We start from the raw sequence: 138,299 nt of genomic DNA, 5'->3' as shown, positions 1-138,299 counted from the left end.
TTGCCCTTAGATTCGTCCTCATACATCGAAATAACTTACTTTATACTGACTTTTCTTGATTTTTTTAGTTGTCAACGTCACCTGTTGACTTTCTAATATAAGCAGGGAAGATCCGGCTCTTCACCTCTCCCCTCGCCCCGACGCACAGCCCCTCTCGCGCCGTGGAAGGCTGTTTCATCGTGCTTTTACGAGATCAAACAGTCGGCGTTCACACCCTCACGGCCGCGGAGCTGGAATTGGAAGCTGAGCCGCACTGTCCACTATGATGCTCCTTCCTGCCTCTCACCTTCTGTTCTTCCCGAACCCTGGTTTTCATGGCCTTGTTCTCCAAGGGCTCATCGTTCATTCCCCCCCACCCTCCGTCTCCCACCGAACAGTCTCCCTTTGAGCACCCCACACACCCCGGTGGTTCCCGCTCCTCCTCCCCGAGAGACCCCCCACCTGGAGCCCGCAGCCCCCCTGCGCCCACATGGCCCGCTGCCCCCGGGCTTGCGGCCCACCTGCCGCCCTGGGCACTCCCTTTTCTCTTACTGAACATCCCCAGTGCAGCGCCTCTTTCTGGTGCTGAGTCCTGACTCCTGAATCCCGAGTCGCCCTCCGCCTCGGTTTCCTCCCTGGTTGTGAAGAAGCGCATCTTCCAGTGTCCTCCTGAGAAAGGGCCCGCCTTTGTCCTTCCGGAATCTCTTCTGGAGCATCAGGAGTTGGCCCTGTCCCTGCGCCGCCTGGCTTCCCGGGGTCTCTGCCGGGGGCAGCAGTGGCCGGATAGAAAGGCAGGCGCAGAGGGGGCCCCTTCTTCCCCGTATCCCCGTATCCTGAAGACGTCTGGCCACGAACCACAGCGATGGAGGCTCCGGGGCCCCCGCTCAGTGGCGCCGGTGCAGTTCTAACAGTGGCAGTGACGGCAGAGGTGCCCCGTCCCCTTCCCGGCGGGAGCAACGGCCTCTTCTGGCTCCGGGTAAACGCCGCCTCCCATCCCACTGCGCCTTTCTCCCTTCGCCACAGTGGTTTTGTAAACAAGTATCTGTGTCAGATTGCCTCTACTTGAAATACTTACAGTGGCTTCCATTTTGCTGATGAAGCACAGATACACATTCTACTTGAAACCACGAGAAGACCCTACCCAGGAAACAAACACCCAATGTGGGACTAGACGGTCTATTAAGTGACGTGACCAGGGTCAACACATGGACGGCGTTCTCGGCAGGGAGCACTGGGGTGCTGACAGTGTCCACCCATTGCCTGTCATGGCAAAATGGTTCCTTAAACTGCGCTGTGGGGACCCGACATAAAGCACCTCTTCGGAGCCTCTTTGGGAGGCCAAGGGAGGGTAGACTTTGATCACTGCTGCAGAAATTAGCACCTCAGCAGCTCTGGGCTAGGCTGGTAGCTCCTGATGCGGCAGGAGAAATTATAAAAAGAAAACAAAATTAGGGCTTTCCATATCGAGTTGAACCACTGCCAGGAGTCAAGAGCCCCCTGTAAATTATGGTCCTATAAGATATTCTGAGGCTTGGGGGGGCCGAGCTGATACTGAAAAGCAGACTCCAAATTGGACCCTCTGGGTTACAGAACTACATCACAGGTTGACGTCACAGCTTAGCCATGTCTCTTTTTTTTTTTAAGATTTTATCTATTTATTTTTAGAAAGGGAAGGGAGGGAGAAAGAGAGAGAGAGAGAGAAACATCAGTGTGCGGTTGCTAGGGGTCATGGCCTGCAACCCAGGCATGTGCCCTGACTGGGAATCGAACCTGCGACACTTTGGTTCACAGTCTACGTTCAATCCACTGAGCTACGCCAGCCAGGGCACCATGTCTTTTCCTGAAAGTTACACAGTGGGGGGGAGTGGACCGTGCAAACTGGAGAGGAGACGGTGGGTGGATGCCGATGCACCTGACAGCCTTGAACCTCTCAGTCCCCTGACCCTCCTTGGCCAAAAGAAGCATCCTCTCGCTTCCTTGTTGGAGGGGAAAAAAAAAAAGTATCCTCTCTTGCTTGAACACTTTCGATGACCTCATCTTACACAGTTACCTTTAGAGGGGATGCCAGTGCTTCTCAAGATTCCATGCCCCCCCCCCACATTGTTGCCCCAAGACATGCCTGGATTCCAGCAGGTCCCTGGGGGAGGGGCAGAGTTCCACCCCCGTAAACCTGAAGGAACACTGGGACAGAAAAAGGAACAGGAGCTCAGAGAAGGCGGCACCATGAATATTCTAAAATCGGCCTCTCTTTCTCCGTGTGCAGAATCACACACCATGCATCCCCTGGAGGCGGGCAGGCAGGCCCGCGGTCGGGTTAAAGGGCAGCGGTGGTCAGAGGAGGACAGCCAATGTCACGGAGCGGCGGGGCTGGGCTTGGTGCTGTCTGGACATGGCCTCCTCGTGGGCCTCTCCTTCCAGCTCCCAGGTGAGCTGGGCTCCGGGTCTCCGGGGACCCAGAGGCCTCAGGTTGTCCAGAAGGTGGTGACCCCACAAGACCCAACACTCCGGAGGGAAAGAAAGGAGGCTGGCCAAGCCGTCCACTCTGTCCAGACTGCCCCACACTTGCTCAGTAGGACCCCTGTTAACCACGGGCCCGCTTGTCAAGAAGAATATTGTTTTAACGTAACATAAAAACAAAACAAGGTGTTTATTCATCTTTAATGAGGGATGAAGTCTCTTCTTTAGAAGAGACTGCACCCTATGGTCCTCCTGATACGGGCGCTACATGCTCTTACCTGTCAGCGCAGGAGCCGTCTGCACCTGTAAGAATGTTTTAGGGCATTTCAGCCAACCGGACCACAACTCCCGAGAAGCAAAATCTCAACAGATTGCGAAAGCGCTCCGGAGAACGGCAGCTCTGTAGCTGACTTTGCACACCAGAAGAAAAGGTGTGTTGTCTTAGATGCAAAAAGGCAACAGACAGACAGCATGCACGTGGGTAAGGAAGGGACCTGAGATTCACTGGTGGTAGATTGGGGGTGGGGGTGGGGGGCAGGAGAAAGCGAAGCCGGGCGGTCTCGGGGCCTGGAGCCTGGAGAGAGAGCCGAGCGGAGAGACGCACACGTGGGGAGAGCACACTCCCACACCGGTGGGGGCGGCACAGTGGACAAGCAGCACTGTCCGCACAGAAGTGTCTGCGGGGCACAAGGGGACGACGCCGGGCTCTGTGGGCTTGGGCTCCGGTGCAGCGGGTGCGCCTTGAGGGCTCTGGAAAGGGGGTTATTCCGACGTTCCAGGGAGAGTGTGTTCTCAGATGCACAGACAATAGACAGGCCGACTTAAGGTAAAAACCGACCTTTGTCCAGGCAGCTGCAGGCCTGGGACCCGACCACCCGCCGTGGCTGACTTTCAGTGAGGGGCTTGTGTGTTCAGATCCTCCTCCGTGGCTGCTTTCCGTCTCTGAGTGTGCGGGGCCGCCACACGGGCTCCCCGAGCCTGTGCGGGTCAGCACAGGACCCTCTTCCCGGTCCGCACTCACAGGAGCGTGTGGTGGCACACTGTTTGTGTTGTGACTGTTGTGACTGTGCTCTCTTCGGAGCCAAGACTCAAAAGATTTAGAAGCCGCCTGAATCCAAAAGCCCGGGTTTTTGCAGGGTGTTTTGTTTTTATCTTTGACGTGCCCACGTTTAGACATTTTAGTGACTCGCTTATTGCATATTGAGAGAGCACTGGATTTGCAGTCATTAAATCACAGCACACATGTAACTCACTTCATCATGTCACATCACGTCAGCAGGGCAGGCGATCACAATGCCAACCAAGTTCCATGAGAACAAACAGGGCTGGGGACAAAGCGAGCTGACCCCCTGGTCAGCGGTCACTCGGCCCGCTGGAGTCTGATCGCCCGTCCGGCCCGTCGGCTGCCTGTACGTCCCAGGGGGACGGCGTGTGGCCAGGCTCCCCAGAGCGGCGGGACCGTCAGGAGAGAAGCGCACAGAAAAGGACATACATGTCCACACACGTGACGGGGGAGGCGAGGAGTCCCACCATCTCCGGTCTGCCAACCTGAGACCCACCCAAGCCAGCGGCATCGAGCCGTCCGAGCCGGAAGGCCCGAGAACCAGGGGAGCCGATGGGGTAGCACTCGTCCAACGGCAGGAGAAGACAAATGTCCCAACTCAACTGGCAGGCAGGCCGGGGGGTGGGGGGGTGGCAGGCAGGGAGCCACCCTCCCTTCTTCTGCTCTGCGTTCTCTCTGGCCCTCAGTGGGCGGGGGAACGCCCACCCACGCGGGGAGAGCACCCGACCTCCCTGAGACCACTCATCCCCCTCGGAAACACCGTCACACGCAGACACGCCCAGGACTAGGGCTACTCAGGACACCCCAGGGCCCGGGCAAACTGACACCGGTGTGACCCCTGCCAGGGGGGGAGGGGGGAGTCCCCGAGTCAGCTGGGTAGAAGCCAGTGCCCCGAGCTTCTCCTAAGCCCAATGCCAACCTTTTAAACAAAGCGTCGAATGTCCTTCATTGCTCTCCCGCAAGCCTCCATGACCAAGATGACCTGCATGAAACGCCGGCCTGGCCTGACGCCGAGACTAAAACCGGCCTGCTTGCGTGCCAGACCTGAGCTCAAGGCCATGAGCAATGAACACTTGGGCCCTGGGCGCTCCAGGGGCCCTCCTCAGGCTCTGGGACCGAGAGCGCCTTGGCAGAGACACCGTTTCCGAAGCGGTCTGGGTCCGCGTCATCACACAGATGCGTCTCGAGCTGTGACTCACCCTGCGCCGCGGGTGCCCATCCCTCTGACATCTGAGTGCAGCCCGGGGCCAAGCGTGGGCGGGGCCTTCTCTGGTCAGCGTGACTGGTGGTTGACTGACTGGTCAGGGCAGCGTTACCCAGGCCTCGGGATGGGGTTGGCTTGGTTGTCACGGAGGGGAGAGGACGGAACCAGGTACTGACAGTGCAGAGTGGACAGTGAGCCTGGACTCACGCAGCCAGAGCTGAGTCCGGCTGGTGGAGTGGGGACAAGTCTCCCCGGAAGCTGACACGCAGCCACCATTCGAGGAATCGGCAGGATTTTCCACCAGGTCGGCGGATAGAGGAGAGGGTGCTGCATGGGGGGCTGGGCCTCTCCCCGGGTGATGGGGTTGGGGTGCAGGAGCTGGGAAGGTGGGGACAGCCACCGGGGCACATGGCCTTGACTGTGGGGAGAGAGTAGGAGATGTGGAGCTGCCCATGTGCTAGAGGCTGTGAAAGGAGGGGGACACAGGAGCGTGATTGAGAGACAGAGAAAGATGGCCGACTAGACAGGGGGCCTGAGGTTAAAGAAGGAATTTGGGGAAAGTGGAGCAGTGAGAATCACCCCAGAACAACCTTACAGAAAACGAACCAACCAGAAACGGAGCCCAAACGCTCAGCAGCCCAGAGACTTCCCACACCGGCCGCGGGCCCGGGGCAGGGCTGCGGCTCCGAGGGTCCTGGAGCGCACACAGTGACTTCCGTCCACAGGTAACCAGGAGCCACGAGAACGGGTGCGAGTGCATTAGAAGTACTCTTTCAGGAAGCGATGAAAAAGACATTTTAGAAACAGTTTCATCTAAAATGGTTAAAAGAGCAAAAGAGTTAAAATCGAGACTGGGGGCAAGTTCTAGTTTTCTTCTTCATCATTTTGGCATTTCCTCAATTTTCTGTAATGGGAGTATTTAAGTACATATATAATACACCTATCTGTTACGCATATTTGCTACATGCAAAAGTACATGTGATACGTGGGTCACGGTAACCCGTCCCTGGTCCCCCCATCACGCCCAGAGTGACAGCTATTCCAGATTTCGTCTTATTTCCTTGTTTTTAACTTCTCTCTCCCCCGCCCTCTCTCACTCACAGATGTGTGCATCTCTATTTTTTTCATCTCTGTTTTATGTTTCTTTTTCTATTCTCTTCCTTTTCCTTTTTTTTTTTTTACTTTGGGTTTATTCTGTGGTTATTTTTCTAGTTCTCCCTCCCAAGCAGCCAGAAGTAGCAATCTTCCAGTGTATCATTTATTGATTCTCAGAAACATAAAATGCACTTCAAAGATTTGGCTTTACTTTATTATTTCTATAATTTGCAAAACTTATCTTTCCATTATAATTCACCACTTGGAGTTTTAACTCTCTGAAACATTATGTTTTTAGGTTATTTGCTTTATCACGTATATGTAGTTGCATTTATACATAATTCTATTTTTAACCATATTTGATCCATAATTATAGCATAATTATAGCAAGTAGCAAAATGTACTTTCCTAGCCAAGATAAAATAACACGTAGTTCACTAAGCAAGGCAGTTATCAGCCAAGGAAAGATCTTACAAGTTCCTAGTTGTGAAACCAAATGAACCATCATAACTTATTAAATGTTTATCAGAAAAGAAACACATGAGTGCACTTCTGGGTTCTTTGGAAGAGTCAAGTTCTTCTGACATGTTAGGAAACAATGTTGGTTCAGTCGACCTAATAATCCCTAAGAATCAGAATGTAATCAGATTAAATGGACTATTTGAATTTATTCATTCAAACCAGATGATGATAATAAAAACCTGGTAACAATTACTTGAAAATGGGGCTTAGAATAACATTTCTTCTTCTTCTTTTTTTTTTTTGGCATACTTTAAAAAAATAATGTTCTAGTAGTCAGAACAGGAAGGGACTCTCACTCGCCTATGTTGCAACCCAACCCTGTCAGTGAAATTAGACAGAACAAGAGCGTTCCTCACTCACATCAGAAGTTATGCAAAGTGAGCCCTGGCCAACAAAGGTTTAAGTGGCCAGCTTTGACTAAGGGATCTGGTAAACATTCTGATGCTGATTCTGGGGTTAAAGCCACAACAACGTATCACAGGCCAGCCTGCGGCTGAAAGAGCGAACCGCTGTCCTGTCAGCACGAGATCGAAGGGAGCAGCTACCGGAGCAAAGGAAGAGAAATGCACGGGAAGAAATACAAATTCCACTTGACCTTCAGACCTTTGGTGAACCCCGACTCCGTGGCACCCTTCGGGGATCAACCAAAGTCAATACAAGCTACCTTTGGCTGTCATGCCACCCTAGGTTTGAACCTTTGCTCTTCTCGGAGAAGGACATTGCAAACAAAACATCTGGGGACCAGTCATTGCCTATTTATTTAGGTCCTGGGCCACCCAGAAGAGACAGAGCAGGGCCAGTGTCACAGAGCCGACTAGAGACGCTTGCTGGAGATGCTGGCGGGACTGCCCAGGAGTGGGATACTAGGTGGGATTTGCCGCATGCAACCTGAAGAGCCTCTGATTCAGCACTCCCACACTCAATCTGCCCGTAGGTCTTACGGAGAGAACTTCGCCCAGCACAAGGCACAAGCCAAAACAGTCTCGGATCCTGTGGGGTAAATGCAGCGCAGACACTCAACGGACATTCACACGGTATCTGTCCGACCAGCGCTTTCGAAGCGTCTACTGCCTGCGAGTTCTGCGCTGCGCATAGAGACCCAAGACGGATCCTATGGTAGCAGAAGAGAAAACATTGAACAAGCAGTGCCGGTTCCATCAAAACAATGATGCAGACACTCTCCTCCTACTCGGAGACTGACACAGAGACCATGCGCAGCAAACATCGGCCCGGAAGGAGAAAGTGTGTTGCACGGGGTCCCGTCTAGCCCGGGAGCCAAGCAGGACCCCCGCAGAGAACTGCGGAAGTCGCCACGCGGGAGTCAGACGAGTGAAGACCACCAGGCTCCGTCTGCCCCTGCGGCTGTTCTGCCAGGTGCAGACCCCCCCCGAGCGCTGTGCTGATTGGCTGAACACAGCGCTGTTCTGCCAGGTGCAGACCCCCCCCCCGAGCGCTGTGCTGATTGGCTGAACACAGCGCTGTTCTGCCTTGTGCGGAACTCCCCGCTGAGCGCTGTGCTGATTGGCTGAACGCACTGTTTCCATTGCGACAAAATGCACTGGACGTTTCCCACCTTCACCGCTTGCACGTTCAGTGGCGCTCAGCGTGACACTCACACGGTTACTACGCAGCCACCACACCCTCTGTCTCCAGAACCGCTCTTTTTCTCACATGGACACTCGGGCCCCATGAAACACGACCTCCCTGTGCCCCTCCCCCAGCCCCCCAACACCCGTGGCCCGGCCCACACACGCTGAGTGGTAGTGCTCTAGCTTTGAGCAACAGCGACCGGGTCGGGAGCACCTTCCAGAGCCTCCTCCAGGGCAGCTCTTCAGCTGTACTTCCCCAACCCCGGGACGACATTTCTCCACGCCCTTGGTTTGGTCACAACCTCTTCGCCTTCTCTTGCCCCTCTGACACCAGCGGCAGCCGGCCACGGTCTGGGCGGGGGGTGGGAGGGAGTGGGGGACCTCGTGCCTGTAGACTTGCAGAATGCTTCAAGTTCTGTGTTAGGATTTACATTGCCATTTGAAGGTCTGACCATAATTTGGTAAAGAATGTGATAAAGTAGGAGGAAACTGTCTCATCATTTCTAATTGTTCAATGTGCACTAAGAAGGTGTGTCATTTTGGAAATAACCATTTTTATTTGTTTAACCTTCCAAGGGCATAAACAATCTTGTGACCGTTTCTGCCCAAGGCACAGCTTCGTGGCTTGCGGAGCGGCCAGGCCACGGCAGCAGCCGAAGGCTGGCGTGGAGTCACAGCCACGGCAATGCCACGGGCCTCTCGTCCCCTCTGTCTGCAGCCCCTGCCGCCCCCCCAGGCCATCTTTCCCCACGTGGATGCAGCAAATCAGCATTCCCTCTTCCTCCCCTCCCCCCGGGGTTGAGCCGCTGGGACGGGGCTTCTCTAGGTCACTCTGATTCTGCCGGGCCTGTGTCGCCTGCTTTAGAGCGACCCAGCCGCGGGCACGGCGTCCTCTGGGCACCCGTTCGCCCCCACAGCTGTCTCTTATCTGCGACGGCTAACCTTGGTGCTAATCTAGCCTCGACCAGAGAACGCACATTAGTCGTGTCGAACACTTAGCAGAACAGCTTGTAAACTTTATTAGAAACTCATGTGCGCTTTGCCGTTGGCGCGGTTCCTCGTGTTGGTTCCTCTTGAGTACGACACGGACTTTCACAGCCTCGGCGTACTCCCGTGGACTGGAGTGGCTGTTTGCAGGAGCTGAAATCGCCCCCTCCCCCACCCCCGAGGGCCATCCCGACCACTCCACATGCAGGGTCTTTGCCTTGCCCCCCCCCCCACACACACACACACATGCCTGACAGCCCTTGCTCTCTGGCTAAAACACCCCCCACGCTTCCTGGGCTTTGAACTTGTCCTGTTCCCAGGCCCCTAGCCACAGCAACCCTTCTTGAAATCTTAGGGTTTTTCCAGCCAGTTGTGCACAAGAGACTTAAATCCGGGTGCCGGGGGTGCGCATGAGACGGCCCCAGGGGCTCTGGTGGCGGAGTGGTCTCAGCCACTGGAATCATCAACATTTTTAAGACACTTGGCCAACGATTCAAAGATTAGGCCACAAAAGCCTCGCCGGCCCCAGGCCGGAGACCAAGGGACTGAAGAGCCCTTTTTCACGGAGAACGACTCCGGACTGTATAAATAACACTCACGGCCGGGCCTGGGACACCGGGGCAGACACACGCCAGGCCTGGCACAGCTAAAGGGAGCGCTGCGCCTCCCGGCGGGCGGCGGGCGGTCTGCAAGCACCCGGTCCGGTGGCGCCCAGCCCCCAGCCGCAGCAGCCCCGAGCCGCATCGGGCTGCACCCCCACCACCACACGGGAAAGCCGTGGGCTCTCCCCACACTCACCGCACGAGGAATCTCCGGAGCTGCCACGGGTTCTTCCGCGCAGGAAACACTCAGCTATTGAGAGCCCACCCCCAAGGCCACGGGGCGGGGGGAGGGGGGAGGGGGGAGGGGGTTGGGCGGCACTCTTATGGAGGGCACGGCCTCGGGGGCAACAAGCCAGGCGCCCTCACTCCCAGACGCTCAGATTTGTTTCGGAGGGCCAGCCATCCCCCCCAGTCGGAACACAGACAGCTGGCTGACCCCTAAACCTGTCCTTACCTGCACCCTCAGTCACGGAACCCCCACTTCCTGTTGTCCCTAGGCGTGCCAGCCGGTGAGATACAGCGCCCCACGCAGCGTCCGGAAAGTGTCCCTAAAGCAGCGACTTTCAGCCGGTGCACCGCCAGAATCTTTAAAACACGGAGCACCTGACTGTTCAGGCACGGGCACCGACCTCTCTTCCCTCAGATTGTCCAATTTAAACATGACAACAGCCCACACAACAACAGCCATCAGGTGTGGATGAATCAAAATGATACCCCTTGTTTGTCAGATTGGCAAAAACAATATATTGTACTGGCGTGCCACAGAATTTCAATGATGAGTCCATGTGTGCCGTGAAGTGAAAGAGATTGAGCATGACTGGCATTATTGGTTATTAATTGTATTTTTTTCCCACGCAAACAACCGGAAACCTACATTCGCCCCAGGCTGTGTTTACTGCGGTAATTCCTAGCTGGCACAGGAGTTCACCTTCCGGAATCACCAACGAGAACCAAAACTGAGAGTGGGCCAGGACAAAATGTTCCTGGAGCGCAGAGGGCAGACCCTTCTCCCCTAGAAAGGTCAGAGCCCTCCCGGCTGCCCGAGGAGACCCGAGCCTGAGGCCACCGCTCACGCGTAAACGTGGGTGCAGCACAGTTGGCGGGGAGTCGCCGTGCTTAAACCCAAGCCCCCTCCAAGTCTGCGTGCAAACCCTTTTGGCAACCTAGATGCCTGCAGACACAAAGACGTGTCCTTCCAGAGAGAGGGCATAAGACACGACTCTTCCAGGGAACCTGCGCAGGGGCCTCTCGGACAGCGGTGCTTGAATTCTGCTGGGTCTTTAAAACACCCATGAGCTGCGAACCACCAGCAGCTCCCACTGGAAAGGGGCGTGGATGAAAGTCAGCCGGGGCTTTGGGAGACTTCCAGGAGAGAACACAGAATAATAAAACAGGGCACATCTACTGTTCCGTGGGGTTGGTGCTGACTTGGGGGCGGGCACACGTGAGGACATGGATGACGAGGCAGCGGGGAAGAGCCTCACCCCGGAATGTGGCACAAGGACAGATGGGACTGGCCCTGTCACTCACTTGAGGGGAACTTCAGAGACTCCCGTGCACCCCCCCTTGGGAAAACTGCCTGCATGTTGCCGTGCGTACTGCACACCCATGTTTCCGGCCCAGACTTTCAGGGGAAGAAAAATCTTTCATTTTAATTTTTAATGCAATTTTTATTTATATCTATAAAACAGATTACCATATCCCCGGCTATTATTTTGCATATGGATAGTGTTATTACTTTCCAGAGTTATACTTTTAATGCATAAGCATACATAAAAGAAGTTAAAACATGTATATAGACACAGGATTAGTACTGCCCATGTATAACGTGCATCCTTTTATTTTCCCTCAAAAGTCTGGGCAAAAAAGTGTGCATCGTGCATAGCAAAATACAAGATTTTTGAGGTTGGAAACATTTTATAATGATGTCGGTGTTTGCACCGTGAGAGGAGATTTGGGTTGGTAAGAAATGACCATCTGGCCCTGGCTGGTGTAGCTCAGTGGATTGAGCGCAGGCCGCGAACCAAAGTGTCGCAGGTTCGATTCCCAGTCAGGGTATATGCCTGGGTTGCAGGCCACAGCCCCCAGCAACCGCATATTGATGTTTCTCTCTCAATCTCCCTCCCTCCCCTCTCTAAAAATAAATAAATAAAATCTTTAAAAAAAAAAAGAAATGACCATCTGTTCCCAGCAGCCAAATCACCCCTCGGCTGCAAAGCCGAGCATGCAGCTGAGGCTTCGCAGTGATACCTGCCTCCGGCTGTGGAAAGCTGTGCCCAGAGAAGCACTGGGATGCTTCTGTCTCCAGTCCCCAATTATTCCCCACGGCACAAAAGTGGCAAGAGAAGAAAAAGGAAGGTGCTCACTGTGACCCAGTGAGTCTAGACAAGCCCGTGTGTCCCCCTCTCCAGGCCCTTGAGCCTGTGAAACCGGGAGAGTCTCCTATTCCCAACAGATTAATTTGGGAGGAAAGAATGTGTCGTCTAGAGCCCAAGAAAAACATTACCAAGTGTGCAGCTGCCATCTGCTGGCAGAATGCATGAATTGCACCCTACAATCACAACAGGTGGTGGAGAGTGTTCACTGTATCTAAGGCCTCTCGTTACAGAGTCTCACTAATTCCCCCAGCACGCCTGCGAGACAGGTCGTATTGCAACCCCATTGGCCAATGGGGAAACTGAGTCACAGAGCAGTTACAAAGCTTCCTGAAAGCCTCGCAGCCGGGAAGTGGTGGGCACGCCGCCCGGGTTGCCCTGATGAAAGAGGCAGGTGGGTGGGAGAAGGCCCCGTGGACCCCGCATTTAGAGAGAGCGGGTCCACCTAGGGCCACCCACGGATCAGATCTGCCCCCGGCAAAGCGTGCCGGATGCGCCTGGATGAACCTGTCCCCCCGCCTCGCAGCCCACAGCCCCTGCCCCCTCTCCCACGAGAAGAGCTCCTCTGCCCCCTTGCTAACTCCTCCAGCCCCCGCCAGGTGCTCGCGGCGGACGAGATCAGCGCCTTCTCTCTCGGGCTGGTTTGCTTTCGCCACGGTAACGAGCGCGCATTCCGCTCCTCCCTCCAACCAAGAGCAGCACCCGCCAGGGGGCCAGGTGGGTGTTTGTCCGAGCTGTGGCCTCACACCCCTGTATCTCGAGGGGTGCCAGCCTGTCACCTTAGAGCACCCCAGTTGGCACGAGTTGCGGTCCTCATGGGGTGCCGGGGGGTGGCCCTGTGCCCGTGTGTGTGGTCACTGCAGCCTTGCGGGGGCCGGCCCGTGTGGCGGCCGAGGTCAGAGCCCAGGCCCCAGAGAACAGAGCGGGGGAGTCGGGGGGAGGGCAGGCTACCACTCAGGTCACCCCATCCCTAGAGACACCGCTGTTTGTCCCCTTAACACCCAGCGGGAAGCACCCTCCCCACGGAGCTTCTCCCGCCTGTCGGGGACAGGTCGCCACGGCCCGGCCGGGTCCCTGCCTCCAGCTGCCCGCCTGCCTCTGTGCAGCCACCACCCACAGTGCCCGGACAGCGTTCTGACTGCACCAGACGTCCCTCAGCCACGGGGCCCCGGGTTTCTTCCGCTGCTCTAACCTCTGCAGTCAGCTCCGCCAGACGTCCCTGCGGCCCTTCCTGAGGAGGTGCCCTGGGCCCGTCTTGCCCCCACAGACGCCAGGGCACTCTTAGCACTGGGGAAAGGGGCCTCTGGCCTTCCCGGCCAGCACGCCTCCAGGCTCCTTTGGGGGTCTGTGCCCAGAGCCAGCCGCAGGGCTTGTACGGCTGCCGCGCCCCTGCCCTCCCAGACTCACGCTCAGCTGCTGCCCAGGACACATCGGGGCACGGGCAGAAATGGCTCAGCACCTGTGCCTTCCTGCCTCCCGTGTCCGTCTCTCAGGGATCCGAAGGTCGGAACTTCGTGGAGCAGGAGCGGTGGGCGCCCCAGCCACCGGCCGGCAAGGCCGTGACCGAGACCCACGGGGAGGACGGCCTCAGGAACTCCTGTCTCAAATGTGCCATCCCTGATCCCTTCCCCTGCCAGCTTTCCACCCAGATGCCATCGCTGTCCCCACACACACCTGGGAAAACAGAGGCTTAGGGAGGAAACAGCATTCCAAGTGCGTGCTGTCATTGAACTTGAACTGCTCCGCAGCAAGAGCGCTCAGGCTACGAAGCTTTTGGCTCACGGGCTCATGGGTGGGCTCCTTTGTTGACTCAACAAATACTCCCCAAGCCCAGGACACAGAGGTGGGCAGTCCCTGACTCCAGACAGCCATGGTCCCCAGGGGGCAGCCTCACGAAGGGACAGCAGCAGGCAGAGGGCCCCGGGGTCGTCCTTACACCAGGCAAGCTGACAGGGTGCAAGGGGTCGACAGGGAGTGAGGAGAGGCAGGAGGGGTGAGGCCGACGGTATGGTGGCCCCGATGCCCCGCCTCCTGGCGTTCGTGCCCGGAGCACACGCCGGGGACAGGGGCAGCCTGTGGCGGCCAGGCCACCTCGCCCTCCTCGGGGAAATACAGACTGCGAGCTGGCCATCGGGTCCGCCAGTCTCCGTCACCGAAACACAGGCAGGGCCCCCGCACCCTGCTCCCGCGTATCACCATGAAGGGCCCCAGGCTGAGCGTGGCGAGGACACATGCCCAGCATAAGCAAGCAGGAGCCCGGGCAGTGACCGCTGCTGCTCCGCGGTCAGCAGCGACATGGACAGACGCAGCGCAGCCTCTGGCGTCACTGTCCACCAGTCCCCTGGCCTGGGATGCGTGGAACTGACCCCGTGCAAGGGCCACGCCCCCCAGACAGACCCCTCCCCTCCGTCCTCGCCCCACGAGGGTGGCTGGGTTTTCCAGGACGCAACCAGGGACCTCGCCGGCGTCACCGCCACCCTGGGCAGGCTCACTGCTGCCGTGAAGCCACCTGAATCCTGGGAGACGACCCCGTGGGCCCAGGCCAGAGCGGCTGACGGGAGACAACCGAGTGCCAGGCAGAGACACCCTTCCGGCACCCCCCCACCCGTGTCAGCCCTAGGAGGACCAGTGACATCAAGGGTGGGTCCCCTCATACGTGCACGGGGGACAGATAAACAGATGCACGGGGCACAGGGCCCCATTGTTTCCGGGACCCCCACCTCTGGGCACAGAGAGCTGGCCCCCAGCCCAGCGGTTGGGTGACAAGCCCGCCCCCTCCTGGGAGGCTGCTGCCCTGAGACCCCTCGCTGCTGGGCCAGAGGGCGAGCACTGGCCGTGAGGATGGCGGGGAGACAGAGGCGACCCCCACCCCACACCCAGGTCCTCAGCACACTCAGCACCACCCTGGGAGGTGACAGAATAGTGTCTCAGTGTCCGCCTCCAGTTCCTGGGACAGAACTCCAGCACGTGCGGGCGACAGGGGTGCCTTTTGTTCTAATGCGGCGACTCCGGTGGGCTCCTCGATGGCCCCTGGCCACGGGAAAGACCCAGTCAGAATGGGCAGGTTGGAATTTCCTCTTGAGAAACAGGAGGGGCTGGGAGTGCAGGTGATCACCCGCCAGGCCCACCTGGGGGAGCCTCCGGGAGGCTCCCAAGGGTCCAGAGCTCAGGGGGCTCCCAGGTCGGTGAGCGCATCCACGCCGGGAGGGCGAGGCACCCCAACTCCACAGGGACGGAGGCTCCTGTGCGTGGGTGGGACCCCACAGACCTCACCCCAGCTGCCCCCTCATCGGGCCGGTCACCTGCCTCCTTTCCCGTGTCCTCCGAAGAACTGGCTGGCAGAAGCCTCACCCTGAGGCCTGGGAGCCGCTCCGGCAAATGAGCAAACCCAAGAGGGTGGGGCTCACGGCACCCTGATTTGCAGCCAAACCGGGCAGAGTCGTGGGGACCTGGAGACCCACCACTTGTGGTTGGCGCCTGAGGCGGGGAGTGAGGGGACAGTGGCAGAACCAAGTTACAGTGCAGGAGAGAACTGCTTGCTTTTGTGTGTGTGTGTGTGTGTGTGTGTGAGAGGAACCCACACACCTGTCAGCTAGAAGCGTCAGAAGGGTCGTGTGAGTGGTGAAGGAGGCACACGGGAGAAGGCCACTGGGTGTTCCTGACACTGCGGGGCCCAGATGTGGCAACTCGCTGACAGGGGTCCTCTGCCTGGGAGCTGGCCGGGTGGGTGGTCCTGCCCCCAACACATCCCGGGGAGAAAGCTGGGACCCTCCCCTCCCCCACCTACCCAGCGGCCAGGCCAGGCCCCACACCCCACTGCTCCTTTCCCTGGAGAAAGCAACCACCCCAGCTCTGACAGGAGCTGCCTGACCCCCCCAGCCCCCCAAGATCAGAACCCCTCTCCCAGCCCTGCTTTGGGTGCGCATGGAGGCAGCCGGAACGGCCGAGGCAGCCATAATTGCAAAAGGGAGAAGCACTCAAGGACCACGGTCGAGGGCAGCTGGGAGAGGCCTGGTGCTGCCACCCTGAGCTGCCAGGATGGCGGCCAGGGGCCTCACCGAGCACGCTGCTCATTACCCAGGGCCCCCTGCCCGAACTGTGAGTCCCCCACGCGTCAGACACGAGAAACCACAGCTCAAGAGGCCGGTCCCACGCCAGCCACCAGGCCTGCAGACCTGGGGCTACGTGGCCCCGGAGGAGACGCCAGTGAGTGAGGGTGGGGCTTCCAGTAACATTGTATTTGGGGACACAGAAATTTTAATCTCACCTGATTTTTATGTGTCATGTAACTTTTTTTTTCCAGACCTTTGAAAATGTAAAGCCTGTTCTGACCTTGCAGACCGGACCAGAGGAGGTGACAGGGGACCCGGGACAGGTGACAGTCTTTTTTTAAAGCTATTTTTAAAAAGATTTTATTTATTTTTAGACAGAAGGCAAGGGAGGAAGAGAAACATCAATGTGTGGCTGCTTCTTGTGCGCCCCCTACTGGAGACATGGCCCATAACCCAGGTATGCGCCCTGACTGGGAATTGAACCGGCGACCCTTTGGTTCGCAGGCCAGCACTCAATCCGCTGAGCCACACGAGCCGGGGCCAGATGATGGTCTTGAAGCTCAGGCGGGAGTTTAAAGCCAGCCCGCACACCCGTAGTCACAGCAGCAGAGGGAAGGGCGCTCAGTGACTTCTGTCGTCCTCCTGGCAGCCCTTGAGCTGAAAGCCCTGCCCAGACTGGGGAAGCAGTTAAGGGGTGAGAGGGGGAACCATGGCCTTAGAAACAGCCCCCCTCTCCACCCCCGACCCACACCGTGACTCCTGGCCTGAAACAGATCTTCAGGATCACTTCCTTGGACGGAGGAACGAACAAGAGAGCAAGTGGATTCCCTGCACCGTGTTTTCTGCCGGCCCGGGAGCGGACAGGATGGGTCCCTCTCCCCGAGTCTCATCACCGCCCGGCCTGGCCCCTCCAGGAAGCCGGGACTGGCCCTTCGTTTCGTCTCTGGCTCACTGCCCGGAGCTGCCGTGCCTGAGCCCCGTGGACTGGCAGGCCGGCTCAGCAGAGCTTGACCGCCTCGCCGCTCTGGACGCGGGAGGCTCGAGACCCGTCCCAGCTGCCGGCGGGGACGGTGCAGCCCGGACACCAGCAGCCACGACCGCACGGAGCCGCCAGGCGGCCAGACCGGCCACGGCTCAGAGACACCTCGCTCCCAAAGGGAAAGAGCAGGCACACCCAGTTAATAATTTATCTTTTATTGAAATTGTTGAGTACTTTATATTACAGTAAATTTGATTGGAAAAAAAAATGAGGAAAGAAATCAATCTTAAAAAATACTCATGTTGAAATCAAATAAGCCAGCCAGACTGAGTACAAACCAATGCGTTCTGTAGGGTGGTTTGCGTTTCAGTATGTGACTACCACCGAGTCTATGTACAATTCTAGAGTAAGAGAGAAGTCGTCCGTTAAACACTTCGAGAAAGGAGCCGACGGCGGCCGGGAGACGCCGCCCCGGCCTCGGCCGCCCACAGCTGGGGTCCGAGGGGACCACCCCGGGGGCGCGATTCTGGCCCTTCGGCCCTCATGCAATTTCCGTAAATCACGCACTGTGCAAATTAAGGCTTCGTATAGGTCAGATGGTTGATAAACACTTTTTTTTTTCTTAAAAAAATAAGCACAGTCACGGTGGTATCGTGAGAACCTGAAGAGCTGAGATCTATATAAAGTCACCGGCTCCAGCATCCCAACCCCCCTCTGTCTCACGCGCACACACACGGTGGGTCTCTGGGCGGGCTGGGCGCGCCGGACTCTAGGTGTCATGCAGAAAGCTGCAGCCGTCACTGGAGGCGGGGAGCGGGCGGACCCCCCGAAGCCCAGGCACTCGGGGACCCCCATACGGGCGTGCGTGTGCACGTGCGTGTGCCCGCAGGAAACAGAAAGCCAAGAGGGAGAGAGGCGAGGCGGAGGGTTCTAACTGAGAGGCTACATCACGGGCCAGTTCGGAGTCGTGTATGGAACCACCCGAACGGGCAGGGCTCCCCGCCAAAAGCAGCGGAGGGAACCTGCCGGGTGGTTGTGTTCTTTTTTTTTTTTTTTCCTTTTTCACAAACCTGAGTAATTGTCAAAGTCAATAAATAGGAGGAGAGAAGTAAATGCTAAAATATAATGGCCAATACCCTACAGGGCCTAAAGCAGCAAGGGTTTTTTTTCTCTCCAACGGAGAGCCCTCCGTCCCCAGGGGCACCGGCCCGGCGGCGCGGGTTATGCGGCACGTGCGCGCGCGCGGCAGCCGGGCCTTCCCAGGAGGACTCGGGGCAAAACCCGGGCCCAGCACCGCCCTTTGGCAACGGGGGTGACGCCTCGTCCCACGACGTGGCCACCCACGGATGAGCGGTGCCGGACCTCCTCATCCTCTCCCCCATCACAGAAATCCTTCCCTTTCGGAACAGTCTTTGTTAAAGGCAAAAATGACAGAAGCATCATCAAGGTGAAGTCTTATTTGGTTGGAGGCGCCGGGCCGGGCGGCCGCCCCACCCGGGCCCCTGGAGGCCACGGGGGCTCAGATGTTCAAGAGGTCCTCGTCGCTGTCGTCGTGGAAGGAGGCCAGGGCGCCGGCGTTCCCGGGTGGTGGCGGTGGTGCCGTGGCCCTGGGCGGCGCCCTCCTTGCCGGCTCGCCGCCCACCAGCCCCACCCGGTCGTCCCGCAGCACTTTCCTCGGGGGGGCTCTCGCCGCGTGGGTGCCTTCGGCCCCAGCAGCTCTGGCCGAGTGGACGCGCACCTCCGGGATGGTCAGGACCTCGTCCTCGCTGTCCTGGTCGTCCCCGTGCAGGGAGGTGAGGGCCTCGGCCTTCACGGACTTGGTGGTGATGTGGCCGTTCTCCTGCCCCTCCTTGCCAGGCCTGGCGGCGGGCACCTGGACCTCTTCCATCAGCCACTCAGTCTCGTTCTCGTCCACCTCCTCCTCCTTGTTGACCTGCGGGGACGAGGCGGAGCTCATGGGGCCCCCCCTGAGACCCCGCTCCGCTCCTCCGCTGCCCTCCCCTCCCTGCCCACGCGGCCACCGCGGTCCCCGTGCCCCACCGGGGAGAGGAAGACGAGGGCTGGAGCTGCCGGCTCCTGCTAAGGCCCAGCCAGGCGGACAGTGTCCCAGGGGTCCCAGGGTCCCAGGGGTCCCAGGGGCAGGAGAGCGAGCCAGCGAGTCCGGGCTCCTCCCGCAAGAGCCGGGTGCCCGGGGCGGGGGCGTTGGTCGGGGAGGGGAGCCACGTGGACACGCTGAACTGGGAAGCCTCCTAGAAGGCGGTCTGGCAGCGCACACGGGGAGCCCTGAGTGCGTCTGCTCCCTCTGGTCCAAAGGACGCCTCTCTCCTGGGAATGCGTCTGAAGGAACTCATCCAGACGCCAGAGGCACCCACGCTGACGTTGTCATGCACAGTTTTTGGGAGCAGCCAAAAAAGGAGGCGGCACCCAAACAGGAAACTGGCTAAGGAAATCAGCCGTAGCCCCGATAACAAAAACTTGAAAGGGAAAAAAAAAAAAAAGATAACCGTGTCTGGGTTTAAAAAGCAACTGGCGATGTTTTCCCCTTTTTCTAGTTCAAAGTGCCGGCGGTGGCGTTTGATCCGCAGCCTGACGGTGGGGGGAGGGCAGCGGGAAGTTACCTTGGAGTATTTGTAGGACACGTTTGCACTCCGTCTACAGCAGTTGGTTAGCTTACTCATCACCACCTCCCTGCAAGAGACCAGTTACTCCAGGCGGAACCAGCAGGGCAGGCGCCCCCCGCCGCCGACCAGCTGCTCCCGGCTCCAGCGAGAAGCCTGCGCCCCCGCCCCCCTCTGGCACACCCCGCCACAGACGGGGGCACTGAACCCAGGGCGGCAGGCTGAGAAGCCAGGTCAGGGGCAGGAACGCTCTGGAATCCGACGGAAGTGGATTCAAATCCTGCCCCACCTCTTAAGAGGTTTGGCGGAGCCCAGAGCAAATTATCGAACAGCCGTGCTTCGGCTTTTTCACGTGTGAATGTGATGAGACCGCACCTTCCTGAACCCTGAGACCGCGGGCGCCAGGCGACCAGGCCCGGGCCCAGGCCGGCTCACACCCAGACCCCCTGCGCGCCTCTGGCTCGCGTGGCCAGTGAGCGAGGGCAGGGAGCCCACAGCTGGCCTGCCCCCCTGCCCCGGGCCAGGGTGACCACGCACGGGGCTCCGAGCGCCACGCCCCAGTCACATATGACATGAGAATTCACCGGAAAAACACATGTGATGGGTGAGGAACCCCTGCACCCGGGAGAAGGGAGCTGAGAGGTGGGGTTACCCCGGCGCACAGTAGGTGCCTAACAGGTGGTCACTGTACTGAAGAAGGGGGAGGGGAGGAAAGGGTAGATCAGAAGGAAGCCTGCTCATGAGGAGTGTTTAAGTCTCCTGTCCGTCTTCGGACATTCAGGGACAGCTGTCCTGCTGACAGGCCAGCTAGGCGGGAGCCCGGAGTGTTGCCGAGTGCCGCGAGAGGCGGGGCCTGACTTGAACCCGAGACAGGCTCCACGCTCCGGTCCAGAGAGACATCTCGTCTCAGAGACGCAGACGCTCACACAACGCCACCGGACTCCACTTCCACGCCTGGAACCTGGGGCTGGGGCTGCTGTGGGCGCCCCCCACCCCCCGAAACCGAGCCCAAGACGCAACTGTAAACCGCTGCCGCCGTGCAGCCCACCCGCCCGCCCGCCCGCACCCCACTCCTCACCGTCGCTCCTTCTTGTAGAGCAGCAGGGTCAGCAGGCAGGCCGTGAGGGCCACCAGCAGCAGGCTGAGCACGGCCCCGACGGCCTGGCTCCGCTCCGAGAGCCCCTTGTGCGCCCGCGTGTCCTCGCCGGGGTCCTCGCTGTCAAAGCTCGCCCTGGAAGGAAGCCAGGTCGCTCAGGGGCGCCGCCGCCACCACCGCCAAGTCCCCAGCCGTCCCCAACTCGGGTCATGTGGCGGCTCCGACGATGCCATACCGTGGCCGAGACCCACCAGACACGGAGGCCAGCCGGGGGGGGAATGGCTGCCCCGATAAGGGGGGCAGGCGGCAGCATCAGAAACCTGGCTGGCTGCTGGGAGACCCTGCCCTGAGCTCCTGGACCACTAGCAAGGAAGCGAGAGAGCAGCCGAGGGACACAGGCCTCTCGGTCCGCGCCTGTCCCTCCACGGGGCTCTCAGGGCACAGACGCAAAGACCAGCTGACCACACGTGTCTCCCAGACCCCCGGCCCTCCACACTGGGAACGGACAGGGGTCACAGGCCCCTTACAGCCTCCCCCTCCCAACACCCCCCCACCCCGGGACCCAGCCCCCGAGCCTCTCAGCTGGGTGGACATCCACAGGACACCGCTGCACACGGCACACAGCCTCTGTCCAGGCCACGTCCCAGGAGGCAGGACGAGGGACACAGCCGCCCGGCCAACTAAGCTGCCCCAGTGTCCGCCACCCGCCCGCGGGTGAGGGGAGCCGTGCGTCTCCCTGGCCCTGAGCGGTCAGGGACGATGACCGAGGGAAAATGAGACACCTCTTCGCTGGCTTCCCTTCCTGCTCCGAGAAGCAGATGCTGTGCAACGACCTGACACCTCCGGGGACACTTCCGGCGACACTTCCGGTCTCTCTGGCCCCCGGCCGCTGCGGGCCACCACACCCACAGGGATAGGACCGTGCACAGAAGCTCCTCCCTGCCCGAGAGGACAGACAGCGGCGGCGGCGGCCAGGAGCAAGAGGACCGCTCGGGAGGAGAGAGGGAGACTCTACAGGCTGCACGTGTGGGAGGGAGCTGGGCACTGGGGGTGCTGGCTCTTCACTCAGAAAAATACTTAATTCAAAAAGACCGGGGCCAAAGGGCAACCAACGCCCTGACCACGTCACTGCCCTAAACAATGTTCAGCTTGTACCGAACCTGCCGGGGGCGTCCCAGACCCCCCCACGAGAGAACAGGGCTCGCTTCCAGCCAGGATGCCTCGGTTGCCGTCCACTCGGCAGGGATGCCCCCTGCAGACGCTGCCCCCAAAGCCAGGACCCGCGGGCCTGGAACCCGCCGGGCCGCACAAGGTCACCTCACACGTGGCCCGTGTTCGACACCGGGTGCTCCCTGCCTCTCGGTTCTAAGTGTGTTCTCGCTCCTGCCTACGGTTTCCCCTGCAGTCCGGGAACCACTTGGAAGCATGTTCTAGTTTCCGAATGCATTTCTGCGTTTCAGCTACCTTCGTACCACCGGTCCCCAACGTGGCTGCACCACGTACGTCCTTTACGTGGCACCAGCGTTTAGAGATTTGTTGAGACCTGCTTTACGTGCACGTGCCTGGAAAATTTGGGGCAAGGCTGACTTTTTTGGGGGGTAGGGCAGGGAGGCTCTGGACCAGCACGCACGGAGAGTAAAGCCCAGTAGAACGGACTGCTGATCTGAGACCTCCAGGACGGGACCCAGGGCCGCCGCGGGCCCCACGCCGTCTCCTGCAGCCGGCGGGCCCCTTGCCCAGGAGCGGGGGGCAGCGATCACCCGGCAAGAACCCGTTTGCCCCCTGATCTGCGGCTCAGGACAGAGACCAAAGAGCTTCTGCAAGACGGTGAGGAGGACGGAACAGAACGCAAAGCCAGAAGGAAAGCCCCTTCCAACACCGTGTTTTGGGTGAGGGGCTCTAACCGTGGCAGCCGGCCGGGCCACGGAACCCAGGTGGATGGGGGCGGGGAGGGCGGGGGGCAGATCCCTGAGGCTGGGATCCCCCTCTCCTCGCCGGAAAGCCCTCCGGGCAGACAGAACCGTAACTGGAAACCGAGCCTGTGGGCATGGTTTACAACCGTGGGATGCGTGTTCATTAACTCACGCCCTCAAGGTGAACGCTGTTCACCGCACAGTCTGCACTGGGCCACAAACAGAAGGTCTGCTGGGAACGGAGAAGGGGCAAAGCCCCGCCCCTCCCCTCCGGGGCCCCTGAGGGGACACACCGACTGGAGGAAGACGGGAGAGCAGAGAGAGGCGCCCCCGAGCCCGGGCTGCACAAAAGCCCACGCCACTGGGAGCGGCGGGGGTGGTGACGCACTAGGACCAAAGGCACGTGGTGGACAGTTGCTGGCGCTGGGCGCTGGCCGTGCGGGGTTCACTGCCATCCCTTCTCCGGGTTTCGCTCAGGCCCGAGTGTGTCCCACAGGGACACGCCAGGTGGCACACACACGCACACTCACACTCACACACACACACACACACACACGGACGTACGGTGGAGCTCGGTCTTCAGAGAGGACGTGGGGGCACGGCTGGCTGGTAAGAGCCCACCCCCAGAGGAAAGGCCGCGGCACTCACCCCAGAGGACACACGGCGGCGGTGTACCAGGAGAACAGGTACTGGCAGTCGGCGGTCTCGTGGCTGAACTCGGGGATCCCGTCCTCCGCCCTACTGTCGCAGCGGAAGAAGATGGTGGAGGAGACCGTTCTGGTCTTGTCCTTCCCGCACTTGGAGGACGAGGTGAACACCACGTCCAGGTCACCATCTGCCAGGAAGGAAGGTGACACGTCCGCGGCAGCGTTACCACCGCCGTCCCGGCCGGGCTGAGCCTGCCTTTTCGGAGTCTACGGGAAGTCTGCGCATGCGGACTCTGAGTCGGGTGTCAAGGTCCCATCAAACGTCCCTGGGCTTGCAGGCCACTGGACGCAGACTGTGAGCCCTGCCTCAAGCCAGCGTGCGAGAAAAACCTGGACCTGCCCTGACAGAAGTCTGGCTTTTGTCCTCAGCTAATAATGCGGTTTGAAGTGGCAGCTGGCCCCATGGATCAGTCTACCTGGAGACTGAGATCAACCTAGTGAGCAACCAGCCAGCCAGCTAGCCAGCCAATCAACTGTCAGCCAATCAACCATCAGCCAATCAACCAACCAACTAGCGATCAACCCAACCAAACCAGGCAACCCACCAATGCTACGCACCGGAGCCCCCATAAAAGCCCCTGTACCAAGGGGCAGGGAGCTCCCCTGGCCGGCGACCCCCCGTGCCTGGTACCACACGGGATCCCACAGGGAGAGGAGGACAGAGCGTGTGGCTCCCTCCTGAACGTGCCCCGCGAGCCTCTTCCCTGGGCCGATCCTCACTGCTACCCTCCCCCTGGAGTGAACTAACCGGCCTCAGGGAGCCCTCAGAGTCCTTCCAGTGAATCCCGGAACCTGGGGGTGGGGACGGGAGCCCGCACACTGGCAGCGGTGTCAGGAGTGAGGGGACCTTGGTGGCTTCAGCCCCTTCCACCCGCTGCAGGAGCTCAAACTGTCCCCGGTCAGCCACGGCCGAGGGCCAGGGCGTCGGGCGTGCGAGGCGGAGCTGTGCCAGGAGGGGAGCCCCGGGGGGGCCAGGCCGCCCCATCCATGTGCACAGGTGCACACAGGGCAAGGATCAGACCAGGGCTTCTGCTTTAAACCGCCCCTGAGGCTCCAACGGGAGGGAGCTACGTCGTGAACATTTCAAAGTCCTTTTTTTTTTTGAGGACGTGAAACACGCACCGACGATGGGAGGAAGCAGTTACCTTGGATGTAGTATTTGGCCTTATCGGAAGTTCCAACCTTCCTGCTGAAGTGCTGATCATTGGGTTTAATTTGGCAGATGCTGGCCCCAGAGCAGGCCGAGTTCTGGGGGTTGGTGATGGAGGAAAGCTGAATTTCGTAGAGGTACTTGTCGCCATTGGTCCTGATGTCCCCGGAGGCGCTGAACAGCCTGGAGAGACGGGGGGAGGGCGGTGACTCCAGCCGCCCTTTAGGACAGCCATGTCCTGCGGCCCCGGAGTCCTGGGAGCGAGCTCGGGGCTGCAGGGCGCACCCATTCGCCCAGCCCGGGGGGGGGGGGCGGCGCGTCCACGAGCCCTCGGGGACTCGGGTGGGTGCCAACCTCCGACCCCAACGTCTCACAAGCCAGGCGCCTTCCCCGAACTGTCCAGCAGTCCACGCACTTCACCCCGCCCCGGGGCACGCCAGGCACCTCGGCCACCCGACGCCCACAACTGCCCCAGGGACGCTGCCGAGAAACTGACCGGGTTTTCCAGAAGCCGATGAGCCCGCAGCCCCCAATCAAAAATGGTTTAGGGAGGTTTTGGCTCCAACCCCTGGGCTCATATCGCAATGTGAGAGGGAGGGGTGACTGTATTTTTACACTCAAGAGAATTCACCGTCTGTGGCGCTGAAACTCAGCCGCTGAGCAGTGCTCTCCCTCGGCTGGAGCCAAACTGGACACGGCAACCAAGGCGCACGCACAGCCCGCTCCTCGCAACCCCCCACCCCCCGCCAGGGCGAGCCCCGAGCTGCTGGGTCCGGTGGGCTCCACCGCCGCGGGGCTCCAAGGGAGCCATTTCGCATACTTGAAGTAGATGTCTCTGAGGTCGACGCTCTTGCCGTTGACAGGGTTGGTGACGGTCCCATTCACCATCTGCACCTCCTGCGGCTTCACGGCGCAGGCGGCCCGCGTGTCCCAGCTGAAGTAGTAGGTGCAGCTGTCCCTGTCAAACCTGGAAGGAGGTGCCGGGCGCGGTCAGGGTCACGGCCAGGGGACACGCCGTGCGAGGCTTTGCCAGGTGACTGCCGCACAGAGCCTTGGTTCCTGGGGACAGTCCCCGGCTTTCGGGGCTCCGGCCAGCCAGCCAGATGCAGGGGCCTCGGGTCCCCAGGTCCCACTGACCGCCACCGCCTCCCCTCCCTGCCCTCCCTGTGCAGGGCTGGGATGCCTGTCCCATTCCCTTTCCGCCAGACCCTCGGCAATGTGAAAACACAGGTGAGAGTTTAATGCAATTTTTTAAACTTGGAAACCGCGCCACATCTAAAAGCTGGGAAAAAAAAATTTGCTCCTAGATCTTTGAATTTTTATTTGACAAGGGTTTTCGTCTCACAAATTGACGAATTCCCCTGGACAAACCCTGGGTGCTCCTCCCTTTCTCCAGCCCAGCTCTGGAAGGAACCCCTCGTTCACAAAGAGCGGCTCACAGGCTCCACCTGGTGGCCAAACTCGCCCTCACACCAGACGCAGGACTGCCTGGAGCACTCATTCTAGTAGATGCAAACAGCACCCCAGGTGCCAGCCCCACCTGCCTGCCCACGGGTCCCAGGCAGGTCACTCGAACCCTGGCCTTGGCTGCCCCCGTCAATGCCCCTTTGGGTCTATGACTTGCAAACACAGAAGCCAGTGAAATGCTGCTTTCTTTACATCGCCACGTTAGTCTAGAAGCTGTGTCCACACACACACGTTCCTCCTGGGGGCAGCCCCGCCCGCCCCACCCACGGGCCCGCAGTCTCAGCGCCCGCCCCTCCCTGTCCTGACCACCAACACCCTCTCCCTGCTCCCCCACCGCCCTCCCTGACCCCTCACCTCTGGAAGGCAGGCTTGCCCACCGTCTGGGCACAGGTCAGCTCTATGACGCTGGACGCGGTCTTGTTCTTCCCACATGGGTCACCTTTAGAATACGTCACGGTGATTTTGTCATCTGGAACACACCAATGACCGGAGGGACGTTACCTCCAGTGCGTTAGGAACACCTCCAGCGTCGGAAGTCGGAGTCTCTTCCAGGCACCAGGACAGCCGGGGCGTTCGGCTCTCCGGAAACGTGTCGCCCGGCCCCCTGGCCGCACCCCAGCTGGCAGAGCACGAGACCCGGGCTCCACTCCGGCCTCCTGCCCCCCGGTCCCACGGCCCTGGTCGTGGCCTGCCGGGCCTCAGTCTCCGCACGTGTGTGACGGACGGGGACAGTGTCCAGACCCGCAGGCTGCCCGCCGAGGGGTCCGGTCCGGACAGTGCCGGCACGACCAGTGCACGGAGCAGCACCTCAGTTCACAGCAGCCCTCGTCACCGCCCGCTCTGCACTATTCCTGTGCCGTTTCAGGTGCCTCCCGACACCCCCCCCCCGTGGGAGCCTCCCCGTGGCAGGGCAGGTGCTCGACCTCCGCCCTACAAAGAGAGAGAAGCCGGGGACGGACAACCCTGGTTTCTCGGGTCTTCCGGCTCCACACTGGGCTCTTTGTGCTCCTGAAAGTGAGCTGAGCTGGTGAAAGACACAGCTGAGAACCCGTCCCTGTGGGGGCTGAGAGCGAAGGGGAGTGGGAGGCAGGCTAGCCCCGGGCTGGGGCTGAGCTGCTGTGAGCGGCGGCCGGGGTTGCCTGGGGGTGGCCTGCGCCCCCCTGCTCAGGGGCCAAGGGCAGGGTCCTCAGGACTCCCCCCCAACCTGACTCTCCCACGCGCACGCCCGAGGCGGAGGGCGCGGAGGAGACAGTGCGGGCAGCGGTTCCTGCTTCCCTGGGGCTCTCCAGGCCCCAGGGCCACCCGGGGCTACACTGTCCGCGGGGCCCGTGATGCCCAGGCCCTCAGCCCCACCCACATCCAAAGCCGCCCCCGCTGAACTTGCTTTAAACACTAGGCTTCTGTGTCAATTCTGTTCGTGTTTAAAGCCTTGAAAAGAAATTCTTCAACGGCCGGAGCAGAAAACCAAACACGCACCAGCTTTAATGCGGCCACCCCCAGTGAACACCCCCGCCGCCCCACCCCCGCCCCGCCCGTGAAGGGGACCTCACCCCGACCTCGGGAGGCCGTGAGAGTCACACACACCTAAAGCACCACTGTCGATGTAGGTGCATCGCTGGGTCCCGGGACAGAGAGGCTGTCTCTCCACCCCCCCCCACAGGAGCACCCCTAAGTGAATGGGGGGTCACTAAGGGTGTCCTTAGGTGGTGTGCCAGGGACCAGGGGATTACAGTGCGCTCCACCCCCAGTGAAGCCTTCGGCAGCCTGGTCTCCCCCGGGGGCCCGTGGGAGGTGCCGGAGACTGTCCGCTAGCCACGCACCAACACGAGGCTGCAGGAAGAGCCGCCCTCCGCCCGAGCAGCCGACACGGCGGCAACAACGGAAACTCCCGGGGGGGCTGGACCATGGGCAGGGTGGGGTCTGGGCACCCCTGCCTGTGGGGCGGCTCTCCCCTCCACCTGTATGATCTCCCCTCAATCTGGCATGATTCTCGTCAAGGCGGGCAGCCGCTCCCTCAGAACTGCCCTTCCTTCTCCGTGTCAACCCCTTCGAGCCCAGTCCCGTCCCCTGTGGCTCCATGGGGATGGCTCGAGGACCCCAGTCCAGTCTGGCAGGCAAAGGGGAGCGGCCTTGTCCTCCTCCCTGGCCCCCGACACTCCCCGGCTGCCCCTGGACCGAGAAAGCCCTGCCTGCCCGCTCTACGTGACGCCAGGGGGAGCCTCACACGCACCACCAGCTGTGAGAAGGGAGTTTCCCGGGAACTCTATCAGGAGGAGCCTTACTGTCATTTCCCAAACTGTTACGACGTTTCAAAGAAAGTGCTCCTTCGTTACCAAGTTTCCGTGTCACTGTGTTCCGGAATACACGCTTTCACACACACCTGCACTCTCACTCACTCAACCCCCTGCCGGAGCAGGAATTCAGGGGGGCCCTGCACGCCCTGCCTTCCTCCTGGACCCCCTGAGCACCCGCGAGCGCCCGGACCCGGCCTCTCAGTGGCTACGACGTAGCCCTGGAAGCCCCAGGGGCTGCCGCGCAGCCTGGGACACTGCCGTGGGACCCGTCCCTGGAGGCTTCCTCCCACACCTGTGCGGGCCCCTGCGGGCCGCTCGAGAACCCTCACCCTCGGCCCCCCCTCAGACGCCTAGCCGGTCTCGCCGCGCGCCCAGGGCCCGGGCCTTACCGACGACGTCCAGCTGCTGCGTGTGCACCAGCCCCAGCACCTGCACCTCCCCGGACTCGCTCTTTCTGCAGACGCTGGCCCTGTCGGAGCAGTCCAGGGGCCCCTTGTGCACTCTCTGGCAGAAGTTGAGGTAGTACCTGCGGGGCCACACCGAGAAACAGGGGTCAGCCTCGGCCCTGACTCCTCAGAGCAGCAGCGCTCCCCCCCACCCCCTTCAGAGACAGCCGCCATCCTGGCAGCCCAGGGGCCTGCAGCACGGCCTGGAGGGAGACAGCCCGCAAGCAGCGTTTCAAGAGAAGGCAGGACAGCGCCCCCTGCTGGAGAAGGGGTGGGGCACGGCTCACACTGGTGGGTGCACTGTCCACCTGACAGGTGACACGTCCTCCAAGCCCACGCCCCCCGAGGTGCATATACCTAAGGATCAAGAGCGCCTGGCGGAGAGCGGCACCCTACCCCTGGAGCCGTCGGCACAAACAAGGCACCTCGGGCGAGCAGAACCCAAGGGCTGAAGGGCGGAGAAAGTGAACTACTCGTCTCCCAGGAGCTCATCACGGACGGCCACCCCCTGCCGCCCACACCGGTCACACCGAACCCCGTGGGCCAGGCCGACCGTGAAGCCCAAGCGTGCCTGGGTCCCAGCCGCCTCGGCCTTCCCACCCGCGCCTGACTCCTCCGGGCCGCCACCAGGGGCACAGGAGCACCCGGGCCAGGTGGGCTCCAGATTCACGAGGCCGTCCCTCCGCCGGAGGGCCCCCCGCGGGGGAGGTACTCACGAGGCCCCCTGGTGGGCGAAGAACCAGGACCCCGTGAGAGAGGACAGCAGCCGCAGGTCGTAGGTCCTGTGCTTCTGCACGAACTTGCACTCCATCTTCTTCGGGGGGCAGACCACCTTCGTCCTCCACTCGAAGGTCACCTCGCAGCCCCGCGTTTCGCTGTACAGCTGGGGCCAGCCGACGTCGGCGTCCTCGTCGCACTTGAAGATGATGGCGGACGTCCGGTGGCTGCTCGCTGTGGGGGGCGGGGGGGGGGGCAGCAGGGGGACGGTCAGACACAGGCGGCCCGTCGTGGCCCCCACGCCACACCGGCCGGGCCTCGCTGCTTCGCGCCCGAGAACAGGCCAAGCGTCTCTCTCTGTCCCTCCCAACCCCGCAGCACCAGCTCCACGCCCCCAGGACAGGAGGCGTTCAAACGTGATTCACGCACCAAAGACTTACAGGGAATAAAAACACGAAAAAACAGCCAAGTAACAACGAGATCCTCGCGAGGACCCGAAAACGTCCAAACGCGTCCAGCGGACTGGGAGTGGACAGTCCCCCCGCCACAAGCCCCAGGACGGAGCTGCAGCAGGTGGGACACTCATGACCCCTCCCTGCGCAGTGCTCTTTGTCTCCTGACCAGACACAGGCACTAAACCCTGGCTAACCCTTCATTCCGTCCTGCCCTCCCCGGACACTCACATCCTTTGTGTCACACACACCGGCCGTGGGACTCTCTCATGTCACCGGGGTGCGAACACTGCAGGCGTCGGGGCGCCGAGCCTGGCTCACCGCGACACCCCCGGCCCCTGGCCCAGGCCCGCCCCAGAGCAGAGAGGCGGTGGGGGAGCCCTCCGCTGTCCCCGACGTCCCCACACCACCCTGCAGACTCGGGACAGGCAGGCGCTGGGCCGAGGCGGGGGCTGCATCACCGGGGTGGAGAGCTGTGGGCACAGGGGCTTGGAGCCGGCCAGTGTGCCCAGCTGGCCGCCCCCGTCACACGTGCCTGCCAGCCCCGCTGTGGTCCTCGCGTGTGGCTGTGCCCCACGCCCCACGGACGACTACACACGTCCTTTCGTCGTGGAAAACAGCCCCGACGAGGAGCAAGTGACATGCCACAGAGCCACAGTGCCATTAGCGTGGAGAGACACAAAGGTCCGAGCTTCCAGGGCGCGAGCCCTGGGCGCGTGCTGCCGTGCCGGACGCGCAGCTCTGCCACTTACACTGTCGGCAAAACCCCCACTCGTGGTCGCGGTCGTAGTCCGCGGTCGTGGCGCACCACGGCCGCACCCGGTTCTCCAGCACGCACTGGTCGTAGCTCTTCCCGTTGAAGGTGAAGGGGAACACGCAGGGGTCGCCCTCCTCGGTTTCTGGAGAGGGAACACGGGCGTGACCCGGGCTGCCCACGCGGCACTGGCCGCACTCTGCCGGGTGGGACGACCGGCGGCCCAGAACTGCCCGTCGCGGCCCTCCTACCCAAAGGGTCCCCCCACCCCCAGAGCACCTTCGGGACCGGCAGGCCTCCCGCCGCAGGGCTGGGCGCATTTCCAGGCCTGAGCCTCGCTCCCAGGGCCGGCGGGACGTGACGCCCGTGGTCCTCCCACAGTCTCGGCACTGACAGGACCTGCAGCTTCCTGAGCTCCTAGGTCCCCCCGCCACGGGGCCGCCGGCACGCTCCCTGGGAAGGAACATCAGCATGCCCCGCTGCCCAGCGTTACCTGGAGGGCAGCTGTCTCCGTTGGCGTAGCTTAAGATGACGGCTTCGTCCTGGTGCCTGTAATCCAGCCTCATGGACGCCAGCCGCCCGAAAGACACGCCCTTGCTCCCGGACAGCAGGCAGACGCCGCCGTCCTTGCAGCCCCCTTCGTCCAGGCCCGCGGCCGCCGTGCACACCCCCACGCTGTAGGTGTGCGAGTCTCGAGTCACCTGGACGGGGGACAAGACACGTGCCGGTGAACGGGTCCCCAGGCGGAGGGTCCCCATGGCACGGGCAGGAAAGCAGGGCTCGCCGCCTCCGGCACTGTCCTCCGGCCGTTCTCAGCACCCCTCCCTCCGGCCACCGAAAGGATCCATGCCTCCCTCCACCCCAGGCCCCGCCTGCCTCCTCCCCCGACCCTCCAGGTGGCAGCACACAGGTGGCACCCTCCACAGCTGGGCCTGGGGCAGCTGGGCCTGGGATGGGGGCAGCTGTGAGGCCTCAGGCTGCTCGCTGGCCCCCTCCCCGAAGCCCCGCCCCCACCTCAAACCCGGGCGTGGGGAGGACTGCGTTAACGAGCACAGTGCGGACGGATGCTCCCTGATTCCCTGGGCACCTCGTCCGCCCGCCCGCCAGCCCCGCCCTCCGCAGGCTCACACCCGCTGCACACCTGTCAGCGGAGCCCCTGCCGGGACGGGTCTCCGTTACAGGGTCCAGGGCACACGGTTGTGAGCTCACCGCTCACCAGCTGCCACCCCCCCTGGCCCAGGGCCACGGACACAGGACTCGGTCCCATCCAGGTCACAGGCCCGGAGGCCTAGGATCCCCTGACCACCAGCAACTGGAGGGGGCCCCTGCCTCGCCCACACAACCGACTGTCCAGGACACGCAGGCGGGGAGCGAGACAGGCCCCGAAACGGCGCAGAGGTGTCTGGAGTCAGGGGCCTCCAGCTCCCTCCACCACCACGGCCAGCGAAACGGCTGCTCTTCCTCCTACCCCAGGCTGAACGCCAAGGGGACAAACTCCACGGGGCCTCTGCCCCTTGCACGAGGCTGGCCACCAGTGCCTCCTGAGCCACCTCCCGGTCCTCACCCGTGACACGAAGGGTCTCCAGGCAACCTCACGGGGCCACTTAACCCTTACCCAGCCCCAAGGCAGTAAAATCTCTGAACCAGGAGGTGCACCCCAACCATCAGCTGTGGCTGGGTAGCCGCACCCTCAGGACCCCCACCCCCCGGGCTGACCCGACCCCTGTGAGGTGCACCACCCTCCAGGCGCTGCCTCGGTGGCCACGCGGCCGGCCTTCAGGGGTCACTGATGTCCCACTGGCTAAAACACAACGGACATCGGACATGGGAAAGCCCAGGCCGCGCCCCCGCCCGCTCCGAGGCCCCGGGGCCGGGGGGCGGGGCTACCTTGAAGGTGCTTTTGGAGAGGCTGGACAGGTTGAAGCTGTAGTGCAGCTGCTCGTCCACCAGGGAGCAGCCGTCGGTCTTCACCTCGTCCGGGCACACGAGCGGCGTCTCCCACTCGAACACAAAGTCGCACTCGCTGGTCCTGAGCAGCTCGGGGGTCCCCTGCGTGGGAGACGAGCACGGTCTCGGCACCCCGCGTGGGTCGGGCCCGCACCCTCCCCCACCACTCCTCGAGTGGTGGGGACACAGGCCGACGGGGCTGGGTCCCTGCCTGTCCCAGCAGAAGGGGCCTGGCCACAGCCACAGGCACGTGGGTGACCTCCCGGAGAAAGGGGGTGGTCTTCAAGCAAACATCGTGATGGAGAAGTGTGCAATGCTCCCACCCCGCTGCTGCGGAGGAGGGCAGCAAGTGCCCCGACACGCACGAGCAGCGCCCCCCCCACGCCACCGCCAGACACTGATGTGTTCACAGCAAGGGCGAGACGCCCCGCAGCCAGACCACGCACAGGCCGGGCAGCTGCAGCCCCACGCACATTCCTGCCTCAGCCACGGACACAGACCGGGGCTCAGCCTCAGCCACAGGCACAGCCTCAGCCACAGACACAGGCTCAGGCTCAGGCACAGCCACAGGCTTAGCCGCGGACACAGACACAGGCTCAGCCACGGACACAGACACGGGCTCAGCCTCAGCCTCAGGCACAGGCTCAGCCGCAGACACAGGCAGACACACAGAAACAACCTCAGTCACAGACACAGCCTCAGCCACAGACACAGCCTCAAGCGCAGACATAGGCTCAGCCACAGGCTCAGCCGCAGGCTCAGCCGCAGACACAGACACAGGCTCAGCCGCAGACACAGACACAGACAGGCTCAGCCTCAGGCGCAGACACAGGCTCAGCCACAGGCTCAGCCGCAGACACAGACACAGCCTCAGCCGCAGACACAGACACAGCCTCAGGCGCAGACACAGGCACAGCTTCAGACACAGCCACACACACAGCCACAAACAGGCAACCACAAACACAGCCTCAGGGCTAGACACAGGCCCAGACACAAGCTCAGCCTCAACCACAGGCACAGCCGCAGACACAGGTTCAGCCACAGCCGAGACTACCAGTCAGGAATTTATTTTCGTCACTGCTGAGAATTTTTTTTTGTAGAAACTTAAGTGGGAAAAGTGTTTCCACCTAAGATAAAAACCACCAGGGAAGAAAACGACCTAAAATCTTTCCAAAACTGGAATGAGCGTTCGGTGTGAGAGCAGTTAGTTGTCTCTAAAACACGCAAGTGCTGATCTGTCTCGAGGAGCCACGGCTGCACAGACAACAAGCAAAGTGCCGTGTGCGCCCCGCTGTCCTGCTCCGGGTGTGGACAGTCTGGCGCCCCTCGGGGGACACCCCCAACGCCAAGCAGGTGCACAGAGGCAGAGCCGAACGGGGCTGGCTGACACAGCTCCCTCCCTCCGCAGCGCCACCTCCCACCCCTGGCAGCTGGACCCGACGGCCCTGAGGTGCTTTGGGCGGCTCCGTGGGAAGGCCCCCCCCCCAACTACTGCTGCCCCCCACCCCCCACCAGGCCTGCCGGGTCTCCCCCCGCCACGGCCAGCACACCAGACCTGGCAGCCCGGCCCCGTCCCTGCCAAGCCCGCTGCGGGCACAGACCTCAGACCCTCACCTTGTCGAAGGTGCAGGGCACACCCGCGGGCTGGAGCCCGCCGCCTGAGCCCCCGGGGCGAGGGAACCGGGCTCTCCCGGGGCGAGCCGGAGCGGGTTACGGTCGTTTGTGTGGCCATCAACACAGTCGCTACTAAATAGCACGGCAACAAGCTCTGCTCCGTGCACTCACAGCTGTGAAGGGTTCTCCTTGCCCGCCCCCGTCTGTGTCCCATCACCACACACACACACTCACACACACACACTCTCACACATGAGCCCTGTCACCAAGCCCAGTAACCCCCTGCAACAAGACACACAACAGTCAGCGTCAGGGCAGGTGGGACAAACACAGCCCACAGGCGACCCCAGCCCAGTCCGCCCCGGGCCAGGGCCAGGGGCGGGAGAAGTGCTCTGGGCTTCGAGGGTTCGGGAGCACAGCCCAGAGGGTGCAGGGCCAGGCGCCCAGAGCGGAGCCTTCCGCCAGAGCAGCAGGCGGGAGGGGGGCACAGGCCCGTCCCCCGCGCCGTCCTGAGTCACAGAGAAATGGGGGCCGCAGTCTCCTGGGCCACCATCCCTCATTCGCTCGGGGGTCAAGAGGGAGCACGTGCAGAGACTCCCCAGCGAGATGCTTGTTTTAAACGCACGGGGGGCGGAAACCAGCAGCCCCCTCGGAGGTCCCACGTGCGACTTCGCTGGGCCTGATTCGATCCCAGGGGTCTCCTCGCACCGGCCCGCTTCTGAATTTGAGGGGGTCACAGCTGCTGACAGGCTGCCGATGTCCCAGTGAGAACCCACCACCCACGTCACCGTTAGAAAACCAGTTCCGATCGCGTCCTGCACGGGGGGAGGCCAAGGTGAACACCACCAGTCCTACTACACGCTCAGGTGGTGGGGGTTCGTACATTCAGTGGCCTCCCCGTGCAAAGCCAGCCCGAATCCAGGGTGGGCTTGCTCTCGGCTGACATCACTCACTACGCCCTTCTGCCGCACGACCGCTGACCACTGACCACCGACCACCGCCGTGCGCTCCGCGGGGGACGCTGTGGGGGACAGCGTCCTCGGGTCTGAGACGGCCCCTCGGGCTCCCGCGCGGGCTCACGGCGCCTGCTGCCGCGCCGGGCCGTGCACACGCGGCACACTCACCATGCTCACGCCCCTCTTGCAGTGGAAGGCGATCAGCGAGGTGTAGTTGAAATGCTTGTCCGCGAGGCAAGGGGTACTGCTTTCGAAATTCAAGTAGACCTCGTTCGCCACGGGATTGAGGATCGGAGGCCCCGAGACGCGGCCGATATCCTAGACGAGGACAGACACAGACGAGGGAAGGTCACGTGGAACCGCGGACACCGCACCTCACCCGCCTTAAAAACGGCAGCGCCTGAGGACACTGGGGTGAGAGCAACTCGCTCGGCACGTCCTGCCGTGCAGATGCTGCACGGAACATCCGGAGCTTCGGGGGTTACCGGTTCCGATCCTGCGGCTCCGTTTCCGCCCCCGGGGAGGGAGGCCGGAGGTGCCAGGCTGCAGCACCACTCTCCACTGTCACACCAAGAGTGCTGCCCGGTCTCTGGCGGCCTGACGATGGGAGGCAGGAGCCCGTACACGCCCAAACCTGACCACTGCCTGCCCAGCACTGCACTGGAGCTGCCCACTCCCCCCTCACCTTCCAGGGGGGGCCAGGCCTGCACCCCATTCTCCTTTCTCAGCTCAGCCCGGGTTTCGGGGCGGGGGTGTGCACACAGGACAGAGAGGTGAGAGGTGAGCGGCTGGGGCCAGCACACGTGTGGGCACCAAGTGTGAGCGTGTGACGCTCTTCAGGGCGTGTTCGGGCCATGACGCTGTAGCGCCTGCTCCGATCAGAGAGTCCGCGAGTTATTAAAATCCGGGAAAGGGTGGCCAGGCAAGGACACGCAGCAGATGGAGCCGCTCCGACAGGGACCCACGTCACGTCACGGGCCCCAGCCTGCGAGACTGGGCGGCAGGACACGAGAGCGCTTCCCGCCCAGCCCGGACTCGTCCGGGCCACCACCTCCCGCGGGGCCGCGGCCTTGTCAGTCACCTCACGGCCCGTGCCCCTGCCCACTCCTGACAATGCCCGGTTAGGGTCCCTCTTTCCAAAGGACATCCAGGTACCGCAGGACGGGGCTCACAAAATGCACCACCTCTGAGAGGCACTGCAAGTAATAAAACCTATCGCCCTGGCTGGCGTAGCTCAGTGGATGGAGCGCGGGCTGCGAACCAGGCAGCACAGGTTCGATTCCCAGTCAGGGCACAGGCCTGGGCTGCAGGCCATGGCCCCCAGCAACCGCACGTTGATGTTTCTCTCTCTCTCTCTCCCTCCCTTCCCTCTCTAAAAATAAATAAAATCTTTGGGGGGGGGGGGACCTACCAAGGATCGGACAGAACAGGAACATAACTCACGGAGGCCACTTGTGAAGACCCAAACCCACGCGGGCAAACGCCGGCACAAGAGCCACAGCTCTCAGGGCGGAACATCTAGCGTGCGGCCAGGCCGCGCTGGCCCCCTCCGCTCTCCCCGTTCACCGAAGGAAGTGGCCGCGCTTCACGGGCACGTTAACGACACAAGACGCGCGTTTCAAAGAACTCAGGCTCTGCCCACGTTTTCCCGTCCTCGATGCACGAACTTCTCCCCCGGGGCCCACCTCGAGCCTGCCGACGCGAGGCGGGAGCGCGTCTACCTGCACACGTGTGTTCGCGTGTTCTCCCCCAGCACCCGGGCCCCCCAGCTGCCCGTCAGTGACAGCGTCCATCCCCTTCCCCGCGGCCGCAGGACACCGCCTCGGCCCCAGGTCCCCTCGCCACGCGCCGTCCCGCCCGAGTCGCTCCCCGCTGGAAGCAAGACCCGCGCCATGCGGCTCTGCCGTCAGCACACCCCGCACTTACGATGGGCGCCCCGTCCACGGGCACCTTGCACACGGCGGCCCCGGCGGGACACGGCACCCCGTGCATGGGGTTCAGCGGCTGGCAGATGTTGATATAGAAGTCGGGGTTGGCGTCGCTGGAGTCGTCCTCGCTCTCGTCGTACGCCTCGTACCCACCCGTGCGGTGGATGAGGGGCGACAGGTCGATGATGGAGCTGCCGTTCCGCACGGAACACTCGGGCTGTTCGAGAGGAGACGGCCCCGTGGAGTCCCTGGCACAGCGCTCCTGACCGCCGGGACCCACCGGGGCTTAAAGCCGAACAACGGGAGAAAAGGACACAGGGCGGACTCGTATCCCCAGACGCTCGGTTACACGGCACCGAGCACGCGGGGCCAGCCATCGGGAGGGGTGACACACTGGGCATCTGCGTGGAGGGGGGGGGGGTGGGGGGCCCAGTGACCTGCAGTGAGCCCGGCGGCCCCCCCCAGGCGTCTCTCGGACGCCTCCCGGGCCCGGCCCCACCCACCTCCTGCTCGCAGGCCAGCGGCGTGTGCCAGGAGAAGAAGAGCGTGCATGTCTGCTTGTCCAGCGAGATGAGCACCGGCCGGTCGGTGGGCCCGGCCTCGGGCCGGCACACGAAGCTGATGACGCTCTTGTACCTCAGGCCGGATTTGGAAGGGCAGAGGGACCCCTCCTCGTACACCAGCCTCAAGACCTGGTCCGCGTAGGTGAGCCTCTTGCTCGCCCTGCCCACGCTGATCCTGGTCTGCCCGAAGCAGGCCCCTGCGCCGGCCGGGGGGGGCAGAAGGAAGAGACGTGTGACCGTGGAGTCCAGCGACCAGTTTTCTAGAATGTTCTACAGACCCACTTTCAAACCCGCAGCTGACACTCGTAACTCGGGGGGTCCGGCGCAGTTTCACAGACGCTGTGTGTGTCGGCTGCTTCATCCCGTGGCCCCGGAACCCCCACCCCCCACCCAGTGAGCCGCCCACCGTGAGAGGAACGGCATGCGACCCTGGCGTCGCCTCGGCGCTACGGGGACGCAGAGGCAGACAGGCGGCAGGCAGGCAGGCGGGCGGCCACGCACTCACCCACGCCCGGGGAGCAGTTCTCGTTCTCCCCGCAGATGCTGATGTACACGAGCCCCTTCTCGCTGTACGCGGCCGTGTGCCCGCTGCTGCCGCCCAGAGAGTTCAGGTCGAACAGGTGTCCTGCGAGGGGACGGACGGGACCCGGTGACACCAGGGGCCTGAGATGCGGGGGACCCACCACCAGCAGCCGCGTCCAGGGATCTCCCGGCTGTCGGAACCTCTGCCTTCTCACCATGAGACCCTGGCCCACGCATGAACATGGCCCTAGAAATGCTCCTGACCAGCCAGCCCGCGTCACAGGGCCCCCGGCGCCCCAGCTGGTGGAACGGCCCACCTTTCCCCAGAGACAGCGGCTCCCAGCAGCCGCGAGGGTTCCGGGGGACACAGGAGGGCCCACGGCCACGCCGTCAGGCTGCGAACTGCCACCTGCATCGCCCAGGTGCCCAGCACAGAGGCTCCGTGGTGGTGCCCCCGGTTCACCTGGCAGACACCAGGGAGGTGGCTGTAACCAGCTCTGCCAGCCGAGAGCGGGTGTGACAGGGCCCTCAGACCCCGGAGTCCCGGGGAGCAAGTCTGCGGGGAGACAGCCTGTAGTCTCTTCTCCAAGGAGCTGGAACAGGCAAACGAGGGGACAGGTCCCGGAGAACAGGCCAAACCCACTCCCGGGCCGATGCCGGCGTTCTGCTGCCCAGCTGCACACGGGGCCCCTCCCCGTGCAGGGCTGGTCGCGGGCAGGGTCCCTTCCCTCGTGGGCAGTGTCCGTGACGGGCGGTGTCCCTCCCCGAGGGGGGCTGGGCACGGGCGGCGCCTCACCTGTGACAGGGTTGGTGACCTGGCAGTCACCGTGCTCGCTGCTCCGCACGGGACAGGCGGCGACGGTGGGCCAGGCGAAGGTGTACTCGCAGTCCTCCACCACGCTGATGAGCATGGGCCTCGAGTTCTAGAGACAGGGACAGAGGTCGCTGACGGCCGAGCGGGGTGCCCACCATCTGTGTGCCCTGCCTCGGACGGGGCCAGGCGTCCCAAGGACCAGATCCCTGTCCCGACGTCCCAGAAAGGAGGCAGGTTTGGAAAAAGCAGGGGAGCGGGGTTTGCTCCTGAGATGCCGCCAGGGGCTTCACACGCACAAGGTGAATGCCACTGAGGTGGACAGCAGTCCCGAGAAAAACCCGCAGCCACGGAGCTGCCCAGGCCAACCGTCCGGGACAGGGATCCCAGGCCCCGGAGACAGGGTCAGCCTGGCCACCACACACCGGCCACACCGCCCAGCACCTGACTCCCTCCCTCCTCTCTGACCCGCGCACCGGCCGAGCAGGACACGCCTGTCCTCTCTGACTCAGGCACCGGCCAGGAGGGAAAGACGGGGTGCGTGTCACCACCGTGAAGACCAAGGGCAGACACAGTGCCAAGTGTCAGTTCTCTGCACAGTCGCTGGGGAGCTGAGTCAAACCTGACCCAGAACCAGAACCAGTGGATTCTGAAGTCACCACGCAAGCGCCAGGTCTGGTGTGTCAGGAGCCAGAGCAGAAAGGTCCCCCGGGACCCCAGGGCCGAGGCGACGCTGCCCTCTCACCCACTGGCACCCCGCACCCCCCAAGCCCCTCGCCTCACACCCCAAGGGAAGAGGCCGGGTTCACTGATCCTTCGCTCCCAACTGTCCCCACGGCCACGGCCCCGGGGCAGAGGCGACAGTGTCACTCACGACTTGGTTCTCGCTGCAGGTGAAGCGGATGGTGGTCGACCTCTTCCTGATGCGGTCCGGACACGAGCTGCCGTCCACGTACTGGAGCACGATGACGCCGTCGGTCCACTGAGGGCCGTCCCGCACCCGGCCCAGGTTCACGGGCTTGGAGCCGTCCAGCAGGCACGCGGCCGCTTCCGGGGGGCACGGCTCTGCCACAGGAGACACGGCGAGTCACCTTCGGCCGCTTTCCGGCTGGGGATTTGATTTTATCTGGCAAGTGACGCCAGACACGCCGCACATTTGATTCCAGCGGCTCCTCCGAAACACTCTCCTTTTACGGACATCGGGTGACAACGACACCACGGGTTCTCTCTCACTCAAACGCGTGGCCAGGGACGGACGGGGACAGGCAGGGGTGCGGGAGAATCTGAGGGGGACCAGGCCGAATTACTTCTGAACCCGAGAGCAGTGAAGCTAGGATCCTCAGGTGAAGCCACAGAGGCATCCCCAACGCCCTACGTGCACGTGCTGCCTTTGACCCAGAAGGCCCCACCCACTCTGCCGCTTGCCCAGTCCCCGAACGTCTGTGCCGTCCGCCCACCGCCGGAGAAAGAACTGGCCCTGCTGCGTCACGGATCGAGACCCCAGTGTCCCCAGTCTGCCCAGCACAGAGCAAGGAAGGGCAAGGAGACCCACGGCCTCACACCATGAAGACGATGACAACCCTTGGAGCTGAGTCACACCGGGGGTGTGGGCGGGGCCACACAAACCCCCACGAACTCGGGACGAGTTTCATCTGCAGGACTCAAGAGGCTGTGGGCGGCACCATGGTCCCCACCAGCAGGTGGCGCCTGGTCCCACGAGTGCACCTGACCCCTGTCCTGGCCACCGGCACTAAGGTCTGGGGTGGTCGGCTCCCGCACTGTGAGAGGGCCACCACCCACCCACGTCACTCTCCGTAAACACAGCAGAACCACACCTGCTGGCACATCGAGTCCTCCCAGCTCCTGTCCTGCTGAGAGGACTCACGGGCCACCACGATTACTTCTGTCCACCCCCACGCCCACGCCCACCCCCTCAGCTGGAGGAGGTTACAATGCTCCCAGCAGAGACTTCGGCACGGATTTACCCCGCACCCCACCGGGGGGAGGGGGGAGCCGGTCGTTAAGCCCCTGAAGGAAGTCCTCCTGCCGCTCCTCAGCCACACCAGTCCGTCGCCACGGAAAGGGCTGCACCTTCAGAGAGGCCCGCACCTGCTCACTGCCCCCCGACGCTGACCACCAGCCGCCAGCCCCCCAAGACCCTCTCACCCGAGCCCGGCTGCGGAGCCAGAGACTTGCAGACGTTGATGAGGTAGTGCTCGGTGGCCCCCGTGCTGGTGACCGCTTCCCAGTTGTCGCTGTACCGTGACAAGGACGAGAGGTCGAAGCTGTTGCCGGCCGCGTCCCTGCGGGGAGCAGAGCACCGTGGTCAGGCCCCACCGCCCCCTCACCGAGCACCTCGCGCGCCGCCGGCCGGGGCTCGGGGGTATGGGCGCAGCCCCCCCGACACCCTGGGAGTCGGACCTTGCCCAGGGACGGGGCTTCGGGAGGGAGCGCCCCCCTGCGGCACAGTCGGAATCAGTGACGACCCAACTTCGGGCAACTTCGGGCTTTGTTGGGGGCGGGGGGGCAGGTATGGCGGGGGCGGGGTGTGAAAGCTGATGGGCACAGACTTGGGGTGGCGAACACACAATACAGGGTACCCATTCCAGGTCGTGGATATCTGTGCGCCTGAAACCTGTGTAATTATTAACCAGCGCCACCCAATACATTCAATAAAGAGAAAAAAGTACTTAGTTCAACAAAATTATATATTAACCAAAAACTGCAAACATAAAGCTTGAAAGTCAGTGTCCACCACCCTCGGGCCAGTGAGAAGGCCGAGGGGGCAGCTCGGACGCCGGGGCGCCCCCAGCACCGACCACTCTCGGGGCGGGCCGCCTGCCGTGGAGACCTGAGGCCCCCAGCGGTCACTCAAATCAAAACAGGCTGGTGTTGACCCTTCTACACACTAACGGTTTTCTTACTGCACGAGTCCCAGTGCAGACAGACAGTGAGACCCACCCCGACCCCAGGCCCAGCCCTGCTGGTGAGCAAGGCTGGCGCTGGGTCCCCACAGAGGGGCGGCGAACAATCGCAGACTCTACTTCATTAGGCCCGAGCACGTCGGAGAAGAATGAGAAGCATTCATCCATCCATTCATTCAAAAAATACAAAGCACCAAGGTGGAGGAGTCACAGGAAACAAATCAAATAAAAATCTCAAGAAGTTTACGGAATTTACAGGGAAGAAACGCCCATACATGGGGTACACGGTGCAGTGGATGTATCAGGTGTCAGTCAGAGCCGGGGAGTCTGGGGAGGAGGAGACGGAGCAGCAGAGTGGTCAGCGAAGGCCTCGCTGGGAAGGTGGCCTCTGCGTGGACTCAGAAGGACAAGGAAAAGCCCCAGGAAAGACGCCCTGGGCAGCGGGAGCAGCAAGAGCCAAGGGCCCACGGCACCAGGGCGAGCCTGGCGCAGCCGGAAAGGCCAGGAGCCCCGTGCGGCTGGCACGGGGCTCACGCCAGGGAGTCGGAGAGCCGGGGCCGGGTGTGAGGTGGTGCGAGGTGACAAACAGCACCTGGGCTTCTCAGCCCGCAGCTTCCGCTTACAGCTCCGCCCAAGGCAGGAAAATCTCGGCTGTGAAGGGGCGCGGCAGCTGCGTGAACAGGGGCGTCCTAACCACCGTGCTGGACGCGTCCGTGGGGGGTTGGGGGGGTGCCTCGGGGAGGCAGGGGGCCAACTCAGAAGTGGCTGCGTTGACACAGGTACGAGACAACGACAGCCTGAACCGGGGTAGGACACTGTTTCTGGAAGAGAGAATTCCAGATACTCTGACGGTTGATGGGCCATAAGTGCGGCGTGAGAGAGAAAGAAGCCAAGGATGAGCTGGCATTGAGCGGTGGGTCATCTGCGAGAGACCGGGGTGAGAGACCGGGGTGACGGCAGCGCCAGACCCTCGAGGACGTCAGGCACGTTCTTAAAATGGTTCAAGACCTACAAGAAGAAACTGCAACTGTAGTAAGAGACTGTGAGACCCTGGGGGGTGGCGTGGAGGGGAGAGGTGAGGAATTAGAAAGAATAACAAATGCTGTTATTGAGAGCCCCGAACTCAGAACTCAGAATAAAAAAAAAAAGTCATGAAAATTTTAAAAAAGGCAACAAACAGCCAAACCAGCAAATTGAAATCAGCCCACAAAGGAGTCGGCGAACTGGAAAGCAGGTCTAAGGAAACAGAGTGCAGTGCGGGAAAGAAGGAGAAAGACCTTAAAAAGACACATCAGAGGCGACACTCAGAGACACGGGGGCCGCAAGTTCCCCAGACTCAGCGACAGAGGTGTGTCTTCCGCTTCACAAAGTGCTGAGCCCCGAGAGGATAAGTGGCCATGAAGCCACAGCTAAACACGTCCCACTGAGACCGCAGAACACACACGCAAACACACCCCGACAGGGAAGATAGCTTATCTACAGAGGAATGGAAACAGCTGGTCCCGAGCAGGCTCTTAAGCAACAGCACGCACGGGAGGCCGGCGGGGCCCTTGGAAGTGCTGACCAAGCCCAGACGGAGGCCTTCGCCCGGAGTCCCGGGCCCGGCTGGACCGGCGAGGGCAGGCGTGAGTCTCTTCGAAGAAAACACGGGGAGGGAAACCCGCCGACTCCGCAGGGACCGCCAGGCCGCGCCGGCCTGCATGTGGCGTGCGTCCCCGGACCCGCCAGCTGCGGTCACAGAACCGCTGTGTGGCCACATCGACAGCGCGGTTCCCGCACTGTCCGGCGCGGGAACCTGAATCTCGTTCGGCGTGAGCTCTTTGTCCCACCAGGGACCAGCGGCAAACAGCGTGCCGGCCAGCACCGTGAGCAGCACTCACACTACGCACAGGACTCCGAGAAGAAGGAAACTTGTGAAGTCAAAACGGAAGGGTTAAGAGGAGAAAACGAATGGTGAAGTCAGAGAAAATAAATGTACGCCGTCAAGTAAGCAACGGTGGTCTTTGAAAACCGGCACCAATGACTTCCCCGGAGGTAAGAAATCAGGCCTGAGCTCACACACGGGGCGCTAGCCCAAGGAGGCGTGGCAAGGGCATCGACACCACCGTGCCGCTGGAGAAGCGGGCAGAGCTCCGGATCAGCTTTGGCTTTCTGTTAAACCAAGAATGGGTGTTCAGTCCTGGCTGGCGGGGCTCAGTGGATTGAGGGCTGGTCTGAGAACCAAACGGCTGCTGCTGGTTGGAGTCCCCAGTCAGGGCGCATGCCTGCACTGCAGGCCAGGTCCCCAGTAGGGGGCGCCAGAGGCAAATGCACTTTGATGCTTCTTTCCCTCCCTTCCTCCCTCCCTTCCCCTCTAAAAACAAGTAAAAAAATCTTTTTAAAAAACAAACAACAAAAAAACCCAGTGTTTAAGGCAATCATTAAAAGATAATGAATTACAGTTCAGGGAATGGACAATAGGGTTTTTAAAAAAAAGAAAACTAAAAAATTATAATTAATATCCTTAGAGATAGTTAGAAAAACATTAGAAATTTTTAATAAGTATTTCCAAAAGACAGTAAGAAAAAGTTCAGAAAATATTCCAGAATGGAATAAAAACATAAAGAAGACCCGCAACGAACTGTCCCCCAGCCGTTCAGGGTGTTTGCAGAAAAGGAGGTAATAACGCCCTCGAAACGGAAAGGACATTATTTTGAGTCTATAACCCTACCCCCAGCCAACCAGCCTTGAGAGCAGAATGACGGCACCTTCACAGGACGTGCGGGTCACCTCCCACACGGCCCCCGTCTGACCGGCGTGAGGACGCACTGCACTCGAACAAAGAGGACACACACGCCCGGAACTCCCATCTGAGCCCAGCGACCCCGGAGCCGGCACGGATGGGAGACCAGAAGCCCGAGCTGGGAGCCAGGGGCCCCTCGGCGAGGCGTGAGAGCCCAGTGGTCTCAGGGGCAACAGCAGGGCCAGGTGCTCTGTCACCAACAGAAGGGAAACCGCTACAGAGCGCCCGGGTTAAAAAGTGACCGTGGCAGCCACGTTCCAAGTGTGGAGCCACCTCGAAGGCGCCTGATCCTTCGGAACAACTTGGGAAACAGAAGGGAGGGGCTCTCGCAACCTCAGCAGCCTGCTTCCCTCCAACGGAGCGGGCCAAGGGACGCAGGACAAGCCATCTCTCCACACACACCACATGGTTTTGTGGGAAACGCTGTCCGTGAGCTTTTAATCCCTCGCAGTCACCCCATGAACAAGGCAGGGAAGACCAGCAGAGTCACCAGGCACAGCATGAATGCTCTGAAACTGACCACAGTTCAGGGAAGTGGGGGGTGGCAGGGGGATGCAGAGGGGGCGCACAGCGGAGAGAGCCCTCTTCACCGGTGCACCCCCAGACCAGCAGTGCCCGAGGGGCAAGCACAGGCCAGCTGATGCCCTTCCTGGACACTCTGCTCCGAGTACACCTGCGACTCATACGAGGTTTTTGTTTCGTCTGCAATCACGTCCCATGAATGAACTTGAACGCTGAACAGCCCCAACTCAGCGGTGAAGGATTCGGGGTCCGACCTGCCCCAGCTCCTCCGTTCCCCGTTGAGGAGCTCAGGCACGGAGAAGTCACCCGGCACCTCCAACCCCAAGCTGCAGACCCTGAACCACTTGGGCACACAACCCTCCCAAGTCCCCGACCGCCCAGAAAGCGCGCGGGGGTCGGGGTGGGCGGGCAGCGACTCACTTGAGCGAGCACTCGGTCAGGTCGAAAGGGCGGCAGGCGTACTGCGTCCGCCACTCGAACAGGTAGGAGCAATCGGACGTCTCCTTGAGAAACACGGGCTGGGGGGTGGAGAGGGACACACGCGTGAGACGGGGGGCTCCTTCCGGGTACGCTGCGAGTCCCAGGGACGAAAACACTAAGGGGCCGTTCCGTTCCCTGAAATCTACGCCAAACCAATCACGGTCTCAACCATCTCCGTAACGGATCTCAAGTGCATCCAGCAGGAGCTGGCTGGGGCGAGAGCAGGTTCCCTCTGTGCAGACGGGGGCGGCAAGGGGCAGGTGGCCCCCCCGCGGCAACGGAGACGCCCCGGGCTCCGGGCGCTCACCTTCTGGGTGCTGCGGTCGCAGTAGAAGAAGATGGTGGTCGAGCGCCGGTACACCTTGTGGCACGTGTCTCCCCCCGTGTAGTTCATTTTCAGCAGCCCGTTCTCGTAGGTCAGCTTCCGCGTGAGGAGCCCTGGGGGAGACGCGGCGGCGGGTCATTCACCGAGGTCCACTCACCAAGGCCCCGGGTCGCCACGCTCCCCGCGGCAGACCCGTGTTGCGCCCCGCGCCCCAGATAAGACCCCGAATACGCAGGGGGCCACGTAAGTACGCCTGGCCCACCGGCACGGCGTCCCTGCCACTCCCTGTCACGTCACAGCAGAGCCAGGCGTCTGTCGCCCAGGCGGGGACGTTCAGAGTAACTGCAGGGCAGGTGACCCGCATAGACCCTCCTCAGCCGGGCTGCAGAGAGCCTGTCACTTCTGCTACGTGGCCCCTGAGGGCTGCCCGCAGTGACAGCAGCGACTTCGACTTCTTTTTTTTAAAGGCTCTTCAATGTGCCATTGCGTGCCCGGCTGTTGGGACAGCACGAAGACCAACAGCCTGCCCCCGCCATAAGTCTGAGCCAGATCCTTTACTAAGTGTGTCCCCTCTGGCTCAATTCTACAAACTGCTACCTCAGAGCACCCACTGCTGGCTAGTTCTGTGGGTCCTAAGGTTGCAGCAAATAAAAGGAATAAAACCTTGGAACCCGTAAGTGGCATTGCTAAGTAAGAGTGAAACAAAAGTCTAACGGCGTCCGGCAGCAGGTGTTCCGGCGGAGGACACAGCAGCCACTTCCCGCTGGAGAAGGACGCCCTCGCTCCCCTAGCGTCTTCGACCCCAGTCCCACCGACCTGCAGCGAGAGCAGGGGAAACCCGCGGTACCTGCCACTCTCTGGAACCCCAGGGGCCCCCGCTTTTCCTGGCACGACGAGACCGCCTTGGACCGGTCGGCGGCTGAGCAGACGCCGGAGGACAGCTGCCCGCAGACGCGCAGGTGGTAGGTGTACTCCCCGGCGTTGACCACCGTGTCGATCAGGGAGAGCGGCTTCAGGTCGTACAGGTTGCCGTGCCTCGGGTCTCTGACCTCGCAGTTGTCCCCTGCGGGAGGACGCGGGTGAAGGGCGCGTGCGATGGCACACGCATTCACACTTTGCGGGAGACGTTACGCCCTTTCTCGTCCGACAAGCGCCCCCTGGAAACAGGCGTCAAGCCTGTTTCCCCGTTGTCTCACTCTGTTCACGTGCACCCGTAATACAAACGGCCGGCCGGCGGCTCTCTGGGAACGCCTAAGGCCCAGATGAAGATCTGCTCGTCGCAAGAAAACAGCACCCCACGCGGGGGTGTTCCGTGTGAGGAGGTGCAGGAGGGACGCACGCCTGGTGCGGCGGGTGGCGCAGGGGAGTAAAGTAACTCGGGGCTAAAAAAGTTGCCCGTTGGTGTCTAATCACTACATTGTACCTGAAACTAACATGATACTGTATGGTAACTGTCACGGAAAGGAAAACCCCCTAGGTAAAAGTAAAAGAAAAGAGAAAGAAGGAAGTCATGTGCCCCCTGCTGAGCGTTCCTGGTCAGTGCAGCGTGCCGCACCGGGCGCTGTTGGAGCACGCACTGTCGGGGGCCGACCCCGCGCCTCACCTTCCGCTCTGACCACCGGGCAGGCTTCCACCGTCCTCCAGACGAACACGTACTCACACTCGTCCAGCAGCTGGAACATCGGCGATCCCTGTAACCAGAACCCACAGCTTACTTTTTTTTCCCATTTATTAAATTAAAAAAAAAAAGCCAACATTGAACCCCCCAGGAGGAAAACACGCCGCACTGTGAACCACGTTAAGACCCGGGAGGAAAGAGCACATCCCGGTTGCACACGGGAGAACACGGGCAAGGTCCAGGAGAGACGGGAGACCAGGCGCTCAGAGGGGCACGGGCTCGCCGCACACGCACCGACGTCTGCGCGCACTCGAGCGTGATCCGGGTGGAGTAGCGCTGGTTCCCGCACTTGTCCCCGTTGACGTAGACGACGCTCAGGGACCCGTTGGCCGCGGCCTGGGGACTGATCTGCACCACGCCCAGGTTCTTGCTGCTGTCTTCGGTCACCAGGCAGGACCCCACGGCAATGCCTGGAAGAGCGGGACCAGGGGGTTCGTTGGGGGTGGGGGTGGGAGGGAAGGCCCCCGAGGAACTGGAGTCCACGGCTCCAAACTCACCCTGACACCCTGGGATGTACGGGAGAGGGGTGCACACGCTCAGGTAGAAAGTCCTCTTTTTTCCATCCGCCAGCGTGTCCACAGCCACCCACGGCTTCCTGACTTTGCTTAGGCCGCTCAGGTCGTACTCGTTTCCGGCCAGGTCTGGGACACACGGAGACACGCCACACAGCAGTGCCGGTCAGCTGTGGGGCACGGCCTCTCCTCCGCACCGGGGGCCGATGCCGCACAGACCGCACACGCGTAAGTAACTAAGGAGGGTGCCGGTCTGCAGGAGCTCACACCCGCCCGAACCCTCGAAGCTGCTGTCCACACAAAGTGCCATCGATGTGGAGGCAGGGGCCGCCCCACGGAGGCTGCGGGGTCCTGGGGACACCGCTCGGCATCTGGGGTCCACCTTGTGCAGCTTTCTCCTCTTTCCATTTTTTCCTCCTCAGCAAGAAGCTCTGACAAGTGTATCTGATTTTCCCCCCTAAGTTTTCTTCTCTGTTCTTAAGAAGCTTCTGATCCCAAAATACAGCTTAAAACCACTAATTATCCCAGACTCTCTTCAAGAGAAACGCTCCAAATCTAGGCATCACTCAGAGAAAAAGTGTAACAAATGACATGCTGCCTGTGAAATATTGATCTCACACACACCCACTCATGGGCATGCACACATTCACACACTCATGTGCACACACACCGACGCTCACACACACTTGCAGGCACACACACAAACATGCATACACGCGCACACTCGTGCATCCACACAGGTACATTCACACACACACATGCTCACACTCACGTGTGCACATACACACTTATGCATATGCACCCACACACTCACATGCACACATGGGCACACGCTTCTGACTGGCTCCTCACTGCCCCGCCCCCCGGCCTCACCCGTGACCTGGCAGTCCACGGGCGACGGCACGCAGGCCAGCGCCGTTTCAAACTCAAAGAAAGTGTTCCGGATCCCCCGGGCAGAGTCGATGTCCTGGTGCAGGAACCTGGGGGCTCCCGGGTAGAGGTCGTCATTGCAGACAAAGCGGATGATGAAAGCGTCGCCGGCCCCTGGGGAACGAGGCCGGACTGTGAGAAACAGCACCCTCACAGGCTCACAGGCGCCCCCAGGACAGCACTTCCACGGGGGACAAGCCTCAAGGCCACCTCCGAGACAATGCTGTCACGGCGCCCGCCGAGGTTCAAGGGACCTGGTCTGGACCAGGGTGGCCACGCTCATCATAGCAGGGACCCACAGATAGGGGGTGTTCTACTGTGTGGAGCTCATTCTTGTGTCATTCATCGTTGTGCTACTTTGCCTACGAAGAGCTGGAAACCTACTTTTGCCCCACCCTGTATTCCAGAAAATATACAAGTGCAGCATCTGTTTATCAATGAAAACATCCGAAAACAGTGTAACTCTCCTCCGTGGGTTTAACCAGCAGTATCACCAAGTTCCTGCTGCCCCCAGGACTGAAGGACGGAGCCCACCTTCCCCCCCACCGGCCCGGCGGAGAGCAAACTAAACGCAGCCCGAGACGGGCCAGGAGGTGGGAAGCGTATGGACGGAGGGAGCAGGGACCCGTGCAAGGGGGCCGGGGATGGCGTGTGACAGTTTTAAAGGCAGTGGCCAGGCTCCCCGAGAAGGTGACATCTGAGCAAACGCTGGAAGAAGGTGGAGAAATGAACCACGTGGCCGTCTTGAGGGAAGAGCGTTGAGGGCAGAGGGAACAACAAGAAGGGAGCCCCAGGAAGGGAGGGTGGACGAGAACCAGTAGGTCAGAGGGCTGAGTGTGGGGGGGGGGCGGGCGTGTGACCCCTCCCCCCCCAGACAGAAGCAGCAGGTGCCCGATGCCACTGCCAGAACGCTGCCTCCCACTCTGGGTGCGTGTGCCCAGCTCGGAGAACGTCCCTTGGGCTGTCGTGCGGCGCAGAGACCAAATGGTGGGGAGCAGGGTGGTGGGAGAGGGTGCGTGAGTGAAGGACCCCGCGAACACGCAAATTCCCACCATCTCTGCAGAGGAAACCGCAGGCAAGAGTGGTCAGGGGCGGGGCCTACGGTAACGCAGCCGGAGTGCAGGTTAGGAGTGCGGGTTCCGTGAACCAGCCCGGCCCCGGGGCGCTGGGGCCCGGACACAAACCCCGCACAGAGCGAGTGTGTTCACGGTTGCAGCCACACGGCCACAGCGGTAACCCTGCAAGAGGCGGAGGACCACCCCCCAGGTTACAACACAAGAAAGAATCACACGTCAGCGCCTGAACTGGTTCACGTCACACAGTGCTCCGGTGCTCCGAGACCGGAGAGCAGGAGAAGGGCAGAGAAGAGCGGAGCCTGTGGTCCTCCACTGCGGTGCCGCACGTGCAAGACCTCTCCGTCTGTACAGCAAAGGGCGGTGCCGCTGCCGGCTCGACCCCCGAGTCCCCCGCCCCTGATGACCAAGGAATGGCCCAGAGCGGGCCCGGCTCCTCTTCTGTGGGACGGCCCCTCGGAGAGCCGGCAGCAGCCCCAGGCCCACGCTCTCCGTCCCTGAACACACGCCCCGGTCCTCGGCCACCCTTCCTGGGAACCACGGGTGACCCTCTGCCGTCTGCTCTGACCGTTCGCTTCCCGCTGTGCTGGGTTTCCGGTCCCTGGGGGCCCGAGGCGTGACACGGGAGGTTAGCCGATGACCACAGGCTGCCACAAGTCCCGGGGAGCAGGGCCAGCGCCCACTCCCCTCCGGACACCAGCTCTGCCCTGTCCTGAGTGGACCACGGAGCGGCGGGAAGAGCACCGATTAAAATCCGCATGGGTGTGGATTCAAATCTCAGCCCTGCTGCTTGCTAACTAACTAACTAATAAACAAACGAACGTGCAGCCCCGGGCAGGCCACTGCACCTGGGGCCTCCGCGGCCTCAACGGCAGGAGAGAAACGTGCCCACCGGCGGAGCCAGGATTAGAACCCAGAGACCCGGACCCTAACCCTGGCCACCAGCGGGCTCCCGGCTCTGCCCGGGGCACAGGGCCACCGGGGGCCTTTGTCACGTGTCACGTGAGGGGGTGGTGAAGCAGGGGACGGGCACACTGATGCGGGAGAGAGGCACGGCCCAGGTCTGGGTGAGACCCAGCCAGCAACGTGCACCCAGCACCCCAACACTAGAAGCCCTGGGGACGGCACCCCCAACCAGGTCTCCGGCCTGATCTTGCACTTTGCCACCCCGAGTCCCCACTGTCCGGCACGGCTGCAGACAAGAGCAAACCGCGTGTGAAGACACAGCAAAGACAGTGGGAGGAGGAGAGGAAAAGAAGCACCTTCATTATTGTCACCCACCACTCTGTCGGGCCCCGAAAGAAACAGGGTGAAAGGACGGTGACAACGCCCCGTGTCGGAGGGACGCCTGACGAGGGACGCCTGGGAGGAGGGAGGGAGCGAGCGGGCGTCCGGGGTCGGCACCCTCTCCAGTCAGTCACAGGGTCAGGTCTGCGGGACCCGGGCAAACGCTGGGACACGTCGGCGTGGAGTACGCTTGCCCCCAGAGGTGGGAGGACCCCGAGACCCCGCTGGGGCACTTCTGTCACACCCAGAGAGGGTGCCGGTCACGGAACGGCCAGGACACGCCTGGGCGACCAAACCGCACGGCACTGGGCTCACCTTTGGCGTCGGCGTGCAGCCCCTCGTAGGTCAGAGTCATGAAGCCCCCCGTGGACAGCTGCAGGCTCTTCTCCAGCCCCACCAGCCTCTCCGGCTTCAGGTCCTTGAGGTCGGGCGTCTGGGTGGACACCTCGCAGCCAGAAGCTGGCTTCCCTCTCAGGGTCCCGCAGACCGGCATCGTGCCGCACACGTTGAACTGCAGGCCAGGCGGCAACACACATGCACATGCACACACACAGAGAGAGAGAGAGAGAGAGAGAGAGAGAGAGAGAGAGAGAGAGAGAGAGTCAGGCTGCAGAGCTCACCGCGGATGAGAGCCCCACAGCCCAGGCCCCGCCGGGCCAAAGGGCTGCTGTCTGCTGCCCCACCCTCTCGCCCCCCGGCCCCCGACATCTGGGCAGTGGGGCCCCGCAGTCGGTCCGGAAGGCCGAGGGCAGAGTCCACACGGCACGGCCCACCTACTGCCTCCAAGGCTCGGGGCACATTTACGGGCACAGCCTCACACCTCCCGGTGCAGAGACACACTCCCCACGACAAAGCGCCGTGGGTGGCAGAGGACATGCGGGAGCCGGAATTTTACGGTATTTTAACTCACGTCAGAGGAAGTAGACAGAGCTGAAACCGTGTTAATGGAAAGTAAGTGTTGTGTGACACCCCTACACCTCTTACAGGTGTCACCATTTCACTTAAACTCGGTTACAGTCGCCATGGTGACGAAGATGGAGTCGAAGACGCCCCTCCTTGGGGTGAAGACAGAAGGGAAGACCTCTCTCTCTGCGTGTGCCGAGTGGGCATGCGCAAGGCACACAAAAAAACCTGTGGCACTATTGCAGATGGCCCCCGGCTGCACCCAAGTGTTCTGTGGAAATTCGTGTTATCTAGAACGTTCCCTGCAGGGTTCAACCAGGTTCTCGTCTGCCTCTCGCACTCCTGACGGGCAGCTACGTTCGCCCACACCTATCGTGACCCTGTCAGAGCCCACCCGGCATACACCAAACCCTGGAGTGGCGATCGGGGGTGTAGGGCAGGGGGCAACGGCCCCCCGGGGTGCCGAGCCACGTGGCTCACCCCCGAGTTTTCCTGGGCCGTGGAACAAGCTGCGTGCTCGCTGACCGGCATGGCATGTGCTGGCAGAGTGCCCCTCTGCATAGAACCTTCGTAGAACGTTCTCATGCCTACTCTGTTTTCAACATGGACTTTGCTACAATATTTAAACAAACTGAAGTAATAAAGGGATTTTTTTTAAAGCTTTCTCCCCTTCCAGTGGCACTAAGTCAGTGCACCATGGCATTTGCGTGGAGATCGTCCACCTCGCCGCCCCAGGCACGCCGTCGAGGGCTGTCTATGAAGGTGGCACTGTCAGAAGATGCTAGAACTCGCCACCCAGCTCGTTTCCCTTTTACAGGGCGACGTAACTGCCGTCTCCCCTGGGCGGGCGCTGCAGGGCTGGCTCATCCAGCTGCCGGCCCCACCCCACGCGAGTGCTTCTCACAAGCCCCCAGGGGACGCCGGCCCGGCAACACGAGGGCGGACTCCCGCCCGCACGGTGCCCGGATCAGGGCGACAAAGGTGTTGCCGCATCTCCCCCTGACGTCTGGACCCTCGTCTCCTCCCGGGTGACAGCTGCCACCCCCAGTCCCCGGCGGCCGGCGGCTTCAACGCCCCGTCCGTGTCCCCATCCCGAAGCCGACAGGGACCCATCGCACACGACTCACCATGAACGTCTTCCCGATGTCGGAGACCGTGTAGCCCTCGGAACTGTTCAGCGGGTTCAGGTCGAACACGTACCCGCTGTTGGGGTCCCGGATGGAGCACGCCTGCGGGACCGGGTGGGAAGAGACGCCGTCGGGCCAGGTACGCGAGGGCGCAGCGGACCAGAGCGCCACCCACACCCGCCCTCGGAATCCCGCGGGCCCCGTGCTCCTCCCCCGACTCCGACCGGCGAGGAGAGCGGCCCGTGCACGTGCCACAGCCCTGCCCGCGTGCCCGCCTCTGCCCCGGCACGGGGCTCGGGCAGGAAACGCACCTGGACGCTCCTAAGGCTGCCCCGTTCACCTGAATGAGACAACCACTGCTGACCTCTGAAGGAAGAGTCAGGAACAGCGAGACACCCATAAGTGACTTTTAAAATCAACTGAAGAAAGTCACTTCAGTGCGCTGTTTGCTGCCCTGGCTGGTGTGGCTCAGTGGAGTGAGTGTGGGCCTCAAGGGGTCCACCAGGCACCCAGGGGTCGCCAGTCCGATGCCCAGTCAGGGCACATGCCTGGGTTGGGGGCCAGGTCCCCAGTAAGTAGGGGGCACGTGAGAGGCAACCACACATTCTGATGTTTCTCTCCTTCTCTTTCTCCCTCCTTTCCCCTCTCTCTAAAGATGAATAAATAAAGTCTTTTTTAAAAGCATGCTGTTTTCTGCCTCAGATAAGCATATAAAGACCACGGGAAGGATAATGAGGTACCTCACAAGGAAGCGTGGTGAGCCCCACCCCCTCCCCCCTCGTCCGCGTCCTGCCCCGCCCGCTGCTTGCAGGGAAAGGAGTCACAGCCACACCCCAGAAAGCAGCGACCAGGGATGGGGTGCAGCCTCCTGCCCTCCCCGGGAACCCACCCCATGCTGGAGACCTCGTTCAGGTGAGCCCAGGTCTGGGGCTAGAGGGTCTGCCTCCTAGCGAGAGGAAAGCAAGGATGGAGGGAGGGAGACAGGCCCCACTGCAGAGAAAAGCTTCCGGGGCCGTGAGAACAGGAGCCACCTCCGGGAGGTCAGGGAACCCTCCCAGCGCAGGGCTCTGCAGTGCGGGGCTCTGCTGCGGGGCGCACTGCCGGCAAGGGCCGGGGCCAGGCCGCGGTGCCCAGATGGCAGCAGGCACACGGCAGAGGCAGAGCAGGTGGTAAGAGACGGGCTGGATGGGTGTTAACTCCTTGAGTATCGTAGTGACACAGGTGGGCTGTGTCCCACACACGGTATCACGGTGAGACGGGTGGGCGGTGTCCTACAGGCCAGAGGTCCTCAACCCCGGGCCACAGACTGGCCCACGGCCTGCCACGAACCAGGCCACAAGTGATGCTCGCCTGAGCTCCGCCTCCTGTCTCCTCCCGGCCCAGCCTTAACCCTTGACACCCGAACTCTGAGCTCTGCCTCCTGTCAGAAGGGAGCTCAGGCTCCCTCTTCCACAAAACCGGTCCCCGGTGCCAAAAGGTTGGGGACCGCTGACTGCTATAGGTGACAGGCCCTGAAAGGTTTTAGGTGTTGGGGTGACGTATCCGCCACTCAGATGTCTGCGGTGACGGAGAACCCCAGAGCCGGCGGGGGTGCCAGCGCCACATTGAGGGGACGGGGGTGAAGAAAAAAGAAGAGACCTACAGTAACCCCAGGGGGCCGGGGGGGGGGGGGACAGGAGCACAGGACGGCTTCTGGGGGCCTGCCGTCAACACGGAGGAAAGGGTGACACGGGCTCCAGACCTGGGGCGCGGAGGACAGGGTGCGGGCAGAGCCGGACACCGGGGGCGGGGGGGCGGGGGGGACGTCCGGGCAGCTCCGGCCGCAGGACGGCACACGTACCTCGTCCGTGTCTGTCGTGATCTGGATGGGACAGGCGGCCTCCGTGTTCCACAGGAAGGTGGCCACGCACTCCCACACGAGAGAGAAGATCGGGTGGGTGTTCTGAAAGGGCCGAAGCAGAGCCACACTCAGCCTCGGGGAGCGGGGCGCGGGCTGGCCGAGCGAGGTCCGGCCCGCCCCGTACAGACAGCCGAAACCTCCCGGCGCGTAACGGGCCCCCTCTCGCCACAGCTCGTGCCCTCGTGACGACCCCCGTTGTGCGGACCCCCTCTCTCAGGCGTGCAGGCCGAGAGGCGCGCCCGAGGCCGCGCCGGCAGTCAGCGGTGGGGCTGGGACCTAAGCCCAAGTCTGAGTCCAAGTCCGTGCCCGTGGGAGCCGCTCCCCACTGCGCGCGCATGGGGTGCAAACGAGCTGGGACGAAGGACTACAGAGTGTTACGGCTTCGTGTACGTGAGCTCACGGACTGGCAGCGCTGACCTGAGTGTCAGAGGTCACAGCGGACGTGACCAGGAGGGGACCCCAAGGAGACCCCCCATGCTGCCAGTGGCTGGCTGTTTCTGGATGGCGGGGTCTGGGCACACAGGCGTGCCCGTTTGTGAAAACACGCCCAGCGCTTAGTGCCTTACAATCTGCGCGCTCCTCTGGGTCCTCTGCGCTCCTCCGGGTGTGTTTCAGTACCAAGTCCCCTAACGTGTGCCGCACTGCCTTACGGAACAGCACCCCCTCCCCATGCGTGTGGGGTGGAGGCTCTGAGCGGCCGTGTTTGCTGAGCACCAGGCGCTACTGAGAGTCCCGTGAGCGTTTCTCGGCTGGCCGCACGAGGACCCCCCGGACCAGCTTCCACGCTCGTGGGCCCGGTGCCTGCACACAGGTGAGGGAACCGGGGCGCAGGCTCCGGGTGAAGGAGATGACAGTCACGTCACCCCAAGGCCACACCTGGCCCACCAACCCCCCTCGCAGCCTCAGCGTCTCCAACAGGAAAGTAAAAGCACGCCCGTCCTGTCTCTGCCTCACAGCGTGGCTGTGGGAAGCGTGGGAGCTGACGCCGTGACGGTTCTGTGACCTGTACAGCTCTCCGTGGACATGACCTTCTTTGCTCCCTGAGAACCTCCCGGGCCCACACACGTGCCAGGCTCCGCGCAAGACACGCAGTGACAGTGAGAAACGGTTCCAGGAACGGACACACGCCGTCCAAACAAGGGGTCACCGGACTGGTGGGAACCGCCCGGCATCACCACAGCAACAAGAAACCAGACCAGACCAGGCAGGGAGGGGGGAGGGCCGGGCGGGGTGGGGCCGCCAGGGCTCCCTCCTGCCGCCGAGGGGAGACGGGGACCCCCGGCCGGGCTCACTGACGCGTGTGCGTCTCAGCTCTGCAGCCCCACCCAGCACGACGTGGGGCCCTGCTGGGCCCGGGGGGCAACTCTGTCCCTTATCAGAGAGCCCTCCTGGAACTCCGAAAAAATTATCTCTTAGAAAACCATCACGTGCAGGCAGAGAAGAGAGAACCCGGGGTCCGCAGGACGGCTGGAACGTGAGTGTCAAAGTCCACCAGACTCGTGAGGAGAGAACACACTTTGCTACTTCATTTCAATGAAGCTGGAAAAAGCTGTAACACACCCTTAGAAAGGGGACTTCTAAATAATTTATGAGATAATAAACATGGATTCCAGTATCTCCACCCCGCATTCACCCAACAGTTTGGCAATTATCTGGAAAACACACGGCCCGATACGAATGTGAAAGTCCGGGGGGAAAAGCAGTTCGGTGTGAGATGGTGAAGTTCTGGAAACAGGGGCTGGTGTGGGTGCAGACCACCATGGAAATACACTCAATGCCACCCAACGGTGTACCCCCCAAATGGGTAAACGGTGAGCTTTATGGGACATATTTCTTGCCATAATTTTTTAAAGCAACTGGGGCTGCACAGAATGACCCGAGGTATTTCTACTGGGGAGTTCTCTCTTCCGTTCCAGAGCCCCGAGGGAAGGACACCCTCCCAGCCCAAAGCGACCTCCGTCTCCTTCCCACTCCCGTGACCCATGGGGACGGAACCCACGCCAAGGCCTGTGCTGCCGCAGCCGTGACCCTCGGTCACTGGCTCACAAGGACTGACAGGCAGGACGGGCTGTGCAACTCGGAAAGAAGCCTCATGCCCACAGAGCACCACACGGTGAGCGTGACCGACCAGCAACGAGAGAACGGGCTGCAACTTCAGAGGCAGAGGCACACAGCCCTACTGCGCGCTCCTTGCCCCCTCCCATGTCCATCACTTGCTGACCGAAGCAGAGTGAAGAGCAAGCAAGCTCTACCCCCCCCAACTCCGTTAGGAGACGCGCCCCAGCTCTGGCCGCAGAGGCCGGGGAGAGCCCCCCCCCCACACACACACACCCACACACACCCCCACAAGGACGAGTGGCGCCCTACCAGGCTGCCCCTGGAGCAGATGAGGTGGATCCTGGTGGTGTAGGTGGTCTGCTGGCCGTCGCTGGTGGTGCAGGCGGAGCCGTTCACGTACTCCAGCAGGAGGCTGCCGCTCTCCTCCACCGAGGGGCCCGCTGTGGCCATGCCCAAGTTGCTGATGGAGACCACCTCGGAGAAGGAGCCCTGCGGACAGACACGCCCGTCAGGGCCCCGACCTCACTGCTAGCGCCGCGGGCCCTGGTTCCTCGCCGCGGGCCGTGGTCCAGGAAGTCGCTGAAATCACTCCCTTGGTGCCCACGGAACAAGCGTTCCCACAAGCTGGAGACACGTGGCTCCTCGAGCATGGGTCTCGCCCAAGAAGGAACCCAAACCCTCAACACAACTCCCACGGGTGGACCCCCTCGCCCTTGCTTCACAGCAGGGCGACAAGGGACAGCCCTGTCCGTTAGAGGGCATACCTCGGACAAGCACCAGAGACGCGACTCGGACCCCGTCCACCCTGCCTGGAACCAGCAGCGCCGGGCCCTGCACTGCCCGCCCCCTGGCGTCCCACCCTCCAGTCCTCTGGGCAGGAGAGGGACGAGGGCGCAGAGTGTGTTCTTGTTCCACCCCCGGGGGGGACGTGCCTGTCGGGCCAGATGCCTGTGAAAGGGCTGGGGGCACTGGTGTGGGGCAGCCAACGTGGGCGAGGGGACGATTCCGCACCCGTGACTACCGAGCGCTGACGGGACCGCGGCCCTGCTCCCGCCGTGCGCACACGCGGGCATGCAAACACGCCACGGGGCCACGGCTCCGCCACGGCGCACAGGCCAGGGAGACGGCGTGCCCGACGTGCCGCCGTGAACCCAGCACGCGTCCTCCACCTTCAGGGCTCGCCGCGCAAGCGCACGAGGACACGTACACAGTGCCGGCGGTGAGCACGCTCGCCCGGCTGCGGCACACGCTCGGATCAGCGCTTCCCTGCCCAGCCGGGAGCAGGGGCCTCCGGAGGTGGAGTGCTCTTCACCAACGCCTGCTGGGCACTCCAGGGCACTTCTGAACTCCGGCCAGCCAGACGCCGCAAGGAGCTCCCTCTGCCCCTGCCGCACTGCGACCAGAGGCCATCGACGTGCAGGCCCGTTTGGGGCTGAAGCCTTGAGCGAGGACTCACGCACAGCTGCACCCCACTTCGGGGTCTGGGAGCCCCGAAACGACCACACCCGCCCTCGGGGAGCCGCGGACGGCCGGGCGCGCGGGCTCACCTGGTTTTTCTCATACTTCATCTGGCAGGCAGAGGCGTACCGGTCGCAGCCCGGCACGGGGCTCAGGGGCCGGCACACGTTGATGTAGTATTTCCTCCACGTGCTGTGCGGGCCCGCGCTGTCCAGGGCGTACCAGTTTCCGTCGGGGCCGCCCTCGGATTTCGCGAGCCTGCCATGGCAGAGCGAAGGGGAGTGTTTTTGAAAGACCCACGGGTCTCATTCCGACAGTTCCTTTCTGAGTAGTCAGAGACACGCAGAACAAAACACGCCCTCCCAGTCAATTAGAGGCCGGCTCACCGTGACGCACGACACCCACACGCACCCTCGGCTTTCACTGAACTCGGGACGCAGCCCGGCGTGCGCCGCCCCCACACTCCTGTACTGTCATTGATTTAAGTGATGCAGCCGAGGCGGAGGCCCTGTGACAAAGACCGGCTCACACCACAAAACAAAGGCTGCCAGACCACTGTCAGAACACGCTCTGCACCCCCACCCCCTGAGCTAACCGGACCCCCTGTCAGCGCTCGGTCAGATGCCCCTCGGCAAGGCCTAGACGGCCCCTGCACCCCCTGGACCCAGGCCAGGGCCCGGGGCAGGCTGACGCCAGCCCACCTGGAGAGGTCGTACTGCTCCATCGTGGAGGGGTCGGTCACCACGCACTCCAGGGGCTCCTCGGGGCAGGCGTAGCTGGTGTACCACCGGAAGTTGTAGGCGGAGTTCCCCTCCTCCTTGACGACGTGACGAGGACAGAGGAGGAGGGAGGGCAGAGAGAGAGAGAGGGTGATTACGCACAACCAGCGTGAAAAAAAAAAAAAACACAATGACAGGTGCATGGGCTATAAATAAACACCGCAGGAGAGGAAGAGTGCTTTGCCCACCTCGTTTCATTGAAAGGAGAGCACCCAGCAGAACGTGAAGGGAGAAACCCAGCCTGCGTTACGTGGGGATGACTGAGGGAGGCAGCAGGGTTCGGCTGCGTCTGTGTGTCTGGCACCCAAACCCAGCGGGCGGGTGGGCCAGCTCGGAGGAGCGCAGCCCGCTAAATAAACCGCCCAGAAAAGGGAAACGGCCCCTGGGTCCGAGCCAATCGTAAAGGATTAATTAAAATCTCAAGAGGCCACAACCTGGCCAGGAAACGAGATTAAAAATAGCTCTGCCTCTACGTAAAGGGCCACAGCGGGCAGGCCTGTGTGTGAGTCTTGGGGAGCCAACTCGATGGCCTGCCCCCGGGGACGCCCCAGCTCCTACCTCCCCACAGTGAGAGCCTCGTCTCGCCCCAGTGACGCCGCCAGCCCTGCGGGAACCGTCCCCTCTGTCCTCCTGCCTTCCCGAGGCCGACGGGAAGTCCCCCCGGCGCCGTGGGCAGGCCACACACGCGCCCACACCACACGGCACATCCCTACCTGGTACTCGGGGACGCCCACGCCGGCGTCTCGGTCACAGAGGAAGGTGATCAGGGTCGCTCTCGGCGTGTGCTTGGCGTTGTTGTAGGGCGTGCCGTCTTTGTAGTTCAGCTGGATCATGCCGTCGTAGTAGGAAAGCTTGGCATTGCTCTGCCCCAAGTTCCAAGCCTTGTTATCACTGAAACAAGCAAGCAAATGCCCCTCAGAAAAGACACCGAGACCAGATACCGCCCCGCAGTGCTGGGGCAGACACTGGAGGAGGGGCCCGATATACAGGGTGGGTGGGCAGCCGTGACCAGAACCCGGGGCTGCAGACCCCCCTGACCCCGGATCCGCATCTGGGGCCCCCCGCCCCCACTCGGGAGCCCAGACCACAGCTGGTGGGCGGTGCCACTCGCTCCATCTGAACCAGTGAATGAGGAGACACAACGTAACTATCTACCGGCTGGGAAGAGCCTGCCGCACAGGACTGAGGCCCGTATGCAAACCCGTCCCCCTTCCGCACGGGCGTGGCTGCCCCTTCTCTGGGGAATGACACTCCCAGCGTCCTCTGGCGGGCACAGGCTACCTCTTCTGGGTGTCACAGGGCTCGTGGGGAAGCCGTGATGCTCGCACAGAACACCCCGACCCCGAACCAGACACCTGCCGCACGGGACCCCCGAGGAGGAACCGCACCCGAGCGCGGGCACTCGCCTCTTGGACACCTGGCAGGCCCCCGCGCCCGGAGGGCAGGGGCCCGGAGACAGCGGGGCGCACACGTTGATGTAGAAGTCGTACTGCTCCGTCTCCACCTTGTAGCCGTCCTTCTTCGTGAGCGGCGACAGGTCGAAGGAAAACCCTGCCGGGGAGCAGAGACCACCCATGGGTGGGCACCCACGGCTTCAGGCGGGGACCTTCTCCCCGGGGGGGCCCCCCCCGGGGGCTTGGGAGCCGCAGAGGCGGGCCAGAGGCGCCTCCCCTGGGCCAGCAGACGCGCCGTCCCCCCACACGTCCCCGTGAGATTTGTGCATCACGCCGTCGCCCCGTTAACCGAAACACTCTCCCCGGAGCCCGGGACCGCCGGCCCAGCACACGGGCAGTGCGTCCGAAGTGGGGAGAGCAGCACCACGCAAGGGCCCCCGCGAAGGGTCTCCCTGAGGTCCGTTTCCTGGCCAGAGACTCTCGAGAAACGCCCTCTCAGACGTGACCGATCCCCTGGGACCCCCCCGCCCCCCCGCCCCAGGTTTTGCACTCGGCACGCCGACCGCGACCAGGAATTTAAGGCACATCTGTCATTTCACCTCAAGCCTCCAATGTCAGATTCTCCGAATTTGGGTCGAACCTTAGTAACATCGTTTTAAAGCAGGTTAGTTCTAAAACACTCGTAGAAAGTATTTGTTTTTTAAAGCCTCATAAGCAGGCCCTGGCTGGTGTGGCGCCGTGGGTTCCAGTGTCACCCCATAAACCAAAAGGGCACAGGTTCACTTCTGGGTCAGGGCACAGACCCGTGTCTCGGGTGTGGTACCCGGTCCCGGCACAGGCAAGAGGCAACCGATCGATGTCTCTCTCTCACATGAACGCTTCTGCCCTGTTCTCCCTCCCTTCCTCCCGCCCTCTCTCTCTAAAATCAATGAGCACGTCCTCAGGTGACTAAGCAGGCCCAGGTGACACCCACCCCACCCTCGCGGGCGCCGCTCGGACACACACCTGCCTGGGCGTCCAGGACGGTGCAGTTGTCGCCCTCGGTCCGGGACAGCACACAGGCGGCGGCTGTGTGCCACTCGAACTCGTAGAAGCAGCCGTCCTCCCGGGCGGCTCTCAGCACCGGGGCACTCTCCAGATCTCCTGGCAACCGGGGGGGGGGTGAGAACCATCACGACCGCTCCCACCAATCCCCCCACCCCACCGACTCCACAGCCCGTCCCATGGGTGCTGTGCAAGTCCGAGCACACAGCCCGTCGCACCTGCAGAGGCAGAGAGAAGGGCGGCTGCCCGGGGCTGGGCGAGGGCGAGGGGGAGTTCGTGGGTAACGGGGACGGTGTCTCTCTGGGAAGATGGAAAGTTCTGGAGACAGAGGGTACTGCCGGTGCACGACACCGGGGCAAAGCAGGGAGAGAGGTGCAGGCAGCAGGAAGCATAACTGGCAGGTACAAAATAGACAGGGGGGTGTCGAAAGTGATCTAGGAGGTGGAGAAGCCAGAGAACATGTATGCAGGACCCACGGACACGATGTAAGGGCAGACAGCAGGGACTGCTGGAAGGAAGGAGGGTTCTGGGCAGAGGGAATAAGGGGGGGAAACTGGGACAACTGTAACAGCATCATCAATAAAATACGTGAAAAAAATCAATGTCTACCTGGTTTGCATACAAGTGTTATGTTAGTTTGTATTTTCTTGTTATCACCACAATCGTCACCATCTGAGTAAGAGAGCTGAATGCTTCCTTTCTGTTTTGTGGGAGAGGAAATAAATTTGCCCAAACTTTTAACTTCATTCTTAACTGGAAAAAAAAAGGGGGGGGACAGGGGAACAGAAGGGATGATTAAAAATGACATGGACACAAAGCGGCTCCAACAATCCGCCAAGACCCAGCAGGCCTGCCGGCCCGGCCGGGCCCACACGGTCGGTCGGGGAGGTTTTCTTGAGTGACCCGTTTGGCCGGGTGGCGGCAGCCACCTCCCAGCGTCTCAGCGAAGTGCGAGAGGGAAACCAGATCCCCCGGCCCGCGGGAGGCAGAGCGGCAAGCTGGCCTGCGCTCCCGGCCCGTGAACCAACAACACTGCTCCCCGCTCCGGGGGCCTCCCGGGACCAGGGCTTGGAGAAGCACAGACAAAAAAAAAAAAAGGCCACAGTGTGCCCCGAGCACACAGCAGAAACCAGCCAAACCCGCCCGGCAAGCCGGGAAGGGTTTACCGCTCCGTCCCCGGTGCAGCTGACATTGACTGCGGAGTTCTGACACCCCGCGCCATGTCCTCCTTCCACGCCGGCGCGGCCGTGCCGGGGCCGCTCGGACAGACGCAGCACGACCCCGAAGGGGGTGGGGGGGGCGATTCCTGGAACCCACCCGCGCTGCTCACGCCACGTTCCCTGCTTGTCAGAGCTTCACATTACTCCCCCGCCTGTCCTCCTCATCGCGCGGCTGAAGTGGCGGCTAATGGGCCACACGTCCGCACATCCAGCCGAGCCGTCTCCGCAAGACAGCTCCCGGCCCACGCGACCACCACGGCGGGAGGGACCCTGGGGGGTCGGGGGGGGGGGGGACCGTGCTCTCAGACAAAGGCGACAATACTGGACTCCCGTCGCCTTCACTTTTGAATAACTCCAGATGATATAAAGCTTTTGAAATACCAGAGCCTGTTCTACCCACGTCCTGGCCATGTCATTCCTCACCGGGCCTTGTCCAGCAGAGTGCTCTCTGTCCCTATCATGGTGCCCGCCCCCCCCAGAAGGCCGTGGCCACCTTCAGGCCCCCCCCCAGGTCTCCCTCCACCCCAGGCTGCACTCCGTACGACCGGTGGCTGGGTCATCGCTTTCTCCGCCCCCCCTCATCGGCAGAAGGCAGTGGGCCAGGCTGAGCTGGACCACGGGGAGCCTGCCCGACGCCCCAGGCCGGCGCGGGCTCGGGGCGGCACTCACCCACGGAGCACGCGGCCGCGTCCTCAGGGCAGCCCCTCGCCCGGCCCTCCCGCAGCAGTCGGCGGCAGATGTTGATGAAGAAATGCTTCTTCTCGGTGCCCTTCTGGCTGCTGTCCACGGCTTCCCAGTTCCGTTCCGCTTCTGTTAAGAAAAAAACAGCAACAAGAACACACAAAACTCCTTTAGCCGAAGGCAGTAACGGCGTCCCTGTGAGGCGGGTGATGAAAATATTCTACATCAAGTCCCTGGCGGGCGTAGCTCAGTGGACGGAGCGCGGGCTGCAAACCAAAGCATCGCAGGTTCGATTCCCAGTCAGGGCACATGCCTGGGTTGCAGGCCAGGTCCCCAGTGGGGGGGGGGCCACGTGAGAGGCAACCACACATTGATCCTCTTTCTCCACTTTCTCCCTCCCTCCCTTCCCCTTCTCTAAAAATAAATAAAATCTTTTTTTAAAATGTTTAAAAATTAAAAAACAAAACGCAGTGTCCAGCGACCCGGCACAGGGCCTGGCACACAGGAGGCAGTGGGTGAGATCAGCTTGAAGCCCCCCACATAGGCAGCGGCGGTGCCCGCCTCAAATGCAGCTATTCTGCCCCCTGAGTCAGTGTCCTTTCCAGTTTGTTCTTCTTGTAGAGACAGAGAGACGGGAAGGGAGGGAGAAAGAGAGGGAGAGAAACATCTCACCGGTTGACTCTCACACGCACCTCAACCAGGGACTGAACCCGCACCCCAGGCACGTGCCCTGACCGGGGACGGAACCGGGGATGCAGGCACGTCGCTCCCCACTCCGAGGGGCTCACACAAGTAACAGTAACTGCATTTCCGAACGAAGACGTTCCCACGGACACACACAGGCTCACACACACACACACACGCACACACACGCACGAGATGGACCCGAGCGTGGGAGCCATACCTGAGTGCCGGGCCAAGGCAGACAGGTCGTACCGCTTCCTCCCGTCGGCGACGCGGCACAGCAGCGCCTCCTTCTCCTTGACGCAGGCGTGCTTCGTGTCCCAGGTGAAGAAGTAGGTGCAGTCCACCTCCCCGGTGAACACCGGGGCCCCTCTCCCACCGTTACCTGCGCGGTTCGCAAAGGGAAAACAAAAGGCTCCGTGAAGCGACCAAACCCGGGCGTGTCCCAGGCGTGTCCCAGGCGTGACCCAGGCGTGTCCCAGGAGCGGGGAGGCCACGGCACACGGGACGCCCAGGCCAAACGCACAGTTACGCCAACTCCCATCCCCGGCTCTGGGGGACCAGGGGCTCAGAGATTCGAGTGGCTCCTGCTGAGTTTCAGAGCATCCCAACCCCTCCAGGGCAGCCCGCCTCAGTCAGACTTCAGGCCGTCTACGACACCTTCGTTGGGGACGCGCAACGAGTGCTAAGGAGGACTGTACAGGTCGGACCAGAGAGTCGCGGGAAGGGAGGCAGAGGCCAGAGCCCTAGTGCCAGGAGGGCCCCTGGCGTGATGATGTCACTGTGAGCAGGACAAGCTCCCCGGGCTCACCCCGAAAATGAAAGTGAGAGCGCGCTCATCTCGACCGCTGCTGCCAACCGAGGCGTGCCGAGGTCCACGCCGCCTCGCCCGGCCACAGGCACGCTGCCGGGAGGCGCCCGCACCCTTCGCTCCCGGGCCTCCGCCAGGCCCGGCGTCTCAGCCCCGGCCCTCTGCCCTGAGGGGGTTCCGCGGGGTTCCCGCCTGCGAGCCCCCACAGTTCAGCTCTGCTCGGAAAGCCAGCTCGTCCTGGGTCCCCGCGCCCGGGCCCACGCAGCCTGGGGTTCGGGGAGAGCCTTGAGACTTTCCCCCTAGTACTGGAAATCCTCTCTCCTCGCCTCTCCAGCCGGGTGGCCGCGGCCCACGGCTCCCCCGGCCCCCACCCACGGTTTAACCATTCTCCCTGGACCTCCCAGGATCGCCTCTCTCGAGGCTTCGTGCCCTGGAGTGCCCAATGTTCTCCAGGAAAGAGAAGCAGTATTTTGAACCGAAGGCAAATAATGCTTCCATTGCAATCTCTATTAAGCATATAAACGCCGCAGTTACAACACCCAGTGCTGAGCAGGGGCTGAGCCAGGCACTAGGTGGGCACCCTCGTGTGGTGTGGGGGGCTGGGCGCAGAGACAGGCCCCGACTTCAGGGCTTTGTAAGAACTGGCACATGCAGACCTGAAGCCCTGTGGCACAGCTACAAGTTCAGCCCCGTGCAGTAGATGTCGGGTGGCTGAATAATTTGCCTATGGTTTCATAGCTAGAAAGCAGAGGCGCCCAGAATCAAATCCAGATGGTCTGGCCCCGGAGCCAGGCCCCTGAGGACAAGGCAGTACTTCCTCCCACCGCTGTGGGTGCTGCTGCTTTCGCTCGGGCCCTTCACACGCCACCGTCCTCTTCGAGAAGCACCGCTCCCGGCTTCCTTCCTGACAACCCCGCACGGCGCCCCCCCCCCCCCCCACCCCGGGCGCGTTGGGACCCCTGCCGCCTCCACGGCGAGGGAGCGTGAGGCGCCCTCGCCCCTTTTCCCACCCACGTGGTTCCGACAGTTGAGTCCCGCTGGCGTCTTCTCTCTCTTTGGAAAACATCTCCGTTTCTGCACATTGAAGCCTTCGCTGTGTTTGTCTTTCGCCAGATGAGCTGGCAAACGATTACATAAGACCACGGAGGCTTCCAGCACCCACCCCTACTACCTCGGAGCTGGCTCTGCATCTGAAACTTACTCATGCTGTGTGGGGCGCGCTGACGCTGTCACCAGTGGGGCCCGTCGTCTCTGTCTTCGTAGCTAATCCCTCAAGACAAGTGGAGGGGGCTTGCAAACCAGCTTTCCCCTCTGCCAGACTACACGGCTTTGTTTGGAAGCACGGGGCTGGGGGGGGGGCTTTGCCTTCAGGACCCCCTAATCTGGGGGCCGACAGTGTCCATCCCTCGACAGGACGGAAGTCAGCTTCTCAGCACCTCCCTGTCAATCACACAGCTCCCGACACACCAGCCTGGCTCTCCGGCCCCCCAAGGCCCACCCCCACCCCAGCACGTCACAGCGGACGGAGAAGCGGGTCCTCCCAGGGGCACTGAGCAGCCAGCCCTCGGGCTGAGCGGTGGCAGCGCCCGCTCCTCCACCCTCTGCTGCGGCACAGACAGCACCACCTGCTCACCACACGGGTCCCACTGTCCCCCCCCCCGAGGGCTCACAGCCAAGCCGCATTCCCGGCCTCCCCGCCTGGGAGGCTGGCCCCTGCCGCTCGGCTCCAGTCCATGAAACGGAACGGCTGGCCCCCCCTTCTGCACAGTTCCGGGGGGCCGAGCCTGCAGGCGGCAGCAAGCAGCGGAAAGCGCCCTGAATGACCACCCGGAGCAGAGCCCCCCACCTGTGGCCCCTGCCACGGAACTGAAGAAAACAGACCTTCAATGCAACCAGCCACTTCAATTCCGGGGTTTCTCACTAGCCTATCCTAGGAAGCTCCTCTTCTCCCAAAAAATGGCCCTTATTTCACAATAAAAAAAAATCACATTACATAAAACTAGAGATGAAATATTGAAATAAGTGATTAAAAACATACTATGGCTAAAAGAATAAATTCATAAACACTGTATCTTGAAAGGCACGCACCCCAGACTCCTAAGCACAAATGACTCCTGGAGACCCACGTTCAACTATGAACCACGTTACACCCGTAGCCAATTAACACCGGTCGGCGGCAAAAACTCGTCATTACGTGCATCCAACAAACGCAGGAGGCACCCAAGGGCGAACTCTACAAGCGAACGAGGTCATTTCACGGCACGCGCAGCCCGCTCCGAGCTCTGACGCGTCAGGCAGAGCGAGGAAGAGCCTTAACCGTTTGGCCGTCCGGGTCCAGCGGCCAGCAGGCTCCGAATCCCCCACCGGCGCACCATTTCTCCGCCACATCTCACGTCCCCATCGTGCAACGAAAGCGGCTGGACTCAGCACCAAGCGGGCGGCGTCCGGGCACCGCTGTTCATTCTGTCAGATCGGAGTTGGGGTGGGACATTGTGTCTGTCCCACTGGTGACAGGCGGTTCCTGTGGAGCGATCTGGGTAAACGGCGGTCGTCATTACATCTGAGGGGCAGGGTACAAATCTGCACGGGGATGTTCTTTCTACTGGAATGCACAATTTCTTTTTAAGGAACACTCGGCCTTCTGCGTTTCCTGACGCCTCGGCTCCCGTGGGCCGGAAGGCTGCACCTCTGCCTTGTGAGCCCCCGGCTCTGCGCCCTTCTCCACATCCCCCCGCCTCCCCCTCCGTCTGCGGGGGTCGTCTGCATTCCCAGAGCGCCCAAGCGAGGGCAGCACACTCACGGAGACCTCAGCCACGTCATACGTGACGCTCCCAGCACAGAGCAGGGCCGGAGGCGACGAGCAGCGAAGGAGGCTGGGATCAGGGTATCACCCCACGGCAGAGGGGCCGGCCGGCCTGGGAAGGGGCTGGTGGTGGCGGGGAGGGGGGCCTGAAAGTCTGGGGACACAGGGAAGCAGCCGGCGCCCGTCCCACGGAGGGGACCCTCAGTAGCAGGGCTGCACTGCAGAGAGCGTCTCCTGGAGACCCGGAGGAGGTGTGGGCGACAGAAAACAGAGACCCTGAGAAGGGCGGGAGGACACCGGGACCAGAGGGGAGATGCACTGAGGGCGACACCCAAGGCAGCCAGCCGTGTCACCAGCCTGGCGAAAGTCCCTGGGACTTCACGCTCGTTTCTGAGTAATGTCAGCCTCTTCACAGGACACACGGGCCTTTCCCAAGGTGGCCCCACTCCCCTGTGGAGGGTCACCTGCCCTGGACCTGCTCACAATGACCCATACTCACGCCGTGGCCTGAGCTATCTGTCCCCTCTGCCACGAAGACAGGCACCCACAGCCACCCCGCTCCTCCTGCACAGCCACCTCTTGCTTCACCGCCTTGGCACTGGGGCCACCCAGACCCCAGATCCTGGCCCCAGGCCCTCCTCCTGGCGAGCACCAGGCGACGGCCCTGCCCTGGAGCGGCAGGCCGGCCCTGGTGCCCCAGCACCACAGGCATTGGTTTCCTCCTGTCTGCGCACACCAGGGGAGCCCGGTCGTCATGGCAGCCGCAGTCTCCCAGGGTCAAGCGCGCAGGCACTAACAAAACGTGTTCGGGATGACTCCGCTGAGACTGGGCAGTCACAAAACGGCTGCAGCCACGGGCTCCAAAGCCAGCCTGCGGTGCACGGGGGGCGTCAGGAGGCACCAGGCCACCACGGAGCGGCAGGAACCGAGGGCCGAGGAGCCAGCAGCAGACGGGCGCTGGGGCCGACGGCCCGTCCTTCTCCTCCCTGGGCAGCTGGTCAGCGCTGGGCCCAGCTCCCAAGCTCTCCGACCTCCTTCCCCTACAGACACACGCGCTCCTGGAGCCTGGGCCACGCAGGCACAGCCGCCTCCCCCAGGCCCACGGACGGGGAGCCGGGTCGGAACCTGCCCGGGACCAGAAGGGTCGAAGCCATGCCGCAGACACACGCTGAACAAACAGCACTCGGGGCAGGAAGACCCCGAGGGTGCAGCAGCCGTGAGCGCCTGTGCCGCTGTGTGGGGACGGCAGGATCCGGCCGGCGGGACACCTGGGGCCACAGCTCGGAGGCCCACGGACAGGACAGCTCCCTGAGGATGAGGGAGGCCATCCGCTCCCTGACCACGCAAACCGGGTCCAGGACTTCCGGGGGGGAGGGCAGCGTGGCCTCCTGGAACGCCAGGGCCGCCGTGACTGCAAGGAGGCGTCTGCCAGTCACTCCGAGAAACCGAAACCCAGCCTCCAGCCCCAGGCCGCCACCTTTGAGACGCATCCTGAAACTCCGCTTGTAAAAGCGAAGTGGTGTTTGCCACCACCCCACGCTGGACGGCAGACCCAGCATGCTGGATCTGCACACGCTCTGGTGTGAGCCGCAGTCCAAGACAGAGACGCCGTCCCGGCGCGGGCCCAGGGCCGGGCCCGCTCCCAAAACAAACGGAGCGCGGAGGAGAATGGAAACAGGATGTGTGTGTCGCTGGCTGGGCACCCCTGCCTCGTCTGGGGACGGGAGGGGGCCACGCTGGGGGTGGGCTGGGTGACTGCCCCATTCAGCATTCCGCACCCACCCCTCGCCCCCGCCCCCCGGGCCCAGCCCGGCCCAGGGCACACGCACTCACCCGCAGTCTCGTTGCACTCGAAGCTGATGACACTCATGCGCTGGAAGCCGGAGCTGCATTCGTCGCCGCCGAGGTAGGTCAGGGTGAGGTCCCCGTCGGAGTACCTGGGTTTTTGGGGGACACCAGCGTGCGTGTTGGCCGGAAAACCACGACAGAAACTCGCCTCTGGAAACATTTCCACGTCGAGCCCTTGGCACACGCCTGACCCGTCGTCACTGACACGGCACCACCCGCCCCCTCCGCTGCGGGGGGAGCAGCATCAGAGGGAAACGAACTGCCCACGTGCAGGCTCAGCGTCCTCTCCCTTCCAAGCAGCCACGGGCTGCGAGTGCACACGGAGGGTCCTGCTGGGGGCTCCTCCGCCGTCCTCTCTGGACTCTGTACACCCGAGACAAAGGCCAAGAAGCACACAGCCGCTGCTGTACCCCCAGCCTCGCCTGAGGGAGGCTGCACAACCCCTATTTCCAGGAGAGCACTTCTGCCGTGCGTCGTGACCGTCGCCACCCGCGGAGGGTCACGAGAGCCGCCCTGACCGCGAGCTCTCAGTGGTTTAACGCTTCTGAGTGACGCCCTGGACGGCACTCCAGATGCTCCAGGAAGCGCCCGAGGAAAAGGAAAGCTCGGGAAGACACATTTTAAAACACAAGGGCCATGTCCACTGCGAGCTAATGAACCCAACGACTCTCCTACAGTGTGGCTCCTCGCAAACAATGGGTCGTAAAGCAGGCGGATTGAACAGAAGCCATCCATTGTCGAGCCAGGAAACACATCCCCGCTGTTTGGGGACAGGAGGCCCCTCGCTGGCCCCGGAGGGACGCCAGCCCCCTGACCGCCCCCTGACCGCCCCCTGACCGCCGTGCCTCGGGGACGGCGGAGGAGGAAGGCGACAAGGGAAGTCGGCTACGTTTTACAAGGACAGACACAATGCACTTGGGGAGAGCACAGAAAGGCTGTTTACACACCGGAGAGTCTGATTCTGGAATTTTCCGGCCACTCTGACTTGAGTCAAGTCGGGCTTTTTCGCCTGGCAGACGGCCGCCTGCCTCCCACCGCAGACCTTGGGGTTTGCTTCGATTTCTCCGCAGACGTTCAGGTAGAACACGTACTCCTTTCCGTCCGCGGAGTAGTAGCGGCCTGGGGGGAAGGGGGCGAGGAGGAGGGGCCTTGTCACACCCTCGAGTGTTAAGAAGGGGGCGACACAGCTTCACTCAACCTGAACTTCCTTCTGAACCGCCCACCCCGGGGGCGGGGGGGGGTGTTGCACCACCCGGCCCTCGCGGCCGGGCTCACCTCTGTCCTGCCGCAGCGGCTGCAGGTCAATGGCGATGTCATGCTGCTCGCTGCTCAGGGAGCAGTTGCCGCTCTCCAGGTAGTCCCTGTGGCAGGCGTACTCGGTGACCCACTCCACCTCGTAGCGGCAGTTGGATTTGGCCGTGAGCTTGGGAACGGTGCCCTGCCGGGGAACGGTTCGAAAAGGCACGAAATTAAATTTGGAGAACGCAGAGCAGATGCGGGTCTTCCACGCCTCTGGAAAGCTTTCCACGAGGACGCTGCTGGGTTTTTACATCTTTCTGCTCCTGTTTCTGACTCCCAACAGCCCTTCTTCGCCTATTTCGATTATTCGGCATGGATCCCCCGCCGACATGTCCGCCGCCCTGGACTCAACGGCACCTGGCACCCACGGCCTCGGCCGGCAGCCGGGGCCTGGGAGGGGCGTGCAGGCCGGCTGGCCTTTCAACCAGAAGTGCTGTGGTGCCTGGGCCAGCGGGGACCCCCCCCTAGCCCCCACAGGCTGGGTGGGCACTGCCGTGCACGTGAGCGTCTAGGCAGCCGGTTCTTAACCCCTTTCCTGAGACTGTGGGAGGGGAGCGGGGCTCACCTCACCTGTAACCTGTAACCTGCTCCCGCCCCGGGGGAAGCACAGCCTCACAGCCGCGGCGCTGGACCCTGGCAGCCGGTGTGCAGCCCCCACGGGAGCCTCTGGCGCAAACGGGATGCCGAGGCTGCGAGGTCACTGCTCCCTACAGGGCGGGGTCGCCGCTGTTGACCACGGCTGGGGGAGATGGCTGCTGCTCACGGCCTCAGGCTCCGCCGCCCCGCACGTGTTTACCCAGCACCAGCCCCCCTGCCAGGCCCGGTCCCCGGTCCCCGGCACTGGGTCTGCACACACAGGCTGGGCGATGAACAGGCTACGAGGCTGCAAGGCTGTCCCCGTCTGTCTGACTCAACACGGGGCTGGGACCGCTCGGCCCGGGAGAGGCGGGCGTCTGGCGACGGGCTGCCCAGCGCCCAGCGAGAGGAGCCAGACACAAAGGCCACACAGTGTGTGGCTCACGTCTACCAGACGCCCAGGAGAGGCAAGTCCTGGGAGCCAGAGGCAGGCCCACGGCTGCCGGGGCGGGGCCGTGATGACAGGGAGGGGCAACCGCATGGGGGGGGCGGGGGGGGTGTTCCTGTGCGGGGCCGGGGCTGAGGGGAGCGCAAGAACCCTCCACGGTGGCGATGGCTGGCCAAGTCTGTCACTACAGACCAAGTGCAACAACCATGAAATTGCACTTAAACCAGGTCAACTTTAGTTGTAAATTCAATAAAGCCTTTTTAAAGAGGATTCACGTGACAGGGTAAAATGTTTACGAAAATCCCAGCTCCTAAAAGTATCCGATGACCCAGCGTAAATGCTTGAATAAACCCTCAGGTATTAAGGTATCATGTGCAACCCCCGTCCTGCCCGGGGAGCACATAAGCAGGACAGGCACCCGCGCCAACACCACCAAGTACGCTGCACCCCAGGGAGAAGGGGGGAGGCGCCCGCCCCGCGCCCCCGTGAGCCCGGAAGACCATCCTCCCTGCATGCGGAAGAAACGAGGAAGGACACGCAGCCGGCTGAGAACGTCTGGTCGGGCTAACAATGTTCCCACTCCCACGGGTGAGGCAGTCGGAGAACACAGACCCCTTTTCCTCAGTGTCCCAGCCAGAGCGGGCGCGGGTGCTGCTCAGCCCCTGGGCCCTCAGGAAGCAGCCCCCGAGGGCCTTGGGAGTCCCAGAACACGAGATGGAAAGCTGGCTGAGACCAACCATCTGTCCCCGTGACCCAGCACACAAAGCAGGCCAGGGGCCAGCCCGAAACCAGAGCCCATGCCACACGTGTTTGGGGGGAGGGGCAGTATGGCTCCCAAGCAAAAGAATTCCGCCCCTAGCTCCTTCTATCAGGAGAGGAAAAGTCAAGTAGGGGAAGGCCGTGCCCCTCCTCACCGGGGCGTCTCCCTGCCACCAGCACCCACGTCTGCTCCAACACTTAACCACTGCTGCGTGCAGCAGCCCTACCCTCTGCATGCGGCCCAGGCCGCCCCTACCCTCCAGGGGTTTGCAGCTGTGTCCAACTGTGGCAACGGCCAGGGGGCGGGACAGTCAAGCGCCCGCAGCTTGGGCGGGGCAGGTGGGTGGGCAGGGGCGCAGCCTCCCCCTGGGAGCCTGCGGGAGCCCCTCCTTCCGGCCACGGTCCTCCCCCATCAGGACCCCCGTCTGTCCTCTGCGTTGCTTCACCGTGTTTCTGGGCGCTCATCAGCTACTTTCACCCGGCTTCCTCCTCCAACCACCGCCGTGACATTGGGGTTTGGGGTAGTGCGGAGGGCTGTTCCAACTGCCATGCGAACCATCACGAACTACGAGCATCCTGAAACTCTGTCCGCAAGCCACTGGGAGTCGGTCACCCCCCGAGACCCCGGAACGAAGCCCCCGCCTGCACTGACATCCAGGGGCCCCTCCCGGGGTCTGAGGCACAGCAGAGAGCGAGCCGTCCCCTGGGAGCCGCCCGGGCGGCCGAGCGGTCCACCTCGATTGGCACCTGCCCCCGGCCCAGGACCCCGCCCCCGCCCCCGCCCCAGCCCGCGCTCGCGGGCCCCACGCGCCGCAGGGAAGTGACGGCGGCCACGCCACTCACCTCTCGGCGCTCTGACGGGCAGACAAACGTGACGGTCACTGCCGGACTGTGACCCTCACAGAAGTCAGGCTTCCCTGCCTCTTCTCTCACGTAGGTCAGGACGAGCCTGCATGGGGAGAACAGCGTTACAGGAGTACCGACAGCGTTTGAACGTATCGGGGGCCGTTCACCTGAGCACACGGGAGCGGGAGGGAGACTAAAACGTAAAAGAAGCCGCTGCACAGTACAACGTCGACTTGCTTCCGTTGTTCGGAAAAAAAAGCAACCCTTTCAAAGTAAACTTCAATAAGCGCCGTTTTCTTTGAAAAATAAACAGAATGATCAGTGTGCAAGTGTAAATACGAAGAAAAGCTGTTTGAGTCAAACAAAAAAAAATATTATAAATACTCTCCCAAAACGAAACAAACACAGCTGAGCAGGTCACAGGCTGCACGGCCGCTTCCTCTCCAAAAAACAACTTCTGAGCGAGAGCCAATGCTCCCGGGTTAACCTGGAGGCGGCGGAGCGTGCGTGTGGGCTGCGGCGGGGGGTGGGGGGGGGACGGTGGGGGGTGGCCGGGCCGCTGTGGGGTCTGTGGACCCCGCCCCGCGCCGCGGGAAGGGCCAGGGCTCCAGGCGGGCTGCCTGCCGCAGCGCCGCCAAACACACGTGGCCTGCCTTTGCTCGGAAGACAAGCTCAGCTTTCACCGACGCCCACATTCTACCAAGTCCTCCCGGTGCGAGAAACCACCCACCTGTCCCTTCGGACCCCGTGATGGGCTGGGCTCCGTGTCCTGCCCCACCCACCCTCCAATTCACATCGAAGCCCAAACCCCAGCGCCTCAGCACGTGACAGTGTTTGGGGACGAGGCCTCCAAGGAGGTGACTGCGTAACAGGTGTATAACGTCAGCAGGTAGGGAGGCCCTCCTCAGGTGTGTCTGGTGTCCTTGTAAGAGGAGGAGATCGGGGCACGAGGAGGAACACGGGAGGACACGGGGGGAAGTCGGCCACCGACAAGCCAAGGGCTGCGGCCTCAGGAGGGGCCCGCCCTGCGACAGCTCGGACGCCTGGCCCCCGGAGCAGAGAGCAGACCGCCGTCCGCGGCTGCAGCCGCTCTGTCTGTGGGCCGCCGTCAACAGCAGCCCCGGCCAACCGGCACAGACACGCACACGGACGTCCCCCGAACACTGAGTTTCAGGTGTGCTCCAGCATCTTCCGGGAACGACCCACGACTGCAGCGTGACGTGCCACCAACTCCAGACCAGAGCGCCTGTCGCGCGGCGGCTGCCAAAGGCCCTGCCACCGGGGGACAACAGAGACGCTTGGTCCCAGTTCGGGCCGTGCTCCTGCAGGGACCCTGGTGACAAGCGTCTCCCGGCCACGCCAGGCACCGTGGCTGAAGAGCGTCGGCATGAGGACCCACACGCCCTGCCCTGAGACCCCGGGGCCACGGGGGGGCTTCCCCACCAGGAAGCAGGCTCCACCCCCCTGGAAGGAAGCCAGCAGACAGCCCTTCCTGCCCCCCGCCCTCCAGGATGCCGCCTACAACCAGCAGATAAACCCGGACACAGGGTCATCAGCTTCGCGGGCGGCCTGCCAGGCCAGCATGTCAGGACACGCCTTTGGGGGCTGTCACACGCGGGCTGGGTCCGGGTACACATTCTCACAGCCCTGAGAGACACGCGGTCTGAATGCCAGCACGCCAGCCGAGGGGACTCCCGGCGACAACTAGGGACTCTGCAAGCACGTGGCAGGGTTTGGTGGGGGGCGGGCATCCTTTCCCAAGCACCACGCCGGGAAGCCTGCTGAGGATGACGAGCACGCCGGCCGCACACTGACCTGTCCTTGCTCACCAGCTTCAGGCCCTCCTTGGGCCGGCCGACGTCCAGGGCCTGGCCCCCGCGCACCAGGCAGGCGGCGGTGCCCACGGGGCAGGCGCGCAGCTGCGGGCTGAGGTCCCGTAGCGCGTCTGCAAGACATCACACAGGCCGTTGGTGGGGTTACGCGTCAGGAGTGGCAATCACGTGTAACTTTAGGCCCGGGGTCCCTTTAAGAAAATGATCGCGTTTTCCAGAGTCCCCACAAGTAACACAAGGGTGAAGTCCGGAGAGAAGAAAGAGGTAGGGCCACATTCCATTCCGAGGCCCTGCACAGCCGGTGACCTGCCTGCCTGCGTGCTGTGAAGGGAGTGAGGCGCCCCCCCCCACCCCCCCGCAGGGCTGCGGGCAGGTGTGGGGGGAGGAATGCGAGGCGCCCGCGCCGCACCTGGCACCTGAGAGGCGCCCTATCCGCAGGGATCGCGATGTTCACTGAAGTCAAGGAATGTCCCCGCCTCCTCGGGGAGACACAGTGACTTCAGCATCGTCCCCTTCCCCTCTACGCCCAGGCTGGAAAATGCAGGCGCTGCCTGGGTGTGTGTGAAGGCGAGGAGGTTCAAGCCAGAAACCACATACGGCTCTGGGTCCAGACCTTCGATCCACCAGTGACTTCCACCACAACTCGGGTCTAACCACACGCACGGCTCTCACGGCCCCGCACCACCTCACAGGCGGGGCGGGGGGGTAAGGGAAAGAACACACGACACGTGCCCAGAACAAAGCTCAGACGGTGCAGACTGCTGGCCGCCGAGTGCGAGTCCCCCCGCACACTGCGCCCCATGCGCTGTGCCACTTACTGATCGTCACCTACCGTACCTGACACCTAGACTACACATCTTCCACAGGGCCACGAGCACGAGAAGAGAAGGCACGTCCCCTGGTCAAGGGACTCGGTGCCTAAATGGGTGCCCAGCACTTCACAGGGGTTCAGAATGAAGGAGTAAACATCACTGGACTTGGGCCATAATTAAAGCCTTATCATCTAAGGCAGGGGCGGGGGGGGCGCGGGGGGGGGGGCTACCGTGTCTCCTCCAGTTTGCTGTGAGGAGCCACCAGAGGGTGAAAAAGAGAACCTTCAGGACTCAAGCCTGCATGACGGAACTGTGCCCCCAGGCGGTGTCAGCCCGCAGGGAGTGTCCGCTGGGCCGTGGGCTCCTCGCCCCTGGTGACGCGTAGGGGACGGGCTGCTTGGGTCCCCGGAGACAGAGAGCGAGGCCAGTGCCCCCCAGTGTGCCCAGTTAGACGGCAGGGAAGCCACCACTGTCCATGGGGCTGTGAGGGTCACTTCTGAACCCAGCCCAAGGCTCAGAGCAGTTCCCGGGGCCTGCAGGGCGCCCCGACCATGGCTCCAGTATGAGTCCACCTCCCTGAAAATTCAACTCCAATGGCCAGTAAACCGGAAAGAAAATGAATGTGCAAGAATGCATCCAGCGAAGCCAAATAATCCTCTAAATGATTTTTTAAAAAAAAAGGAATCCAAATATTTTCTGAACTAAAATGGTGAATTATTTCAGGATTCAATAACCTACGACTCTTCAACTTTGTATTCGAATTTGAGCTATAGGCCCACGTGAGACACAGACTCTGTCTGACTCCGTTTTTCTGAAAGAGAAACACGAGCCGTGCCGGGAGGCCCGGCTCACGAAACCGAACACAGTCGCCGGCCACTCCTGGCAAACCACGTCTGTGAAAGCGTCACTTTGTAGAACCGTCTGGAAATAAAAGCCCGAGTGGTACATGCCGTGTGGGTACAATTTAAAAAATAACTGTACACTAATCCGCACGTACCCACGACCCAGCAATACCCTCATGGACTGACTTTACTTTTTTACCATTTTCCCAAACTTTTCTAAGGCCAAAGTCCTACGAACGGTGTGAGAAGTGAGAATGTAAGGAACCCAGAAAACGATGATTTCTTAGTTCACCAGGAGCAGAGTTTGCTGGTGGCGCCACCGCTGCTGGCAGAGCGGCAGGCCCCGCCCGGCCTGCAGGGGGCGACAGCGCGCAGCCCTCGGAGGAACAGGGAGCTGGCTTCCTCCTAGGGGCCGCGGGCGGGCAGGCAGACGGGCAGGAGGGGGCTCACTGAGACTTCTCACGGCCCTTCCGGATGAAGGCCACGTACAGCCCCCGTGAATTTAGCCGATGCCCCCCAAGCTTCCTGCCCCAGCGCTGGCACCTTCACAGAAGGCCAGGTGCGATGTCATCCCAGGACAGGACACATGTCACGACCAAGTGCCCAAAGGGCTCTGGGTAATGCTATCCCCCCGGTCCCCAGCCTGCAGCTCGGAGCCTCGGGACTCAGGACATGGAGCCAGGGAGGCACCCCGGGCTCCCCCGGCCTCCCGGGAGCGCTGACCCCCCCCCCTTCTGCTCCGGCGCCCTCAGCAGCCGGCCCCCCGAACCAGTCCTCTCTCCCCCGTCTCACTGGAAGGAAGCACGAGCTCCTCGAGAACCTTGAAACCCAATAGTTTGGAGGGAATCCGCGACAGAGTCAGCATTTCCTCGGGGCCGAGGGCTGGGCCGGGCCCCGAGGACACCTGTGGGGACGACAGCTTTCTCGGACGGCCTCACAGTGACGGGGCCACCCACGTAGGGGCACACGGGCAGCGGAAGGGCAAAGACGTACGTGGAAGCCCCCCGAGAGGCCCGCCGCCCCCCCGGGACTCAGACCTATGTCCCTGCAGACGTTGATGAACAGGGAGGACTCCGGGTCCGAGTCGTCCACCAGGTAGGCGCCGCTGGTCTTGATCAGCGGGTTTAAGTCGTGCTTCCGGAGCTCCCCGTCAAAGGCGTAGCAGGGCACCTGGGAGGGGGGAGAGGAGAGTCAGTCGCCAGTCGCTCTCCGCCTCCCCGTGCCTGCCCACCTTCCGGGATTTTCCTCCCAGCACCCATGGGGGTGGCCAGGCGCGGCCGCGGGCTGGCTTGTCCCCTTCCCCCAGAGTGCACGCTCCCCCGAGGACAAGGACGCTGTCTCCGCTGTGGCGAGGCTCAGGACGGTGCCCGCAACCTAACATCTGTTTGTTCAGGGACACAGGAAGGCCAGTTCCTCCTCCAGGGCCTCTGTTTCCTCCGCCCTCCCTGGATTCTAATTTACAACCACTCTCTCGTCTCTATGAACTAACGGCCCCTCATTTTTAAAATGTCAAGGAACCCACGGGAGTTGGCAAGATCCTGCACTTGAAACAGCTCCGCCTACTTCTGAAGGCGAGGTGACCAGGCCCACAGGGGTGTCCGAGACCAGGAAGGGCCCTGGGCACCCAGACACCACCCCCCACTGCCATGTCTTTATTGGAAACACCCCTGTCAGTCTCATTTCCAAAACAGTGCACTGACCTCATTTCAATCGCCCGTGCAAAAAAAAAAAAAAAAAAATACACTGAAAACTCATAGTCTCTGCAATCGTTTCAAAGTCATTTCTTTCATCATTTTCCTAAAATTTTGTCTTTTTGATTGAAGCCATGCACACGCAAGTCCACTTACAAAGGTTAACTGCTTACTATTTAGCTTTCAGTTTTTCCTTCGAAAGACGCTCTCACACCCGCAGGAACGCTCTGACCCACTAACCTCCTCCCCGGCCTGTTTTCCGAGATCTCAGGGAGAGCTAACGGAGACAACCAACAGTGTGCATCTCTGCACAGGCTCAGGGACAAGCGACCTCCACACAACCAGAGCCTTAAGGCCAAGTCTGCCACGGCCCACAGTGCTGATCAGATCCCCCCCCAAAACTGGGGAGGCTGGCACATCTGGTTCCTGGAGGGGCGACAGACGGGCCAGTGAGGTCCGAGGGCCAGAGGCCAAGCCTCAGGCTCCGCCCCACGGGAAGGGCACCCCCACAATGCTTTAAAGAGGTCATCCAAGCTAACATAAAGGCATCCCTGTGGACCGTGCCTGGGTCCCAGCAGAAGAAACCACAGCGTGCACAACACTGTAAACTGAAAGCTTGTCATTCCCCAGAAGATAACACAGAAACAGGAACTCAAGAGGTTCAAGCTGACAGGTCAGACTTGAAGAGGGGGAAGCCACCTCTCCAGCTACAAAATGCAAGCCTAGGATGGAGAGAGAGCAGCTGGCCCGCGGCTGGAGGGGAAAGAAAAATGGGGCCCCGTCTGAAACAAGAACTCGTGGTTCTGAGCTACCCCGGGGTCCACAGGAGGCCCGAGGGGTTCCAGGAAGCATGGTGCTCAGACCCACCCCCCCCCCTCCAGGCAGCCAGCCGCCTCTGGCCGGCTCCCCAGTCCAGGAAGGAATTACAGACACGCCCACCCCTGCGCCCACAGAGCTGGAGAGCGCGGGCTCCTGGGGGAGGTCCTCCCACTTCCTGCACCGTGGACCGGAGCGGTGGAGACGGTCGTGAGAGCGGGAAGGCAGCGGCCGGGCGGGCCGGCTGCCAGCTGCACGCCCCACGCCCCACGCACTGAGCCGGCCTTGTGAGTGCCGCGCGTTGGCCGTGTCTGTGGGACTCTGGGACGCCCTGACTTCCCTGTGTTTCCACGAGTGCTGTGGGAGGGGGCACGTGTCCACAGCGCGTTAAGAGAATGATCTAAAAAAAAAAGCCCTTCGAAACCCCCTGCACGGGCCTCGGGGCGGCAGCTTCCAAAGGCGCGGCCTGGAACAGCCAGGACCTCTGCCCGTTGAAGCGTCCCACAGCCGACAAAGCCCCGCCGGCCAACAAAGTGAGGAGACAAAAAAAATAAGGTGTGGAAGCCACGAGGACACCAACCCTAAACCAAGTCTGGGTCCCATTTAAAAGAAACCCTGCTGTATTTACAAGGGCATAAAGCACTGAACGTGATCTCCGAGGTCACACCGCGGCCCGCGGGGAGGGGCGAGCGCATCCTGCCGAAGGCGGGGCAAAGCGCGTGTGCCTCACTGAGACCCAGGAACGGTCCCAGCGGGGCCGCTCTCGCAGCCACACACGCTCTTGGGTCTCTCCGTCCCGGGCACCCGCACCCGGGGCAGAAGGCTCCCCAGCCCGGGAGCAGGGACGTGGCCCCCCACGCCTTCGGTCCACGGGCTCCGGACGGCAAGGAGCCTCTCAAAACCTAGCGGAGTGCACGCTGCCTCGCCCAGCACGGGCCGGCGCCAGAGGGGGACGGAAGGGACCAGCCCCAGCTGCCGGCCAGACCCAGGGACCAGCACGGAACAAGCTGAGACATTTCCCGTGCGCCGTCAGACCGGTGTCTCAGGGACAGTCAACGACCCTGTTTTATTTATTTATTTTTAATTTTACTTCTTCCTTTTCTTTTTAAGATTTTATTTATTTGTTTTTAGAGAGGGAAGGGGGGGAGAGAGAGAGAGAGAGAGAAACATCAATGTGTGGTTGCTGGGGGCTGTGGCCTGCAACCCAAGCATGTGCCCTGACTGGGAATCGAACCTGCAACACTTGGGTTCACAGCCCGAGCTCAATCCACTGAGCTACGCCAGCCAGGGCATCCACGACCCTGTTTAGAGAAAAAAAAAAAAATACCCCTACCACCCCCTCCACCCCAAATGACCAATTCAGTACAGGGCACACTTCTAACAGGGGCCACGGAGTGAATATTTTGGGCTTTGTCAGTCACGTTGGTCTCTGCTGTGTATTCTTCTTCTTCGCCTGTGTACAACCCTGTAAACATGTGAAGGCCCTTAGTTCTCAGGCTGTGCAAACACACACCGGGGCGGGACCTGGCCCACAGGCTGTCGTTTGTGACTTGTGACCTACCACACGCAGCAAAGAAAGAAAAAAAAAGAAAACAGACCGCTATTTCTTCCCTCCTTTAATTTGGAAAGCCGTTTTTCCTGAGGCGACGGGAGAGGCCACTGTCAGCTCAGCACATCGAGGGAGGGGGGACGCGCCGTGGAGGCAGGAATGCAGGCAGCAGCGCTGTCAGGCTGGAGCGAGGGGGCCGCCAAGGGACACCCGAGGGCCTCCCGAGGATTGAGGCCCGCCCCCCCCCGCCCCTGGAGGGGCAGCAGGCCAGCCCTGCGGCTCTGAGCGGCTTTTCCCGCTGCCAACTGGATGCCGGCAGTTCAGCCTTCGATGCAAACGTGAAGTTTACATTTCACACCATCTACCCCCGAGAGATCGGGCCATTCCTCGTGGCCTCGCTTCTCCGCACACTCTGCGCGCAGAGCACTCCTCACGCGCCCTGCTGGACAGGGAGTCCCGCCTCCGCCCCTCGCAGGTCTGCCGGATGTGAGAACCCCGGGACCGTCCGCTACAAGTCATCTCCTCCAGCTGCACTTTTTAAAAACGAATGGATCTCTTTCCGCCCTCCCTACGTGACACCGTAGCAGACCATCCGTGGAAACGGCTCCCATTTGTCAGTTCCCGGCTCCTGAGACTTGGAACTCGATCCTCCAGAACAGAAAACTAGCAGTGAAGAGAGAGAGTAACAACAACCCACAAAGACTGCCGTGTTTCCCCCCTCCGCCCCGTGAGCACAGGAAAGCAGGCGGGAGGCCCGGGCGGTGCCAGGGGGAGAGTCGGGAGGGGGTGTGCTGGCCAGGGCAGCACCAGGGGGAGCCCCGCGGCGGAGGCAGCCTCGGAAGCCCCAGCCCGGGGAACAGGATACGTTGTGGATCACCAAGAACGACCTGACCGCACATCACAGGAAGAGTGGAAGGAGTGGCAATAGTCGTCCAGCCTCTGAGGAGGGCTGGCAAGGAACCGGCAGGCTCGGACCACCTGGCCTGGACTCACTGTCCAGAAGCCCCCCCAGAGTGTGGAGATGGCACCGGTAGGCAGAGGGAGCACCCCGAACCCCCGTCCCCCCACGTCCCTTAGTGGTCGAGCCGCACAGGACCAGAAGCCAAGAGCGAACTTGCCTTCTGTGGGTGGGACATTCTATTTCAATCACACCCTGGGCTATTTATTTCAAATGCCCTGTCCTAAAATAAGAATCACACGGAACCATTTTAACAACTAAATCACGTGATATCTCTGCTCAAATGGAGCTTGAAAACCAAAAAAGGTTCCCACCCCGGTACGTCAAGCCGTCAGGGTCCCATCATGTGCTGCACAAGCATGTCACCTTGAAGTGCCCTCGTTACCTCTTTATTAGCTTTAAACACGTCTTTCTTGCAGGCGGCAGTGGTCCTCCACTCGAAGTAGTGCACGCAGTCCGCCGCGGTGACAAACTCGGGAGTCCCCTATCAAAACACACATTAAAAGTTACCGCACTGCACAGTGTCAAGCTTCCTTTTTTTAGAGTGAGAAACAGTGGAGGGAAATTTTAAAAGTAGCAACCAGGGGGCGGCCAGGAGAAGGCAACCGTTTAGTTTCGACAAAGTCATCGCGAAGCTCCCCGACCCAAAAAACTCTGAGACAAAGGCCTCACGAAATCGCGCTGGAATTTTGGAACGGGTGGGCCAAAGCTGCTCTACTGCCCCAACTATGCGAGTACAGTAAACTCATGGGAAGTAACTCTCCGAGTCCCCATCCTCTCCAACGCCAAATGTTCTCTGCAGCAAATGCCAGCAAAATCAAAGCCAGAAAATGTGACCTCACGCTTCCTGTAAGCGAGGGAGGAGGCCCACCCAGGCCCGGCCGCCCGAGCTCCTCCACCAGCGTGGGCTGCAGGCGCCCCGCCCCTCCCCCACGCCGCAGCAGCCGGGGCTGGCTCCAAACTGCAGCCCAGCTCGCTGGCTCGGCGGGGCGGGTCCTGAATTTCCACTCCCCTGTGCAAACCCGCAGTTCTTCCCGATGCGGGCTCCTCTGTGGCAAACTCGGAGTTCCTGAACGCGATGGGTTAAAATTTAAACAGCGTCCAGCTTATTCCCTAACATACACTTCCGTCTTTCATGGCACGGCAAACAAAGTCTTCCCCACGGTTTCAACATGGACGACACAGTGCAAACGACAGGCTGGTCCCAACTTCACGGCGTAAGTTCTGTCTGTCAGGTTCTCGGGCGAGACGCTGTGGGCCTGAGGACCCGACGGCCTCGGCAAAGTCGAACACAGCGTGTTAAAGCAATCTGGAGGCCGCGAGAGTCTCGCTCACCCTCGTTTTTCTAAATACGTGGGTTCTTACTCTGATCAGACAACACTCCCAGGCTCTGTGGACAAACTGCTTTTCATAAAAGCTAGCCACTCGTTACTGCACGTCCTTCCTCAATGCTAAAGATTAAAATTTAGAAGTCACATGCACTCCACAGACAGCAAGAACCGATCACACATTCAACCGTTATGCCCCCTTTCCACACAGCAGTACCCCAGAAGGCTGGGAACCCCATTACCCACAGGCCAACTCTTCTCCCAGACCAGCAGCTTTCCACCTTCTCCGTCTCACGGCACAGAGACGCTAACCACTACCACTCTGCAGCACACCCAAACATGGGTTTTTTGCCAATCTGACCCCCAAAAATAGGTTATGTAATTTTGATTCATTCACATCAGACGGCTATTGTTGGGTTGTCTGTTATTTTCGCATTTGACAAGGAAGGAGAGGTCAGGGCCCCTGACTAAATACCGAGGTACTGCAGGTTCTCAAAATTCTTACGGCACACTGACTGAAAACTGGCGTCCTAGGTAGATATCCATCTCTCGAGTTCCACATAAATGAGGAAAGAAAAATATTTTTTTAAAAAATAAACACACTGCCCTAAAAACTGTCATACTAAAATGCTGGGGAGAGAAGGGGTTTTAGAAAGAGAGTAAAATTGTGTCTGCAATAAACATTAAACAGGGCCTGGAGTTCAAACACATTACTCACGCCGACTGACAGTTTTATACAGGATGTGGATCACATTTCACTTAAAAGTGGTAACTATAGACTTACGATTTCTTACTTACTGGTTCTTCATGGTGATGGCGATTTGGTTGGGGCCTTTGTTTGCCTGCTTGTGTTTTCCATTTGTTTCCCTTAGTCTTTCTGGAACACCGTTCCAGCCGGACCTCCCGAGGGGCACAGGTTTGAGCAAAAGGAACCGTACCGAGCGACTGTGCGGACTCACCAAGGTTTTCCCGCACAGGAAGGTGATGCTGCTCTGCATTTTGTGCTTCGGGCTTGGCTTCAGATCGCAGTCCGCTGTTGTGTTGAATTCCAGGAGAGTTCTGGTTGCGCTTCTCAAGAGGGAGTCACCTATTTGGAAAGGAAAGTGCACAAACGAGCTGTAAAATATTCACAACCATAAAGCTGTTTTCCAGCACAAACAAATTAAGTGTGGTGCTATAATTCAACCGAACGCTTGTAAACTTGCAAGCTATCCTTTCCCAAGAATCCCGAGTCTCAGGAATGGCATCCCACCCACCCAGCTTTCCAAGCCCCAAACACAACACACTGAGCCCTATCTCTTTCATCGGCCACGCTGAACGCAGCTCCAAGTTCTGTTCTGCCTCCATTTCAAATCCATCCACAGCTCTCCGTGTCTGTTACTATGGCGACCACTATCACTTCACCCCTGCACTCTGGTGCTCACCTAGGTGGTGGGTCCCCTTAGCCCCACTCCCATCTCCCCCCTCCACATCCCCCACTCCATCCATCTTGCATCAGTGTGATCACCAGAGATACTGGGTTGGCCAAAAAGTTTGTGTGGTTTTTTTCTATAAAATAAAAAACACATTTTTTTTCATTTTCACCAATAGCTTTACTGATTTCTATATTTTTAGTATGTCAGCTATCTCCCACGTGGTATAATGTTAACTGTTCTCAATTAATGTCTCGATTTGATCACTACCAACTTCAACTGGTCTACCCAACCATGGAGCATCGTCCAGTGAGAAATCTCCAGCACAAAACTTCACAAACCACTTTTAACACATTCAATCAGTCACCCCACCTTTTCTCCATACACTGTGCAAATCTTTTTTTTTACATTTGTACCTTTCTTGAAATAATGAAGCCTAATATGTCAAAAATGCTGCATATTTTCTTCCATCTTCAACACTGAAAAGGCTGCACAAAAATTCCCCAATTTTGGTAAGTTTTTTTAAACACACGCTGATATGACAGCTGTCACAATACAATCGAACAAAATTGTTTCATATAAAGTTAGAGACAACTGAGCACTATTAGAGCCATCCTACAGAAAAACCAAAAGAACTTTTTGGTCCACCCAATATATGAGTATACTTAGAACCTGTAACTCCACTACCAAAATTCTTCAATACCTTCCCATCATATGTTTTATAAAATCTTTTTTTTTTTTTTTCAGAATGGCCCACAGGTGGGATGATTGTGTCTCAGTGTGCCTGCGACGTGACTGTAATGATCCAGAAAAAACATCTATATGACATTAACATGGTGGCAGTTGGCACAGGAACAGATAAACTGACAAACGGACTAGAACAGAGACCAAGAGGCTGGAACAGAGAGGACGCTTGTGCAAATCGAGCGTTAATGTGTGACACAAGGAATAACAGTTCGGTGGGCAGTGAAGAGGATTTTCATTAAAGAAACTGGAAACCAAATGGCAACCCATACGGAAAAAAAGATCAAATTAGACTATTACCTGCTACTGATGTACAAAAATCAATTCTAAATTAATTGAAGACATAAACATCAAAATAAACACTTTAAAACTCTTAATAAAAAATACAGTTAGTTATCTTTTGGCCTTCATGTAAGAAAATATTTAATACTCGATAGCATTAACTACAAAAAAAAAGGATAAATTGGAGTTACTAAACTTAAAAACGTATATTCATCAAAAAATAGCTTAAAGAAAACAGAAACAAGTTATAAACTGGGAGATTCACAGAGCTGGCCAAGAATACACATACTCACACACAAAGAACAAAAAAATTATAATTCTTGGAAATAAAAGAAAATAGATGACCTCTGACAGAGAACACAAAAGGATGAGAGATTTCAAACGTCTTTAAGAACTTGCACCTAGTCAAAGTATGGTGAATTTTAATGCCAACGGCCAAGAGAAAATTCTAAAGCTTCTAGACAGAAAGAATAGATCATGTGAAAGGGTTACTGAATATAAAATGGACAAGCCGTAATCAGACCGAAGGAAACACATGTCAATAAACATACGAAGGCATGCTCAACATCACCAGTGAACAAGGAATTGCAAATCAAGCCCACATGACATACCAATTACAGCAATTCCGCTGACAAATATTAAATACCGAATGTTAGAGGGGAGACAGCCTGAGAGGTCTCTGGTGTTCCTGCTGGTAGCGTGAACTGGTACAACCAGAAGTCAGCATGCCATTACGCCCTAAAATTGAATATTCATCTGCCCTATGACCTAGCTGTTCAAATCTCAGGCATACACACAAGAGGAAACCGTGAGCACGTGTATCAGAAAACAAGCGAAAGAACAGCTTGCGTATTTCACACTAGCAATAATCTGGAAACCACCCAAATGCCCATCAACAGAAGAGTAAACTAACTTGGGCAGATCCACACGATATTGTGTACGAGTCCGAAGGAATGAACCACAGTGAGAGAGAACAACAGAGTTGATTTTCAGCAGCATGATACTGCTGGTACCACATAAGTCCCCAAAAAGCTAAAAACATCAATCACATACACCCACGCGAGGTGGTGGGGGGGCGGGGGGGGAGGAAGGGAAGGAACAAAATCTTTAAACGTAGATGTGTGCTCATGGTTACTTCCAGTGAAAGGGGAAGGGAAACACCCAGCGGTTATTCAAAACAACTAATTAAAAACAAAAAGAAAAAGGTTAGTCCAAGGGTTAATGATGAGTGCGTATCATCAACTCGGGAGTCTAATTGGCCCAATTTAACACGAAGGCTGAGATCTCTTTAAAAAAGAGAAAGAAAAAAAAAAAAGAGAGGCGTGAAAATGAAGATGCCAAATGGAGAAGTCGTGACGGGTTTTAGAGCTGCCCCGCGTCATCAAGCAGGCGGATCGGCGGTTCTTTGTCCTGCCTGCTTACGCACAAGGGTCTGCCGGAAACTCCCGAGGTCCATTAGAAAATCGTTTTTTCGGCTAAAAGGACATAGAAATCCTGCCGAGGCTCCGGGACCGAGGACAGCGCCACTGGACAGCGCCCGAAGCCCCGCCCACAGTGGGAGGGTCTGGGGCCGGGAGACGGGGCGGGGCTTCGGTGCGCCCCCGCATCCCCCGCTCTCCAGGAGACAGGGAGAGAGAGCCAGTGGGAAGCTGCGCACTGTGGACACAAGAGGGCGCTGAGGAGCCGCCCCCCCCCATCTTGAAGACCCTCCCCCACACCTCCTATCCCCCCCCATACCGCAGCCCGTTCCGGCCCTGTGCCCAGAGCTCCTGGGGTCTCCTCATAACTGCTGGGTCCACCCTGCAAAGGAAAGGAGAAGGCCCTGGTCTCGGGCCGCGAGCGATCCGGCCCAGCTCTGCCGCCGCGGCGCGGGGCACCGGCACCCCTCGCATCAGGCCCCATCGGCATCGCGCCCGCCCGTCCATCTCATCTTCCTCCTCTGCCCGCTCCGCCAGGCAGCCGGCACCGGCTGCCTACCAGGGCACTCAGGGAGAGGCCGCTGCGAACCGCGGCACACAACCGCGGCACACAACCGCGGCAACCGGCCAGCCTGGCCATCCTCCCCGGACCAGAGCCGGGCGAGGACTGCGGGGCGGCGGCCAGCACGCCAGGCCCACGGCCAGCTCCCGAGGACGGCGCCAAATGGGCTGGGCCGCGCTCGCCGGGCCCGCCAGACCGCGCCGGGTCCTCCAGACCGCGCGCCGGGCCCGCCAGACCACGCTCTCCAGGCCGGGTCCGCCAGACCAGACCGCACTGGCGGGGCCCCACCAGACCAGACCGCGCCGGGTCCTCCAGGCCGCGCTCTCCAGGTCGGGTCCTGCAGACCAGGCTGCGCACGCCAGGCCGGCCAGACCACGGTCTCCAGGCCGAGGCCGCCAGACCAGGCCGCGCTCGCCCAGGCCCGCCCGGCCGCACCGAGTCCTCCAGACCGCGATCTCCAGGCCGGGTCCGCCCGACCGCGCTGGGTCCTCCAGACCGCGCGCTGGGCCCGCCAGACCGCGCGCTGGGTCCGCCAGACCGCGCGCTGGGCCCGCCGGACCGCGCCAGGCTCGCCAGACCGCGCGCGCCAGGTCCACCCGACCGCGCTCTCCAGACCGGGTCCGCCAGACCAGGCGGCGCCCGCTGGGCCCGCCAGACCAGGCCGCGCTCGCCGGGCCCGCCAGATCGCGCCGGGTCCTCCAGAGCGCGCCGCGCAGCGCGCGCCCGGTCCTCCAGACCGCGGTCTCCAGGCCGAGTGCTCCAAACCAGGCCACGAGCTCCCGGCCCACCAGACGGCGCTCTCCAGGCCGGGTCAGCCAGACCAGGTCGAGCTCTACAAGCCAGGCCGCGCCGGGTCCTACAGACCCTGCGTACCGGGCCCGCCAGGCCGCGCTCTCCAGGGCCCACCAGGCCTCGCCGTGTCCTCCAGACCGCGCTCTCCAGGTCCGCTCCGCCAGACCAGGCAGAGCTCGCCCGGTCTCATCAGAACAGGCCTCATTGGCAGGGCCCCACGAGACTAGACCGCGCCGGGTCCTCCAGGCCGCGCTCTCCAGGCAGGGTCCTCCAGCCCAGGCTGCGCGCACCGAGCCCGCCAGACCGCGGTCTCCAGGCCGAGCCCGCCAGGCCAGGCCGCGTTCGCCTGGGCCCGCCAGACCCAACCGTGCTTGCAGGGTCCGCCAGACCATGGCAGTTCCGCCAGACGGCGGTCTCCCGGCCGGGTCCGCCAGACCGCGCGGGGTCCGCCAGACCACGCGCTGGGTCCGCCAGACAGAGCTCTCCAGGCCGGGCCCTCCAGGTCGTGCTCGCCCGGGCCCGCCAGACCAGGCCGCGCTCGCCAGGACCCGCCAGACCAGGCCACGCCCTACCAGCCAGGCCACGCCAGGTCCTCCAGACCCTGCGCACCAGGGGGCCCGCCCGGCCACGCTCGCCCGTACCCGCCAGGCCAGGCCACGCTCTGCCACCCAGGCCTCGCCGGGTCCTCCAGACCCTGCGCGCCAGGCCCGCCAGGCCACGCTCGCCCGTACCCGCCAGGCCAGGCCACGCCCTCCCGGCCAGGCCACGCCGGGTCGTCCAGACCCTGCGCGCCAGGCCGCGCTCTCCAGAGCCCACCCGACCAGGCCGCGCTCCGGGCCTGCCAGGCCTCGCCTGCAACCCTCGGCGTCCCCGGCCGAGCCCAGCCGAGCTCGCCACTCGGCCTCGCTGAGGCTGCAAGGCCTGGGGATCCCCACTGCGCGGGCGACCCCAGGGCCCGCGGCACGGCCACTGGGCCCCGCCAACACATCCGTCAGAGCCGGCCAGGCAGGCAGGCAGGCCTCTCCGTGCTAGTGACCCGTGTGCTCGAGCAAGGCTTCTCTCAGTGCCCACTCTCGCGTCTTTATTGTGTCGTGTCCTTCAAGGTGGACTCTCTCTGTATCACATGCTGTGTCACCAAATTGGAAAAGAATCCTCTCTACCCGGGTGTTCCCTCCAAGCTACTGCCTCATTTTTCTGCTCTTTGTACCAACACTCTTTAAAAAGAGATTTCTATTCTTGCTACCACCGATGATGCCCCCCCCCCGGATCCCCCTCCTTCTTCCCTGCACTGGCTTTCCTCCCCAGAGCCACAAGACTCGCTCCTCTCTCAGCTCCAAGTCTTCGCTTAGACGCCGCTTTCTCAGCAACAGGTCCCCGAGTAAGATCCGCGAACACTCCCGAGACCGCCAGCGCTCCGAACTCTCCTCCCTCCCTTTTTTACGGCATCCATCACATTCGACTCGACTACGTAGCCACTGCTGTTTTCCGTGTAAGCTCCGTGGAAAAGGGGTTTTTGTCTGTTTCAGTGATTGATTCATTCGAGTATTTGTTATAAATAAATGAATATTAAGTGTTGGTTGTTTTAACATACTTTATTCATCTGCCTTTGAAGATGTGAATTAACCAAGTAAATCGGAAATAAAGTACAATTTCCTGAAACGTCCCCATAGCTAGGTTGTTCCAGCCTACTTGTTTGTCACAATTAATGCTACAAAAAAATAGATTGTGCAAAAACCTATGGATGGTGCTAATTCCCTCTATTGGTAAGATTTACGAAAGTAGGATCTAGAAATATCTTTTAAAATTTGGCATACTGCCAGACTGCTAGGAGAGACCAGACAGGGGACAAAAACATAAGTTCTGTCTGAAACTCAGCCAGCTATCTTAAAATGTCCAGCAGAGTTACATGGTTTTTAAGTAAAAAAGGACACAGGGCTTAAGAGGAAAAGGAGACATTTCACATCCGATAGTCAGAGGCACCAAACTCAGCCCAGGGGTCGGCCGGGATGCTGGCTGCAGAACTCTGAGCGTGCACGCAGGAGCCACGCAACGTCGGTGCCCACCCGAGGTCAGGGCCGGCTCGTGAGTGAGAGAAGGCAGTGGACACTGCAACCACCATTGGATGGGCTCCCCGTGTCCTGCCCAGGTTGCCCAGGAGAAGACAGCCCGGCTTTGGTGGTGAGTAACCTCAATGACCACTTCCCTGGTGGGTGCGCTGCGTCAGTTCAACGGGCTGGTGGCAGGCTTTGCAAAGTGGATATAGAATAGAGAGCTTTTAACCCTCGGATTCCTTAAACTGAAACCACAGTGCTGATATTTAGGACGCCAGGAGGAATGTGGACATTTTCAGTGTTTCCACATACCTGCAATGTTGACCCTGACCAATCCCTATTTTCTTGAAGGTGGCGGTAACCGAGCCATCAATTTAGACTGGGACAGTATCTGACTAAGAAAATTTCTAGGTCATCACATTTATGTTTAAAGTATTACATTTTTTCAGAATTATTATGAGTGCTTAAGTTTTCATTGTCAGCTCCCACATCTGAAGTAGTTTAAAAAGAAATCAAACATATTATACGACGTACCGGTCGTTTTAGAATGTGGTAAAGATGATTCATCCGGGCTGTAAAAGGGACCACATGTTCCTTCCAGGCCCCGCAAAAATGACCGCTGGACCCTGCTAGGTTTAACTGTGTAACACCATCATCTGCCTAAGGAAGAGCTAGTGTTTAATTTTTTTGATCAAAAACCATGTAATACTACTTAAACCGAAGTTGAGGTCTTCATCCTCATTTCCAAGGGTAAAACTGGCGTCAGCAAGGATCTCCCCGAAAGGTTGTGGGCAAACCACCCTCCCACAGCAAGCAGCATCTGAATGAGCCCGCTTCCGGGCTCCTTGCCAGCCCTGTGTGATGCAACCATTCACACTTCTGCCGGTGTGACGGAAAGGAAAAAAAAAAAAACAACAACGAGATCCCACTATTGCTGTGATTTGCATTTGCACCCGGCCGGCCGGCGAAGGTGGTGGTGCGGACCGCCGGGATTCCCTCTGTGAGCTGCCTGCTCCAGCCTTTGCCACTTTTCTCCCGGGTTGTCTGTCTTCTCTTCCACTGAGAGAAGATTTCACCTCGCCCGGATTGTATTTCTATTTTCCTCGTTTTTTTCCCCCTCATGTTCTGTTGCCTTTTTCCTTTGGATGTTAACTGATGTGTCATTTCTGTTCTATGACATGAAAGGGAGGGCTGATGCCATGTACTAACAGGAAAACACCTACATTACACCCAAAACTTTGATTACATTAATTAAGTTCTCATACACATGTATTTGGATCTATCGCCACACTAGTTCCCCCGTTCCTCGGATTTACTGGGAGCTCCGGTATTTGTGGCTGTTCTCAAAATTCACATTTTTCTCCGCTGGCTGCACGTTCATAACAGATCATTTCCCAGGCACTCGGCTCCCCGCTCACAGCTCTGGTCCCCACCCTGCCACTGTGTCTGCGTGTCTCTGTGACGCTCCGACGCCACGGCCCAGAGCACGGGCAGAGGCTCCGGGGCCACCTCGGGCGAGGGGCGTGGCCATTCCACGTGCCCGTGTCTCCGTTTACAAAATGGGGGAAATGAACAACCTACTTCAAAAAGTTGCTGAACAAATTGAGATTTTACTTGCAACATAACACCTCGCACAGAAATACACGAGACATTCAGTTACTATTCATTTACAGAAACAAACGTAGTCTATGGTATGACACAGATCAGCAAAATCAGATCTACATCAAAGTCCCCTCTGCTCAGGTGACTGTCACCTTGACACACACCCCTCCTGATTTGCTGTCCTGGCTGAGAACAGGGCGGTGAGGGCCAGTGCCAGGAAGTTCACCGCACCCAGCCAACCGCCTCTCCCTTTAGGAGTTGGCAGGTCTGGGGAAAGCGAGCCCCATGTGCCCGGGGGTAAAGTGAGACTGGACACTGCTGGTTTGTATCAGCGCCAACCTGTGACTCAGCTTTTAACTCACCTGCTTACCTGCAGCCTCTCTCCTTTGACCCAGCTCTGCCATCCCATCGGGCCCGGCTCCCTCAGATCGCCTGTTATCAGATCACCTCCCCCCTATGACCATTGCAGAGAACCTGAAACAAACCCACTGCCTGCCCAGCCAGCACATGTCCCCTTTCTGGCCAGGCTTCAGTCATTCTCAAATGTTGTCCAACCACGCCAGCCTCACAGACCACCCTCCTGTGTGCGACCTGTCTGCCTCTGGTGTCCCCGTGCCGGTGACGCGCTACCCGACAACCGCAAACCAGAAGACACACGTTCACTGGCCACCGCTACGACGCGGCTTGCTGAAAAGCTCTTTGACACTGTGTTAGGAATTTCTCTTCAAAACGACAAGCACAGCGACCACCGTACACACTGCCCCTCCTAGCACCAAAAACCCGCCGAACACCCTCTTCGGACCACTGCGGTCCCGCACCATTCCCAGTGCCACGCCATCCCCGCTGCACGACTGGCCACGACCACACCCGTCAGGCTGCCCTGGTGGACGGCCACGCCACCAAATCCGGGGACAACGACACCAGCTGCTTCTCCGTCTGCCTGGCACATCTGCACTTCAGCACCCGCCCCTTCCCCACGCCACGAGGCCTGCAGGGGGTGTCGGGCAGGCGGTCCCCTCGGGCCGTCATCCTCACCAGGGGAAAGGGACCCTGATCCGGAAAGAGGGCAGGCGGGGGGGGAGGAATCAGCTCTAGAAAAGAAAGCTTCACACTTTTTTCCCTAGGACCGCCCGTCCTTAGGACAACTTAATTTTTAGTGTAACTCAACACTGATGGCCACTGCTGACTCCCGTGCAAATATGGACTGCGGGAGAATCCAGGGGCCAGAGAGGACAGCAGAACATTACCAGGGCGGGGGGTGGGGCGTGAGGAGGAAGGGCTGGCCCCCAGAGGAAATGGGGTGGAGGAGGGAGGGAGAAAACTAAAGACCGGCTTAAGGAAAGCATGAGAAGGGCAGAGCCACGCAGGAAACATCCTTCTAGGTCAACAAGTGCAAATGCGCATAACTCCCCGTAACAGCTGACTACACCGTAGCCACCAGATCAGCGAATTTCAGCCCTTCCCATCTCACGGCACACGTAAAGTGATCAGGAACACTCTGAGGCTCACCAGAAAATGTATTTTCCTGCCCCTCTGATGAAAATGTAGGTATACTTTTGATTGATTCACCCTGAGAGCTATTGTTCTGTTGGCTGACGTCATTTTTTTATTTGACCATTTCAGGCAGGGGTGTCAAACTCATTCTCAAACTCATTTTCGTGGCCTTCAAAGGGCTGAATGTAACTTTAGGACCACGTAAATGGAACTCCTCCTTCGCAGTTAAGCGAGGGCTCAGCGCTGCCGCCGGGTAGACACCAGGTGCCGGGCCTATAAAACAAGGCGGAGGGCCGGCCTCAGCCCCCGGCCTTGTGTTTGCCACCTGTGGTTTAAGGGCAAGGAGGCCACGCCCCCGACTCAACAGTCAGGTGTTGCGTGTTTTAAAAACTCTGGGGGTGCGCCCGTTGAAACTCGCTGCCCTAGACAGAAGTAATTTAGTTGGATCTCATGGTGGACATTTCAATTGTTACCTCCTTTCCCTCTGACAAACCACAATATGTGCTTCATGTATTCTAAGCATACGCAACTGCGCAGAGCTACACACACACACAGAGTCACGTGTGCAGAACTGGGCCGTGCGCATCCAGGAACGCCGAGACCGGTTTACTCACCCACGGAACGAAAGCTGTTTGTCTTCACGTCGTGCATGCAGACAGCACTGGACGCCCCACACTGGGCAATGCTCACGTTGCCACAGACACTGATTGTGTAAAGCACGTGATTTTTGGTGTCCACCGCTTCCCACGTGTAACTGGAAAGGAAGAAGAACAATGTGTCACTGTCAAGTGATCTGCCAATAACTGAACTCCTCTCTGGTTTAACACTCAGACCACATTCGCTCAGAACCCCCGAGGCGTCATTAGCCAGAAATGCCCGAGTCCCCCACGCGGGGCTGAGGCGAGGCCGGAGCAGGGGCCACCGAGTACCACCCTGCTCTGCTTCACTCCGCCCGGAAGCCACCTCGAGACTCGACGGTCATCAAAATTCTTAAAATCCTGCCGTTCACTTAAGAACACCGACTCAGATAAGGAACTGCTCAAGAATCATGTTGATATAAGACAGTAACCGTTCCCATCACGCTGGAATGCTGAAAAGCCACAGAGTGTTTTGTTTTGTTTTGTTTTTACTTTATTTTATGTAAAAACGAATGGCGGCGTGAAAGACAGCCCTTCTTCTGGCTCTCGGCTCCTTACAGCCACGGCTCAGCCCGGAACCGACAGGACGGAGCCGTGCGGGGCGCCCACCACTCGACCCAGAAGCAGACATTAGGTTGACCGACTGCGACAGGCAGCTGACAAGTATTATCTGCGCACGCAAACTCACTGTGTGTTCAAACCCCTGGCAAAGTGGCTACTGAGCAATTGTCAATGAAGCGATCTGCACGCTTGGAACGAAACAAGAGGGCGATAAATTAACCCCAAATCGCTTAGACTCTGCCTACTCAGGAGTTGTGGAGGCTGGAGGCCAGCCCTAAGGGGTATCAAGGTTTCCTACCCGCGGAGGGCACCTGGAGGAGAGAAGGCGCAGTCCACGCCCCAGCGCTGCCCTTCCGCCAGACATCAGGGCACGGCCTGGGCAGAACACACAGCAGGCAACGCACCCCTGGCCTAGAAATCTCCCTGGCTGCCCATGCACAATGGAGGCACCCCACAGTGGGGTTGGTGGCAGGCAAGGCTCCGGGCGTCCCCCTGCAGGGAAGGGGATGGGTCCCACCCACCCCCCGAGAAGCCACAGGGCGGAAGTGCACATGAGCATTCAGGCAGGGTGGCGGGCTGGGTCTCCCAGAAGTTTGGACAGCCCTGAACTGCTAGCACCCTGAAAAACAGGTTGGTGCACTTGGTGAGGGCCTACCTTGTGGGGGGGGGGGGGGGAGACCGGCTCAAAGCAGGTTCCACTGGACTCCCTCCGGCACCACTGACACCTCGGACCTGCCTCCTCAAGATGGGGGGCTCAGAGGCACGGCGGGGGGGGACCACCCAAGTGCTACCAGGTGAGAGAGAGTCGTCAGCAAAGGCCGTTTCCTTCGACCCTCACTGACCTTTTCCATTCGAGTCACAAATACTCCCAAGTATTTACTGCAGAGGCACGGAGTACAGCGATGATCCAAGCAGGCCAGAAAATAAATAAATAAAAGGGCACCCCCCTCCCGGCGTGTATTCCAGGGGAGAGCAGCAACTAAACAAGAAAACAAAGGCACAGGACAATGCCAGCCACCAGCACAAAGGAAATAGCCCCGCTGGAGAGAAAGGACTGAGTAGCATCTTCTGAGAGGATGTGTAGTACCCTGCGGCTTGAATGACAAAAGGGAGCCGCCCAGGGGGCAGCTGCGGTGGGGAGAACCTCCCAGCAGGGGAACCGACCACAGCGAGTCCCCAAGGCTGCAGCGAGGTCGGCAGGCGGCAGGCAGGCGGGTGGGTGAGAAACAGAGGGCTGGCTGCTGGGCCTCAGCAGGCGAGGAGGAAGGAGGTCACCGGGGCTGCCGATTAAAGGAAGCAGTTCCCACGTTGTACCTGAAGCAAAGGCAGGCCCCTCCAAGAGAAGGCATCTTGGTGCGTGGACCTTCCCTTCAACTTTTAAGCCCGAGTTTTTATTCGCAGAGTATTAGTGAAACCTGTCTACTGATTATGGTTCGTTATAGAAACTGCTAACTGCTCGAGGGCTGTGACTAAGTTCTTGCAGGACCCTAGACATCAAACGTGACACCTCCGCAGTGGCCCCACGAAGGTGGTTCACGATCCTCATACGCAGAAGAGGCACACACAGGTGTCCTTCTGGCAGGAGCTGACTGGTAGGAAGCAACTCCAAAGAAATCCACGCAGTGCATGAAATGTTATGCTTTCCTTAACAAACATCACCCCACTGCTGTCTTTGTAGAGGTGATGTTTAAATAAGGGAGATGTAAACAGTGTGTGGTGGGGGGAGCACAACAGAGAAGAAAAAGAGAAGCATGGGGGACACACACTGTCTGGCTTCTCTGAAAACCAGGGTCCCTGGAGAGGGAGAGAGTCGGCTACATTCAACCATGTTCCGGCTCTCCGTATGCGTTTCACATCTGCTTTCTCGCGCTCGATCCAAGCGGCAAACGGTCCTGGGAGTGGGAAGGGAGGGGCCCTGGGGAAGAAGACCTGGCGTCCTGGCTCTTCTCGGGGGTGGGCTGCCCTGAGCACCCCAGGGTGGCCCCTCCGGCCTGGCGTCTCCCGTGCCACTCCCATCCCCCACCCTGTAGCACTGGGGTGCAGCCCTGGGTCGCATCACGTGAGAAGGAAGGGACAGCAACAGCATGTTCCTAAACTCCACACCAAGGCATCTGCAGGCCATCAATGCCTGAGACGTTCGGAATCCAGCGGACTTAAGCCTGTTTTTGAAACAAAAAGCATGCCTAGCGCCTTGTATCACTGGGAGCTCAGAGGGATAATCGCTGGGTTGAAATAATGTATCTGCAGGCTCATGAAACATTTTCCAAAAAACTGTTGTGTATTCTGGTATGCACACTCGATGGATTAAATTATTATCTAGATATGCTTCTGCTGGTAGTAAATGTTTTTTTAAAGACGATTTCATAATAAACTTGGAAGTCATCTAAATATCTGATAGCACTGGTTAAGAAAATTACGTGCTTGGAACTGGATGATTCTAGACTCCTTGCCAGGCTAGAGGCCACCCTGGCAGGATGTCCCAGGCTGAAATCACTGTTGAAATTTAGGCTAGCATCTAAAAGCATCGTGATCGTATTGTAGAACCAGAAAAGGGTTTCAGAAACAATAAAATTATTATAGACTAAATAGAACTTAATGGGATCTTTAAGGACTACTAAACTTTTGTCCAAAAGCTTATCTGCCTGAAAAGTCTCTACCTGAAGTGGCTGTGCAGAGTCAAAATGAGGGAACCCAAAAGTGAGACTCTCTCTCAGCAGCCGAAGGAGCTCGGCTGAGACCCACAGAAAACTTATGCTGTCCGGGCTTACACAAGTAAAGACAAGGAAAAAAAAATGGCAAAAAAAAAAAAAATGAGACCGACATATTAGATCAGAGAAAACTACGCTGTAATATTAAATTTTAAATTTTTGGCAAGAAACAAACCTCTGGAAGAAGATACGTGCAAGCTGTGTGGAAATGCAGTCTTTACTCACACACACACACACACACACACACACACACAGCCGCGCGCACACACGCATAGTCAAAACCTATTCGCTACCCCAGCAGATCCTGAAGCAAGATAGGGTAAGAGCCCGCTGAGCCTCTCCGTGAAACTCCAACACCCGTGTCAGGGTCAAGTCTTCTGAGAGTCACCAGGGCTCTAGGCTGTCCCTCGTCGCACCTGAGGGACCCTCGGGGACAGAGACAGGTGGAGCAGCGAGGGCCACGCAGGCCCCAGGGGGCAGACGGCCCATGGGAAGCGGCACACGGCGGCCAACGCCGCCGCCCCAGCCTCAGGAGAGGCAGGGAGAGGCGGGGAAGGTCTTCGAAAGGAGGCGACCGGCCGGTCCGCAGTCAGAATTGCTCTTCCGGACCCAAGATGGTCCGTGCGAGAACCAGCAGCAGCAAGCAAAACCCTCGCTCCTCTGTCCCTCATTGTCCAGGGTGTAAAACGTAACTAGCCAGTGTCCCCTTCCCACCCTCCAAAAACCCCAAATCCATTTCAAAGCAAACCTGACAATGCTACACACACACACACACACACACACACACACACACACACACGTCCTCTGGGCCACGCTGGCTCCCACCCCCACCCCACCCAAATCCGAATCCTCCCAGCTCCGACACCACCCTGCTGGCCTCTCCCACCACACAAGGCCAGACCCCCTCAGGGACCCCACTGTGCTGCACGGCCACTCAGGACAGGAAGCGCCCCCCCCCCACCCCACCCCGGGAGAGTGCTGGGCAGGCACCGAGCACCGACTGCCGGAGGGAGGAGGAGGGACAGGGCGAAGGAAGCCTGGCCGGGGGCGGGCCTGCAAACGCACCGCCGTGCCCCTCCGGGGGCTCACACCTTCTGGGCAGCGCCCTCAGCTCCCCAGTCCCCCAGCCTCGGAGCCCAGCCCACCGTCACACAGCTGGGCAGTGACAAGGCCAGGAACCATCAGTCCGGCAGCCTGGGCCCCGGGGACAAATGCTTGAAAGCTTCTTTCACTTTTCAGAAACATTTACTTTCAATGACAACGCTGAACCTGGCGAGACGGTCCTTGAAACTTTAGAGTTTCCATCTTGTGACAACCAACGCCGCTGCAACGGCGGCTTCGGTATATAGCACAAAGGCTTCCGGAGAGAGACGGTCCACCTGAGGGCAGCCCCCCGAGTCAGCGCTGAGAACCCGAGGTCCAGGCTGCGCGGGGCACGCCGGTCCGCAGGTGGCACACCTGCCCCAGCCCAAGCTCTTCCCCAGGGCCACACTTCCGCCGCCCTCCCCGCCGCCCCGCCCCGTCCAGCTGGGCTCTGTCTCTCGCACAGTTCGGGTCACACCAAACGCCGGGGGCGGACTTCTGCCATCTCTCTCTCTTCCCTCACCCAACTGGTTTCCCAGGAAGGGCTAGCAGTTCCCTCCCCAGCAGCTGCACTGGCCTCGCTCTGCAGCCAAGCTGGCGGGGACTCCACCGGGGAGGAGGAGAAGAAACACGTCTACACTGTTCTCACCCCAGGTTCACGCTCCTCGAACAACACTGCTTAGTGCACAGAGCACTGCCCTCCGCAGACCCAGCAGGAAGCGTCCGGGAGTGAGCAGGGTCAGTAACTCAGAAACGGCCCACACAGTCCACCCACCATGAGGCCCAGTGTGGCGGGGAAGAGGGGGTGGTTAGAGAAGTCACACCCAAGGCAAATCACTTGAAGAGATCTCGGACTTTTCAAGTGGCCTGCGTGGCTGAAACACGCCCCGGACAGACACAGCCCATCAATTCCACCGTGCACGCTGAGCGCCCCAGGCGCGGCGTCCTTCCCTGGGAGAAAGCTGCAGCCCGTCGGCCCCGACGGGGTCCCCACGGCCTCTGCGAAGCCGCTGCCGTGGACGGCGGCGCTCAGCCCGCGTCCGCTCCGCGGCACAGAGGCTCCATTTTAACCTCGTTCGGTTTGAATTTCATAATCTCCTGAAGGGCGCTGGCAGCCTCCCAGGGAGAGGGCAGCACACAAGCAGCGCACTGTCAGCCGGCCCCGAGACAGGAAGGCGGCCGGCGCGGCCCGCGCTGCTCCGGCAAACGCCGCCATGTTTGGAACCCGTCCCGGCCGGGACCAGACCGGCCCGGGGGGCAGCGCCGAAGTCAGGGTCCCAGCTGGCCGGCACGACCGCCCGGGGCTCAGAAAGATGCCCAGGAGCAACGCAGAGCCATCGCCACTGGGGGAGGGGTGTCTGCCCCCCAAGACAGGGAAAATTCGAAAGAAAAAGCCAGAGAGGTACAACGGGACAATATTTCTGAGGCGTGTGACACTGGTGTCTTACCGTGACGCCTCCCAAGTTTTCACAAATGTCACCCCTGGACACCTGGGAAACTGCCATGCCTTGTAAAGGACAGTGGTGGTGGGGGGGGGGACGGAGGGGGTTCTTTCACTTTAAAACCAGCGAACATCTCAAGTGAAGTACATAAAACTCAATTATGAAATGTATGGTATACCCAGCCCTTGAAAGAAAAATATCTTGGAAACCTGGATTCCTTCCAGGCCACAGGAGCTCGTGCTCTGCCCCTGGCCTCGGGGGAGGGAGGGCGGGGGGGGGCTGGGGGAGGGTATGCGCAGCCCTGGGGTTTTGAAACACGCCAGTCCCTGATTCCCGGGGAGTCTCGAGGTCTCGGGCATGGTCACGTAGCTGTTAAACATCCTATTACGGGCCTACAATTATTGGTATATAAAGCAGGAGCGAGGCACGATGGAATCACCAGTAAAATTAATAAGCATGCGTACATCTGTAATTTGGCTCCCTTAAAAAAAAAAAAATGCACACCGCAAACGCAGCGTGGTCGCTGGCCGAAGGGAGGGCTGGTTTTCCGGATCTGGAGGGAGCAGGGAATCTACCATGGGGGGGGGGGGGAATGCAAACTCTCTCCAGTCCGAACTTCAAAAGCCTTCCCCGCGCTGGCCCGCCTCCAAGCCCTCAAACAGAACACTCAGGAAGTCGTTTGGCACACCGCTGTCCCTGATCACGATCAGAGAGTTTCTCAGCTCATACATCCAGCCCAGTGCCCTTCGAAAAGCTTAGCCTCTCCAACCAGAAAGGGGAAGAGGAGGGGGGGAGGGGCAGGGGGAAAGGAGGGTGCAGAGGGAGGTGGGGTTTCCAAAATGGGCAAAGGCAGCAGAAGCCGCCCCCCGCCCCCCTGCCCTCGCCCGCCCCCGCCCGCTCCCACTGCCGGCTGACACCGAGAGAGAGAAGGATCCGGTTTGGGGATCCTGATGAGGGCACCCTGATCTGAAGGCCGGGGTCGCCGCCCTTGACAGCGCCAGGCCAAAGCTCATGCAGGAAGTACTTCACTTCCTATTCTAACAAACCCACAAAGCTGTGGGAAAGATATGGGACCTGCAAGAGAAAAAGAAAGAAAGAAAAGAAAGGTGAGACGCGCCAGAGGGTCTCTGGGCCTCCCTGGTGGTCCCACGGGGCCGGGGCGCAGGAGGAAGCCCGTCAGCGAGGAGGGTCGGCACCCAAACCTGGGCCCCAGGGGGCGGGCAACCGCGGCCAGCGAAGTGTTTCGAAGCCGCGTGAGTGTGACTAACGGAGCCTCATGGAACAGAGGGACGTGCGTGTGTCACCCGGAAAGGGCGTGGCCACGGACAGACGAGCCCACAGACCCAGCCACGCCCCGCCCGCCCGCCCAACTGGGTGAGTCACCCATCACTCCTCCGAGCCCCGGTGCTCTACAAAACTGAGTCACCCCAAAAGGCCACTGCCAGGGAAGTCGAGACGGGGAACGCACGGCGTCTGAGCGACTGTGATGGAAGGCTTCATCCAGACCAACCGGAGGCTGCAGACTGCTAAAAATTAAGTTGACAGAAACAGGTGACTGTCCTGGGGCCTCCTGAAGGAATGTCAGGCGACACCGGCAAGGAACTGGAGCAAAAGGAGGGGACGGGGCCTTGTCCTGGGCCAACTCCACGGAGCTGGTGGAGCTCAGCGCAGAGGCAGGGGAGCGCTGAGGCTCAGGACACACCCCCGCCCCGCCACCTCGGGGCTCAGGACAGACACACACACACACATCCCCTGCAGCAACCTCAGGGTTCAGGACACACACACACACACACACCAGCCGCCTCGGGGTTCAGGACAGACACACACACACACGCCCACCCCCCCAAGCAACCTCGGGGTTCAGGACACACACACACACCCCAGCTGCCTCGGGGTTCAGGACACACACACACACACAAACACACACCAGCCACCTCCTGGAATCACTCAGGACACGACAGCACTTTGGAACTGCCCCGAGCCTGTCCCAGCCGCCACCAGAACAGAGACCTGCTGGACCTACAACTGCTGGCGGGGGGGGGGAGGACAGCGTGGCTCTTCCTCAGGGGCTCTTGCTGCAGGGGGAGGTGCGGGGCAGACTTCACAGCACCCAGGCCAGTGCCCCTGCAGGACAAAAAGCTCACGAGAAGGCCCGGCCTGCCCCCGCTCCTGCACCGAGCTGGGAAGGATGTCCACCCCAGACCCTGCTCTGTGAGGGTGGAACTCCAAAATCAGTGTAACTACCGGGGTGTTCTCAGACTTGGTCCCTCCCATGAATAAGGGAGGGCTGGGTTCTGGGCGGAACCTCCTTAATTACACGATGTCTGAATCTGAATCTGACTGCCCTGAAAGCCAACCCAGCCTTAGCGCTCAGCCCCTGACCTGGGCTGGGCGTCGCCCGTGACCCAGGAACCCCTCCCGGATGCAGTCCTTCCTTCAGAGCCTGCCCACCTGCCAGGAGGGGAGGCAGGTCTTCCTAGCTCCCGGGAAGGGGCCAGCTCTTCACTGCGGCGAGAAGGGGACCCACGACATGTCTCTGCTTTGCAGAGGCTGGGGTCAGGGGTCAGACCGGCCCCTGGGGTTCAGCAACACCTGATACCCAGCTGGGAAAAGACACACACACACACACACACACACACACACACACACGAGCACACCCCCAGGTGCTGAGTCAGGCACCCCGAGCAGAAGAGCAGTGTCTCCCCTAATCCTGAGAGGTTTTAAGAATGGGAATGTGTGCTGAGCAAACGAACTCCACGCCCTGCACACTCAGGGAACGGTCCGCGAACACTGCTGCTCGCCGACGTAAACGTGACTCGTGGAGAAAAGCGGCCGTGCACCACACTGCTGCCCTCAGGGGAGACTGGCAGCCCCGGTGCACCGAGGGCCTGAGCCAGACACTTCCGCACCTCCACCTGCCGCCGTGTTTGCCTTCCCCCCGGTCACGGCCCCCGGCCCGGCCCTGCCCTGCCCTGTGTCCTCCTGGCCCCAGCACTGGGCTGGCGCCCACAGGCAGTTTCCTCCTGCACCCACCCTCCCTGGGGCCGCTCTTCTCTCCCGGGAGCTCTCCCACGGGTGCGGCACTCCCCCCCGCGACCCCTTGTCCAGGCACGGCGACCACCCCCTTCTCTGACCCCGGTCACAGCCAACCCCCCGGAAGAGTGGCCCAGACCTGCCGTCTCCACGTCCTGCCCCACCACCCTCCCTCAAATCCAACCCCGCTTTCAACCCACGAGACGGGGGTCATTGTCACGGAAGACCTCCGCAAACAGGCCACGGGTCAGTGCTGGGTCTCTGGGCTGCGGGGTGCTCAGCAAGACATGTCCGATCAGGTTCCTCCTCCAGGCCGTCAGGGTCCCCTGCTCCTCCTGGGCAGCCCCTTGGGGCCTCCCCCGCTGGCTCCTGCCGCCCCTCGGAGACCACACCCAGGGGTCCGCAGCTCCCACACGCTGTCCCCAGCCCCTGGTGCTGCCTGACACCCACCTGCCACCCGAGCCCCCCACCTGGGTGTCTAGGAGGCGTCTGGACAGCAACACGGCCAGGCCGAACCCCTTCGCTTGCCTCCAGGCACCCGCTGCCGCAGCCCTTCCCCCTCGGGAAACAGCAGCGTTCTGTTCTCCCCACGGCCCCGGGCAAGTCTCTCCTCCGGCTCCTCACCCCCCCCCCGTGGCCAACTGCCCCCAAATCGTGCCAGCCTCGCCTCCGGAACACCTGGAAGGGGACCCTTCCCCACCACGCCCACGGCCAGGACGCAGTCCAGCCCGCCCCGCCGTGGTCTCCCCCCACCAGGTCTGTCAGAGACCCCGGCCGCCCCCACCCTGTGTCTCTCCTCCTCGGCTCCCAGTCCTCCTCCAGGTTCCCTCCACCCTCGGAATGGGAGCCAGAGCCACGGCGACGGGCTTCGGGGCCCAGCCCGGCTCCTCCCGCCCTCCTCGGGGTCCTTGGGGTCCTCAGGGTCACTCCCGCCCCACCAGCCCCAGTGGCCCCCCCGCCATTCCCCGAGCGTGTCAGTGGTGCCCCCTGCCAGAGCACCCTTCCCCAGTCGGAGGCATCGTCCACACCCTCCCGTCCTTCCTGGTCCCTGCTGCAAGGCCTGGGGACCGTGGTGCACCCCACACAGAGCCGCCCCGCACGCCCAGAACGTCGACCAAAGCCGTGGACCCCACTGCCTCCTCCGGGGCCACCTGTAAAGAGACAGAGGAGCGAGCCTGCTGGTTTCTCACGTCGTCTGTGGTAAGTCGCCCACAGCGGATGGCAGGGGGCGGGGCCCCGGAGGGGCCCAAGGGTGACTCAGTGCGCGGCACCCTCGTCACTTCTAGGAACCCACATCTCCGGCACTTCCACGCCGGTGGTTTGGGTTTCTGTTCAAAGGCCAGGGGTGAGCAGCTGGGGTTGCCGGGGCGGGGCGGGGCGGTGCTGTTTTCAACAGAAAACAGTGTTTCGGAATGTCTGAGTGGTTTAGAGTACAATGTCTAACTGGGTTAGAGTAGAGACAACCTACGAATGGCATAAAAAATTACTCTCGTGCACGGCCGAACCCCAGCAGTCCCGCTCCCGACGGAGCCCTCCACGCGTGTGCACGCCTCGCACAGACAGCGCGTGCCAGGCTCTGCTTGGGAGGCAGCTCCTACTCGTCCCTCCCAGCACGCCCACAGGCGACCGCATTTCCAAAGCCACTTTGCACCGTTCCCACGTTCCTCGATCTGTCCCTGCTCCCTCTGTGCGCCAGAACGAATCGGAGACGGAGACTCACCCTCTCTGCCTCCCCCAACTCTCCCTGGCCCCGAGGAGCAGAAAGACAAGGATGTGTAGGAATCTGCTTCCTGGCCTGGGGAAGCTGCCCCCCTCCCCCCCACCCCATCCCACGCACCCTGGCCCGGGGGATCTAAAAGCACACAAGGAAAAGGAAAATGCCACCAGAGGTTGCCAGCTGATCTGAAGGGCAAGCTTCAGGGGACCTGGAGGGCCTAGGGCTTCCCCAGCATGGAGGATTTTGGGAACCTGCCTCGGAGCTGCCTAGCGCACGCTGGGGAGCGGGGTGCGAAGCTCCGGGCACCTCCTCCAGCCCGGGGCCTGCGGCATACGGCTGCCGTGCGGGGCAGCGGACTTCAGACACCCCACTGGCCACATTCTCAGCCCCTGCTCCCACCCGGCGAGGACCGGGGAGGGCGGGAGCCCCTTCTGACCACTGAGGCCCGGGCAGAAGCCGGCTGGGGCTTCTCGACTCCGACAGAACTGCAGCAGCCACAACAGGAAGGAGGACAAGGCCAAGAAAACGGCAGGGAAGGGCCCCAGGCCGCCCGACATATGGCACCTGGCGCTCGCCCAAACCCCACACCTCCCATCCTCAAGCTCCTCCTTGTTGGAGGGAATTGGAGCTGGGCTTTCTGCTACTCGCAACTGCAGGAATCCTGGAGGACGCATACCTCGAAACCACAGACCTCTGGATGCAAAACGAAGCCTGAGAATCGCACCATCCCGTGGGTTTCAAACTTTCTTACATGATAGAAGCGCTGCTTCCTCCAGAGGGTTCTTACGTGGGGCACCGGGGCATAAACCAGATACAAAAGAAACGCTCTCTGGTTGAGGCAGAAGCCCCCCGGCCCTGATGGGAACCTGGGGTCCGGAGTGACAAGCGAAAAGTGTCTCTGAGCTAACACAGCAGCCCGCCCCCCTGTTTACAAAGAAAAAGCGGTCTCTGCCACCCTCACCACTCACGAACGCTGAAAAGCTGGGCCAGCCACCGAACAGCGCTCCAGCTCTCCTACCCACCCGGACAGCGTGACCGCACACAGAAGGAAACTGAGACCCCCGAGGACCACCAACTCGCCTGAGGCCCCACAACGAGTGAAGGGAAGAGTGTGCCTGCAAACCCAGGACAGCAACGTCCCGAGTCAGGCCCCCCCCCCCGCCCCTCGCCAGCTCTGGAGAAAGGGACTGAGGTCCCGAGGAGAGGAGTGAGCGGCACAGCCACACACTCCCGCTGCAGCTGCAGCCAGAGCACCCTGTGCCCCGCCCACCGCCATCGCCAGGGGCCCAGCAGCTGTCTCCGGGCAGCGACAGGCTGGGGGTCGTCATGGGGAGGGCGGAAAAGCACCTAGGACTCGAAAGCCAGCCACAGAGCCGCCAGCCAGAGGAACGCCCTGCCCACCCCGGGCCTCCTCAAAAACGGCGTCAAGCCAAGCTCCAGCAGCTGCTGCCACGTGATCCCCCACAGCCGCTGCTCAAGGACAGGCAGCTCGGGGCCAGGAGGAGTGGCCCCGGGGGCAGCAGCACCCCGAAACGCCAGACCGCAGCTGCCCACATGGAACCTGGGCCCACGGGGTGAGGACGACCAGAGTGACCAGAGTGACCAGAGCAGGCCGTCACTGCGTCGCCGAGGGCCGCCCATGAGGAAAGAAGCGCAGCGGTGAACGCACATCCCCTGGGGGAAACCTCGTGAAACAAAAAAATAAAAACGCAACAGAGAGGCTGAAGAGCTGGGGCACAGGAGACCCGCTGAGCTGGGGGACGGGACCCGAGACACTCTCTGGGGTGCGGTCCAGAGCGGCAGCTGGATGCCGAGTAGGTGACACGGACAGAGCAGGACAAAGAACACGCTAGGGCAGGCCGGGCGGCACTGTAAGGGAAACTGGAAACTCTGACCCAGAGAGAGAGCGTCTTTCCAAACACACAGGACGCCCTCCACTTGACCAGGTGCTAGGCCACAGGGGAAAGAAACGTCAGTCAATTCTACCACAATAACGGAGGACCGCAGTGGGGGGAAAATCCATTTACCTGGGGGAACATGCTCTCAGAAGCTAGTGACTAGCCCAGGAAGTTGAAGCAGTTAGAACTTCTGGGTCCAAGAAGGAAACACTTAGAACTGAAGGAATAAAAAACTGTGTATCAAAACCCAGGAGTGGTAGGGTCCTCAGAACAAAGAAGCACAGTTTTAAATTCATCTCAAACTAGGGAAAAAAAAAACAAAACCCCAGCACATAGCCATCAGTAACAGAGTGTGGGAATTAATAAAACCAGAAAGAAATGGGGATAGAGATGGGGAACCAAACAAAATCCTGGTTCTTTTGTCCAGATTACAAAAGGTAAGCGACTCTTTAGTAAATATGACTAGGAAGGGGAAAAATGTATCAATAAAGATCAGGAATTTTTAAAATGTGCCTACAGATGTGAAAAGTACTTTCAAAAGTATAAAAGGAGCATGCTACATATTTGCATGTGAACACATAATTACAGCCACAAATTTTCTAGGAAGACACAGACTGCAGAAATTGGCTCGAGACAAGGCAGACACAACCTGAATGGCTAAAGCAGATAAAACTGGAACTAGAATCCACACCCCCCCCACACCACCCCCGCACTCCACCTCCACAGAGCCGCACTGGGGAGTTCCACCGAAATTTCAGGAAGAGAAAATGTCGATCCCATCCTAAAACTGCTGCACAGCCTGTGAAACACGAAAACCTACCCGGCTCTCCCCACAAAGCAAACACATGCTTGATACCCAAGCCAGCCAAGAACAGCACAGCCAAGAAATTTACCGCCCAGTCACCCTTGGGAACAGCAGCTGCGAGCACCCTACAGAAAATATGAGTAAACAGAACTAGATGTATTCACGAAAAAAAAATGCACCCTTTCCTCACCTCGTACAGAAAAATTAACTCAAAAAAAATTGATGCTAGGGCTAAACGGAAAGTTGAAATGATAAAACTTCTAGAAAGAATCACAGGAGAAAAACCCACTGGACCGTCCAGTCCGTCCGTGACTCTCAGCTGGAGGTGATTTTGTTGCCCGGCCCAGCAGGCCTTGGAAACTGTGAAGCCATTTTTGCTTGTTACAGCTGGAGTTTGGGGGCGGGGGGAGGGTACTCCCGGCACCCAGCGGGCATAAGCCAGGAGTGCTTCTCAACACCCCACCCTGTGCACAGGGCGGCCTCCACCGCAAAGACTCGTCTAGCCCAAGTGTTAACAGTGCTGAGGCTGGGGAACCTCGGGATTGGCAAACACGTCTTAGGCTACAAAAAGCACAAACCATTAAAAAAAACATCAAATGGAGTATATCGAAATTTATATATATTTTTTCCAAAGAATATATTAAGAAAATGAAAGGGGGAAAGCCAAAGATGGGGAAAAAATACTCATTACATATACCTAAAAAGGGCATGTACCCAGAATACATAAAGAATTCTTAAAACTGCCCTGGCTGGCATAGCTCAGTGGATTAAGTACGGGCTGCGAACCAAAGTGTCGCAGGTTTGATTCCCAGTCAGGGCACATGCCTGGGTTGCAGGCCACAGCCCCCAGCAACTGCACATTGGTGTTTCTCTCTCTCTCTCCCTCCCTTCCCTCTTTAAAAATAAATAAATAAAATATTTTAAAAAAAAAGAATTCTTAAAACCCAGTAAGGTGACCCCCCTCCCTAAAAAAATTTTAAAGGATGCAGGGCCAAACACTGTTTTTAACAGACACTACAAAAGGCGTCCAAACAGCCAATATGCCTCGTGAACAATGTTCAGCACCGTCAGGCATCACAATAAATGTAAGAAAAAAAATACTCAACATCCTGAGTCAGCAGGGATATGAAAATTAAAACCACACAGAGACGCCACGGCGAACCCCTAAGAAAGGCTACAATTACGAAGACTGATAGCATCAAGTGTTGGCAGATGAGGGACATATGGATCCCTCGCAGACTGCTGGTGGGAATGCAAAATGGACAACCACTTCTGAACACAGTTTGACGGCTCCCATCAAGTTAAACGCTCCTTTCCTCCCCTCGCCCCCCCCAAAAAGGAAGGCACATGTCCACACAAAATCTGGTACACAAATATTCACAACAGCTTTATTCGTAAGAGCCAAAAGCAAGTAACATGTAGGTTACTCTTGGATCAAAAACAAAAATCAAAACTAAGATGACATTATTTCAAGTTAACAAAAACAAGGGAGGAGGGTGTTCGTGGCAGCTCCTTCCCCCACAAGGGCAGCCAAGGCCAAGGGCAACGCGATCTTCTGGGATCCCAGTGTGGCATTCCACCGGAGGTGTGTCCGTTCCGGCTCCGGCCCCTCCCAGTTCCCCCCTGGGCGTCAGAAAGGCTTCACAACAACGTGCAGAGTCAAGGAAGCCTGTGCCACCTTGCCAGGACTAAGGGCGAGGAGACACTCAGCACAGACTCAGGCCTCTGTCCCTCACTGGTCAGCAGTCGGCTGTGAGACCACAAAGGACCCGTGAGCATGCCCAGTCTGAGCCACCTCCACCTCGCCACACCCCACTCAGGACCAGCGGGGGCACGGGCGGCACCGAGAAGGAAGAGCAGAACAGCACCTGCGAAGGGACTACCTCCTTTCTGCTGCTCGCCCCAGTCCTGGGACCTTGTTGAACCCTCTCTGCCCTGCACCACTCGGTCCTTATATGCCAAGATCAAAACACGGATGAGAACATCCGCATCATTTTTCTCAACCCCAGCTTTCGAAGATTCCTCTGTGAAACGCCGGTAAGAGAGGCGAAGCCCAATCAGGAACTCGCTGCCTGGGATCTGGTCAGGAGGTGGTTCTAAGAATGAATGCATGTGGTCTAATGTATCCGTAATTAACAGTCCTGGACTTCTACACACTTATTGTTGCAAGAAATGTACACACACAAATGGATGGGGGCCAAGTTTAACATGTGGCCCAAATTAAGCATATAAGCATTGTTCCTCTGGAAAAAAAAAATTGCTGGGGGGAAAAAAAAAATCCAGAGACAGCAACTAAACCAACCTCAACCCCCAGCTGGCTTCATTATCCTCTTGTCCTCGATGTAATAAAAAGTTCCAGGATTTATACCCAAACAATTGGGGGAAGGGGGGGAGGAACTTGCTCTGAATAAATTGTAAAGTACTGAACTACTTAAATCAAGCCAGCCCAATGCATTGTTTTATAACTAGTACAAACTGCTAAGCCTCACTCATTAAGGATGTTAACACCTACATAAAGGGTGGAAGCGAGAACCCTTTGTGTGTGTGAGACAGTATTTTAGAAAGTGCCCATCACCCAGCAATGAGTCAAGCAGGGCACTGGGGTCACTTGTGGTGACTCTGCACACAGCCTGGCCTCTGCCCCTGCGGCTCTCCTGTCCCTCGCCCTGGCCCAGGGACACTGACATTCCTCCTCACCAGCACAATGGTGCTCCGGCCTTGAGACCTCCGTGCTGTGCCAGCCCCGCGGCCGGTCACGCTGGCCTCAGGGAAACAAGTTCTTTCCACTGGCGCGCCACCTCCCAAGAAAGAGCTGAGTGGGTAAGAATCACCCGCCTCCTCCACGCACAGCGCCCACCTGGCACAGTCCTCGTGACGCCTAGGAGATAGAACCGAGCTGCTCCAAGGAACAAGCGCTTTAAATAAGTGCCACGCGGAGCCAGATGCACTTTGGGAAACGTGCCTGGGTCTCCCCTGCTCTCCCGTGCAGAGCTAGCAGCGGCCCGTGCTCCCCACGGACGTGAGTGTAGTTCAAGCTGCTGCTGGATCCGTTCCTCCCAGCGACTGCCGGTGCCAGGCACCGCACCCCCGTCCAGCCCCCTTGCCCCAGCAGTGGTCAGGGCTGCTGCTCACCCCAAAGGTCTGCCCCCACCGGGGGGCCCCTGCAGCAGACCCGGGCTTCCCTGCGGCTGGTCCTAAGGGACTGCAGAGGAAAAGCCCCTCTAGGATTCTAGAGGCAAGGCTATGCCCCCCAGGACTCCAGCTCCATGTTTGGGAAGCGATGAGGAGTTACTGTTTGGACTCTAGTTAAAGCTGGGCAGTATCCGGGCACCCCAAACCTGCGGCCTGGATGAGGGGTTTCTGCGGACCGCCCTGGGCACCAAACCGCACTGACTGAGATGATGCCGATGGAAAACGACCGACGGACAAGCATCTGGCGCGCACCGTGCGTACACCAGGGCCGCCGCCGTAGATAAAGCAGCCCGAACAAATGGTGACACTTGCGAAGCTGACTTTCCCCACTCCCGCTGACGACAGGGGTGAGCCGTTTACATTTCAGCCAAATGGACGCCCAGGAACGGACTGAGGCAGCAGCCTGACACGTCTGCTTCAGTGACGTCTCTGAGAACTTTTCATCCGGGATTTTTTTTTTTTTTTCCAAAAAAATGATCAGCTCACATTCCCACTCTTCGAATGTGTGCTCGAGCTAAGGGACTTTGAGCCAGCATTATCTCCAAAAATACAGCTTTTTGACACACACACACACACACCCCAAAAAATGTTTGAACAGGTATCGAGGCCAAGTTATCCATTTAAAACAGGAACACACGGGAAAAACCTCTCACGTGGCAGGTAGTGGGTGGAAAGTAGCGATGAACACGGCTGTGGAAAGGCCCCCGTGCGAAGCCGCAGAGCAGGAATGGACAACGGGGAGATGTGTGGGAGCCCTCTGACCCGACGGGGGTGTGCTGTCCCGAGCACAAGCAAACACACCAACCCGAGAGATACCTTCAGGCCGGAGGAGGGGGCACACATGTCCCAGTTTGTCACACTAGCGTTTCTCCTTTCAGAGCGCTTCAGCACGTGCTAAGTGATGCCCACCTACATGACAATGGGGAGAAGTATTTAAAGCTTCAAAGGCCACTTTTTACCAAACCCAGGGCCCGGTTCCGCCTGGAGATGAGGTTAATGAGGAATGCGGCAGGTCCAGGCCGCTGCTGCTGCTGCTGCTGCTGCTGCTGCTGCCGTGGCTTAACTAAAGCAAAAGTAAGACACCCTCCCCCACACGAGTCACACAGTATGGGTCTGCCCTGGAGGTCAACTTTAACCTTAACTGTTAACAAATAAATTCCAATTCGCTCACAAGCGCAGGACGTGAACATCGCCAGCCCAACTGGGTGAATTTCTGAATGATAAGGTTGGCCGCAGCAGCCATTACTCCGAAACTTCTCACCATGTCGGCAGCTGCCGCTGGACCTTGTGCAAACTGCAGGCCTTAGTAGCTAACTGTGCATCTGGGGGCAGCTAACTGGCCTGCAAACCAAGAGCAGTGGAGTCTCCCTCCCGCAGCCCTCCCCCCTACAAAGAGGGAAAAGAAAGAGCATGGGTGTTTCCAAAGATTTTCTTCTGTGAGCTCGGGCTTACTCGCTTCGGCGTAATAATTTCTGTAAGTTCTGAATGGGAGGGGGAGCGCTAATAAAACCATGTCTGATACAAGGGGAAGAAGAAGGACTCCCCTAAGCTCACCACCAACTCCAAGTTCAGCTCAAGTTGGGCACAACTTCACGTTATTCTGAGCAGTATTCTGCTAGTGCCAGGAGGGACTGTGGACTGCTCACGAGTCTTACTGAACTTTCCATCCTGCTTCCTTTATACCAAAGTTGGGTTTTTTTTTTTAAGCTTAATTTTCCATTATCCTAAATAGTCCAAAGGTTGGGAAGAAAATTCTCGGCATAGGCAGTCCCTCAGCCCCAGGATTCCTCGCCCTCGCAGGAAACTAAAAGCTCTGGATGGGACCAGCGACTGTACAATCATGGTCCCCAGAGCAAGACTCCACGAGAATGATCCACATGAGACAATGACATCATGTGAGCCACCAGACAGGAAGTTAGGCTCAGAGAAGCGAGGGGTGAAGTCCTGAAAGCCAACACAGAATGACCACCCCAAATTCCTCGAACAAAAAAAAACAAAAACCCCACTTTCTGTGGAAATTCTCCTTAAAGAAAAACTGGAAAACCCACAGGGAGGAACTCGATCAGTAAATGAAACCAAAACCCCGCCGCCAAGGCCATCTGTGCGGGTGAGCCTTCTCACGCTCAGGGGCCTCGGCGAGCCTCGCCGGTGGAACTTGGAGGAAACGTGGAGTGGGAACAAAGCAAAGCTGTAGTTCCTGCGTCCTCCAACTTTCGCAGGCGCGCCGCTGCGAGAGGGCGAGCGCTGGGCGTGAGGGTTTCCGCAGCGTGTCACCCGGACGGGTCGCGCGGCAGCCGCCGCTCGCACACAAAGCAACTCAGGACTTCGTGACAGCCACAAGTGGCCAGGCAGCAGCCCCCGGGCCAGCGCCAGGACGCCGCGCGACCCGCGCACCCCCCCCCCACCGCGCCCCCGCCCGTGCGCGCGCGCGCGCGTCCCCTCCCCTCCTTCGGTGTCTCTGCCTTCACCACCACGCGGGCAACTTTCCATCCCGGGAGGCGGGGAACCCAAGCTGGGACTAGAAGCGACTCCGGGACCCCAGTCCTTTCCCCCAAGCGCCCCCGCCCCCCACCCAGCCCCGCTGTGCACCGGGGACACCACGAGCGAAGCCTGCGCCCGGGCGGGCCACCCACCTGCACAGCTCGGGAAACTCGGCGCCCTCGGCCCTGGCGGCCCCCGGGGCGCAGACGAGCAGCAGCAGCTGCAGCACGAGCAGGGAGCCCAGCGGGCGACCGGCGGGCGCGGGCCCCAGGTGGGCGCTCCGGCCGGCGGCGGCGGCCCCCATCGCCCCGGGCCCGGGCTGCGCGGCAGGCGCGGGACTAGCGGCGAGCGGCTGCCGGGGGCCGCGCCCGGGACATAGTCGCGCCGCCAGGGTGGAGGCGGAGCGGAGCGCGAGGAGAGCGGGAGCGGAGTGAGAGCCCGAGGGGCGCGCGGCTCGGCTGGGCTCGGCGGCGGCTGCGGCGGCGGCCCCGGAACCGCGTCACGTGACCGCCGCCCGGCACCGCCCCCTCCCCCGCCCCGCTCACGTGACTCCCTTGTTCAGGTGATCCCCACCCGCCGGGCTCCGCCCAGGCGTGGTCACGTGAGCGCCCCACGCGCGGGGTAGGGAGCCACGCGGCGGGTGTGCTCGGGCGCAGGTGTCCTGGGCTACCCGGCTTGGGGACCCGGCCGGGCCTCAGTTTCTCTGAGTTTCTGGGCGGGCGCTTCCCAACTTGGCGCAACCATCTCCCTGCTTCCACGAACGGGGAGGGGACAGGAGAGGCCCCGCTCGCCCAGCCGTGAGCGGCACTGCGCGGCCGTGGGACTTTGGATCCTGCCGGTCCGTCGCGGAGCCCTGCCGGGGGCTTCCCAACCTTTGCCCGGCGGGGCCTCTCACAGCCTCCTGTGCGAGCATTATTTCCTGGGTGTCTGCCTCCTACAAAGGGGGAGGAGGCACAAGTACAGGACCGTGAACTATAAAAGAAGCAAAAGTGTAGCTTTCAGCCGGTGCCACTCACCAAGTCTTTGTTAACTCCTCTATTTGCGTATGGGGTTGACCAAAAAGTCTGTTTAGTTATTTTCCCAGAAAAGGAAAGACACCTTTTTTTTTTTCATTTTCACCAATAACTTGATTGATTTGGATATTTTGAGGATGTCAGCTGTCTCACACGATTGGGTTCTAGTGGGTAGAGGCCAGGGGTGCTGCTAAACATCTTCCAATGCCTAAGACAGCCCCACAGCAAAGGATCACCAAGAAACTTTGCAAACCACTTCTGACACATTTGATTGATCGCAGCACAAATCTTTGTGTGTGTGTGTGTGTGTTTCAGCTGCATTTTTACCTTTCCCGAAGTAATAAAGCATAATATGCTGAAAATACTGCGTATCTTCTTCCATCTTCAATGTCAAAATGGATGCACAAAAATTCACTAATTTGGGGGGGAGGCGGTTGACACGCACTGATACAACAGCTGTCACAGCACAATGTAAGAAAATTGTTTCGAATGAAGTTAAAAGACAGCTAAGCACTACTAGAGCCATGGGGGGGGGGGGACTAAACCAACTTTTTGGCCCACCCAAAATTTTGTGACTCCATACCCTGTGAGGTCTCTAAGCCAGGCACAGTGAAAGTGAAAAGGCTTGCGTTCAATATCCCTTCTCTTACAGCACATAAAATGTACAGAATAATCACAATGGTAACAGCTCGTCCTTTTTTCATGCTTGCTCCCTACCAGACACTGCTAGCAAGTAACAATCTTGAAGCCAGAAATCTATGAGATGGGAACCTTGTTACAGATGAGGGTGGGAGGCACAGAAGGGTTAAGTAACTTACCCAAAGACACTTTGAGTTGTGGCAAAGCTGGGGTTCAAACACCTACAAATAACCATGACTCAATAATAGTTAACACTTACTGAGCAGGTAATTATGTGCCATGCACCACAGTGGTGCTCTCATTTAGCTCATTTAATCCTCGGGCAATCCTATAAGAGAGGTATCTTTATTGCACCATTTTATAAATAAGGAAACAGAGGTACAAAGTGGTAAAATGACTTTCAGGTCATGAAGCTAGTAAGTGAAAGCCAGGGTTTAAGCCCATGCCAGACAGCCCCAGCGCCTGCAGCTTACTTAGCAACTACGCCATAGGGCCCAAGAGTAACACAACCCAAGAAAGGAAAGTGCGGGGCTCCCAGGCGGTGCTCAGAGGTCTGACGGGGGGGGGGGGGCATAAAGAAAGGATTTACCCAGGTAAGAACATTTTCTTCTACCCTTCTAGGTTCTTTGGCTGGTCTCATTAAATGGACCTAAAACAGATTAATAGGAGAAAAACAATGTTTACTTCATCCAAATCAAAGGCCGAGAAACTAGGAGACCCAAAGGTCAGACAGTGGGAGCTCGTAGGCCATCCTGAGCTCAGACTTGGGACGGGGCCCGGGGCCTCCGAGGAGAGTTGGGCGAGTCACAAGACCCGAGGAGGCGGGAGCTGGATAAGCAGATATTTGCCCTGAGCTGCAGGTAGGTCTCTCAGATTAAAGTTATCTCTGCTAATAGCTCTGGGGCTAAGCCAGGCCCCCAGTCTAAATTCTTTCAGACAGTCTTTATCTTTTGGAGATAAAGGTTTTTCTTGAGTCCACTGGGTCTTGATGGCCTTCAGCTCAAAATAGCACATGCCCCACAGGAGCCCGTGTCCAGGTGGCAAGTTCCGCGCCCCTTCAGGTCCGCAGTGTTCCATTCCAAGGTGACCATCGATGCGGTCAAGATCTACAGCAGATTCCCAAACCGCCAGGTGGGGAAACTATTGCAAACTGGAATATTCACTTTGTCTCCAGGTATTTTTTGAGAAAAATAAAGGAAAAATATGTATATATCTTTACAGTGGACAGGCATGGTAGAACCACTTTAATCACATGATTGAAATTAATATCACCAGTATTGTAAAAAAAAAAACAAAAAACCAAAAACAAAAACCAAGACTTTCTGCTTCCTAGAGTGATGCAATGAGCAATACTGCTAAAGGATAACATTCAAAAGGGTATAATCATGACTTAGAAGGCAGATGTGAGATGAATGTGTGTCAAAGATACTATGTAACTCGTTAATTAACGTAGGAACCAGTAACATGTTACAACTGGTTCAAAGTAGACTCTAAAGGGAATCCAACGTGTACTTCGAGATGCCTAATAGACAGAAGACCAGTCAAGATCCACAGGTCCAAAGTCAACTGTGTGTCCGATGGAGACCACGTGCCCTTCTGAAGAGAAGAATCGCAGACGAGGCCGTCAGCAGTCTAAACGCTGCAGCGTTGTCAAGCAGCTCGGAGACGGCGAGAGGCACGAAGCTCTGTGAAGCGGGATGACCCAGAGGGTGACCAGACAATGCCCAGCTCTCCATTGAAGTTACCCAATATATCTGGTCCCTTTCAAAGTCTTTCACAATTCTGCCTTTGGTACAAAATATCACTTATGTGGCATTCTTGCCAACATAGAACCGAAATCTAACCAGAGTGAAACAATTGAACTCAGACTGTAGCATATTCTGTAAGGAAACTGAACTGGACAATTCAAAAACGTCAATGCGTCTGAAAGACACGCCCCCCACGCCCCCACCGCCGCAAAGGAAACACAGGGGTACTGTCCCAGGTCAGGGCAGCCAACAACAGGCCGAGGGCCAACTCTGCAGAGGCGGCTGTTTTGTAAGTCAAGTGTCACCAGGACATGGCCACACCCATGGGCACAGGCATTGTCTTTGTGGCTGCTTTTGTCTGGGAGAGCTGGTCCGAGTTGCAACAGAGCCCGCAGAGCGTCAAGTATTTCAACATCTGGCCTCTGCAGCAAAAGTGTGTAACCTCTCCTCCAGCTCAGAGGTTTGTAAAGCGGGGTCCCTGGACCAGCAGCTGGGGCAGCACCCGCGGCTCCTGACAAATGCCGATTCCTGTGCTCCACCCCGACCTGCTGACTTCGAGACTCTAGGAGAGGCTCGCATACCAAGGTCTGAGAAACACTGTCTTGTCCTAAAGGAGAATAAGACAAGACAACAAAATGCAAGGCAAAAAGGAAGGGGTAAGGGACACTTGGGGACCATTGGAAAAACTTGGATAAAAATTGCACATGAGAAACTCTACAGTCAAACAGGATGGGGAAGAACTCTCCTGCATTTCATTTAAATTTTGCAGCAAACCTTTGAGAAAACAGAGGCTCAGAGATGTTACCCAAGCCCTCCCGTTATGGCTTAACAGGGACCAGAGTCCATTTTAATACAAGTTTGGAACAATTTCACTGGGGTCACTTCCTACAGGATCTTAAATGGTCACTTAAGAAACTCAGATTTCCAGTGTCGCAGGTTCGATTCCCAGCCAGGGTACATGCTTGGGTTGCAGACCATAACCCCCAGCAACCGCACATTGATGTTTCTCTCCCTCTCTCTATCTCCCTCCCTTCCCTCTCTAAAAATGAATAAATAAAATCTTTAAAACAAAAGAAAAAATGAGAAATCCGGGCATAAAGAAATTAGATGCCTCACCCCAGTCATGCGACGGATGAAAGGCAGAACTTTGACCCGAACGGTATGAGCTGGTACAGAAGCCCATCGTTTTAACTCATAAACGTCCTCCTCGTGGACAGACCTAGAGCCTGGGATAGGGATGGTGGCAGGAGAGACCAGAAGCTGCTTCAATAAAAGTATCAGAATGAAGGTGACAAAAGAGACAGCAGAAGGCCATCGGTCCTTCCCCAAGGACGGGTCAACACCTGGCCACGAGTAGCATTCGAGTCCTGTGACTTCTGGGGCACCTGGGGACCTTGCGGCCGGCGGGAGTCGGGGCCCTGCGCGTGGGGGCGGGGGGGGGGACTGAGCAGATGCGGCTGACCGGCCTCCCTGCGTGCATCCCCTTCTCCGCTGGCGGTGCCCACCTCCCAGCGAAGAGGCTACAGGTGTGAGGCCCTTGCGTTTCAGCCGTTCTTACGACTGGGGGGAGGGCGGATGGCCCCATCCTGACCGTGGAAGTGGATGGGGAGTCTCCCGGGACCCTCTGAGAAATGTTTTCCTCTCTAATACAAAGCCACAGGGAGAAGGAACGCCCCGCCTCCCGCCCTGTGTGTGTGATTGCAGTGCTGTCCGCATAAGGGCACTGTCCCCCCCTGCCCCACAGCCCCTGGAGCTCAGCGGGAAGGTGCGCCAACACCCAGGAGAAAGACGGAGACTGTCAGGGTCTCCAGTGACATTGCTGACCCGTCACCAAAACCCTACCACTGGCCAGTAGTGTCTGATCATTGGCTTTGTGGCACAATAAATAAATGTGTGGAAGCCTTGTGTGTTCGTTAATCATTTATTTCCTCTCAGCTCCAAATGTACCCTTCCGTATATGCTCTGAGATCAAGGAAGGAATTCTTTTAAGTAGTTCTCCTTTAACGTGAGCATGATCTTAAGTTTTCTGAGTGGAATGCACTGTGAAGGGGCCCTGGGTGAGGGGTGGGGGGGAGGAGAGAGGCTCTCCTGCTGGGCGCAGCACAGCCACACCGCCAACTGCGGGTCACCCGCTCCCCACCTGCACGCCAGGGAGTGGCCTATTGCAACTGCAGACCAGCCCCACGTGGCCACTCCAGGGAGCATCTCTGCTATTCGACGAGCTGAATCGCACCTTCCGCACCTTCTCCAATGAGATCGGAAGGAACCCCTTCCAAGCTCACGCTCTCGGGGTGCTCTCCCTCAACCCCAGGCTACCACCACACAGAGTTTCCTTACAGGTACTAGTGCTTTCGATCCAACGTTCCCTGTCCTATCTCCTGACTGGAGTCAGGCTGCTACACCATGTTTAGGGGGCTTTTGTGTTCCTTGCAGCCAGAAGGATACCCACGGGCCCAAGGGCACACTCAGCAACCCGCTAGGCAGGACAGAAGGCATCAGTGGCGCAGTCTGGAGGTGGGAACAGAAAGAGGAGGAGTGAATTGGAGGAGAAAGTTGCTAAGCGTCTTCTGTGCCGTAGCAAGTCCGAGGAGCAGGAGCCCAGCAGGCGACGGACTGGCAGTACAGCCCTGACCGTGGACAAGAAATGAGAACTGGGAGGAATCGGAGGGAGACCCTGGCACAGACGGGGGAGCTGGTGACGGGACAGGCAACTGGACATCAGCAAAGGGAATGCAATCTCCCGGGGAGAGAACGAAGGGGAAAGAGATTCTCGGCGCATTAGTGATCTATTATTGGAGTGTCATCAATTACGCTCACATTTAGTGACTTCAAGTAACAATCACCATTTATTAGCTCTCACAAGACCCCGTGGGTCAGAAATGCAGACGGGGCCCGGAAGGGAGGGCTCCTTTCTGCTCCACGACCTGTGACCCTCAGCCTGAGGGTTCAAGGGCCCCGGGCTGCAGCCATCTGAGCGCTCCCTCCCTCCCTCCCACGTCTGACGGTTGGCGTCGGCTGTCAGCCGAGACCGTGGCTGGAATGCCTGCGTGTGTGGCCTCGCCGTGTGGCCCCAGCGCCTTCCGACGTGGTGGCGGGCCTCCAAGACAAGCAGAGGAGGGGAGAGAGAGGCGAGGAGAGAGATGCGCTCGGCCTGGAAGCCGCAGGGCTCCGGTCTCGGTGTCCCTAGCAGGGTGGTCACCGGCCCCTGCCCAGACTCAAGGGGAGGAACCCTGGGCCCCAGCTCTCACTGGGGGAGTGTCAATCACGTCGTTGTAAGAAGAGAATGTGGAATGGGAAAAATACCAAGACGTGGCCATCTTTAGGAAAGGCAATTTGCCACCCTTGGGAGCAACGAATTTGGGGGAAACAAGCCAGAAGAGGGGCAGAGACGCAGGAAGGGCACCAGGGGACTTCCGGGGGACGAGCCAGCCGGCAGAAGAGAAAGGTCCTGCATGCAGGGGGGACCCCGTTGGAGAGCTGTGGGGGGCTCGGTTGCAGGAAGCACGTGAAAATGAACGGTGGCTGCCGGGTGGTGGGCAGCTCCAGCAAGACGGCCACCTTTAGGGTGGGGCCGAAAAGAAGAGGCCTCAGATGAACTAGAAACTTAAGTTCTGCCAGGGAGCAAGACACGCTCCTGCGAGTGAGAAGGCAGGGGACACATGGCGCCCTTGTGAACAAACCATTCCCCGGCCCCAGATCCGTGCGGCACGGTGTCCTTGTGTCCTTGGTCTGTACTGTCCTTTCCCAGGGCGCGGAGGAGCTCCTGACCGAGCACAGACCCCCGGGTCTGGATGCGCAGGGGCCCTCGGGACGAAGTCCCCTCCCAAGCCTGTGACGGGGACGAGGTCACTCACAGAACCACTACCTCTCCCTTCTCCACGAAGGGCGTCATTCCAAGGGAGGCCGGCGACGTGAATCCTGCAAACAGACTGAGTCCTTCTGTTTTCATTAACGCCGTACTTGGCACGAGGGCACAAAGAAGGCACAGCCCGCCTCACGGGGCTCACAGACTTAAGAAGAGAGATGAGTAAGTAAATGGTTACGTACTCTGGGTGATGAGAAGGTAGGTATTGGGTTGGCCCAGAAGTCTGTTTTGTTTTCCCGTAAAATAAAAGACACATTTTTCACTTTCACCAGTAACTTTGCTGATTCGGATATTTTGAGTATGTTGGCTGTCTCCCGCAATTGGCTTCTAGTGGGGAGAGGCCGGGGGTGCTGCTGAACATCTTCCAGTGCATGCGACAGCCCCACAGCAAAGGGTTATTTGGCCAAAATATCTCCAGTACCGAGAAACTTCGCAAACCACTTTTGACACATCCAATCAGTCACAGCGCCTTTTCCACACATGGCACAAATCTTTTTTGTGTGTGTTTCAGTTGCATTTTTACCTTTCTCGAAATAATAAAGCATAATATGCAAAAAATGCTGTGCATTTCCTCCCATCTTCAATATTAAAATGGCTGCACAAAAATTCACCAGTTTTAATAAGTGTTTTTTCAATGCACGCTGATATGACAGCTGTCCCAATAAAATCTAACCAAACTGTTTCGAATAAAGTGCAAGACAACTCAGCGCTACTAGAGCCGTCGTACGGAAAATTAAACAAACGTTTTTAGCCAACCCAACGGTGACGCACCTACGGAGGGCTCCAGGAGACAGAGTTTCCTCTAAGTCTAACTCAATCCAGATGAAGCGGGCGGATCCCCAAAGGAGATCACGGGCGCTGATGTAGCCAGAACACAGGTGGAAGGGAGGACCCTGAGCCGGGGGGCGGGGGGGGGGCGGGCGTGGGTAGAGCTGGAGAGGGAGGGACAGGCAGGTTTCAAGAAACTCTGAGGATGTTTAGCTGAGCGGCCACAAGATCTGATTGTCGTTTTAGGCACACCACGCTGGCCACCCTCTGAAGGACACAGGTGGCAGACACAGGTGGGATGACCAGAGGCAGGGAGGCTGGTTGAAAGACCAGGATGCACAGCCCAGGTATTACCGGCCGAATTGCGCCCCCTCCAAAAGATGAGTTCAAGTCCCGACCCCCAGCAGCCCGGAACGTGACCTGCCTGCTACACAGAGCTGACGCAGATGTAACGGTTAAGAGAAGGTCGTTTTGGAGCAGGGCGGGCCCCCTAATCCGCTATGACAGGTGTCATTTGTTATAAAAACAAAATTTAACTGAGCGCATTTGAAAGTTCTAACTGGCTTTGTTCAACAACCCCTGAATCGGCCAGCATCCCGTCTGGCATATACAAAGATCTCCCAGGAGCTGTGCAAAATGAAAGGCTTTTCCAGGCGAGAGTGAGTGGGACAAGGCAGCCACGCTGGTCAACACCGGGCCGGTCGCGACAAGGTCAGCCTCCTTTAGGGAGTCAGGGGTCTGTCACTGGTGCTGACCAGGTAATTCCAGACTGACTGGTTTGCGATCCCATTCCTGGGAGGGGCGGAAGCTATAACGGTTAAGTATTAAGTCTCAGTTCAGTGACCCATGGCTTTGCCTGCGTCACTCCATTCCGGGCCTGTGGTCTCTCTGCGAACACCCCCCCAAAAGAACATCCTATGGTGTGGAAGACACTCACACAGGTGGGGCGGCACGTGACAGTCGGGACAGTGCTGCCCCCACCAAGGGACCACCAGGAGCTAAAGAGAGAGCCTGGGGTAGACCCCCCCCCACCCCAAGCGTTCAGAACAGCACGGCCCTGCGACACCTCACTGTAGGACTTCTGGCCCCTGGAACTGTGAGACCGAAAGTTTCCTTCGCTCTAGGTGACCCAGGTTATGGTGCATTGTTTCAGCGGCACCAGGAAGCTGACGGACCGGGCGAGGCAGCGGTGGCAATGGAGGTCCGCGAGAAGTGTCCGTCAGAATCCCGGGCTCATAGGAGAGGAATTAGGGCCACCCTTGGGTTTCTGGTAGGAGGACCGCTACGTGGCGACACCATCCACTGAAAATGAGTAGAGCCACCTAGAACACAAGGTCTGGGGCTGTCTTGCTCAGGGCTGGCTCCCCGTGCCTGGCACCATGACAGCTCAGAGCCCAGAACAGATATTTACCAAATGAGAGGGAAAGACTGAATGAAATTGGAAACAAGTAAGTTTTGTTTTTATGTGACACACACGGGTGGGTGTGTTCAGCATTTTGCTCTTCCCTTGCCAAGTTTGTAGAATTCCATATATTTTTTTTTGCGTAGCCCATTTTCAATGTTCTCCATATTCTAGCTTTGTTTTATCCCATTCCATCCTTCTCTCCTTTCCCTCTTTCCTTATTTTAAGGTGCATATTTTCTAAACCATGCAATCGGAGCCCAAGGTTCCTTAAAGCAAGTGTACTTACAGATACTACCGCAGTGCTTGGCACACCATAGGTGTTCAGTAAAAGCTACCTATTGTCATTGTTATCAGAATAATGAACTCGCACTACTCTGAAGAATCTGGACAGGCTTTGGTTTTTCCGCTTCCTGTCACTTCATTCGATTTCTCATGTGCCTCCTTCTCTGACCTATGCTCCGTCTCTGCCCTTCACTCGGACCTACCTGCCTACTCTACCGCCACTCTTCTGACCTAATAAGGGAACAGGTGTGTCAGTTATCTACTGTGGCTTCACCAATTACCCCAGAACTAGGCGACTGGAAACAGCAATAAGCGTGTGTCACCTCCTACGCACCCTGTCGACCAGCAGGGGCAGCTCTGGCCCAGGGTCTCTCCTGAGGTTGCAGCTGGGTGTGAGCCCAGGCGGCCATCCTCTGAGGGAGCGGCTGGGGCTGGACCTGCTTGCGAGGTGCTCGCTCACGTGGCCAGTGATTCGGTGCGGCTGGCGGTGGGAGGTCTCGGTTCCGCTCCGTGGGGTCTTCTCTGTAGGGCTGTGTGGGTCTCCTTGCAGCACAGCAACTGCCTTTCCCCGGTGTGAGCGATTCAGGAAACCAAGGTGGCATCAGCACGCCTTCCGTGACAGAGCTTTAGAGTTGCACGCCCTCGTGCCAGCCGTGTTCTATGGGTCGCACAGACCGGCCCTTCTGTGAGGTGGGGGGACCACGCGAGAGCACGAACCGCAGCAGGTGAGGGGGACTGGGGCCATCGTGGAGACGGGTCCTACGTGACCTCAGAGAGGGGGGTGGGAGGGGGAATTAAAGGCCTGGTGAAGGAATCACATGCATTCTGGGTCTCCCTTTTTTGGTAAACACGATTTCCTTTCCCTATTTTTTTTCCCTTCATTTTAAAAACGAACTTTCTGTGAACTCATCCAAGAACTCATCAAAGGGATGCAAATCAGCGTTCCCTCTATGGGAATTTAGGGTTTTGAAAGTCTTTCATTTCATCCCGCTGGTTGTTGGAAAGTTTAAACTCTATTCCAGCTGGTAGTGGTCTGACTTTGAAAATGGCACGTCAGACTCACTGTCGCGAAGTGTAAAACACCTTTGCAGCGTTCTCACGCCCCAACCCGCCCCTCTACGCACGGTCGCACCTGAACTCCCTGTTCCTAGGAAACACGTCTGCCGTTACAGGCAGACTTCCATCGGCAGCATTGCTGGGCGTGAAGCTGCGTCGGCACACGGCGCACAGAACGCAAAACTATCCCTCGAAATCCTACACCACCAACCCCCACCCCCCCAGGGTAGCTGAGTTAGACGCTAGCCTCTGCCTCCTTTTAGCTCTAGGGCACGGGAGGTGCCGGTTCACCTCGACCACGCTTTCTTCTACACTAAGGGCCAACCAGCTTGCTATTGAGGACCAGAGCGCAGATATTTTAACGTTGCGGACCACGCAGACTCCGCCGTAACTATTCAACTCTACTGTTGCAGCAGGAGAGCAGCTGTAACTACGCATAAGCCGATGAGCGTGGCTGTGTTGCCGCAAAACTTCATTCGTGAGAACAGCCCCCAACCAGACTCGGCACACAGGCTGTATAGTTCGCCGACCCTCGGTCCAGAAAATGGAAACGTCTAAAGGACACGGTGGTGGAGCGCTGGATACCTTGCACGTCCCAGCTGCTCGGTCTACGCCCGTCGAAGATGTCCGTCCGTCGCTGGGCCACACTAGTTCAGAAATGAGCACCCCTGAGCCAGTCTGTGCCGATGAGGCCTTACTGCAGGCCTCTGGGAGGTCAGCCTCCTTGCCCTGAAGAAAACGCAGCCTTGCAAAGCTGCCCCCGCACGCGCGACACAGCTCAGGGGCCCAGTGACCGCCAGTGGCTACGCTACCGGGTTTAAGGAACAATTTGACAACGCGGATGGCAGAGAAAAAGCCTTCCTCTAGACTTCTTTTCCTGCGAGCTACAAAAAAAAAAAAAAAAAATCCTTCCAACTTCCCTTCGTTAACTCCGAATTGGGTCATCTCTTATTTCAGCTCAAGGCATCCTAAGTGAAAACCTCCTTCAGACGGTAGTTAGGGGATCTAACTGGGATCATCTCACCGCGGCATGCAAATTACAGAGCATGCCTGAAACCAGTGTGAAATACTGTTGAATGTCCACGGTAACTGAAAGACACATGAACAAGCTCTACCAGTAATATTTCCGTGCTATCGACATTGAAATAACCACCCGAAACCTCTCCCCCAGCTCATCCGCGGGCCTGTCACATTTGCAAGGACAAAACTGGTACCGTGTGCTATCGTGGCACCGTTTGCCGAGCAGGCCTGTGACCTGAGTTCAACAGGACTGACCTTTTACTCTTCAGAGCTTACGTCTGCAGGACTGGAAGTCACCGGAAGCGAGAACAGACCGTGACTACGGGCCCCAACAGCCACAGGCAGAAGGTTACATTGGAGCGAACTATAGCTCAGGCAGAACCACTCCAAACCTCCTGCGTAGTAGCCCACCCGCAACAGCCTCCCTCGCCCTTTTATAATCCAGGTGTAATCTGATCAAAGCTCGAAGCCCTCACCCTCAGTGCTGGTTGGTACCCCCCACCACCCAGCCCTTTCCCTCTCCTGGGAAAGTAAAATAAAAACTTGACTTCCTGCGCTTTCTTCTCTCGGTGACTTCTTCCCCGCCCACGTCGCCGACACCCTGACACGGCTGGCCGTATACACGGGTCTTTGACACCCATGTGCCAGTGAAAATGAAAACCCTTGATTTCTCTTCAATAACTTCTTAAAAATCACCAACTGCATTCCTTTTAGCTCGAGATTCCCAACCCACATTAGAAAAAACCTGAAGGAAGCCAACAGTAATTATTAGCTGTCAAAGTGATGCACGGCCGTTTCTTGCAAAGCACTTCCTTTCGTCCTCCCACCCTCCCTCCTTCCTTTCTTTATTTTCTGAAAAAGAGCAACGCAGGAACTCCAGTTCGAGGGGTGTGGTCCCGGAGTCCAAAACGAGCTTTCTTTGAGCAAACAACTTCTGTCGCTAAGTAAAGGATTGCATACCAGATATCACCAGTCCGCCTAAGAGTGTTCTCTAGTATCAAAAAGTCGTAAAAGCCAGGGAAATGTACACATGGGGATGTGTGGTTATTTAGTGAAAGCAGAAAGTGCTGACTGTGGACCTTATAAAGTTTACACACTCCAGCTCTCTCTTCTCCCCTCACCCCCCTGCCCCAGCCCCCACCTCCACCCCCACCGGGGGGTGGTGGGGGAGGTTCAACTCCAGTGGCAGCATTTTTTTTCTCTATTTCTTTTTTATCTTTCCACGATGGCCCAGTTTCGTGAGGATCTGAAATTTGAAACAAAGAAACAAATGAATCCAATAGGACATTTCATAACTTGTACCGCTTGCAACTATGTCGTAGGTACAGTAGACCAGAGACCGGTAATAAATGAACCAATCCTCTTTCTCGTGTATCATGCACCGACCGTGTGCCAAGCGTTGTGAGGGCTGTGCTGGGGCACTGACAATCATTAACCTTCCCAGCGGCCCTGGAAGGCATTGTCGGCCTCGGTTTTACACGCGAGCAAACTGAGGTTCGCAAGAGGTTAAAGCAACTTGCTTAGCGCTGCAGAACAGGAAGTGGGGGGCCCGGGGCTGGAGAGGTCTGCGAGATCTCCAAGGAGGTTCAGGGCGAATGACTCAGTTGGGAAACTCTAAGAAAAAGTGTGAGCTTGCCAGAAGCTTAAAAAAGTGTGAGCCTTCGAGTAGTGCTGCTGGCTGAGACCAGCTCCCGGGGCGGGGCCTGCCACGCCGTGGGGGTGGAGGACTCCGGGGACGGGCACGTGGGGGGTGCGCAAGGAAAGGGGCGGCGCCCCTGGCGAGCTGGACCTGGCCTCCGTGTTCCCGGAGGTGCCCCCACTGCGCGCTGCTTCCAGACCCTGGAGGCTCTGCAGCGGGCTCCAGTGCACACGTCTGATTGATGGTGGAACTGGGACTCCAGCTGAAGCTGGGCCTTCGCATCCAATTCCCTCCTTTTTTCCTGTAAACACACTGTCTCTCCTTTAAGCCCAGCACGAACCGCTCCCTCTCCACAAATCCCTCGCGCTCCAGTGGCCTCCCGCTCCGATGCCAAGGATTTGCTGTACTCTCACTGACTTGCAGCGTGAGTTAGCCTTCCATTTTTGTGCGCTCGCTTTGGTCAACTCAAAGAGAGAGGGTCCATTCTGTAGGTGTTTTGTGCCCACTAATATTATTTTTTACGTCCCCCACAGGATCTAGTAGAGCACCAAGCAGGTAACAACACCCACCTGGAGGATGTCAAATCAGCCTGGCAGGAGAGATGGACCCGTGACACAAAGCTAGATGGGTGAGCTCTTCCTGGAGGATCTAGCTAGATGAGTGAGCTTTTCCTGGAGGATCTAGATGTGTGAGCCTTTTCCTGGAGGATCTAGACGAGTCAGCTTCTTCCTGGAGGATCTAGATATGTAGGCTCTTCCTGGAGGATCTAGATGAATGAGCTTCTCCCTGGAGGATCTAGACGAGTGAGCCTCTTCCTGGAGGATCTGGACGGGTGAGCCCTTTCCCACAGGCCTTTGAATGACAGGAGTGTTTACGGGACGCACTGTGGTTTTGTGGTTGAGCACCTAGACTTCCAAAAATGGTATCCTGGGTTTGAAACCCCACTCTCCAACATTTTGCCTGGGCCGTCTGGATGATTTACCCAATCCCCCTCGACTTCCACTTCCCAGTCTGTGGAATATGTACAACAAGGAACGGCTCTGGAGCGTCTAGCGCTGCCAGGAACCCACAGCAAGCACCAGACCCATTTTAAGTGCCCAAACATGGCGTAGCTGTGGTCACAGTGTCTAAGTGTCAGTGGCCGAACCCCCCGATGGAGGCACCTAAAAAGCAGATGTGTTAGCAGACATTCCACTGTGCTGCCCTCCTGCTGCTCTGGAGGATGTATTTTCCAACCCTTTCTTGGGGCTGGAGGTTTTAAACTGAACAGCACCAACTGAGAGTCCCGCTGTGTGCAGCGTCCAGGTCTTCAGTGGTACTGTGTCTTGTCCAGCGGGGACCCAGGAGCCATCTGCAGGTCTATGTGTCCGCAGTTCTCGAAGTGTGGCCCCAGGAACCCTCAGGGTCCCTGACAGCTTTTCAAAGTGTGTGAGGGGGTGGGGGGGCGGTCAAAGTGCTTTTCACCAGGGCGCTAAGGCACACTCTGCCTCTCCCACCCTCTTCCAAGGCCGCCGTGGTGCTTTCCAGATGCCGCCTGTGGTGTGAGGACTTCATCGCTCTCAGTTAATGGTGTGAGGCTTTCAGCGTTACTGTGTCTGGTCAGCTCCTGCGTTTCCATTTTGAACATGGTACATGCCCATAGATAGAGCTCACATTGAAAGGGGAAAAAAAGAAACCGCTTTGGGGTCTCAATAATTTTTACGAGTGAGAAGGAACCCCGAGACCAGGAGGTTCAGGAATCCCAGATCTAGACGCTTCTGCGCCTGCTCTCCAAGACATCGCCTCTCCGACCTTCATCCGTAAGCCCCCTCACAGTCGTCATTGTATTGTCATAAAGCCCAGACAGGGGTGAGGACACCCTTGACTCTGGAAAACATCTTCCCGGTGGTCTGCTTAAACAGGTCCCGCCGGCCACGGCTACAGTGTCGAAACGAGCAAAAACCATTCTTCCCCACTCCGGGCCCACGGACACGCTCACGGAAGAATCATCTTCCTTTCAGGTGAAGAAAAATGCCCACAGTCACGGGCTGCCACACCAGAAAACGGCCCCTGCAAACCAGCAGCTGTTCTAACCGTCCCTTTGCTGCAAACTTGACTGTCCCCCTTGAACGCTGCGCTTTAGTTCTAGCGTTTGTGACATCGCCCCACTGAGCGCACTGACCATGGTTTTCTGTGTCCCAGGAGTATGCTATGGGGTTCAGTCCCAGCTATAAGAAAAGGCTGGGCGGGGTGGGGGTGGGGCTGGACTAATGACACGTGGATTATTGCCCCACGGTTGCCTGTCCCTCGGTGCGGATGGGGCAGTGGTCCCCGAAGCAGAGGCAGATTGCCACCGAAGAGACAAGGAATCTTGGCAGGAGGCGCACGAGCACCAGGGTGTGTCTCCCCTTGACCTTGGCATCCCTTCCGAAAACCTTCCCTTTCGGGTCCAAGGAGGAGACAGCTTGCGGGGGCTCTGCCAAGGCCGAGCAGACACCCGTTTTCCCCAACTCGGGGAGGCTGGGGCGTGCTGGCTGGAGGCTACAGAGAGAAACCAGACCCTTTTCCAGAAGAACAGCAAATGTGCATTCCCCTTTAATTACACAGCGTCCTTAACTGTCTAATCACTTGCAAACAGGTCCCTTCCTGGAGGCATTCCCTCAGGAGATGACTATTCTGGAGATAAACTGGATCCTGAGAGTGTTTACAAAAGACATCTGCTTTCTTTGGCTGGTCGTTGCCATTAATCAAAATTTATGTGCGATGGCGAGTCTTTGGCAGAACGAGAACGTAATCGAGATGACCCCGCAAGGCTGAGAAAGGCTCATGGGCTGAAAGAGCGTTTGTGAATCCCACAAACATGCAGAACCTAGTCCCCAAGGGTCCCAAAACATGGAGACGAGGCCCCTGACTTAGAGGCGTGCACAGCACAGCACAGCGGGGTCCACCAATACAGGGCGGATCACCCGAGAGTTCTGTGCTCGTCTCCACGGCCACCCTCGGGCCAGGCCACCATCAGCCCTGGCCTCCCGACTGGACTTCCTCCACCCTCTGCTGCTCCCCTGGAGCACTGGGAAGTTGAAGAATGCCCAGAAGGCTCTAGAAGCAGATTTCAAAGCCCTCGCCAGCGAATTCCCCCCTCAGCTCTGCACCGCCACCTGCGAGTCCTGTGTGCCCCTGGGCCCTCCTGAGTCACGCACTTCGCACCAGGAACAAAGTTTGCAAATACTTGGCGGCCGGGCTCGGATGTAAGGTCCAGAGGCGGATGTGGAGAGCTGGGCTGTGGCTCCCAGAGCTGAGACACGTGCTGGGAGCCGAGGACGCCGACAGGAAGGGGAGGCCTCGGCTCTGACCGGGATGCAGGGACAAGCCTCCCTCGGCCCTCTGCAAGGCCTGCCCGCCTGTGGCCCACCAAGGAGCTGGTTTCAGTTAACTCGCACCTGTGCCTCCAGGCTGCCCGCTCTGTTGTCCGAGGGCAGGACACTGCCCAGTCCCCCACCATGGAGGAGAGAAGCACATGTGGGGGAATGTGCAGAGACTGGGGACTGGGCGGCACGAAGGAGACCTCGTCTTTGCAGAGGCTGCCACAGGTGGCACTTGTTTTTAACCCCCCAGGGGCATTCACCAGGTCTGCCACACTTCCCCGGCCTACGGTGTCTGCTTCAGGGTGGGCACCATGCAGAAGCATCCAGAGCCAGGGCCCACCCCGAAGGCAAACCCCAGAGAGAGGGTCTGAGCCCACGGGGCAGCGCCTGAGGAGCTGGGTGGCTCAGCTGGGATGCCCAGACCGGTGGGCTTCAGAGTGCAGTGGAGCAGCAAGGGAATGGCCAGAACAGCTCGGGGTCTGGGGGTTGTGAATGGGGCTCTTCTGGTTGGGGCGAAGACCACCAAAGCTGGCCGAATGTGAGTGGCCTCAGGGTACAGCACACCCCCCTGCAGGCCAGCGAAACCAGGAAGGCTCAGGCCCACAGAGGGCCTCCCCCGCCGCAGGACAGTGTGGGAGCCCTCCCAGGGAGGAAGGGGGAGCAAGCAAGATCAGAGGGAACCCCGAGTTCACCAAGCAGGTTCCCGAAAGAGACCGCAACCTGGAGGGACCGAGTTGCGGCCAGGCGGAGTTCTCCATCAGAAGGAACCAGAAGTCGTCCGTCAAGTAGGTTGCGGTGTTAAGAAGTCCCCCTTCTGCACACCCGGGTTAGCGCAAGAGAGGAGGAATCTGTGCCTTCCACCAGGTCATGGCCATGTCCTGCTGAACACTGCACTTGGCTGTTCCTCCGAGCTCCGGCCTCTGGCCCTGGGGAGCACAGCCCGGTTCTTCCCCCCTGCTCCCCCGCCCCTCCCTCAGCTCTTGTCCCACTGGTCCCCTTTGTGAACGGCACACTTGCCAAGCTCGGTCCTGACTCAAGGCTTACGTGCACCCTTCCTGCTGCCAGGAGCTCTCTCCCTCCCGGCTGAGCCAGCTGGCGCCGCCCCCAGCTCGGTGAGGCCCTGCAGCGAGCGGAGGGAGTAACAACGTGGAGGTTCTCGCTGCGTCTCGGCCTCTGCCCCAGCGCTGCTGCCTCTCCTCCTTCCCTCGCAGGGTCTCCCACTCCGGGGCCACCGGTAGTCCTTCCTGTGCACCCCCCCCCACCCCTGGACTGTGAGCTCCCTGGGGTGGGCACTTTGCCTGCTGGGCTCCCAGGTGACCCCTCTCCTCCTCCGAGCACAGCACCTGTGTTCAGGGGGTGTCTGCCAAATGTCTGTTGCACAAACGGATACGCAGGCAGACAGCTCAAAAAGCAGCCAATTAAGGACCCCCGAAAGTGCACCAGGAGTTCAAGGCCGGAAGGGACTGACAGCTCAGAGGAGTTCAAGAAGGCTTCACAGAAGAACAGTTTGGGAGAGAAAACCAGCTGAGGTCAAGAGACGGGAGCCGGCAAGGCACAGGCATGGAGGGGGGGGAATCCGGAGAGAACAGCATTTACTCCAGCTTAAGAATCCTTCCACATCAGAAAAGGGAGCGGCGTCCATGCTTCAGGGGAGGGAGGGGGTCGGGTCCAAGCGGGATGCTCTCCCTAGGAAGAGGGCAGGGGGAAGCCCCCATAAGCGAGCCTCCTGCGCCCCTAGTGGCCAAGCCCTGGAATCGACCCCAGCGTCCCAGCCGCAGGTCGGAGCTTCCTGCCAGTTGCGGGTTTGCTGGCAAAGACCCTGCGGAGAGCAGGAGGAGGAACGGCAAAACGTGCGGAAATGGAGTGGATTGTCTTCCGCCTGAAGAAGGCTGCAGAGTAATGGTGACACGGGTGGTCCCCTCAGATAAGAAAACGTGCATTTACAGGGGCAGTACATGAAGTCAGCCATTTGCCTTACAAATTGTTCTCATGGCTCACCACCAACAACAACATATCAACCGCTAGATGAATGAATACATGATTGCAAATGCTGCTAAGATTCGGCATGTCCCTGCACGATGTTGTTTTAATTTTGGGGGTACGTTTATTAAAGCTGGGGACAGTGGGACAAGAGAGGGACTGGGGTGCAAGAAGCAGCAGGAGAGAGCCCGGGCGGGGCTGCTGCAGCCCCCTAGACGCGACACAGGACAGGAGGGGGCCAGGGCAGCTGCTGTCCGCTCACTGCCCAGAGAAAAGGGGGCCTGGGGGCAGGTGCAGAGGGCCAGCCCAGGACACGTTGCTGCTGCCCGCTGCTCCCCTGGCTGCAAGTCCCACAGGGATCCTTAGCATTTAGGACAGGGGTGCCAAACTCATGTTCACTGGGGGCCACATCAGCCTCTCGGTGGCCTTCAAAGGGCCGCATGTACCTTTAGGACTGTGTAGGTGTAACTACTCCTTAACCAGGGGCAAGGAGCTCAACGCTGCCGCCGGGTAGAAAGAAACTAGGTGCCGGGCCGGATGAAACAGGGTGGAGGCCGGACTCAGCCGCGGGCCTCGTGCTGGCCCCCTGCGATCTAGGAGATGCACATGTGAGGGAGAAGAAAGCTGTGGGTGTGCTCCCGGGAGGGCGCGCTCATCCTGGGTCCTTCGTCTTGAGGGTTTTAAAGGCTGAGAGTGTAGGGGAGTCTGAGGGGAGGGCCTCAGTAGAATGAATATTCACCACCTTTATGCTGATGAGCCAAAGTGACATTTATCCCCCTAACGTCATCTTGTCCTTGAGTGGGGTGGGCACAAATGACCTTCACTGCACTTCTGCTGTGTGTCTCCCTGAGCAGGTGAGTGAAGCTCTTCACCCTCTGGTTGGGGAGGAAAAGTTCGTTTACTCTGAAGTGTCCTTGGTCAGGGAGGGTGGGATTGTGCGGTTGACCGCTTGGCCATGCACCTGTCTGTCTCGGTTCCCTCTTCCACCTGTCCTGCTTCCTACCTGTCTTGTTCCCCCTCAGAGACTTCTGCCCTGAGATCTTCTAGGGGCGACGAGGGAGGGAGGCCGGTCGGTCCCCGGTGACCATTCCCTTCCCTCTGTGTTCTCACCCTTGGCCGGGTGCCCGCCAGGGTGTCCAGTCCGGACACTGTGGCTGTCTGACATGTGGCTCTGTCCTCGGGGTCCCACTGCCTGTTGCCCTCTGGAAAACACGAAGCCATCGGCTCCTGGTGAGCATGACGTCACTCTGAGCTGTGACCACTCCGGGTTGTGACACTCCTCGAGGGATGGAAAGGCATCTGGGAATCCGATTACGCTCTGAGGGCTCGCGATCGGCGCGTGAGCAACTCCTAGGACCACGCGACCCAAGACCAGGACACGCTGCTTTAAACATCAGCTGCCCTAAAAGCCCAGGAACCTGCTTACAACTCAATTATAGAAAGACAAACAACCCGATATGAAAACTGGGCAAAGGATCTGAAGAGACATTTCTCCAGGGAAGCTATACAAACGGCCAATGAGCGGGTGAAGAGGTGCTGGGGACCACAAGTAACTAAGGGAAAGGCGAATCAAAACCACAGCGAGAAGCCATTTTCTACGGACTGGAATGGCGAAGGTGAAACAGTGAGGTAAGCGGGGCTGCTGGCCAGGGTGTGCAGACACCGGACCCCTCATTCACTTCCCGCTGGGGACGCACAACAGCGCAGCCACTCTGGAGAACAGTCGGCCGGTTTCTCGAGCGATGGCCACGGCACCCAGCCACCCCCACCCGGGCGTACGCCCAGGAGAAACGAGAGCGGGTGTGCGAGTGAAGCCCATGTGTGTGCAGCGGCGTGACCACACGGCCGCACGGCGGCCACGACCACGGTTTCGCCAGCTAACAAACGCGCCGTGAAACGTGGTGCGTTCACCTAATGGAATATTCCTCAGCCATCACAACGAGTGAAATGCTGACACCTGCTACAACCTGGGTGACCTTGAAACCAGCATGCTAAGGGGAAAGAAGCCAGATGCAGGGGACCACGTATTACGTCATTCCGCCTACGCGAACGTCCGCGAGGGGGAGCTCTGCAGAGAGAAGAGGTGAGCGGTTGCCTGAGGGCGGGCAGGGCCGTGGTGCGGGTGGCTGGAGTGTGTGGGGTGTCTTCCTGAGGCGACGGAAATATTCGAACACCGACGGTGGTGATTTGTTATCGCTGCGAATACACTTGACATTTTTATTTTTATTTTTTTTAAGATTTTATTTATTTTTTTAGAGAGGGGAGGGAAGGAGGGAGGGAGGGAGACAGAGAGAGAGAGAGAGAGAGAGAGAGAAACATCAATGTGCGGTTGCTGGGGGTCATGGCCTGCAACCCAGGCATGTACCCTGGCTGGGAATTGAACCTGCGACACTTTGGTTCACAGCCTGCGCTCAATCCACTGAGCTACGCCAGCCAGGGCACTTGACATTTTTAAACAGGCAGACCGTGCGATACGTGAGTTTCTGTCTCGGGGATAACATTCGCAAAGGCCCCGGCACAGCCACGATGGAGAACACGCCCATCCCGGGTGAAGCCAGGGGCCCTCCCCCTGCGCCCGCGGCGGCCGGAGGTGACTAACGAAACACCGGGTACACAAGAACGAAATAAAACAGTGGATACACAGACGCGTGAGAAGGGAACATTCCAGCGAGGGAGAGCGGTGCGTTTTTCCCGAGCGCTGGGCGAGAAAACAGGCACCACGAATGCCAAGAGGAAGCTCCGGGGCTGGGCAGTGGGCAACACGGCCCACCGGGAAGGGTCGGCCGTGCCCCGGAATCCGCCATGACGGCCTGTTCGTGATGAAGCTGGAGACCAAGTGGGTCCAGTGGGCTCTTCTCTGGCAGGCAGCGGGTGACGGAGTCCAGCCCCGGCTGTCTCCAGCCCCCCGCCGCTCCTCGCCAGCTGCGGCAAACGCCGCCGTGGACAGGCAGAAGCATCGGAGAACCCACGACCTATTGAGGGAGGCAGAAGTAACACGCCCCCCAGCAAGTCAGTAGGAAGATCCGGCCTATTGTTATCACCCTTAAATATTTTGGGAATGATGACCTCTTCCTCTTCCCTTTCTACTCTCCTCCACGCGCAATAATTGTGTGGTTGTGGCATTGCAAGGGGATTAGCATTCGTTTCATCTTGAGACTTCTACACTCCTGAGGGAGAGACCCCTTGTCTTACGCGTAGAAATTGGGGCCAGAAACTCTAAAACAGGGTTGGGGGGTGTGATGAACGGGGGCGGTCCCCAAGGAAGGTGCCGCATGGCGGGTGACGTAGGTCGCTTGGGAGAACGTGCTTGACTTACTAACGAAGAGGGGGCTCACCGCAGCAGGCGGGGCCCAGAGCTCCGGCCCTGATGTCGAGAAGCAGGCAGTACTAGTTGGGGGGGGGGGAGCGGGGCCCAGTCACTCCTTCCCAGGCCTGTCGGGGCAAAAGGAGTCACACTTCTCCTGCCCCTGCTCTTGTTCAAGAGACAGGAGGACCTCGGCCACCGCTGCAGCACTCAGCGGCAGGGGCGTCTCATACACAGGGCACAGCCGTGTCCCAGTTCAGAGCGCAGACCGCAGCCTGGGGGCTCCGCTCCCACCAACCAGGAAACCAGGCTCCTCCCCTTGCAGCCGGAAGGACGTTGCACACGGACCCCAGAAGGACCCTGGCTAGGTCTGTGGGGTGAGGGGCCCTGGTCCCCTGAGAAGGAAGCCCCCACCAGGTATCCTTGTGTCAAGGGATGAGCTAATGAGAGAAGGACTCGCCACACCAGCAGGCATACCTGACCCTGACCTTCGGCAGGGTCTGCCTTTCCGTGGCGGGGGAAAGGAAGACTGGATTTGCACTCTGGTGGCCCACAGGGATGTCTCTCTGCCTTCCCCACTCAGCTCTGATGGTGACTAGACATCACGCGACAGCCACGGCCCGAGAAGGACACGGTGACCAGGATTTCCAGCCCCGGGGAGGAGTGTCTGGCAACCCCACCAGGTAAGCTGCCTGCCAGCAGAGGTGCCGGCTGAGGGCCAGGGGACTCTCGGATGGGCAGAAAAGGAGGGAGATGATGACCGGCATGTGGCTCTAAGACCCCCTACAGCGAGGGAGGTCAGTCCTGCTCTCACAGGTTTCCCCAGGAGAAGAGACTAACCAGACCCCGGAGGAGTGGTGTCCGGAGGAGCGAGGTGAACTCGCTTGCACGCAGCGGTTGCACAAAAGGCGATACTCGTCACGGGCCAGGCGCTGGACTCCCCAGGTGCGGGCGGTGCTGCCCACCAAAAGCCCGCAGCTGCGCTCTGTTGCAGCCGCACAGCCCACCTGAAGGGCGCCGTGCCCCCCGAGCTAACACCCCCACTCAGTCTGCACCCAACAATGAGTCCCCACAGCAGTAGCAAAAGCCCCGCCCCCTTACCTCATTAGGACACAGGTAAGTACCCTGGTAAATATTTAACAACTAGTTCTCCAGGAACGAAAAAAAAATTAACCCTGGTTTGTAGTGTGGGGAGATTTCCAACTACCACCGTGGCCAATGTCAAGATCAAGCTGACGGCACAGAGTGAGGAGCTGGGAGGAGAGGCACACGGTCATGCCCACGAGCCGGGAGGGACCGGTCCAGCGCCCCGCCGACCTCTCCGAGAGGACCACCGCAACTCAGAGCTCCCAGGGGCCCGGCTGAAAAACCACATCCGTGTGCAGCCTGCCCCTCCGCCCAGCCCTGCTTCCTCGTGCCTTCCAGGTGTTGACCCGAGACACGCCCCGGGCACCTGCCGTTTCCCGGGGAACCCGTGTGTCCCTGGGAGTCTGTCCTTGGCTCTGTTTCCTTCTCCCTCTGTTTTCCTTTCCCGGGGCCACGTCCCGCCCCCCACACTTGGCCGCCGTCTCAGAGTCAGATGACTCTATTCCACTCTGGCCTTCGGAACCTTCCAGAGTCTCGGGGAAGCGAAACAGGGAGACCTCACTGTGGCTCAGCGTATACAGAACAAACTCACGATGTTCCGACACCTGCCTTTTCTTCCGTGTTCTTCCAGGCAACGATCCGTGATCGTCCCAGCAGACGACTCAGAATTACCTTTAACAGTTCCTTCTGCCTCAACTCCTGGCAGGTCTCGAGTTGTCTCGAAAAGTGCACACCTTTTCTCGAGGTCCCTCTGTCCCCACCTCACCTGGATCCACAGCACCTCTTGCCTGCATGGTCCTAGTGCCTCCCAGCTCTCTCTCATTCTCTCTTCTCCACCTTCCTGCCCTTCCTCGCCCACCCCAGCAACACCCTGACTGGGCGAGACATGCCGATGGGAAGCAAGAAGTTCCGGGACTACTCCTTGTTTTAGTCTGTTCTGTTTAGCGTATGCCTTATAACCTACGTGCTAAATCCATAAATGCTCATGACTCATGAAGAAAGTGCTTTTAGTGAAATGCATGCTGACTTTTTTATTTTGTTGGTGGATTTTCAGTGGTGCATCGTCAAACGAGGTGGGCAGACCGCGGTTCCCCACTGCCGGTCCAGGGCCCTCATGTGTCCCTTCTGTGGTTGGTGCCCCTGGGCTCAGACGCCCCCTCCCTCACGGCACCTTCCCGGTTCCCCGTGCTGTCCTCAGCCCCTCTCCCTGTCTCACCCAGAGCTCCTCCTGCGACATGGACTTCTTTGGACTTGTAATGCAGGTGTTTTTGTAAAGTCTCCTCGCCCTGGGGCGTGTTCTCGGCTCACTGAGGACAGAGACCACACATGTATTTCCCCTAGAGCCTAGCGCCGCTCCTTGCATAGGGGGAGACAAGGTTTGTTGTATGAACCTTTTAA

At 59.5% G+C, this 138,299-nt stretch overlaps 1 protein-coding gene across 1 annotated transcript; it reads right to left on the bottom strand.

The window, feature by feature from the left end:
• Window positions 1-17,103: 17,103 nt before the first annotated feature.
• IGF2R (insulin like growth factor 2 receptor) lies at window positions 17,104-114,262 on the bottom strand. Its single transcript, XM_045842623.1, has 48 exons — window positions 113,906-114,262; window positions 94,810-94,949; window positions 84,798-84,925; window positions 82,896-82,994; window positions 78,534-78,666; window positions 75,826-75,955; window positions 74,008-74,113; window positions 71,358-71,520; window positions 71,030-71,201; window positions 70,068-70,171; window positions 64,841-65,005; window positions 63,925-64,065; window positions 62,645-62,788; window positions 61,997-62,134; window positions 61,004-61,148; window positions 60,311-60,488; window positions 59,520-59,635; window positions 58,908-59,076; window positions 57,670-57,849; window positions 55,243-55,344; window positions 53,403-53,504; window positions 51,688-51,883; window positions 48,956-49,126; window positions 48,068-48,211; window positions 47,805-47,980; window positions 47,496-47,583; window positions 46,740-46,955; window positions 45,875-46,005; window positions 45,508-45,605; window positions 41,026-41,162; window positions 39,734-39,924; window positions 38,845-38,971; window positions 38,032-38,151; window positions 37,467-37,723; window positions 36,962-37,180; window positions 35,204-35,353; window positions 32,406-32,567; window positions 31,012-31,219; window positions 30,517-30,663; window positions 29,312-29,546; window positions 28,539-28,675; window positions 26,210-26,324; window positions 25,209-25,355; window positions 24,384-24,571; window positions 23,180-23,366; window positions 20,601-20,753; window positions 19,523-19,592; window positions 17,104-18,837 (listed from the first exon to the last, which is right to left on the bottom strand). Exons 1-48 carry the CDS (start codon window positions 114,055-114,057, stop codon window positions 18,424-18,426), a joined length of 7,491 nt encoding a protein of 2,496 aa, XP_045698579.1. The 5' UTR covers window positions 114,058-114,262; the 3' UTR covers window positions 17,104-18,423.
• Window positions 114,263-138,299: the final 24,037 nt, after the last annotated feature.

The sequence above is a fragment of the Phyllostomus hastatus genome, unplaced genomic scaffold (genome assembly GCF_019186645.2).
Source record: "Phyllostomus hastatus isolate PE091 unplaced genomic scaffold, TTU_PhHast_1.1 phas_contig_40, whole genome shotgun sequence".
Taxonomy (NCBI): domain Eukaryota; kingdom Metazoa; phylum Chordata; class Mammalia; order Chiroptera; family Phyllostomidae; genus Phyllostomus; species Phyllostomus hastatus.
Note: the sequence above shows the minus strand (reverse complement) of the source record. Positions and strands in the feature narration are given on the sequence as shown.

Excerpts from the sequence above, each read along its gene's own strand:
- IGF2R (XM_045842623.1), bottom strand. The coding sequence starts at position 114,057 with ATGGGGGCCGCCGCCGCCGGCCGGAGCGCCCACCTGGGGCCCGCGCCC. Across the intron at positions 53,505-55,242 it reads TCACGACAGACACGGACGAG|GCGTGCTCCATCCGGGACCC; the intron begins GTACGTGTGCCG and ends CCGGTCCCGCAG. Across the intron at positions 32,568-35,203 it reads GCAAGAGGGGCGTGAGCATG|GGGACCCCCGAGCTGCTCAG; the intron begins GTGAGTGTGCCG and ends TCTCCCACGCAG.